At 41.7% G+C, this 114551-nt stretch overlaps 1 protein-coding gene and 1 long non-coding RNA gene across 4 annotated transcripts; both read left to right on the forward strand.

Annotated features, from left to right (window-relative positions):
* The first annotated feature begins 13624 nt into the window (after positions 1–13624).
* Positions 13625–106030, forward strand: LOC115176034 (oxysterol-binding protein-related protein 10). 3 transcript variants are annotated; one of them, XM_029735765.1, is made up of 14 exons: positions 13625–14207; positions 27554–27729; positions 32636–32715; positions 36343–36414; positions 39799–39990; positions 47433–47658; positions 51822–51943; positions 86464–86553; positions 91370–91522; positions 93665–94160; positions 99530–99716; positions 101143–101325; positions 104344–104497; positions 104871–106030. In XM_029735765.1, exons 1-14 carry the CDS (start codon positions 13942–13944, stop codon positions 104913–104915), a joined length of 2442 nt encoding a protein of 813 aa, XP_029591625.1. In that variant the 5' UTR covers positions 13625–13941; the 3' UTR covers positions 104916–106030. The 3 variants fall into 3 exon arrangements, with proteins under 3 accessions (XP_029591625.1, XP_029591626.1, XP_029591627.1); XM_029735766.1 differs by lacking the exon at positions 86464–86553 and having other exon boundaries at positions 13627–14207; XM_029735767.1 differs by lacking the exon at positions 86464–86553 and having other exon boundaries at positions 13627–14207; positions 91373–91522.
* On the forward strand, positions 18949–19430 carry LOC115176035 (uncharacterized). The gene is made up of 2 exons (XR_003872142.1): positions 18949–18984; positions 19297–19430. It is a non-coding gene; the product is annotated as an uncharacterized LOC115176035 (long non-coding RNA).
* Positions 106031–114551: the final 8521 nt, after the last annotated feature.

Here is a 114551-nt window from a genome sequence, read left to right on the forward strand (position 1 = left end):
ATGTTGCGTGATCACCTGCAGCCAATGATGGCCAAGCGGGGCGTGTCATCACGAATCATATGAGTCGGGTGTGTGTCTTGACCTCCGCCGAACCCCCGAGACTGACTCACCGAACCCCTGGGGTTCGATCGAACCCAGGTTAAGAACCACTGTTATAGACTCAAGCTGAAACAAACCTTATCCATCCATTCCCTTTTTTCAACTGATCCTACCTCTGACCAGTAGATGTCTCTAATGTTCTTCAAGCAACAGCATATCTACAGAAATCAAGCAGTTAATGTGTTTTAAATGCAGGCAGACATCTTCCTCAAATGTATGCAAGTAAGCATGTAAACCTAGAATATGTGATGCACTTCAGAAGTGACTGCATGGATAAACTGAAAAACATGCAGAAAATATTTCTGGAACCATTATTAAATGGACTGTTGTTATTATCAGTCATGTATCATAAAAAATATGACCTCAAATAAATGTGATTATAAACTACTGGTGGTTTGATTACGTCAGGTATTTTACCTCAAATATTTCCCTATTTTACCTGTAATATCTATTATCTCATCATTATGTTATTTGTGACTAGTCACGTCAAAGCTCTCCTCTCATTAGGCCATTAGGCTACCGTTCATTCTCCATCATCATGTCTCACTGGGGCCTCTTGACAGAGACAAGTCTTACCAGCCAGTCATTAGCAAGTCATCATCGCCACCCTCAGAAAATAATACATTTTAAATCAAGGGGCCAATTAAATGTCATCTTCACATTTGAAGGTGCATGCTTGTGGAGAGTGTATGGCTGAGTACCAAATGGCACCTTATTCCCTATATATGGGCCCTGTTCAAATGTAGTGGACTATACACTGAGTGTACAAAACATTAGGAACACCTGCTCTTTCCATGACCAGTGGAATCCAGGTGAAAGGTATGATCCCTTGTTGATCTCACCTGATAAATCCACTTCAAGTCATTGTAGATGAAGGGGGAGGAGATAGGTTATAGAAGGATTTTTAAGCCTCGAGAACAATTGAGACATGGATTGTGTGCCATTCAGAGGGGGAATGGGCAAGACAAAATATTGAAGTGCCTTTGAACAGGATATGGTAGTAGGTGCCAGGTACACCGGTTTGAGCGTGTCAAGAACTGCAACACTTTTCCGTGTGACTCAAGAATGGTCCACCACCCAAAGGACATCCAGACAACTTGACACAACTGTGGGAAGCATTGGAGTCAACATGGGCCAGCATCCCTGTAGAACGCTTTTGACAACTTGTAGAGTCCATGTTCTGAAGGCAAAAGGGAGTTTAACCTGTTTGGGATAGGGGGCAGTATTTTCACGGCCGGATAAAAAACGTACCCGATTTAATCTGGTTACTACTCCTGCCCAGAAACTAGAATATGCATATAATTAGTAGATTTGGATAGAAAACACTCTAAAGTTTCTAAAACTGTTTGAATGGTTGTGAGTATAACAGAACTCACATGGCAGGCCAAAACCTGAGAAGATTCCATACAGGAAGTGCCCTGTCTGACAATTTGTTGTCCTTCTGTAGCATCTCTATCAAAAATACAGCATCTGTGCTGTAACGTGATATTTTCTAAGGCTTCCATTGGCTCTCAGAAGGCGGCAGAAAGTGTAATGGGGTGTCTGCTGTCTCTGGGCAAAGAACAGCAGGAGAATTTGTTAGTGGTCAGCCTGGGAACAGTGAGACTGAGAGGCGCGTTCACGAGAATTCTCAATTTTTTTCTTTCAGCCTTTGAATGAATACAACGTCGCCCGGTTGGAATATTATCGCAATTTTACGAGAAAAATAGCATAAAAATTGATTTTAAACTGCGTTTGACATGCTTCGAAGTACGGTAATGTAATATTTTTAATTTTTTTGTCATGAAATGCGCTTGTGCGTCACCCTTCGGATAGTGACCTGAATGCACGAACAAAACGGAGCTATTTGAATATATCTATTGATTATTTGGAACCAAAACAACATTTGTTGTTGAAGTAGAAGTCCTGGGAGTGCATTCTGACGAAGAACAGCAAAGGTAATCCAATTTTTCTAATATTAATTCTGAGTTTGGTGAGCCTCAAACTTGGTGGGTGTCAAAATAGCTAGCCGTGATGGCCGGGCTATGTACTCAGAATATTGCAAAATGTGCTTTCGCCGAAAAGCTATTTTAAAATCTGACACCGCGATTGCGTAAAGGAGTTCTGTATCTAGAATTCTTTAAATAATTGTTATGTATTTTGTCAACGTTTATCAGAAGTAATTTAGTAAATTCACCGGAAGTTTTCGGTGGGTATGCTAGTTCTGAACATCACATGCTAATGTAAAAAGCTGGTTTTTGATATAAATATGAACTTGATTGAACAAAACATGCATGTAATGTATAACATAATGTCCTAGGAGTGTCATCTGATGAAGATCATCAAAGGTTAGTGCTGCATTTAGCTGTGGGTTTGGTTTTATTGACATATATGCTTGCTTTGAAAATGGCTGTGTGATTATTTTTGGCAGGGTACTCTCCTGACATAATCTAATGTTTCGCTTTCGCTGTAAAGCCTTTTTGAAATCGGACAGTGTGGTTAGATTAACGAGACTCTTGTCTTTAAAATGGTGTAAAATAGTCATATGTTTGAGAAATTGAAGTTATAGCATTTTTGAGGTATTTGTATTTCGCGCCACGGTCTACCATTGGATAGCGCTAGCGGAATGTCTGTCCTTAAGAAGTTTTAACTCAATATTAGGAAGGTGTTCCTAATGTTTTGTCCACTCAGTGTATAGGTTATAGGGTGCCATTTTGGACACAGATTATGACTCAATGAGGTGTCGAGAGAAAGCTCTAATTGGGAACCTGTTCTTGTTCTTTGGGAGATAAGAGTCCACAGAGAACAAACTAACACTCACAACTGAGGACCTGTCATTGAGCTTCCTATCAATATCCATTAGCTGAAAAGGCAGCCATGTTTTCCGTTTACAATCCTAACTTTACAGGACGGGCTAACTGGACTGACTTCAAGGTGAAGGGACTAAGATCATTCGTAAACTACAACTTTGACCTTATCCTTTGCCTCGGTATATGGGGCCAATTTAAATTACATATTAAATGAGGCAATCTTTTATTTTTGTATTTTTTGGGGGGGTGGGGGGGAGGCAGATCAGCTTTAATATTACAGATAGATTGTAGCTTCCTTCAAATCAAATCAAATTTTATTGGTTACACGGTTAGCAGATGTTAATGCGAGTGTAGCGAAATGCTTGTGCTTCTAGTTCTGACAGTACAGTAATATCTGACAAGTAATCTAACAACTCCACAACAACTACTTAATACACACAAATATAAAGGGATGGAATAATAAGGGATGGAATGCAGTCAGGAACCAATACACACAGTCAGTTAGGAAAGCAAAGGCTAGCTTTTTCAAATAGAAATTTGCATCCTGCAGCACTAATTCCAAAAAGTTTGGGACACTGTAAAGTTCATGGAGAATAAGAGTACCTCCTCCCAGCTGCCCACTGCACTGAGACTAGGAAACACTGTCACCACTGATAAATCCACGATAATCGAGAATTTCAAAAAGCATTTCTCTACGGCTGGCCATGCTTTCCACCTGGCTACCCCAACAGCTCTGCACCCCCCGCAGCAACTGGCCCATGACCCCTCCCCCCAAAGTGAACAAACGGATCACTGACCATTTCGAATCCCACCGTACCTTCTCCGCTATGCAATCTGGTTTCCGAGCTGGTCACGGGTGCACCTCAGCCACGCTCAAGGTCCTAAACGATATCATAACCACCATCGATAAAAGACAGTACTGTGCAGCCGTCTTCATTGACCTGGCCAAGGCTGTCGACTCCGTCAATCACCGTATTCTTATCGGCAGACTCAACAGCCTTGGTTTCTCTAATGACTGCCTCCCCTGGTTCACTAACTACTTCTCAGATAGAGTTCAGTGTGTCAAATCGGAGGGCCTGTTGTCCGGACCTCTGGCAGTCTCTATGGGGGTGCCACAGGGTTCAATTCTCGGGCCGACTCTTTTCTCTGTATATATCAATGATGTCGCTCTTGCTGCGGGTGATTCTTTGATCCACCTCTACGCAGACGGCACCATTCTGTATTCATCTGGCCCTTCTTTGGACACTGTGTTAACAAACCTCCAAACGAGCTTCAACGCCATACAACACTCCTTCAACTCCAACTGCTCTTAAATGCAAGTAAAACTAAATGCATGATCTTCAACCAATCGCTGCCCGCACCCGCCCGCCCGACTAGCATCACAACTCTGGACGCTTCTGACTTAGAATATGTGGACAACTACAAATACCTAGGTGTCTGGTTAGACTGTAAACTCTCCTTCCAGACTCACATTGAGCATCTCCAATCCAAATTTAAATCTAGAATCGGCTTCCTATTTCGCAACAAAGCCTCCTTCACTCATGCTGCCAAACATACCCTCGTAAAACTGACTATCCTACCGATCCTTGACTTCGGCGATGTCATTTACATAATAGCCTCCAACACTCTACTCAGCAAATTGGATGCAGTCTATCACGGTGCCATCCATTTTGTCACCAAAGCCCCATATACTACCCACCACTGCGACCTATATGCTCTCGTTGGCTGGTCCTGGCTACATATTCGTCGCCAAACCCACTGGCTCCAGGTCATCTATAAGTCTTTGCTAGGTAAAGCTCCGTCTTATCTCAGCTCACTGGTCACCATAGCAACACCCACCTGTAGCACACACTCCAGCAGGTATATTTCACTGGTCATCCCCAAAGCCAACACCTCTTTGGCTGCCTTTCCTTCCAGTTCTCTCTGATTTTTCAATAGCAATGCTATGCTCACTGAGTCTGTACATAGTCAAAGCTTTCCTTAAGTTTGGGTCAGTCACAGTGGTCAGGTATTCTACCACTGTGTACTCTGTTTAGGGCCAAATAGCATTCTAGTTTGCTCTGAGTTCTTTTGTTAATTCTTTACAATGTGTCAAGGAATTCTCTTTTTGTTTTCTCATGATTTGGTTGGGTCTAATTGTGTTGCTGTCCTGGGGCTCTGTGGGCTCTGTTTGTGTTTCTGAACAGAGCCCCAGGACCAGCTTGCTTAGGGGACTCTTCTCCAGGTTCATCTCTCTCTCTTTCTCTCTCTTTTACGTCTACTCCCGCTATCCAGCTCCGACGTCACCGGTCTACTAACCACCGGTCCTGGCAACCCATCTTTACTCACACCTGGCAACCATCATTACGCACACCTGCGCCCTATCATCAGTCACACCAGGACTTCATTACTACCTTCATTACTTACCATTTATCTCGCACTCTGTTTTGTCAGTAATCAGGTAGTATTGTTTGTGTTTCCATGTCAGACGCGTCTCTTGTTTTGTATCGTTCATTATCATTAAATTCACTAACTGCGTCTACGTTACACTCTCTCTCTCTCTCTCTCTCTCTCATATTTTTGGGGGAGTAGAACATGAAATCCAGACAACAGTTAGTGTAATATTGTGATTTATTCTTTATGTAGTGATAATCACTTTCATTTTAATGTAGCAAATGGATGGTAAGTGTAATTTTGTTAATCTCTGTGTCATGCAGCTCACTGAAAGACATGACATCTGGTCATGTGAGGCCTGCCAAAGATTGTGGATGTTTGTTCTAGACATGCATTATTCACAAAGCCCACCACACTCCACAGTAAGTACTCAGTGGACTAGAGGGGGCTACTGACCCTGCATACTGACAAGGTGTGTGTATGTGTGCATTTGTGTATGCATGCCTATACGGGTGAAGGGTGGGACCATGAATATACATTACGACTGCTAGCAGGGGAATGAAGGGTTTTATGAATGCAGGGGATGAACAGGAAGACTGAGCAATTCATGTACCCAGTCCTCTTGTGTCAAGAACCCATGGTCAAATCAACGGTATGAAGGCCAGCATGCCACTGCATCTTCCACAGGGAGACTAGAACTACGTTCCAAATGGAACCCTGTTCCCTATATAGTGCACTACTTTTGACCAGGGCCATGGGGCTCTGGTCAAAAGTAGTGCACAATATAGTGAATCAGATACCATTTGGGACACAGAATGTATGTTTATGCTCTGTGAATCAACAATAGGCCTAAACCAATTACTGAATATCTATGAGATCATACTCCCCCCACACACCATGGGGTGTGTTCATGCCTAAATCTTCCTAAATCAAGATGACAGGACTTGTTTGATTAGATGGAGTCTGTGAGCTGGTTGAAGGCCAGCATCCTGGAGTCGCCTCTTCACTGATGACGTTTGAGACTGGTGCTCTGCGGGTACTATTTAATGAAGCTGCCAGTTGAGGACTTGTGAGGCATCTGTTTCTTAAACTAGACACTAATGTACTTTTCCTCTTGCTCAGTTGTGCACCGGGGCCTCCCACTCTTTCTATTCTGGTTAGAGACAGTTTGCGCTGTTCTGTGAAGGGAGTAGTACACAGCGCTGTATGAGATCTTCAGTTTCTTGGCAATTTCTTGCATGGAATAGCCTTCATTTCTCAGAACAAGAATAGACTGATGAGTTTCAGAAGAAAGTTCTTTGTTTCTGGCCATTTTGAGCCTGTAATCAAACCCACAAATGCTGATGCTCCAGATACTCAACTAGTCTAAAGAAGACCAGTTTTATTGCTTCTTTAGTTAGCACAAGTTTTCACCTGTGCTAACATAATTGCAAAAGGGTTTTCTAATGATCAATTAGCCTTTTAAAATGATAAACTTAGATTAGCTAACACAACGTGCCATTGGAACACAGGAGTGATGGTTGCTGATAATGGGCCTCTGTACGTCTATGTAGATATTCCATTAAAAATCAGCCGTTTCCAGCTACAATAGTCATTTACAACATTAACAATGTCTACACTATTTCTGATCAGTTTTTTGTCATTTTAATGGTGTAAAAATTTATTTTTCTTTCGAAAACAAGGACATTTCTAAGTGACCCTAAACTATTGAACGGTAGAGTATATTTGACCAATAGTTCTCATCAATTTCTTCCTTGAAATCTGTTTACCATTTTTTCCTTAGGTTCTGAGCTATCAGGTAGAGATTAAATCAACCCATGATATAACTTTGCAATCAACTTCTTTGGCATTGCATCTTCATTCAGTGCTTTTTAAAAGTTTTAGGTTCATCCAGATTCTGTTGAAGCGATTGAATAAGATTTCTTAGTTGTAAGAACTTAACCCAATTTCTTCTTGGAATTTATTGAATGACAGTACAGTCTTTATAGTATATTATGTTCAAAATTCACAATGTCACTTAAGAACAAGGACTTAGGTATTGTCATTAAATGCTGGAGGTAATGTGGGTTTGTTCCACATAAGGGTGCCTGGCGTTATGGGCTTCTTCCATTTCATGAATTGAAGTACATTTTTCCAAGCACAAATTGAATTGAAAATCATTTGTCATTTTTTTCCCTTACAGCCTTGGACCCAAAGTAGTGAATATATTTGAAATCATAGGGTATCACATGTATGCATTCAATACTACTCCAAGCACAAGGATAGTCTGCTGTCTATTGTTTAAGTGAACGAGGTTGTGTGGCCCAGAAATAAATTTTCATATGAGGTAGTCTGACACCTCCAGCTTTATAAGGTAAGTGTAAAACATTCAATTTGACTCGAGGTCCTTCCATTCCAAATAAAGTGGGAGAGTACATCTATAAGAGCTTTGCACACCTGGATTGTACAATATTTGCACATTATTCTTTAAAAAATTATTCAAGCCCTGTCATGTTGGTTGTTGATAATTGCTAGACAGCCATTTTGAAGTCTTGCCATTGATTTTCATGCCGATTTAAGTCAAAACTGTAACTAGGCAACTCAGGAACATTCAATGTCATCTTGGTAAGCAACTCAAGTGTATATTTGGCCTTATGTTGAAATGTGCATTTGTCTCCTAGTGTCTGTTGGAAGCAGTCTGAACCAGGTTTTCCTCTAGGATTTTGCCTATGCTTAGCTCTATTCCGTGTCTTTTTATCCTAAATAACTCCCTTGTCTTTACTGATGACAAGCATATCCATAACATGATGCAGCCACGACCATGCTTGAAAATGTGAAGAGTGGTACTCAGTGATGTATGGTGTTGGATTTGCCCCAAACATAATGCTTTGTATTCAGTAGATAAAGTTCATTTCTTTGCCAAATGTTTTGCAGTTTTACTTTAGTGCCTTATTGCAAACAGGATGCATGTTTTGGAATATTTGTATTCTGTACAAGCATCTTACTTTTCACACTGTCATTTAGGTTAGTATTGTGGAGTAACCAGTGCCTATTGTAGCTTGTAAATCTTGGTGGGGCAAAGTAAACAATTGTTTGTAGATGCATGCCAGCAAAGCCACTACACAACACAACACTACACAATACATTAATTGCACTATAACGGTGACAAACGGTGCCCACAAACTGTTAGGGCTTACAGCAGTCCCAACACCTTACCACTGCTACACCTTGCTATCAGCGGAGCCTTGTCTGGCATCGAAACAGTTCATTCAGCCTCATTTAATGCTTTAAAACAAAACATAGCTGATATGGCTGACTTGCTTAAGCAAATGTGGTTTCTAACGTTCATTGATTTGTACGAACTATGACATAAGGGGATGACAATCCATAATTTCAATTGATACATTAATGAGCGAACTAGGACGGATGAAGTTAATATGAATATTTGTTCAGCAATTTTTAAATGTACTGCGACAGAATTCAGAACATGGGCCGTTCTTACAGTATTCTCCCTGTCACCAAGTCAGAACCATAGGATAAATATGGGGCATATAAGCAGACAATGAAAGCTCTTACAATATTCAATGATGACATTTCTCTAAAACAGGCTATAGGCAACATGTGCACCACCAAGTCAGAACAGTAGGTTAAGTTATGAGGTGAAAAGGGACCAAATTATTAAGGTGAGGCACATGGGCTACTAACAGCTTACTACACAATATACACTCAGTATTACTTTCTTAGCTACGGTATACATATCTCGCTGGCATATTACATAATTTATACAGCAGCATACAAGACATTTTTGGACTCACCTTGTTGTGCTGCGCTTACTTGAACAGGTAAGTGGCTCGGCAGTCCTTCGTGGGCACATTTTGTCATCAAACATTGTCATTAAATTCTGGCATTCTCTGGATTTATAGTGCTTTCAAAACAACTGGGATATTGGAAAAAAACAAGGTTGAATCATGACATCAGTGATCTTTAGGCCCGAGTTCCCGACTTGGAATTCCTAGTTGGATAACCGTTCAAAATGTATTTCCCAGTCGTAGCTTGTTCCCTGTTGTCTTGAACTCACTGAAGTCTGAGATTTCCCAGTTCCGAGTTTCCAGTTGTTTTGAACGTGGCAGATGTCATGCTGGATTGACAGCATGGCCAATGTTGAATGTTTATCCTTTTAAAGCTTGGAAAAGACACCCTTAAACCCAAACTTGGACCACACACCCACTCCACTGAATAGCAGGCTAGTGATTGCTTTGCAATGCTTGCTGTTAGCCACTGATTGTCGACTTGATTCACGATGATGACTGCTAGCTAAGATTTTGAAAGTATGATGTTGACATGATCAGTCCAATTAAATATCTACAGTAGATATAACGTGATTTGACGTCATTTTATCTGTGGCCAATGACCTTGAGCCATCTTGGATGGGCACTTCTAATGTAACTCTATGGCATCACCCAAGGGACTTGAATTTTTAAGCTCTACCCTTAGATTTTTCAGTGATGTAGTGTCCCCATGAGTGACCGAACACTGAGCCAATAACCCACAACTAGAGAACATTACCAACCCCTATGCTCCATATCTACCACTGGCTGTTCCACCATCACAGAAAGCACTGAGCTAGGCTGAAACATCTACATTTTGGAGCTGCCTTATTCAAGAAAGCAAAAAAGAGACCATGTTTGTATGTGGCTTTATTAACTCAATGATAAAAAAATGTATATATATATAATTTGCAAACTGATATGTGAAACGTATTAATTCCAAAATTACATACAAAACAGGCAGCAACAATTTTTTTGGGAAAAAATATATAGATTTGTTTTAGCCAAACAGGTGGGGCTAAAAACTCTGCCCCACCTGCCCTGAATGACAGGTCACCACTGGGAGTAACGAGAATGTTGTTGATCAATCCTCACTTTTTTCCTATCAAAGTCATTAAACTCAGTAACTACACTGCTCAAAAAAATAAAGGGAACACTTAAACAACACATCCTAGATCTGAATGAAAGAAATAATCTTATTAAATACTTTTTTCTTTACATAGTTGAATGTGCTGACAACAAAATCACACAAAAATAATCAATGGAAATCCAATTTATCAGCCCATGGAGGTCTGGATTTGGAGTCACACTCAAAATTAAAGTGGAAAACCACATTACAAGCTGATCCAACTTTGATGTAATGTCCTTAAAACAAGTCAAAATGAGGCTCAGTAGTGTGTGTGGCCTCCACGTCCCTGTATGACCTCCCTACAACGCCTGGGCATGCTCCTGATGAGGTAGCGGATGGTCTCCTGAGGGATCTCCTCTCAGACCTGGACTAAAGCATCCGCCAACTCCTGGACAGTCTGTGGTGCAACGTGGCGTTGGTGGATGGAGCGAGACATGATGTCCCAGATGTGCTCAATGGGATTCAGGTCTGGGGAACGGGCGGGCCAGTCCATAGCATCAATGCCTTCCTCTTGCAGGAACTGCTGACACACTCCAGCCACATGAGGTCTAGCATTGTCTTGCATTAGGAGGAACCCAGGGCCAACCGCACCAGCATATGGTCTCACAAGGGGTCTGAGGATCTCATCTCGGTACCTAATGGCAGTCAGGCTACCTCTGGCGAGCACATGGAGGGCTATGCGGCCCCCCAAAGAAATGCCACCCCACACCATGACTGACCCACCGCCAAACCGGTCATGCTGGAGGATGTTGCAGGCAGCAGAACGTTCTCCACGGCGTCTCCAGACTCTGTCACGTCTGTCACGTGTTCGGTGTGACCCTGCTTTCATCTGTGAAGAGCACAGGGCGCCAGTGGCGAATTTGCCAATCTTGGTGTTCTCTGGCAAATGCCAAACGTCCTGCACGGTGTTGGGCTGTAAGCACAACCCCCAACTGTGGATGTCGGGCCCTCATACCACCCTCATGGAGTCTGTTTCTGACCATTTGAACAGACACATGCACATTTGTGGCCTGCTGGAGGTCATTTTGCAGGGCTCTGGCAGTGCTTCTCCTGCTCCTCCTTGCAAAGGCGGAGGTAGCGGTCCTGCTGCTGGGTTGTTGCCCTCCTACGGCCTCCTCCACATCTCCTGATGTACTGGCCTGTCTCCTGGTAGCGCCTCCATGCTCTGGACACTACGCTGACAGACACAGCAAACCTTCTTGCCACAGCTCACATTGATGTGCCATCCTGGATGAGCTGCACTACCTGAGCCACTTGTGTGGGTTGTAGACTCCGTCTCATGCTACCACTAGAGTGAAAGCACCGGCAGCATTCAAAAGTGACCAAAACATCAGCCAGGAAGCATAGGAACTGAGAAGTGGTCTGTGGTCTTCACCTGCAGAACCACTCCTTTATTGGGGGTGTCTTGCTTATTGCCTATAATTTCCACCTGTTGTCTATTCCATTTGCACAACAGCATGTGAAATGTATTGTCAATCAGTTTTGCTTCCTAAGTGGACAGTTTGATTTCACAGAAGTGTGATTGACTTGGAGTTACATTGTGTTGTTTAAGTGTTCCCTTTATTTTTTTGAGCAGTATATTTTAAAGTCACCATAGGCCTCATGTTGAAATCCCTGAGTGGTTTCCTTCCTCTCCTCTAGAACTGAGTTAGTAAGGACGCCTGTATCTTTGACTGGATATATTGATACACCAACCAAAGTGTAGTTAATAACTTCACCATGCTCAAAGGGATGTTCAACGTCTGCTTTTTTTGACCAATAGGTGCCCTTCTTTGTGAGGCATTGGAAAACCTCCCTGGTCTTTGTGGTTGAATCTGTGTTTGAAATTCACTGCTTGACTGAGGGACCTTACAGATCTGAGGGACCTTACTGTGTGGAGTACAGAGATGAGGTAACCATTCAAAAATCATGTTAAACACTATTATTTCACACAGAGTGAGTCCATGCAACTTATTATGTGACTTGTTAAGCACATTTTTTACTCCTGAACTTATTTAGGCATGCCATCTTCAAATAATATTTTTGCAGGAATCTCCTTGCGAATGATTTTGCCGCAGATTGTATCTCCGCCGGCCTGGGCAACCTTATTGACTCAAGACATTGCAGCTTTTCATTTGTAATTCATTTGAAAAAAATTCTAAAAACACAATTCCACTTTGACATTATGGGGTATTGCGTGTGTCAATTGAATCTATTTTAAATTCAGGCTGTAACACAACAAAATGTGAAATAAGTCAAATGGTGTGAATACTTTCTGAAGGCACTGTATGCTTTAAGAGGTTCTCAGACAACAGTTGGGCATACTTCATCATAGACATGTTTTTGGAAAAAAATGTTGGTCTGTGTGTTGAGATATGCATCACCATGTATTTGTTATCGGCGTAGGACGTTTGCGTTTAAATGTGAAGGACAAATGGGCTATGGTCTGAATGATGGCGCTGTCAAAACTGGTCATAACCTGTCAGATTGAGTGGGGGAAAGGCGCCTCCTTGTGGCAGCAGCGTCAAATGAGCCATTTTCGTGCTGAGTTTTTCCTTTTGAAAGATAGTCTACTTCCCGCCCCTTAACCGCTAAACCAATCACATATCATTAATGCAAACATCGTAACCTATCAAAGGAGGTGTTTTATGAAAACATTTTCAAAAACAATTTCAAAAAAAACTATTTTTGCTTTGTCATTACGTGGTATTGTGTGTAGATTGATGAGGGGGGAAAATTATTCAATCCATTTTAGAATAAGGCTGTAACGTAACAAAATGTGGAAAAAGGGAAGGGGTCTGAATACTTTCCGAATGTACTACTGTAAAACAAACTTCCAAACTTCTTCCACTAGAGGCACCATCATATTTCTCTCCAAATGATAGCCTAAAACTTTTCTAATTCCTCATGAGTAAATTTTACTGTATTCTAGTAGAAGAGTGTATAAAAGTGTAGTAGTCTTATTTGTGTTGAAATATGCGATCCAACTGCTCCACACTCCAAAGTAATAAGGTTGATATAGTAGTCTGTCAAAGTAATCAGACCAGACAGATATTTTCATATTTTTTTACTTTGACTATATTTCACCGCTTCAATTAAGTGCAACGTTTTAAACTTCTTACATTACCACAACAATATTTTCAAAGAGCTGAAGCAAGTCACACAATTTTTTCTTCATGGAAAATTACTATTTAATTTGAACCCTACTGTCAGATACAGTATGTCTGAGAATGCCCCTAATTTACTGTGATTGAGATAGGCTACCCCTAAAATAAAATAAAATGTTCCTTAGCCTATTTAGGCCTGCATCATATGGATGACTACCACGTAAATTAGTTGTATAGCTGATTGGAATTACTAGAAAATAATATTATTCAGCTATTTTGGGGATGATGATGATGGTGATGATGGTGAGCTGTGTTCTTGGTTGTGATGTGTAATAAGATTGGACTGTTATATGAGGGGGTTGGCTGAGAGAGTCAGGAGAGGGGGTGTCTTCACTGTGATTCCCCAACAAAACGTAAACGTTAGAGCGCCACGGCGATTCCGTCGCAGCAGCAAGGGAACTACAGCAGTGCTCTTCATGCGGGAAATTATGCCTGGTATCTTGGGCAGAGAGGGACGCTCAAATCACCAGGGAAACATGAATATTACATATTTAACCTTTTGATTTAGGCCAGTAGACATACATTCTGTGTTTACCACAATGTTCTAGCAACAAAAATATCTCCTTGCTGTGCTCGACTCCGTCTGTCCCGTCGTCAGTATGGAGAAGACGATCTGCAGTCCGCATTCTGGAACAAATAAAACGAACTCTGGTTCACTGCTGTCGGACAAGGGGAATTCGGCGAGAAAGATCGGACGAGCTGGTTCTCACAGCCCCGGCTCGGCTTCACTTGGGAGCGGGGCCGGTGGAGGAGTGAGTCGGGGAGGTTTATTGGGAAACAGTATGCATTTTCAGCAAGCATGTAAGCGTCAGTTAGAAGGAGTGTTGAGCAAATACACAAACTTAATTCAAGGATGGCAGAACAGGTAAGCAGCACTTTAAATCATGAGGTTCTTACCCACTGGTCAAAAACTGGTTGAATCAACGTTGTTTCCACGTCTTTTCAACCCCATAAATCTACGTGACATTGAATCGACGTGGAAAACTGATTGGATTTGCAAAAAGTAATCAATGTAAGGGCATTTCGTCACGGTTTCCATCAAACTTTTAACCTAAATCCAATGACATTGTGAGATTTTTTTTGTTTGTTGGTTCAACGTTGAATTCACATTGGTTGACAACTCCGTCGAATGTAAATCAAAACTAGACGTTGAACTGACGTCTGTGCCCAGTGGTGTAGTGTCATAAAGTGTAATGTTCCTTGGTGCATGCATGCTGTTAGTTTTTCCTCCACCTTGCACTGCAAAGGTCAGTCGTGTGTGGAGTGATAACGTGTCACTGTTTCAAAGGCTACAAGGTTGCACCCATAGACCAGAAAATTGAAACATTGTAATTTTGCCAGCTACAGAGCCTGTGCATATTGGATAGCAATAAAGTTGCTCATGCATGATTTAGCGTTTGTAGGCCTTCCCTGCCCCAGTATCTGTGTGTATAGTCAACATCTCAAACGCATAGATACTGGGGCAGGCCTTCTCTACAACCAGTGGCGATTTTTAGTTGGTAAATCTTGGTGGGGCAAACCCCCCCCCCCTCCCAACATTTTTTAGGTGCATGCCAGCAAAGCCACTACACAACACTAAACAATACATTCATTGCACTATAACGGTGACAAACAGTGCCCACAAACTGTTAGGGCCTACATAAAGCTGTCCCAACAGCAGTCCCAACACCTTACCACTGCTAGACCTGGCTATCTTACAGTATTCTCCCTGTACACCAAGTCAGAACCGTAGGATAAATAAAGGGGGCATTTAAGCAGACGATGAAAGCTCTTACAATATTTGATGTTTACATTTCTCTAAAATAGGCTAAATGTTCACCACCAAGTCAGAATGGTAGGCGAAATTGAGGTTGAGGCACATGGGCTACTAACAGCTCACTACATAACATACACTTAGTATTACTTTCTTAGCTACAGTATACATATTTCCCTGGCATATTACATAATTTATGCTGCTGCATACCAGATATTTTTGGACTCTCCTTGCTGTGCTGTGCTCACTTGAACAGGAAGGTGGTGCAACAGTCCTTCATGGACAAATTTTGTCATCAAACTTTTATCAAAGTCTGGCAGTCTCTGGATTTATGGTGCTTTTAAGACAACTGTCCCCATGAGTGACCGAACACTGAGCCAATCACGGCGCAACTAGAGAACATTACCAAACTCTACGCTCTGTATTTTCCGCTGGCTGCCCCACCACAGAAAGCACTGAGCTAGGCTGAAACACCTGCATTTTGGAGCTGCCTTACTCAAGAAAGCAAAAAAGAGACCATGTTTGTATGCGGCTTTATTAACTCAATGTATTTTTTATTTTATTTGACATTGTTTGCAAACTGATGTGACACACATTAATTTCAAAATAACATGTGAAACAGGCACACAAAAAATGTATGTACACTACCGGTCAAAAGTTTTAGAACACCTACTCATTCAAGGGTTTCATTATTTTTATTATTTTCTACATTGTAGAATAATAGTGAAGACATCAAAACTATGAAATAACACATGGAATCATGTAGTAACCAAGAAAGTGTTAAAAAAATCTAAATATATTTTATATTTGAGATTCTTCAAATAGCCACCCTTTGCCTTGACAGCTTTGCACACTCTTGGCATTCTCTAAACCAGCTTCATGAGGTAGTCACCCTCAATGCATTTCAATTAACAGGTGTGCCTTGTTAAAAGTACATTTTTAGAATTTCTTTCCTTAATGCGTTTGAGACAATCAGTTGTGTTGGGACAAGGTAGCCCTATTTGGTAAAAGACCAAGTCCATGTTATGGCAAGAACAGCTCAAATAAGCAAAGAGAAACAACAGTCCATCATTACTTTCAGACATGAAGGTCAGTCAATATGGAAAATTTCAAGAACTTTCTTCAAGTGCAGTCGCAAAAACCATATAGCGCTATGATGAAACTGACTCTCATGAGGACCGCCACAGGAAAGGAAGACCCAGAGTTACCTCTGCTGCAGAGAAGAAGTTTATTGGAGTTACCAGCCTCAGAAATTGCAGCCCAAATAAATGCTTCACAGAGTTCAAGTAACAGACACATCTCAACATCAACTGTTCAGAGGAGACAGTGTGAATCAGGCCTTCGTGGTGAAATTGCTGCAAAGAAACCACTACTAAAGGACACAAATAATAAGAAGAGACTTGCTTGGGCCAAGAAACATGCAATGGACATTAGACCGGTGGAAATCTATCCTTTGGTCTGATGAGACCAAGTTTGAGATTTTTGATTCCTTTGTGAGACGCAGAGTAGGTGAACGGATGATCTCCACACGTGCGGTTCCCGCCGTGAAGCATGGAGGAGGAGGTGTGATGGTGTGGGGGTGCTTTGATGGTGACACTGCCAGTGATTTTTATTTAGCTATGCTGGTTAAGTGTGACTTGAATTCTATCACAGAATTCTGCAGCGATACGCCATCCCATCTGGTTTGGGCTTAGTGGGACTATCATTTGTTTTTCAACAGGACAATGACCCAAAATACACCTCCAGGCTGTGTAAGGACTGTTTGACCAAGAAGGAGCGTGATGGAGGGCTGCATCAGATGACCTGGCCTCCACAATCACCCAACCTAAACCCAATTGAGATGGTTTAGGATGAGTTGGATTGCAGAGTGAAGGAAAAGCTCAGCATATGTGCCCCACATATGTGGGAACTCCTTCAAGACTCATGGAAAAGCATTCCAGGGGACTACCTCATGAAGCTGGTTGAGAGAATGTCAAGAGTGTGCAAAGCTGTCATCAAGGCAAAGGGTGGCTACTTTGAAAAATCTCAAATATAAAATACACTGCTCAAAAAAATAAAGGGAACACTTAAACAACACAATGTAACTCCAAGTCAATCACACTTCTGTGAAATCAAACTGTCCACTTAGGAAGCAACACTGATTGACAATAAATTTCACATGCTGTTGTGCAAATGGAATAGACAACAGGTGGAAATTATAGGCAATTAGCAAGACACCCCCAATAAAGGAGTGGTTCTGCAGGTGGGGACCACAGACCACTTCTCAGTTCCAATCCTCCTTGGCTGATGTTTTGGTCACTTTTGAATGCTGGCGGTGCTTTCACTCTAGTGGTAGCATGAGACGGAGTCTACAACCCACACAAGTGGCTCAGGTAGTGCAGCTCATCCAGGATGGCACATCAATGTGAGCTGTGGCAAGAAGGTTTGCTGTGTCTGTCAGCGTAGTGTCCAGAGCATGGAGGCGCTACCAGGAGACAGGCCAGTACATCAGGAGATGTGGAGGAGGCCGTAGGAGGGCAACAACCCAGCAGCAGGACCGCTACCTCCGCCTTTGCAAGGAGGAGCAGGAGAAGCACTGCCAGAGCCCTGCAAAATGACCTCCAGCAGGCCACAAATGTGCATGTGTCTGTTCAAACGGTCAGAAACAGACTCCATGAGGGTGGTATGAGGGCCCGACATCCACAGTTGGGGGTTGTGCTTACAGCCCAACACCGTGCAGGACGTTTGGCATTTGCCAGAGAACACCAAGATTAGCAAATTCGCCACTGGCGCCCTGTGCTCTTCACAGATGAAAGCAGGGTCACACCGAACACGTGACAGACGTGACAGAGTCTGGAGACGCCGTGGAGAACGTTCTGCTGCCTGCAACATCCTCCAGCATGACCGGTTTGGCGGTGGGTCAGTCATGGTGTGGGGTGGCATTTCTTTGGGGGGCCGCACAGCCCTCCATGTGCTCGCCAGAGGTAGCCTGACTGCCATTAGGTACCGAGATGAGATCCTCAGACCCTTGTGAGACCATATGCTGGTGCGGTTGGCCCTAGGTTCCTCCTAATGCAAGACAATGCTAGACCTCATGTGGCTGGAGTGTGTCAGCAGTTCCTGCAAGAGGAAGGCATTGATGCTATGGACTGGCCCGCCCGTTCCCCAGACCTGAATCCAATTGAGCACATCTGGGACATCATGTCTCGCTCCATCCACCAACGCCACGTTGCACCACAGACTGTCCAGGAGTTGGCGGATGCTTTAGTCCAGGTCTGGGAGGAGATCCCTCAGGAGACCATCCGCCACCTCATCAGGAGCATGCCCAGGCGTTGTAGGGAGGTCATACAGGCACGTGGAGGCCACACACACTACTGAGCCTCATTTTGGCTTGTTTTAAGGACATTACATCAAAGTTGGATCAGCCTGTAGTGTGGTTTTCCACTTTAATTTTGAGTGTGACTCCAAATCCAGACCTCCATGGGTTGATAAATTGGATTTCCGTTGATTATTTTTGTGTGATTTTGTTGTCAGCACATTCAACTATGTAAAGAAAAAAGTATTTAATAAGATTATTTCTTTCATTCAGATCTAGGATGTGTTGTTTAAGTGTTCCCTTTATTTTTTTGAACAGTATATATTTTGCTTTGTTTTTTATGGTTACTACAAGCAATAAAACTGGCCATCTTTAGACTAGTTCAGTATCTGGAGCATCAGCATTTGTGGGTTCGATTTACAGGCTCAAATGTCCAGAAACAAAGAACTTTCATCTGAAACTCGTCAGTTTATTCTTGTTCTGAGAAATTAAGGCTATTCAATGAGAGAAATTGCCAAGAAACTGTCTCTAACCAGAATAGAAAGAGGAGTGGGAGACCCTGGTGCACAACTGAGCAACAGGACAAGTACATTAGTGTCTAGTTTGAGAAACAGACGCCTCGCAAGTCCTTAACTGGCAGCTTCATTAAATAGTACCCGCAAAACACCAGTCTCAACGTCAACAGTGAAGAGGCGATTCTGGCCTTCTAGGCAGAGTTTCCAAGAAAAAGCTATATCTCAGACTGGCCAATAAAAATAAAAGATTAAGATGGGCAAAATAACACACACTGGACAGAGGAACTCTGCCTTGAAGGCCAGCATCCCGGAGTGGCCTCTTCACTGTTGACTTTGAGACTGGTGTTTTGCGGGTACTGTTTAATGAAGCTGCCAGTTGAGAACTTGTGAGGCGTCTGTTTCTGGACAGAGAAGTCATCATGACAGAGAAAAGGTTTATGGTCATAGTGCCTAATTGGCCACACTTCTAGACAAAAAGAAAACCAAAAGGGATTCTGTTTCATACATCAAATTCACAATAAAAAATGGCCAGTATGACAAACTAGTATTTTTTTTTCTGTGGGACTTTACACTCCCAACAGTTGTAAACAGGGAATCCTGGTATTATTCATGGTGAAATATCACTGTGCAGTGTGGCCCACTGTATCTATAGGGCTGCAGAGATGAGCTGAGGGACAGCAGTGTGCTAGAACACGTATATGCTGTACTGTATGGTTGGCAAAAGAGGTCAGAGAGAGTGGGAAGCTGGTAGAGGAGAACAGAGCAGCAGGGGATTTGACATAGCGGCTGTTTTCAAATGGCATCTTATTCCCTAGTCATAAGTAGTGCACTACATAGGAAAAAGGATGTAATTTGGGGGGACATCCCCAAACACCCAGCTAGGATGGCTGCTCTTCCAGGCCTCCTGTCCCCAGCCCACCTCCAAATGCACCAGCCTGGCTGAGCTGCCCCTATACAGTGACGCGTGTGTACCAGACTCCCAGTCCTGGGCTCATACACTGGAACAGTGTAGCGTATGAGGACTGCCGGGTACTTGGGCTGGCACATGTGGTGTGCTTTAGATTGAGGTGAGTGGTTATTGATTCATAGTGGTTATTGATTCAAAACCAAAGGTGTTTGAAGGGTATGTGACCTTTCTCACCACAACCTGAGTGAGATGCATATACGCACACATTCTCTACCGCTTTCAAACGGTTAGCTTGTACTACACATCAAGCAGTGTATAACTCCATGAGGAGTTGGGTTTCAAGATGATTCTTCCACAAGAACAAAATACTTCTTTATTTCCAAATTGGTTATTTGGAGTTCGTGGTAACTGTCCCATATTGAATTTAAAGAGTGCTGGACGCTGGGTGTCTTGGCTTTCAAGTTTTAAATTTGTTTTGGTTCATTGATCTGGGTTGTTGCCATGTCTGAGGGCACATGGAAATGTGTACATGGAAATAAGACTGGTAAGCTACAGTGAGCAGCAGCTGAAGATCATATGAAATCCCATTCCAAAACTCCAATTATCTGTATCATTTTGTTTTCTTCCGTCAAAGGAAAATAATGCTAGCCTATTGAACCTACCTGAATCATAGCAGTGGTGTGCCTACCTGGCTGCTACTTGTAAATAATGAGAGCAACGAAGTTGAAAGCTTTTCCTGATGTGTTATTGTGTTGCGGTGAGTGCCACTTCAACTCTTTTCTGCTAGTATAGCCCTCTTATTCTTGACATTATTTGATGTGTCATAATGGACCAAGTAAAACATACTGTAACAGTACATGTAACACTGGCTATAGGCTTGAAAAGCCAGCAATGTATTTTCCCTTCACCACAGATCTCATGGCCTTAAATTGCAGTTTTAAAGATGGTTGGATCTAGTTTGTGTGACGTTTTGGGCAAAAAATTGGGCAAGCCGAAAATAGAACTTCCAAAGTATGCCGTTGCAAGAAAATGTCCTTTTGACATGTTTTCCACCAGCAAGCCTACCATGCCTCGGTTAAAAAATGGCATAGAATACACAAGAGGCAGTCTGTCATTGGGAGACTGTGTTGCTGTAATACTAGGTCTGTCAATCACATCCTTGTTTCTATTTGTGAAAGAGCATTAACATTGTACTTGGCTATGCTGTGTGCTTCACTGAGAGTGGGTCTTTGCCAAGATAGCGTTGTGTGTCGGTGATCATGTTAATGTCGATTTGCTATTGAATTTTTGTAGGTGTATTGTACTGAATACTTAGTTTTCATGTGTTTGTCTCACACGTATGCACATATTTCAGTGAAACTAGCAGCCCTTGGAAACTCTGTCAGGGTTTCAACTTACTAATGTGAGGTAGAATACGTGAGGTGCAATTTTGAAATTTGGTTATGCAGTAGCAGTTTTTCTCTTATGTCAGTCAATTAGCCCATGTCAGCTAACATTTTTTAGATTGCTAAGTTAGTTTAGCGGCCAGCTAAACTTTTTATCATGGTCGAATTACCGACCGGTGGGCCCTCATTGATTTTGTTAGTCAAACTGCAAACATTTCTCTCCACCTTATGGAAAAATGTGTATATTTGCAGGACATTTGCTGTAAAACAGCAAATTTTCCTCTCCGCTCCATTGCAAAGTGTGTAGAATTGCAGCACGCTTGCTTTAAAACGGCAACATTTTCTCTGCACGCCATGGCAAAAAGTGTTGAATTGCACGAAATGTACAATTATTTAATATATATATATATATGTGTGTGTGTGTGTGTATATGTGTGTATATATATATATATATATATGTGTGTGTGTGTGTGTGTGTGTGTGTGTGTGTGTGTGTGTGTGTATGTATATATATGTGTATATATATGTGTATGTGTATATGTAACGTTGAAATGTTTGGGGTCACTTAGAAATTTCCTTATTTTGAAGGAAAAGCTAAAATAATTGTCCATTAAAAATAACATAAAATTGATCAGAAATACAGTGTAGACATTGTTAATGTTATAAATGACTATTCATTCTTTAATCAGAACAACAGTTTTCAGCTGTGCTAATATAATTGCAAAAGGGTTTTCTAATGATCAATTAGACTTTTTAAAATGATAAACTTGGATTAGCTAACACAACGTACCATTGGAACACAGGAGTGATGGTTGCTGATAATGGGCCTCTGTACGCCTATGTAGATATTCCATAAAAAATCTGCCGTTTCCAGCTACAATAGTCATTTACAACATTAACAATGTATTTCTGATCAATTTGTGTGTGGGTACGCAGACCTGCGGTCCCTCATAAGTTCAGATTAGTTTTGTGGCCCCCACCCCCAACAAAGTTGCCCATCCCTTAACTAGGTCCTCCAATTGTGCAACACACTGTCACCTTGAGAGAGAGGCTGCATGTGCATTAGGATTAATGGGTTACCCCTCCATTACGGCTCCCCAGTCTCTTAGGCCCCAATGATCAGACGAAAGCTTTCTGAGAAACTGGGCTGTTACCCACAGAGAGAGACACTGAATTACCTCCCACATCACATGGGCCTCATTACTTGCAACTTCAATTGAAAAGATGGCTGATTGTGGGATGCGGGGTGCCATCCAATAAAGTTTGTTATCAAATGCATACTGTGGGCTGGAAGCTAAGCTATTGAGTCTGTTGTAGAACTTGGACTTAAGTATCCGCTTTGTAATGTGTGGTAAACCAACCTTTTTCAGGGTTACTGTTTTACCACAACTCAAAAAGTGTTCTTCTTTGAACTAGTCGTCAGTTTAGCAAAACTCGAGGCTGGTTTCCAATGGGACGGCACAGACCTGAGGAGAAATCATTTAAAAACAACCCAGATGAACAAATGTTTTTTTTTTGCATATGATGCTGCACTTTCACATTTAACTCAGTGCTTCACATTTTTTTTTATTTGAAATATGTGGGGGGGGAAATGGTCGCAAGGACATTTCAGACACTTATTCTGTCACGTTTAACTACATTGGCAGCAAGGTTACCTGGCTGTAGTCACTATAATATTACTATACTTTGTAAAACCAATGTCCTGGTCACATTCAGGTCTTCATGATGTATCACACGTGTTGCAGAGAGGAGGATATCTTTTCCTCTAAAATTGGTGTCTTCTCACAGGACACATTTCATAATAAGGATTCTGTTCTTCTGAACACTCGGACACCATTCAGTAACTATGCTATGGCTGGGCTGGTTATGATCTGAGCGTAATATGGAGGATTTGGGTTATATAAGGAGGTTCTATTTAAGTCTCCCGTGTGTGTGCGATGAATCATATCTCTGCAAATGTACCAATTGGAACGGTGCGCTGTGCAGGATGCAGAGTTCCATTGATCAAAGCCTGGTCTGGGTGCTGTTTTTTTTCTCAGCTGGAGTCCAACTGATGGACCCGACTGACTGACAACTTTCACCATACAGAATTGAATTAGTTTTCCTTGTGGTTTCCACCGTGTTGTGTATGTTTTACACCAAGTTGTTACAGTAGGTCTATTGTGAATCCTAATCATTTGTATTGTGTCCGGGAGTGTTTATGGTGCTGGGTTTGGTACGCTACTTGTTTTACTCACTGTTTATTTGGGACAATTGCATGACTGAGATTACCTGGATTTCACTCAATCATTTACCTGTCCGGACAATATTTCTTTTGCCCGAGGTACAGGACAATTACAAGTGAACCTAAGTTGTTATTATTTTGAGACTGTGTTGCGACATTTATTATTTGTGTGGTCATTTATTTTCGTAATACAACCAACGCAAAAGAACAGTTGTTTTTGAAGTTATTTCTTTCTATGTTTAAGCGTTTATGCAAAGCATATTTTACAGCGGTTACTTTTACATAAGTCCTTTTGCATTGGTGTAGACTTGACTGACAAACGAGACCAACTCAGAAACAAAAGGAGAAATCAACTTTTCTCTGGTAGGCATGACATACTTGCCACCCCTAACCAGCCATAACCTCAATTCAAGTCAAAACCATTACAAGTTGATGAGCTGTTCAGCAGTCTTCTGGCTTGGGGGTAGAAGCTGTTCAGGAGCCTTTTGGTCCCAAACTTGGCGCTCCGGTAATGCTTGCCGTGTGGCGGCAGAGCGAACAATCTATCACTTGGGTGGCTGGAGTCTTTTGACAATTGTTTGGGCCTTCCTCTGACACCACCTGGTATAGAGGTCCTGGGTGGCAGGGAGCTCGGCCCCAGTGATGTATTGGGCCATACGCACTACCCTCTGTAGTGCTTTGCGGTCGGATGCCAAGCAGTTGCCATACCAAACAGTGATGCAGCCATTCAAGATGCTCTCAATGGTGCAGCTGCAGAACCTTTTGAGGATCTGAGGGCCCATGCAAAAATCTTTTCAGCCTCCTGAGTGGGAAGAGGTGTTGTCTTGCCCTCTTCTTGACCGTCTTGGTGTGTTTGGACCATGATAGGTCCTTAGTGATGTGGACACAGAGGAACTTTAAGCTCTTGACCCGCTCCACTACAGCCATGTTGAGTCATGGGTGAACAAGGGGTACAGGAGGGGACTTATACCGTGTTGAAAACAACTGGGAACTTTGGACAAAAAACTAGCTCAGACTGGGGAAAAATCTATTTGAACGGTCATCCAACTCAGAATTCCAACTCGGTTCTCTTTGTAGAGCTCCGACTTTCCAACCTTAGGATCACTGACGTCATGATTTGACTTCCAAGTTGTTTTGAACGCGGCATAAGCACACACACCTGAGGGGTCCCCGTGTTGAGGATCAGATGTGTTGTTGCCCACCCTCACCAGTTTTATTTTATTTAACCTGGTCAGTTGACTGAACACATTCTCATTTACAGCAACGACCTTGGGAATAGTTACAAGTGAGAGGCGGGGGGATGAATGAGTCAATTGGAAGCTGCGGATGATTAGGTGGCCATGATGGTATGAGGGTCAAATTGGGACTTTAGCCAGGACTCCGGGATAAGTGCCATGGGATCTTTAGTGACCACAGAGTCAGGACACTGTTTAATGTCCCATCTGAAAGACGGCACCCTACACATTGCACTGGGGAATTATATATTTTTTTAGACCAGAGCAAGGAGCGCCTTCTACTGGCCCTCCAACACCATTTCCAGCAGCATCTGGTCTCCCATCCAGGGACTGAACAAGACCAACCCTGCTTAGCTTCAGAGGCAAGCCAGCTGTGGAATGCAGTTTGGTATACTGCTGGTGGCCTGTTAGGAAGTTCAGTATCCAGTTGCAGAGGGAGATGTTTAATCCCTGTGTCCTTAGTTTAGTGCTGAGCTGTAGTCCATGAACATCATTCTTACATATGTGTTCCTTTTGTCCAGTTGGAAAGGGTAGTATGGAGTGCAGTAGAGATTGCATCATCTGTGGCTCTATTGGGGCGGTATGTGAATTGAAGTGGGTCCAGGGTGTCTGGGATAATGGTGTTGTGAGCCATGGCCAGTCTTTCAAAGTATTTGTGAGTGCTACAGGGGCAATAGTAATTTACAGGTTACATTGGCGTTCTTGGGCACAGGGACTATGATGGTCTCCTTGAAACGTATGTATTACAGACTGGGTCGGGGAGAGGTTAAAAATGTCAGTGAAGACACTTGCCAGCTGGTCAGTGCATGCTCTGAGTACATGTCCTGGTAATCCATCTGGCTCTGCTGCCTTGTGAATGTTAACCTGTTTTAAAGGTCTTTCTCACATTGGCTATGGCGAGCGTGATCACACAGTCGTCCGGAACAGCTGGTGCTCTCATGCATGGTTCAGTGCTGCTTTCTTTGACGCGAGTATAGGAGGTATTTAGCTGATCTGTTAGGCTCACGTCACTGGACAGCTTGCAGCTGGATTTCCTTTTGTAATCCGTAATAGTTTGCAAGCCCTGCAACATCTGACGAGCGTCAGAGCCGGTGTAGTAGAGCGAACACTCGGTCCAATTAGTGTGCTTTGTCTAGATTTTTGGTTTATTTAACATGACTTGAGCTTGCAGTTAGTGCTTTACACAGTTTCTCCTATAGTATTATGTTTAGAGATATAAAGATGGTGTTAAAATGGCATTATTTATCCATTTTATCCAAATGTATGACGAATGAGGGCGCACAACTCGATATTAAGAAGGTGTTAATGTTTTGTACACTGTTTGTTTCTTGTAGCATTGTGTGGCGATTTCCATCTATCCATGTTGCAGAGATCAGCACAGCAGGTTAGGTTTAATAGAAAATATTGACACAAGTGTTAAAAAGAGGGACAAAGTACTGCTTTTTTGATTGGTTCGTCTCATGATTTGTTTGACAGGACTTTGTTTTCATCCTCCTTAGGGCCAGAACTTTTTCCAGGATTGTTTTTAACCATTTGATCTGATTAGAAAGAATCTGGGCCCACCATAGCCCATATAAAACCGTTATTTAAAAAGAATAATAACTGGTTGACGTATTACTATGACCTACCATACCACTATGGTTCAGAGTTTTACCTGGTGAAGTTAGCCTATCAGATCAGGGAAAAACTCTGGGCCCCAGCAAAGCTATTTCCCCTCACCACTCTGGGACGTGTGGTGCCACCTCAGAAATCATCACGCAATGTTACAAATTGAAAAAAACCTATTCTATTAGTAGATCATACAATCAAAAACATTTCAGCTGTATAAAAAAACCATTGCTCTGCTATTACCATTTATACTGTAGTAGTGTTCAGCTCAACGAGACAATTCTGATTACACTGCCACGCTCAAAGGGGGGCAATTGTTGGGCCAGTGCCGTGCGCAACCCTCGACACGCCATTTTTTTTCTAGTTTACACAACGGTATTGTCTCTCGAGAATCGATGCCTCTCGAAAATATCCCTTTGCCGTCGTCAATGTAAAAACGGTCTATGATGACGTTCTCGGTAGTGGCAGTGTGGAGGATTGTGTTGTTTTTTTGTCTGTGGGTTGTATTGACCTGTAAGTAAGTGCTCGCTCGGCTTGTTCCAAAGCCCGGTCAATTGGTCAATAGAGCTGCTTCTCTAATAGCGCATGGAACGAGACGATTGATCGGCAGCAAGAATTTCCGGTTAACAACACTTCCGGGTTTAGATGGCCGTACAATGAAAAGCCAACCAAACAGGGTGACACGCTATCTATGTCATGAATGCTTTGTGACAAATCAATCCAATAGGCTATGTCCCATAGTCAGGGTGTGTGTGTGTGTCCTTTACTTGCTCTGTGTGTGTCATATTGCAGACTCGCAGGCTCTGACTGTATTTCAATTAGGCCTAAGCTAGGAGGCATTTATTAATCACAAAGGTTACAAACCTGTCTAATTGTGTGAAATGTTCAGTCCGCGAGCTGTGGGCTCCAGCTGCTCCACTCATGGTACCTATACACTCTAATGGCTACTTGGGTAGTTTGAGATTTAGTTGGTGGGTAGGTGTTGATGTCACTTCTTAATAAGCTCAGTAATGTGGCTGAAGCTTCTATAATGAAGAGCTCCTGTAAATCTGGCAGGCTTTTTGCATGAAAGGTGAGAGAAATTTTAGTGGTGGATTTCACCCATCCTGTATGTGTGCTCTCTCGATCATCACTGTATTACTTAGCTGTTGCAATTACTGCTAAAGCAATAGAATAAGTTTTAAACAATGATGAGGACATACAAATAAATGATCATATAAATGTTTCTCTTCCGCTCTTTTTGTTCTTCTATTTTACTACCCCTCCCTTTCTCTCACCCTCTCATACAGGTACTTTGTGCTGGATCCAGAGCTGGGACAGCTGCAGTACTTTGTACATGAACATGGCAAGAGCCAGAAGCCCAGGGGTTCCCTGCCTCTGATTGGTGCATCGGTTGTCCAGAGTGATGAGGCACCACACATGTTTATCGTCAACTCATTCAATGGCGAGCTTTACAAGCTCAGAGGTACACTAACCCTTATTAGTCAGAGATTGGGTATTCAGGGAGATTCCATGGGGACAGTGGGAAGATTGCATTGCCTTGTGGGTGTTTTGCGGTTGCGCGATATAGTGATACCACTTTAGCAGCTTAAATTGTGCACTGGGGGAAAAACATTCCCAACAACCCAGTCTTTGTTTTGGAAAAGTGTATAATGAAATTGAACCTGTGATGTTGTAACTTAGCTTCATGAATATTTCATGAGTCACATTACTAACTTTCATTTTGCCAACTCCATTTCCCACACTTGACAGGAGCTAGCACGAGTGGGCTACACGGGTATTCTATATAAGCTGCCTTGTCGCATTGCTGAAAGTTTGAACAGGGTAACTGTACTGGTCGATACTTCCTGTCAAAAGGGACACTCCCCTCTATGAGCTATGGTTGAGGCCTAGGTCCGTTGGGTTTAAACCGGTCACTATGCTACAGGCTCGCTCTGTCGGAAGTAGGGGTGGGATGATACCAGTACCGCAATATTTCTTTCCTTGCAAAAATGAAAAGACGAAGTAGACCAAACTCTTTTGATCCTTTTTAAAAACCTGCTGTATGTAAAATAAGATGTGCTATAGCTTGGGGAAATAAATAAATGTGACTCTGGATGACAACATAATGATGTTCGTTTCCAACGTTAGGGCTGTTTACCTGAAGAAATTGAATCCGATTTGTGTTTCGTTTCCTTGCCACGATACTAATAAGTATCGCAGTTCGTCCCGGCCCTAGTCCGAAGCCTGCATCCGCTGATGAAGCAAGAGACTCCCTGTCGCTTTAGTTTGCGGAATGTCCCTGTACATTCCCCAAGGGAGGTATCGGAATAACTTGCCCTGTATCTGTGGATGACTCAGCGGTCCGTCTATTGAGCTCCGAGCAGGAAATATAGTCCCACAGAGGATAAGTAATTGTAGCGAATCAATGTAGGAGCAGGGATCCACTGTCTACAATGTAGGGATGGAACTAGATACAGCTTAAATAAAAGGTTAAATTACAATCCTTGTCAAAGAAGCTAGTTGAGTGTATGTTTTTATTTGGAAGGTCTAAACGCTATACTTAGTGGCATACAAGTCATTCCTCTGATTGGGATGGTGACATTTTGAATTAAGCCAAATGACGGGGAACAATACCCACCGCCTGTGAGTGTAGCAACCTTTCATGAGTCTTTGACCTAAGAATTAGTAGGTGCACCTTAAATCTCACACGGGTTGTCATGGAAACCCAGGCTTCTACCGGGAAGGGAGAAGTTCAAGGTTCAACCAGGAACAGGTTTCCTGTTTGGTGATTCTGCAACAACAGACCTCTGTAGTATCGCCTTACGGCTGATTTTTGTACAGCCCAGCTGTGAATGTGTCCTTTTCTTTTCATGATGTGGGTGTCCTTGAATCCCCCTTTCACAAACTGTCAAACGTCAAGTCACTGGAGAAGGTGCATATTTCTGTAAGCCAATAATCTCCCTTCAGGTGTCCTTGGTCGAACATTTGATCTCAAACTCTTTTTAATAAACATTTTGAGTTGAATTTAAGAATGTCGTATTCAAGCCATGTGGAATTATGTGAGATCTGATACAGACGCTAAAGCACAGGCTTCGTCTTCATCTGATACCCAACCAAGGCAGCATAAGGTAATTAGTTTTAGTCGAATAAGCGGCAGCTTTATGTTTTGAGCTTTGCCCGGAGCCATGCTCATTGCTCCAGAGTGTATGAAATAAAAAGGTGAAAACAGCATGAATTAAATCCTGTTTGAATAATCAAATGGCAAATTTTAAAGCTGTTGATCAGATGATGCCAGGAATAAGACACGAGGGTGTTTAGAAGGGTCAAGTTATTTTCACGGCTTTTCAAGGAGACCATTTGAGATGCCTGACTGCATATCAGACATTATTGTGAATTATTGAAGTATTATTATTAAGCAGTAAGGACAATGTACTACGACTGAGGGCTGTTCTTATGTACGACGCATCGCGGTGTGCCTGGACACAGCCCCTAGCCGTGGTATATTGCCAATATACCACAAACCCCCGAGGTGCCTTATTGCTATTATAAACTGTCTACCAACGTAATTAGAGCAGTAAAAATACATTTTTGTTATACCCGTGGTATACGGTCTGATATACCACAGCTATCAGCCAATCAGAATTCAGGTCTCGAACCATCCAGTTTATAAAATATTTAATATTGCCTAGAACAAATTCAATCTAATCCAGAATAAGGATCCATATTACTTCTACATACTAGGGATGGCAAAATAAAGGAAACACCAAAATAGTGTCTCAGGGCTCAGACACACCAATAGCATTTGCTGGCAGAGAGTACTTGGTACTCTGTTTAGAGATGCTAGCTTTAATTTGTGAACTGAGTGCACACCGATTTTTACACTAGAATCAAGTGAAAATGTCAAGTCACACGTCTATAGGTGGTGGTAGCAAAAACACAGCGCGCTGAATGATGTGTTTGGCTTTAATAGAGCGTCGGGCCACCACGAGCCAGAATAGCTTCATTGCGCCTTGGCATAGATTCTACAAGTGTCTGGAACTGTTTTGTTGAAAGTGGTGAAAACCGCTGTCAGGCGCCACACTAGAATCTCCCACAATTGTTCAATTGGGTTGAGATCTGGTGACATAGGCGGCGTTTACACAGGCAGCCCAATTCTGATCTTTTTTTCCCACTAATTGGTCTTTTGACCAATCACATCAGATCTTTTCACATCAGATCTTTTTCAGAGTGGATCTGACTGGTCAAAAGACCAATTAGTGATTTTTATTTTATTTTTAACGCTTGCACTGCGTAGGATAAGCCTCGGGCTTATGTTCTTCCCAGCAACTGCAATAATCCCTACTGTCCCATAGTAGTCATGTTTAATAACGTTCCATCAGCTATGAAGCACATATTCAGTGTGCTGCCCTGTCATATTATCTCCATTCACCTTAATCAGATCCCCCACCAGCTCCCTCAAAAGTAGGAGACTATTATTTTAGCCAACAACATCCACTCGATCACTGTAATTAGCGTCAGTGTAATTACATGGTCATGGTTAAATGCTTGAATGGCAATGGATAGACATTAGTGCTCTCTCTTCAGAGTCTATACTGAAGCGTATGTTGAACCCCTTTATTGAAATGCAGAGCTGGTGTTATTTAGATGGTATGTGTCGAGCATTGTTGACTAGGACGGGAGACCGTTGTTCCTCATTGCGAATAGGTCGGACTGTGTTGTGCTGCCAAAACAAGCGTGGTTCATTCATCAACTGAATGGAACTGCCACCCCTCCAACTCCAAACCAGGGACCTTTTTAAACAGAACACCAGCTTTGAATCTTTGATTAGCATTGGCAGTCTTTTGGGGTTACCTTTTTTTAGACCGAGCACAAGAACCACCTGGTCTTCGCTAAGTAAGGATTAGTGTGCAAGTAGCTCATGTTAGCGACTTAGCGTCCTTTTCACCATTCAAAACAGGTGCATATTTGCATATAAACATGACCGCTCAGCACTGCCAGATCCACCTCTGTTCATTACAGCTAGCTAATTATGTACAATCACGGCAAAGCTTGTATAAATCAAGACCCGTAATTGCTGCTCTAAATGTGTCGCAGATTCTAAACTGAGACGTTTTGAAAGGAAAAGATATGCTGATGACGGAGAAGGACTCAATGGGAGGAAGGGTCTTAACAGACAGCTGGGTACAGGTGTTTCATTATGAATGGCCTACATGAACACAGCCTTCTTCTTGAGAGAGCAGAGGAGCTGTTCACTGTTTTAAGTGTCCCATTGACATTTGTTAGTGTGGATGTGTCTCCTCCTTCTGCATCTTCACTCAAGCGACATTTCAGGTGCTTGAAAAATAGTATAGGCCTTAAGAGATTGACAGAAACTCATGTCACAGTGCTCAAATGAGGCCATTACTGTTCCGAGAAATGACTCTTTCTCGAGCTAAACTCGCATGAATAGATTCGGCATTCCGCGCTCCGCCGTTCATGGTCGTGCCCATTTTGTTTCAGTTAATCACTATTAAGGACTCCAGGAGTTCAGACATTGCTGCTATATTCGGTTCCGTTGCTAATGAAATGTTCTTATTTTCTCCTTGGAGCGTTACCATGGAGACTGGAGACTTTGGTACATACTATCAAATTGTATCTCACTGAATAATAGGTTGAGATGCTGAATTGCTGTTGAAGTAAAGTTTTAACCAGTCAGTCACAATGATCTCCCCAGTTGGTCTAGCTAGTCTAGACAAAAGAGGTTGTAGCATTTGTAGACATCAGGCTGGACAAAGCAAGCTCTGCCAATTAATCGGTTAATGAAATGAAACGGGCTTATTGGCATGTCTGGCCTCGGAGGGCAGTTTACTATCCAGTGAGTCACTTTTTCCATAGTTAGTGTTTGGATAGCAGGCTGTCTCTGGGCCTGTGAAATGTCTGCCATCTTAGGTAATCGCACAGACACTGTTGCCACCCCCCCATCATTGAGAGTTTAGGTTAAAGATCAAGCTTTCCATCAATCAGAAAGTGTGTCTTAGAATATGTTTTAGTGAGTTGTAGAATATGGACGCAGACACTATTGTAAAGTTCAGTCATTTACAAGCCCCTACACAGGGAGTTTGGGATCAACATAACAAACCTGATGCACTACAGTACCGATGTACTACTGTTATCAGACCGGGACCCTGTAACGGAATACACAGCACATTGGCTGATAATGTGTCAGACACAAATTGGATGTCAACCTGAAAAGTGACATGCAATACATAATGACATACATTTTGTGATGACTACCTACATATTGAACTGACCATTAACTCGTATGATGATGATTTCCTATTTCTCCCATTGTGATGATGATGGTTATCGGAAATGAACATTTTTGATTCGCTCCTTTTGTGTCTCCGTAGCATCCGACGCCAAAGAGCAGCAGTTCTGGATGAACCAACTCCAAGCGTGCGCCAGACGCCATTCCGACAGCAGTGCCAAGGTGTGTACGACGCGCGTGCACACACACACACTGCAGTCACTACTAAGCTATAGCTCCTGGAATATGTCTCTCAGGAAGAGAGCGGTGCAGTGACGGGGAAGCCTTGACTTTCCCTTGTATCTTTATTTTTTTATTTAACCTTAAATAAAAGGTTAAATAAACTAGGCAAGTCAGTTAAGAACAAATTCCAAGTTACAATGACGGCCTACACCGGCCAAACCCGGACGGCGCTGGGCAAATTGTGCGCCGCCCTTTGGGACTCCCAATCACGGTCGGTTGTGATACCGCCTGGATATTAGAGACTGATATACCACTGAGTTTCCAAATCTCATCGCAGGTACTTCCCACTTCCGTAAGCACAGCTCAGATTGATTGAATTACTTGGGTTTAGGCACCTTGGAGGAAATGAAATTGCTGTAAATATGGCTTTTGACAGATGGCTTGAATGGACAACTATGGTATTAGTGTATGGGGTCGATAGTGGGAGAAGTGAAGTAGTTTGAGAGAAAGTAGCTTTGTGGTTGTGAGATTTTGTTGCAAACCCTTGTTGTTGGGTGCACTGTTGGCACACTGAAACAACAGCAAATGCTCTTTCCTATAGTGGTTGGATTTTGGAAATGTTTAGCTTCATTCAGGCACAGTAGATAACATTCATAGCCTTCAGAAAGTATTCACACCCCTTGACTTAATACACATTTCGTTTTTTTACAGCCTAAATTTAAAATAGCTTTTTTTTTTCTCTCACCCATCTACCCACAATACCCCATAATGACAAAGTAAAAACATGTTTTTAGAAATGTTACCAAATTTATTCAAAATGAAATACAGAAATATCTCTTATCTCACACCCCTGAGTCAATACATGTTAGAATCCTTTCTTACCTTTCTGGGTAAGTCTCTAAGAGATTTTCATACCTGGATTTTTGCACGTTATTCTTCAAAAAATTATTTGAGCTCTGTCAAATTGGTTGTTGATCATTGCTAGAAAGCCATTTTTAAGTCTTACCATAGATTTCCAAGCCAATTTTAAGTCAAAACTTTAACTTGGCCAATCAGGAACACTCAATGTTGTCTTGGTAAGAACTCAAGTGTATATTTGACCTTGTGTTTTAGGTTATTGTCCTGCTGAAAAGTGAATTTGTCTCCCAGTGTCTGTTGGAAAGCAGGCAAACTGGTTTTCTAGGATTTTGGCTGTGCTTAGCTCTATTCTGTTTTTTTATCCTAAAAAAACTCCTTAGTCCTTGCTGATGACAAGCATACCCATAACATGATGCTGCCACCACCATGCTTGACAAGATGAACAGTGATACTCAGTGACGTATTGGATTTTCCCCAAACATAACACTTTGTATTCAGGACATTTTTTGCAGTTTTACTTTAGCGCCTCATTGCAATCAGTTTTTTTAGCCTGTACTGTCTTCTTTTCACTCTGTCATTTAGGTTAGTATTGTGGAGTAACTACAATGTTGTTGCTCCATCCTATCACAACCATTAAACTCTGTAACTGTTTTAAATTCACCATTGGTGAAATCCCTGAGCAGTTTCCTTCTGTCTTCCCGGCATCTGAGTTTTACATTTAGTAATTTAGCAGACGCCCTTATCCAGAGTGACATATAGGGTTAAGTGCCTTGCTCAAGGGCAAGACAGATTTTTTTCACCTAGTCTGATTGGGATTCGGCCCAACGCTCTTAACCGCTAGGCTACCTGCCGTTCAGGAGTTCGGAAGGACGCCTGTATCGTTGTAGTGACTGGGTGTATTGATACACCATCCAGGGTGTAATTATTAACTTCCCATGCTCAAAGGGATATTCAATGTCTGCTTTTTTTGTTTTTACCCATCTACCTACAAGTGCCCTTTGCTGGGGATTGGAAAACCTCCCTGGTCTTTGTGGTTGAATCAGTTTGAAAATCACTGCTGGACTGAGGGACCTTAAAATTATCTGTATGTGTGGGGTACAGAGATGAGAGTCATTCAAAAATCATGTTTAACACTATTCTTGCACATAGTCAGTCCATGCAACTTATTATGTGACTTGTTATTTTTACTCCTGAACTTATTTAGGCATGCCATTCAAAGGGGTTGAATAATTATTGACTCAAGCTATTTCAGCTTTTCATTTTTAATTAATTTGTAAATATTTCTAAAAATATAATTCCACTTTTGACATTATGGGGAATTGTGTTTAGGCCAGTTCTCAAAATCTCAATGTAATCCATTTTAAATTAAGGCTGTAACACAACAAAATGTGGAAAAGTCAAGGGGTGTGAATACTTTCTGTAGGCACTGTATACCAGATGAGTAATTCAAGACATGAATGCTTACCATCACCTCGGAGAGTGATCCTCTCTAGTACGTCCTATCTTGGCACCGCTCGTACACTTGCTCCTCCCTCCTCCACCCCTCTAACTCTCCTGCTATCTCCTCCCATAGGGCTCTGCGGCTGCTACAGGACTTATGGGAGTCAGCTATTCCCTTTACATAGAGTATCATCCCTGATCCTCTGTCTGTTTTGAGAGTGAGAGGTAACCTGGGTACGTGCCACCTGGCAATAGCTTCGAAGTGGAACCCTTCCAAACCTATGAACTCCTTTGATTTCTAAAGTTTTTGTGTGGGGAAAGTCTGAAAGTCAGATTCAAGTCAAGGTCATGTTGAATCAGGACTGCCACCTGAGTTTCTTTTTTCTTTTCTTTTTGCTGCAGCGTATTGTGTTGTCTTTCTAGGAAAATGTTTTTTTCCTTTGTAGGAAAATTTGTTTCAGCAAATGGCCTATTCTTCAGCATACTATTTTTCTATTTTTCTCTTCCTTTCATTCGCTTGCTCTCTTTCGCTCTCTCCTTCGCTTTCTCTCTCCCTCTCCCACCATCTCCCCATGTCTACAGACTGATTGTGTAAGTGCACCGCAGCAGTCTCCAAACAATGCTCTCTCTGTCTGCATCTCCTCGCGCTCTCCTATTATGCATCACCCCCATTTCCTCCAACCCTGCCTCATGGCACAATAACTCTCATAAATATTGTTCCTGTTTCCTGTCAAAAGACAATCGGACACGTTTCCTTATGTAAATGAGTTTGTGTTAATCCATTGCCAATGTAGACTTGATTTGGAGAGGTGAATAGAATTTGAGGCAGTATGGCTGGTTATGGACTCCTGCTCTCTTGGTATAATAGATAAGAGGGTAGCAGACCATGCATTCACCATCTCTGGAGCTCCAGTACAGCCTTATTGTTGGTCTCTGCTGGCTATGCACTGCGTCTGTCCGGGGTACATTGAAGCCAGTCTCCATGTGACAGTGGAGTATCAGCCTCATTATGGAGTTGCCCCATTTTCTGGATCTCTGCTGTGGGCCTTGACAGCCTGGTTTGGAAGTCACTGGGTTGTGAAGGGAACAGTAAAGATTTAGAACCTACTGTATAGTAGTGAGCCGACTAGTTAGTTTTAACAGTGGAAGGAAGAAACTTTATCCGTTTTGCATCTGGGTCATGTTCATTAGTGCACATTAGATTTGTAATGGAAAACAAAAAATAGCTTTTCTTATTAGACAAGTTCAGGTTGTATCTTTCCATTTCCCCAGCTACTGAACACGACCCTGTACTGAGTTCTGTTTTTTTTTGTGTGCGTTTGGCCTTAGGTCTGGAAGTTTAAGGGATCGGATGAGCACCTGAGTGTGGAGAGAACGACGGGAGGCAGCCAGGAGGTGCTGGTGAGTCAAGATGCACCCGTCCACTCCTGAGCTACTACCCTTTACCAACAACTCTCCCTGTACAAATAACTGATCCAGCACAAACACCTGCCAACTAAATTGTCAGATCTCTATATACTGTAGACATAAATACACTTATAGGGTTGTCCATGTCTTCATCTATCTTTGTCCTGGTTCTCACTTTCTGCACTCTTCCGTATATTTGAAAGTGTAGAAAAAGCCGTTATGTTCTTGGATACCAGCTTGAAAACTTTCATTGCGAACTCAGAGTATAGCTATTCACTTTTTCAATAAGTGCTGCACAGTTGAATAGACAGAAGCCCAATTATACTCCTTAACTGGGATCAGTAAGGGGAAGGCTCCCAAAAGAAGAGGTTTTTTTTCCCTCTTGTCAAAAGCGGGTGAGCTTTTTTGGGTTCCTGTACCGTGACAGACAACCGTAGTAGTCTAATCGTGTCTAAGCCTCCCATTCTGCCTCAGAGATCAGTATCACATCTCCTCCAAAGTCTAAGATGTATTCCTGGCTTAGCATAAACAATCTACAATAGCCTGCGCACCGAAATACACTTGGGGAATGAGGGAATTTCTGTTCTGTAGTTTTTATTATTGCCAGTGCTGGGTGTACAACTGATAAGTTAACAGCGCTTTCCTCAGTTTAGCTGCTTATTTACGCTTTCGGTGGAGATTTAAACTTTGTATTCAAAAAGCTGTCACGCATTTCATCCAATTTCTTTCAATGTGTCGGTCACCAGTTACAAATGGCAATCCTTTCTCTGGTGTATTGACAATGACTTTCTTTGTACAGTAGTTGGTTCGTGTAAGGAAGAAAGGCATCTCTTATTGCTTGAGGCTACATTTTGTACCACAGTGTTCGTGGAAGAGAGGATTCCACTGTGTTATAAAATAACTCTCATTGATGTTCGAAATTCCTCTCATCCCGGCTCTTTGTGGAAGTAATTCCCTGCGGAACCCTTAGAATATCATTTATTTTGATACAGGAGTGGTTTTCTCAGGAGGGTATTCGGCATCAGTCTCTCTTTCGGGTTCCTCTTAACCGGCCCAGCTCAGCCCCACTGTAGATACATTTCATTAGATTATTTCTGTCTTTTTGATACCGTCTCCTAACCTATGTGGTGACCACCACCCACGTTCTGTTATGGAGGGCCAAGTCAGCCCAAGCAGTAAGGGCACACCTGTGAGGGGCAGACATGCCTGTTGGGAGGGAGGGAGGGAGGGGGGGGGGGAAGGGAGCTTGTTGAAGTACTGCTGAGGCTGTGTACGTGGAGAGTGATTGCATTATGTGTACAGTGCATGTAGATTCATTCACTCAAGTGTTTCCTAATAGGGAAAGACATGAACCAAGCGGTGGTAAATCTTTACCCTTCCCAAATTGGAGACCTAATAGAATGCAGAAATTGGAGCGTTTCATTAGTACACTGTTTATTTTTTTTGTACCCTCATGAGAAGTTGTTTCTGTATCCACTGAAAGGTGGAACAAGTAGCATAGTTCACAAGCTTGAATAATCTTTGCAGTATTCATAAGTTAGCCTTGCTAGCAGATTGTAACAGGCTAATGTGTTGCTCCATTAGCCATTACAGGATAGGTAATGTTGGGAGTAGCACAGAGAATTTTCGACCAACCTTAAATTGGCGACACTATATTCGTTCTCGATTCAGCCAAACATGTATCTTCAAAAATGTCGGTATCCATTTGTAGGTGCTTTGTTTGAATTTAGAAAATGCTACATTTTTATGTGTATGCCTCCATCTTGTTTATTTCAAATCTCATTGATTGAAACAGGTGAGTGACATGCGGCACTTTGGGGTAGACCCACCTGTCTCAATCAATGAGAAAAGACTCGTACACATTGTTTGATTACTTCATGGAGCAAAAAAAATTGTATTTTAATAACGGAGGATTTTCTAAATTCAAATGAACCACCTGCAACTAGACACAACATTTTTAGAAGATGCATGTTTGGCCGAATCAAGAACTAAGATTGTATGGCCAAGTTAAGGTTGGTCAAATTCTCTGTGCTACTCCACAAACAGTACCTATCCTGTAATCGCTAATGGAGCATCACATTAGCCCGTTAAAATCTGCTAGCTAACGTTAGCCATGCATGACAGTAACTTTTCCTCTCCCAGCTTCAGCGATACAGGTGGTTCTCTCTCTCTCTCTCTCTCTCTCTCTGTCTCTCTCTGTGTGTTCAGTACTTGTTCTCATTTGCTCCCTCTCCATGACTCTGCCGTCTTCTCACCGTTGCAGGTTTTTGAAATGCCTGCAGCTCTGTGCCAGTTTTAGAGAGGAGAGGCCTGAGCTGCTGTTGGACACATCTAAATGCTGAGTGTTCCCCCATCTGATTTACTCACTGCTGTAGCTTCATGGCCCTGTTCTCACAGAAAGCCGCCGTCTCGCGATTTGAAACGTTGTTAGGGTGAGAATTTCAATGATACACATACATACTTGCGGCCATTGGAAATAAAGTATCCTGTACTTTCCTGCAGTGTCACAATGTGCCTTTTTCCATTTGTGACTATTATGGCTCTGTGGTCCTGGGAGCGAGAGTTGCTGCTTCCAAAATGGAAGCCGAGTTGTTCGGTGAGCAGTGCTCAGGGAGAGAGTAGTTTATTTGATCTATCTTACCTCTGCTCTCTCTCGACTGCTCTCTCTCGACTGTCTGTGCTGTGCCCCGACCTCTGGTATCCAGGGTGGAGGTGCGCTGTCTCCCTGGAACTGCTGTAAATTGATGGAGGCTGAGGACGGGTTCCGACTGAGAGACATGGCAGACCGTATACAGAGGGCAGGGAAATGGAGAGACGGAGCAAGGGAGAGCGGGAGGGAAGGCGAAAGAGAGGGAAGGAAGGAACCGGATTTGATTTTGTTGTTGGTGTAGAGCTATAAAGAAGACGGAAGGCAAAGGTCCACTTTTTAAGTTCGGTTGATGGCTTCTTAAATTTCTGTTCATTCTCCTCTACGTACCTTATTTGCTCTTGTCAGGAGGGAAGCTAATTTAGGAGTTGAGTTCACTGGGAAGGTGGTAGCTTTTGCTCTGGTTTTGTTTGGGGTTTGTAATAACAGGAGGCCCAGGCTAAGGTTTAGTCACGGTTCTCCTCATACGACTGAAATGTGGACCTTTTTTAAGGAAATCACAAGGTGCAGTCTTCGGGTTTGCTGCCCATTGTCAGGCATTGGTTTCAACATGGCTTTCATATAGTACCCAAGCTTATTCAAGAAGGCTAAACCCCTTTTTTTCTGGTTTGACTCACAAACCATAGGACACAGGTGAATGTTAGAAGATGAAAATAGAAGTAGGAAGTAGTTGAGTGGTGTGGCAGTTCACATATCCCTCCTCCACTCTTTTTTTTGTCTTTCTCTCTCAGGGCTCGTCGTCTTCCGGTCGGTCCCGTAGCGTCTCCCTCCTCCCACCAGCCTCCTCATCGCCTGGTATCCAGAGGCACTTGGCGTGTCCGGGCACACCGAGCAACATCGTGACCATCACCCACCACAAGTCCCCAGCCGCTGCTCGACGGGCCAAGAACCAGTATCCCGGCCGACTACTGGAGGTCAAAGAGGTGGGTGGAACCTGAAACTGTCCCTCTGTGATGACATCATCATGGATGTATTGATAATTCATTGTCGTAGGCGCTAGGTTGACTGCCAAATTCATCACAATGTCAGACAGATTGGAGTCATGGAGTTTGGATTTTTAAATTGACAAAATATGGAATATTTCTGTTCAAAGTACATGACGCAGTCATTTTAAATTGACCACAACATTGACCCCAACAACTATTATTTTAATACTGCACCATATTTCTTGTCCTATGTGTTCAGTGTTTCTGCCTACCCTCTGGTTGGCCATTGGTGCAATGAGTTCAGCAAATATTTTTTTGGCCTGGGCTTCTGACCCTATCAACATTGACTGCACTGCGCTCTGTCTGTAGCTTTAGCTGGCTTGGCGTTTCTCTGTATATATCCATACTGCTTAACATGGCATGTGACAAAGGGGAAAGCTAGCTAAAAGGCTAGCTCAGCGTTTCCCAAACTCGGTGCACGTTTTGGTTTTTGCCCTAGAACTACACAGCTGATTCAAATAATGACACCATCAAGCTTTGATAATTTGAATCAGCTGTGTAGTGCTAGGGTTAAAAAAAAAAAAAACCTGTACCCCTTGGAGTCCCCAGGACCGAGTTTGGGAAACGCTGAGCTGCTGATGGTGTGCCTATGGAGTGAAGTCTGAACTGAAGAGGTGGTGTATCTGAAGAGGATGAAAGGGCATTATTATACTGGTAATTCCAGTTTTTGCTAAAGTGGTTGAGTAACCAATTGTGGAATTTGGCGTTGATTTGCTTGGACATTTTGGAGTAGTACCTTCGTGACTGAGAACCCCTCCGATTGCCATTAGTCATCCTCCAAAACGCACTCTGTACTTTGTTGTATGTCTCCTTTCTTTAGGGGAAAATTGTATCAGTGTCAGACTGTGCTAAGCGGGCCCTGTACTGCATCAATTATACCCCATGGAGTTACCAAGCTGCCAGTTCTGGCTATAGCCTGGTCCACATCTGCGCTGTCTTCATGCTCGGATAGCCTGGTTAAATCAGACTGAACACTGCACTTATCATTGTGAGCACAGCATTCAATCTGGGTTAACCAGGCTATTGCTCACATGCATTCATTCACAAATGTCTGCTTTTCGCCCTGGAACGACTTTCTAGCTTTTGTTTAGTTATCCCTAGCGGTCTAGTGTTGTTCCTGCTATTGTCAGTGGGCTGTGTACTTGTCTGCTGAATTGTATAGATAAGATGACTTGAATACATTTCAGCTGATGGGAAGACTTCCCGAACTGATGACGAAGCGTGTTCTAGTATCAGACGAGAAACAGTTTTTTGTCTAAGCTTTGTAAAAAGTAGGCCTAATACATTTCTTTTCAGGAGCGTCGGTAGGTACATCGGGTAAAATGGAGAAATTACTGGAACGAGTGATGGATTGTGTATACTCCGATCTTTAGAAAAATGTTATTTTTGTTCATTTATTATGTCTTTGCCCTGAATCATTCGCTGGTTAGAGTTTTTCGTAATGAATGTTGTTCTGGAGGCAGCTCTGCAGAGTGATCCCTAGCTGGCACAGCCACAAAGTCATAACATCTGATTTTAAACCTAACCTTAACCACACTGCTAACCCTAATGCCTAACCCTAACCTTAAATTAAGATTAAAAAGAAAATTTTTTGTTTTCATGAATTTTTACAATAAAGCTGGCTTATCTAAGGGGAAAGCGCTGAGGTCTGCCTCCAGGACAAGACTCGTGACAGGCATGGTGTATGGAGTGTTGGCAGTGGACACACTTGTGTGCTGTACCATTGCTTCCCCGGAATGAGTGGAGGGCAGAACATTAGTTCCATTAGTTACTGATAAATCTACATGGTTCTACATGGCACAAATAACACCATTTCCCCCCCATTCACTCTCTGAGACACTGGGTAAAGGACATGAATGGTCAGAATGTATCATTCCTATTGTAGCTACCGGACACCGTATTAATGCACAGGTATGAGAGACAACAGCAAAGGTTGCTCTCTTTGAGCTTCTGCTTCTGGAACAAAGTGGCTTTGTACAGTTTCTCAGAAACCTGGAACTCTAAAAGGGCATTGGTGAATAGTACACCGGCTAGCAGGATAGCAAATAAGTCATGCAATAACATTTTTGCTGAGGAATTGGATCACCTAAGACAACAGGGACTCAGCTAGTTAATATGAACAGAGGGGAGTAAGGAGCCATGGCACCTCATGAAACAATAGCTCTCGTATTTGTCCTCAAAGGCATAGTGTTCAAACAACACTGTGGCAGGTTTAGTGCTGAGCGATTTTTATTTTATTTTTAGGTCGTTTCGGTTCGATTATTAGAAAATAACCACGGTTTTCGGTTTCGATTTATTTATTTTTAAACAAATACACTATGAATTATGTGGGTTTTATGCTGTAACAACACAGAATAAAACAATTAATAAACGTCCCATGATGGTAGTGACTGCCCATTACGGCTTATTATTTATTCACATTACTTTAATAAAATAATTCAGTTTTGTACATTACATTTTGTTTTATTTGATGACTTTTTTTTTCATTCCAAGTCATCTCAGAATAGGCAGCAGCTCTATAGAGATGTCTGACAAAATCACTATTTTGCAGTTCATCAAAGTAAATAAGGCATACTTTTATGACAGCTGAATACCAACTATACTTAGATCATGTATTTTCAGGTAGAGATACCTCGCGAAGCAACAGCTGCTCTCTTTATCACCTCACGATTGCGCGTTCTTTTCTCCTCCGTAGCAAGCGTAAAAGAAACAGACCGGACAAATATATGCGCAATGGATTATGGTCACTGTTGTTAATTACCATGTTTTTTGCGCTAAACTATGTAGAATATTGGCCTGTTGGAAACTACAACTCCCTACTACATTGCACAGTTAAGGTTAGATCCGATGTATCTCTAGAGAAAGTGTGCGATGTGCTCATTGAGCTCGCAGGAAGAAAAAAAACGTAATGAAATTCAAATAATTGGTCAATTGTTTAAAAAAATAAATATATATATATATATATATATATAAAAAAAAAAAACATTTTGGTTAATCGATCAGCACTACAGGTTTTTGACATTCTTGTAAGAATTTCAATAAGTCATAAAGCCCTTTCAATTCGTCATTCAGATCAGATGCACTATGCTGCGTCACTCTTAACACTGAAAAGAATTGTTTAATATGAGATCTTGTCTGAGAACGATAGGGTGTATAAATAAAACCAACATGAATGGACAAACTACTGCAGGAGTGGCAACATTTCTCACCACTTGGAAAGTAGACCTGTTACCTGAAATTAACCCAGAGGGATTTCAAGCACATGGTTTGATCGTTAAATAACCCAAACACTTATTTGGGCCCTTTTGAATTTGAACTTAGATTATAGGAAACTGGGTTGTCTTTCTCTTCTCCATGCTGTTTCAATGTTACGCTAACCTGCATTCTGCCCCAAAACATCCCTGTAACATTCCCCTATTTCCATGGCCGGATTTTTTTCAATTCTATGCATCCCTCCATTTTCTCCCTCCCTCTCCTCCTCACCTTGTCTGTATGTTCTTATACTGCCTTTCTGTTCACGATGGTAATGAAGTCCCATAAAGATGGCTGGCACCAGGCCAGGTGTTGACAGAGAGGGAATGGAGCTGGGGCCTGGAGGCAGATTTATACACCGTTGTAGAGGCTCTGGGATGGGAGGTGGCATCGCCGTCCTGCCCTGCTTACTGGGAGATTTATGAGATGGCACAGGACAGTGGTACCAGATTAGTTTGTGCTGTCTTTCCAACATCTATTGTCATTGTCACGACATTGGCATCTCATCCATATTTTTGCTACATGTAGTATAGGATTAGACTCAAATTTTCACTCATGATTAATGAACTATCCTAGCTCCTGTAATAATCATTTGGTACACAAGAGAATCAATTAGTCAAGTACGTCTGTAATCCCCTGAGAATGGCAGTGGTTTGGTAGGTTGTAGAGTTAGATTGCTGTTTAGTGTAGTTGTAAGTAGCTGTGACTTGGTGGGCTGTAGTAGTAGACACTAGTAGTAGTATATCACACCTCAGTAAATCTCTACATGAGCCATAAGCTCGGCTCAGTCTTATGGAAACACAGCCCACTAACACTCACTGGGCATCAAAACCCAACATCCCCCCCCCCGATGACATCCTCCATGTGAACACTGGGAGTGCTGCCATCATGCTGTTGCCTTTCACTCGCAGGTTCCGTCACCATCCGACCAGCTCGGGGAAACTAGACCACATGACTTGACTCCAGCAGCGATGCCTGTCACAACTGGCTGACGTGAACCCATCAGACGCCTGGACTCACTGAGTCGAGCAGCACCACTGGGCATTTAGACAGCCATGGCTCAGTGGTTCAGCTCAGGTTATTTCTATACTCATTGTCTCTCCAAGTGGGAAACGAAGGGAGGCGGTTTCGGTCGCTGCGCAGCTTCTACCTTCACACTGGTGGTCATTTTGGACCGAGCTATTTTAGTTGGTCCACTCTCTGTTCACCCTCTGTTTCCTTGCTCTGGAGTCTTAAGACAAGGAGATGAGCTGTGTATACAAAGCGTATACTCCTATATACAACTCGCTGGGAATTGTCATTGTGAGTCACCATTTGAAGGATGTTGTTGCAGAGGTTTGTAGTATAGAGGTCACCCCTGGTGGACACAGTCTTTGTTGTAGCTGGGCTGTAGGCCTCGTGACTGTTTTACAGTAAGGAGCCTGGTCCCTGACCGAAGGAGACTGGCCTAATTCAGTCAGGCTATCTCTACTGATGGGCTGTCTGTCTCTCGTTCTCTCTCTAAGTCAAGGTCATGTTGAATCAACCGTGAGTGTGAAGTCTCATGTCTGCCACATGAGATGGCTTTATTTTTAGATTTTACTGCAGCATACTGTATTGGCTTTGTAGGAAATCCTGTTATGCTATGTGGCCCTGGACTCCTGGTATCTCTCTTTCTCCTACCCATTTCTCTCTCTTACTATTCCCTCTTTCTGTTTCTCTCTTTCTCTCTCTTTCGAAGTCTCTCTCTCTCTCTGGATGTATACTTATATTATATTATGTGAGCTAAATAAAAAAAAAGTATAACATTTTCCTTAGTGTCATTTTAGAGATGGCTAATGTTGTTGTCCCCACTACAACAACAAAGTACAGTTGAAGTCAGAAGTTTACATACACCTTAGCCAACTACATTTAAACTCAGTTTTTCACAATTCCTGACGTTTAATCCTAGTAAAAATTGCCTGTCTTAGGTCAGTTAGGATCACCACTTTATTTTAAGAATGTGAAATGTCAGAATAATAGTAGAGAGAATGATTTATTTCAGCTTTTATTTCTTTCATCACATTCTCAGTGGGTCAGAAGTTTACATACACTCAATTAGTATTTGGTAGCATTGCCTTTAAATTGTTTAACTTGGGTCAAACGTTTCAGGTAGCCTTCCAGAAGCTTCCCACAGTAACTTGGTTGAATTTTGGCCCATTCCACCTGACAGAGCTGGTGTAACAGAGCTAGGTTTGTAGGCCTCCTTGCTCACACATGCTTTTTCAGTTCTGCCCACAAATGTTCTATAGGATTGAGGTCAGGGCTTTGTGATGGCCACTCCAATACCTTGACTTTGCTGTCCTTAAGCCATTTTGCTACAACTTTGGAAGTATGCTTGGTCATTGTCCATTTGGAAGACCCATTTCTGACCAAGCTTTAACTTCCTGACTGATGTCTTGAGATGTTGCTTCAATATATCCACATAATTTTCCTACCTCATGATGCCATCTATTGTACTAAGTACTATCTGTACTTAAATACATGTAATTTTGTCCTTGAGATATTTAATTGAAATACAGTAGAATTCCATTCATTCCTATGGAGGACTGCTCCTACTGGGGAGTGCCAATATGGCCGACCAGTGGCTTTAAAGCCTCTCAATGGCCATACAGAGCATCAGAAATCTGGGATTTATATACATCATTGGCCTCTACACACTAAACCCATGCTAATCCTAGTGAAAATCAGGGCTCACTCCTCATGTTAGGACACAGAGCCTCTGTCTGAGTGGTGGGATGGATAAGAGTTGTTTTACAACTGATCAACTGACCTGCAACTACTTGCATATGCTGACCTGTTGCGTGTCAGTCATTTGTGTTTTTGAAGGAGAACGTAGAATTGCAGTGCAGTCCCCATTTGTCACTGAATCATTTCAGTGTTTGTAGAAATGATCTACCAGAGGCTAGTCCTATCAATAACATCACATTTGTTCTGTTTGTATTATAGTTGGATTAGCTACTTATTCCGTATCAGTGGAAGTACCACAATATAACCCTGGCTGTAATGGCTCTCACTGAATCTCTCTGTCAGCGGAAAAACAGATGTGCCATTGAAGAGTGGGCTGCTGTGTGTTTGTGTTTGGGAAGCTATACAATATTAATTCACTGAAATATTTATAGCGTGATAAACAACCCAGATTCATTAGTTCAAGTTTTGTGAAATGCTTAACTTGCATGTTCTACCCAACAGTTCAGTAATCAATATCACAATAGTATAACTATTAAAAACACGAGTTATAAGATGGGAAGATATATACAGGTCAGTGCCAATACTAAATATACAGGGATACAGCCCTTAACCATTGTATATTGGCCATATACCACAAACCCTTGAGGTGCCTTATTGCTATTATAAATTGGTTACCAAAGTAAATAGAGCAGTAAAAATACATGTTTGATTCTAACATAATTCCCGGGGTGGGAATAATTATGTAAATTAAATATTTCCGTATTTCATTTTCAATACATTTGCGAACATTTCTAAAAACAGGTTTTTACTTTGTCATTATGGGGTATTGTGTGTAGAATAGATGGGGGAGAGAGAAAAATAAATGGAATCCATTTTGAATTCAGGCTGTAACACAACAAAATGTGGAAAAAGACAAAGGGTGCAAATACTTTCTGAAGGCCCATGTAAACAGCAGTAATGTTTGTTGTGTTTGCTGCCCTGGCATTCTCAGGGTCGCGGTGAGGTCAGTGCATCTGTTGCTTAGGGAGCAGCTGCAGCCATTCCCACAGAGACTAGAACATAACACGGAGAGAGAGAAGAGATGCAGAACACGTATTCCCCATAATCCTCTATTCATCTGTCAGATTTAACCCCTTCAACTTTTAGTCGTTGATAAAGTTGGCAGCTAAGGTTGAGGAGTGCTAGCTAAAGTTGAGGAGGTATGTGTCAATGTATTGTATCTAAATCTCAAAATTACTCTGAAAAAGTGGTTTTATTAGTTCATTATAAGAAGATCACTATTGGTGTCAATGAGTATGCTCTTCAAGTCAAACATATGATTTCACTATATTTAAAAGTTCACTACTATTTTCTCCAACACCCTCCACTCAGATTTGAAATTGACACAAACCCTTTAACTCTGTCCTGTCCTCCCTCAGGTGATGAGCCAAGCAGAGGGCCAACAGAAGAACCTGGTCCAGTCCATCGAGTCTCTCCCCACGCGAGGACCCCTTTCCTGCCTGGACCAGGACCTCCTGCTCCTCAAAGCCACGTCGGCCGCCACCCTGAGCTGCCTGGGAGAGTGCCTGAACATCCTGCAACAGACCCAAACCCACAGCCAGCCCCAGGCCTCACAGCCCAACCACACCCGCGGTCCCCCCTCCGGTGAGTGTGCCACGGGCATCCCCCTCCTGGCGTTGGCCCCCCCGTCCCCTCTTCCAGACCCCGACAGCAGCAGCAAGGGCCACATGATCATGGAGGTGGAATGTGGCCCTTGCCCTTATCTAACTGGAGCCTTGAACTTGAGTGTCTGTAACAAATGTTGTTGAATGTTGCATCCTTGTTGTTTTTTCATAGTTTGTAGTTTTGGTTCTTGTTTTATTGATGTTGTATGTATTTCATTAATTGTTTTGTTACGTCTTGATGAATGGCATTGATATTATTCCTTCTCAAACTAATAATTATGTGTGTGTTTATGGTCAATATTGTTTACAACAGGTTAACAAAAGCATTTATCTGTGTCCCGTAGTCAGTGCATGTCATGTTTGAATGCGTGTATGAAAGAGCCTACTACAATACAACTATGCACTTGAAAGTTTCCACTGGAGTTAATCTATGCCAAATACACAAAGGTGCCTACAACTCAGTTTATCTGCCATGTTAACCCTCTCTGTGCCAGAACATGGATCCAATAAAGATCTTTCAAAGCAAAACTTTCGCAGCCTTAGGGTGCTTCCATGTATGTCTATGGCCCCTCTTGGGCATAGAGGTGGGTTGATGGGTGTTGTAATGTACAATAAAAGCTCTTGCTTGGATGGGTGAAGGTGGAAAGTACTCCTCAACACTGTCCTGCTATAGAATCCGCTTTCTCCACCCATATTGATCATTCAATTGCCTGGATCAGCACTAAGGGGTGAAACCTAACTTCCACTTCAGTCAAAATTTCACTTGGAGACGCATTGATGTCAGTGGAAGACTAACTGAAAAGTTGACTTCAGTGGAAGTTAGGATTCGACCCTTTTCAAGAAAACCTTCCAGCTTTTCCCAATCTTTTAAATATATGGTATATTTGACATAAGGTTGTGGCTGAGCTGACCCTAGAGCAGTAGTTATGGACAAACAACCTCCCTCTGGTGCAAGTAGATGTAAATATTTGGGTGGAATGAGGGTTGGGATGGAGGTTGTTTCTCTGTCCTTATGTCTTCTCTTCTGGTGTTCTCCTTATTTATGTCCTAACAGTCACCCTGCCCTGTACGTCAGACAGGGGGTGGTGTGGAGTGGGACCGCCAGGCCGCAAGTACAAACCAGTTTCTTTCCGCTGCCTGGCTCACAATGCGTCGTCTTGTGGGGGACCTGCTGTGCCCCGGCTCCGGCATGTACCCCCCATGCCCTAGAAGGGTTGTTTTGGGTGTTGGGTTTAAGGGTAACCGGGATGAAGGGGGCACTGGCATGGATGTATTCCAGATTAGGACTGTGGTGCACTGGAGTGTTGGGTGGGTGGGGGGGGTCAAAATCCATTCCACACTGTCCTGAGCCAACCCTTGCTACACCCACTGCATGGGCAGGGTCACGTTGTTGCATTAGATCCGTTTGGCGCTGTGAGTACTGTATGCCTGGAGTTTTTAGGGTCTTTGTGGAACTTCCACAAACCCTGTACTTTCTATTGGGCTGCCTACTCAGTGATGTCATGGAGGATCTGGCTGCTCATTGCTCTCTTTGTTCTTGTGCACCCACTTCTAAACAGCTTGCTGACGGCTTATTTGAAATGCTTAATGTAGAGCGTTTCCTTTTTGGAGATCACAATCCATAAAGGAATGAATTGCCTGGCCAAGAGTTTATCCCCATCGTGAAAGAACTAGCAAATGAGCCATGTCTCTATTAGAATGGAACTAAGGGGCAAATCAAATGGCATGTCACACTGAGACCTGAAATGAATTAAAGAGCTGAATGCGTTTGACTTCTTATATGGGAGGTGGAGAGGAGGGAAATTGGCATAGTGTTGGGTGAGTAAAGCAGTGCAAATGAGGAGCATTGAGGTCAAAGCCCTGTAGTGGAAGGCCATTGGAAACGTGTAGTGCATGAATGTTTTCCATACAATACCCCTGGCCAGCAACACAGCCCATTTCACATGCATGCCTGTTTTCAATGAAACACTGTTTTAGGTGCTTCTTCTGTTTCTGGTCGTGCAACATCTTCATTGTGGGACTCTCATCGCTAAGCTCACAGCTATTCAGTGACTGCCACATCAGGGAGGACAAACTGATTAATTCCTGGCTCAAGAAATGTTTCTTTCCCCATAAGAATGGACAGCTGCAGGGATATTGATATTTTTTTTAAATAAAAATAAAAATATATATATATATATATATATTTTTTTTTTTTGATTAAAAAATAAAATAAATATTCTCCCTACAATCCCTATCTCACTCTCATGGTCATCCTGAATAAAATTTGCATAACTGCTTATAGAATAACAGGCCAAATTTCGTCACATATAAAAAAATATTTTGTTTTTTATGTTTGTGGAAAGATATTTCATTACTTCCGTCACTTCTTATTTTTGTTCCTTTAACTAATACTATTATACATTACGTAGAGAAAATGCAACAAACCAGGGACCTCAGCGATGCAAAATGCTGGACCGCAGCAGTGCTGCCACTTCTTATACAGTACTATCTCTTATGTGCATGTCTTTTTTTAATGGAGGATACCATCAGCTACATTCTGGTTTGCCTGCCCACACTACTGAGGGCTCTGCATGTCAAATCAACAGAAACCTGCCTGGTAGGCAGTATCAAAGCACTCTGTCAGGTAGAAAAACCCTGGGCACCTCGCCAGTCGACTCAGCACAACTGGTCCCTCAATAATGGATACGAGAGTGTAGAGAGATGCGGGTGCATTAGCGTTTAACCCAATTTTAACTGGAATGGAATTTGGAAACAGGTTCCTTAGCAGCGCTCTACTTACAGGGTTTTGATTGCACGGACTTGCATTAGGTAGGCTGCAGCCTGCGTTTGAGCTCGTCATACTAGATAAGTAGCTGAACTTGAGCTTTGTGTGGGTGTACACTATTTATAGACCTGAATCATATGTCAAGGTGGGCACTGCAGAGCTTAAGCATCTCGAGACACTCTTTGCAGTGTCTTGATTGCATGGTCTTTCATTTGGTCAGTTATTTGTGCTCATCAAAATGGTTAAACAACTGAAACAGTCCCATGTTGCTGATAGATCATGTTACAAAGATTTAGCAATACACATGTAGTGTAAAGGTGGCCACTGAATGACATGCAGGTGAAAGTGGAACAATAGACAGGTTACAATTACCTCGTCCGATCCATTTCTAGTTCTTGATATCTGGGAAGTCAGGAATTGTATTAACAGACAAACAAAAATCACAAATGGTGTTTCACCTCAAATCCATAGGCACAAACACAACACAAAGACATAACTTGTTAATCTCCTAAATGTATTCACACAGTATGCAGGTCTATTTCATATCAAACACATTTACAAATGACCACTGTCAGACTGCATTGTTCCATTTTGGTTCTTCCTATGATTTTGCAAACTGCACACTCGTCCCTGAGTGGAAGAATGTGATTATTCTCTTCAATTTTTCATTCCTTCCCATATTCTATAGCCTCATTGCAGCAGTCCTGTAAATGGTGTAGTTTTCAATTAGACTTTTTATGGAAAGACACAAAACACCTTGTCAAATGAAAAGACGTGGCCTTCAGATTAATAGTGCTACAACAGAAAACTATTAATCAACCTCCAACAACAAACCAAAATCCTCACAAAATAGTAGCAACAAAACAATCAGACTGGTGACCCTCAGGACAAGGATTGCTCACCAGTCCTGCAGGCTCTTTCAGAACATTTTGTTTCTCATTTTGAGCTCCGAACCATACTGCTTTTTGAGTCATAGATTCTGTATGTCAGCGCCGCAAGTCCATCGTCAGACATACACTCACATTTAATTTCCTGTTGTCTCTGTGTGGCAGATAGGGATATGAGGGTGATCCAGGTGAGCCTATCCAATATTTATCTCTGTTTTGTGTTAAAAAGAAAAAGCTTATCTGATTGAGAAGGAAAATAGAGAATGATGTGGATGGTTCACGAGCTCCCCCCAACCTCACTACCATCTCCTTCCTGAATTCCTTCTCTGCAGCAACAACCTCATAGCAGAGCAATAAATATCAGTCAATACAAATCAATGAAGCTTGAGATCTGGCCAATTGCTCATAGATCTCAGCTGTCAGTGTATCCCCCCCTAAACGTGGTCAGAAATCAGTTGGTTCTGACCCTCTCATATGCTCCCTTTGCAGATGGTGTTCCTGTGTGGAGTGTACCAAAGTTGCCCTCGGGGGAGCACCTGAAGAACGGCGGCCCACATTCTGCCGAACCCTCCCCAGTCCTCAGGAAAAAAAGCCCTGCCCATGGTGCTGAGGTAAGGGGATAATTCCTTTTTCTCTCTCTCTCTCATTATCTCTCTCTCTCGATCTCGGTCTCATTATCTCTTTCTCTCGCTCTGTGTAAATCATAATTACTCTCCATGTGCAGTAAACTCACCTATTAGGATGTCCTTGTGCATCTCTGTACACACGTTTTCGTCATGTGGTGCTTTTAAACAGCATCTTTGAACAATTCTGAGTATGTCCCCACCTTAACTTAGTCATGTCCTGCGTCAGAACAAGGAATGGAGATGCAGTCTCAGAGGATCTGCTGTGTAGTGGGTCCCAGAGACGACTAGAGCCATAATGAATGTTTAAAGAAGTGTTGTGACTTTAATTTCATTAATCTGATGACTGTTATTTATCTAATCAACTAACTTTGTTTAATTGTTACGTGATTAAATGAATCATCTAACTATTAACTTATTAGGAATTGGGGCACCACGAGAGCGGTTCTTTAAAAAGTTACCATCTCCCAAATTAAACTCTAAACATCTTTACTTATCACATCCATAAACAGTCAACGGATTAATCATAACCTTGTATCATATCATCATTCTGAACAGTTGTAACCTGCATCTGTAAAAAACCCAGCCTTACTTATGATTCAGTACTACACAAATTGGTTTAATCATTTATTTACTAGCTAACTAAATGGTAACACAGGATAAACATACACACTTAATACATTAAATCAGGTCCCTAGCGCACTGACACAATATGGCAACTTGTTACAAAAAAGATGGAGAGCAAGAGAGAGGGACAGAGACAATACTTTGATACATTTAGAAACTACTCTCACAGTAATCATATACTTTGCACACGAACCACCGCCCGTTTGGAGTAAGACAATTTTGAATGTATTTACATATAAATGTCTTGGTTCGTGGTGTAGTCCTGAATAGAACTACAGAGTTGATTTCCCTTCCATTTGCTCTTGAAGCTGCCTCTTTGAAGATAGGCTAGCCAGCCGTGTCGATGGTTCCCATTGGGTGATGAGAGTAGCGTACTACGGTGATTTGAGAAGAATAGTAGAATGGTCCCATTTAAGTTCACTTTTCTAGATACTTTACTTAGGACAGCTAATCAGCTGTACCAGTGATTGTCCGGGAGGTGACTATCGTCTCTACCTCGTTGAGATTTCAGAGTTCAAACCACTTTGGATGTGAGCTGCAGCTCGATGCCTTTCTAGTCTGATATGTTAATTCTTAACCCATTGTTTTATACAGTTCATTCAGAAGGGGCAGTTCGTGAGGCTGACACTCTCTGACCTCACTCAAGGGAGCGGTGACTACTCACTTGTACAAAGTTATAGAAACAATTTCCTCTTATAGTTTCTAAGATCACATCCCTCTCTTAACAAAAACACTTTCATCATTGTTCATATTTCATACATAACGTAGAGGATATTGTGTATTGTATTCTATTGTGTATATTTTTCAAGTTACAGTATTTCCTTTATAACATTTTTAATGACATCACAAAATAACAACCAAAATGACATTATTATTCTTTAGATCACCTCTGACCATTGCCCACGTTCAATGTTAGAAATATTGTTCCAGTATTTGCTTTAGAACATGTTATAGTTTCAGCAGGAAAATGTCTGTGTAGACAAAGGAACATTCCTGTGTGAATTTGGAGAGGGAGATAATCATTGATTTACAACAGGGTGTGAACTGTCAACCCCCCACAAGCCCCCCCCCCCCCCCCCCCCCCCCTGTGGGCGAGAGGGGGTGTGGCCGAAGTCATCCACTGCAAAGCTGATCCAACCCATCTGGATCCTCACATGACAGTCCCCCTCTGGTGGGTTCAGTCTTGGAAGGATTCCTCAAGTTGCAACCCACCACAAGATTGACCACGTGGTGTCCTGGTTTGTGGATCATCATGACAGTCCCCCTCTGGTGGTTTAACCTGGTAGGATTTCTGCAAGCTGCAGACCACCACAAGAATGGCCATGGGATGTCCTGGTTGTGGATCGTCGTTCCGGACCCGTCGCCTGGTTGTCCAGGCAGGTGGATCTAGGCAGTAACTTAGACAGACGTTAATAACGCACAACTTTCATGCAACGCAGTACATCATTACATTTCATCCCCAAATGAGCGGCATTGTAGCACGTACTGGTTGTATGGAGAACTTGTTTGTGGCAGTATCACGGCCCCTGGATAGGGTTTTGAGTGAGAGCGGGGGCAAAATCGTTTACATGTCCTCGCTAATGGTGTTAATTTTGGCGGAGCTGTTCTCCGGCAGTTCCATGACTAGTCAAATTTTTGGCGCTTATGTACTTCTCTTAGCAGAGCTTCTAGAGAGCATCGGTCTATGATTTGATTGCCATTGAACCCTTTGTTACCCTAGTGACCTAACACTTTGTGTGGTCTGGGTGCAGGAATGTAGCGATCAGGTTGATTGTAGCAGTAGTTGATTCGCTGGCGTTATTTTGACCGCAGTGGTTATTGGTATCGTGGTAGATACCATTGTTGTGCGTCATCTCTCACTGCACCTATCCCTGATAAAGCACTCTAACTGGAGTGAGTGCTCCTGTTCAATATTCAAAAGCGAGATGTCAGGGCTCTTAGCACGGCTCACTTTTGATGCCTCAAAAGCTGTGCTCGCAAGCTCTCTGAGTTCTGAGATTGGCAAACCAACGTGGGCTGTAGGGCCCAAGTAGTTAATGAATTTGGGATACATGTTCGACAGAAACATTTGTTTGAATGTTAATAGCTCTTCCATTCCTGTTTCAGTGAGTAGGCCAAAGTAAGCTGAACGATACCTATGATAGTATGCTTGTGGGTGTTCATTCCGAGCTTGTTTGTCAGTGTTAGCCAGCAAGCTGTTGTGTTTGCAAGTCGCAGAACCACTGAATTCTATTTTCAAAGCTGTGGATAAGGTTTGCATAGTCGTTTTGCACATGTTGCTGTTGTAGAAGGATGAACCTTGTCACATGTCTATTCGACGTCCGCTTCAACAGGTAAAGCCTGTCAGTACCTATAGCGTTTGGGTCCATGGCGTCCTCTATGTCTGCTAAGAATGTTTCAGTGCTGTTTGACTTCCCTGGAACAGGGTCAAAGGTGTGAAAGTTCTTGACTATTTTGTCAAGGCGTTCCGTGCTAAGAGCGCAGAGAGGGTTGGCTTCATCCTGTTTTGAATTTTGGGCCGAAAGGCCAAGAGGAGAAGCCTTGGATTTGTTGGCGAGGAGGCGCCATATTACTGTGCCAAATGACCAAGAGGAAAAGACTGAGGGACACCTGAGAGAGGTAAAGTTTGAAACCTTATGTCGTCTTCATTCCTTTCTGTACCGAGCTCCGGTTGGGTGCTTGGTTGCTTGGTTGGGTAGTCACGCTGTTGCCCGTGACTGTCCTGGAATTCCTCCAGATGGTACCTAAGGGTGGTATTCTGTTGCATAGCCGAGTCCACTTGGGCGCTTAGAGTACTTATTTTAGACACGTGAGTGCCTCATACTCATCTGTCATGGTTTGCAGGTAGAGTTCTTGAGTGCGGAACAGGTAGAGGTCATTCATTTGGTTAGCGACTTCAATGAGTTCCACTGTTTTGTCATCCAACTTGGTCATTGTGTTCATTAACTGATCGTCTTTGGTCTGCAGCATTTGGACTAGAACACTATTGCTTTGAGTGTTGTTTCATCAAAACTGCATGCATGTTATCAAGTTGCGCGCCCATTTGTAGATAACTCGTCTGATTTATCTAGTTTGGCGTGGACTTCGTATTTATTTTTAGCTAAATCGAGTTGTTCTTGTAGAAGACAACTTTGTTCAAGAGTTTGTGCTCGATCGTCGTCATAAGTTTTTGCCATTTCTTGTTATTGTTCCGTTCTCAAACACAGCTCCTTGGCTTGCAGTATCTTTTCCTTTTCTGGTTTTGTCATTCACTTCCTGGTTCTCTCCACCGGACCCTACATGTCAACTGTTTCTTGCTGCTGTGCGCTGCGGTAATGTACCGATGTCAATCTCTGCTGGTGGTCGTACATCAGGGCTAAACTGGAGAGAACCTTTACAAGGCCTGTGCCTGATGGTCTTTTTTGTAGGGTGTTTTTTGCAATTTCTTCTGTTTTTTTGCTTATGGCATAGTTTGGGTTGATATCGCTGCGGAGGTCAGTGATCAATCTTTCCATGGGTGGGGAATGGGGGCCAGCCCCTTTTTTAAAGTTGGGGGGGTTTTGAGTCATTGGAAGCTGCAAAAACGATTTAAATCAATTTATAGACGTTAATGAATCATTGATACTGGATCAATAATGTGGGAGTTGGACTTCAATGAACTTGAAAAAGCATATTTAAATGATTAAGCAATGTTACTGATTAATCATACATGTATAGGCTTTACAGGTATGTTTTTAGGTTAAGATTGACAAGTTTAAAATGTCTCATTGGTTGGAACAAATTAATTTGGTCCTTATCTTAATGATCGACCTGGTAAAAAGGTTTGTTTGGCAATTTAACTTCCTTGTTAAATCGCATAGGACAACGATATACAATCATTTGAGATTCGTTGGATATTATAAAGTGTAACCAGTTGTTACAAATGTGAGAAGACGACGTGCCCTCACATTGGATTTATTATATACTTTTTTCAATTGCTGGCGATTCTTCACCACAAGGGGTCACTTACCCCAGAAAGCTGAACACACACGGGATTCCATCAAAGGCGAGACTTCTGTCACCGACGGTGTGGGATTTCACCCGGAAAACTGAAATCACACAGGATTCCCGCTAAGGCTAGCCGTTCTTGAACAAGAATGTTCACTTACAAGCACAAAAAGGTCCCCTTCAATTCGGGAATGGGGGTTAACTAACGATGTTTCATTTTCAACCCAATCTGCGTTTTTGCTAGCAATGTTACCGGAACACGCGATAACATAGAGAAATATTTGCCGCCTCTACTCACAAAGAGAATACTTTTCTTCTGCCAAACAAATATATCCTCTCAAATTTCCTTAAATCAGCTCGCCCTCATGTCCTAGCTCTAGAAATGAATACTCGCTGAGTTTACTCACTCCTGAAGCACAAGAGACAGAGATAATACTTTGATTTGGCCAAACTAATATATTTTCTAAAATGTCCTTAAAATGCTGGCCCTTATGTCCTAGCTCTGGAAACGTAATAATTGGCGAGTATACCCACTCTAACCCTTTGTCAGGTCTACAACACTGGAGTCAATCTTTCCCTGCTATCTGGGTTGAAATAAAACACACACACACACACACACACACACACACACACACACACACAGCGGTTCTACCTATCACATCCATAAACACCCAACGGATTAATCATAACCTCGTATCATATCATCATTCTGAACAGTCGTAACCTCCTGCATCTGCCACAGCCTGCCTTATGATTCAGTGCTACACAAAATTGTTTTAATTATTTATTTACTAGTTAACTAAATGGTAATGCAGGATAAACATACACACTTAATACATTAAAAAAGGTCCTTAGCGGACAGACACAGTATGGCGGCTTGTTACAAAAAGATGGGGAGGGTGAGAGAGTGGGACAGAGACATAATACTTTGGTACATTTAGAAACTACACTTAGAAACTACACTATCTTCAAAGCTGCCTCTTTGAAGATAGGCTAGCCAGCCGTGTCGATGGTTCCCATTGGGTGATGAGAGTAGCGTACTACGGTGATTTGAGAAGAATAGTAGAATGGTCCCATTTAAGTTTTCTAGATACTTTACTTAGGACAGCTAATCAGCTGTACCAATGATTGTCCGGGAGGTGACTATCGTCTCTACCTCGTGTTGAGAGTTCAAACCACTTTGGACGTGAGCTGCAGCTCAACACCTTTCTGATATGTTAATTCTTCATTTGTTTTATACAGTTTGTTCAAAACAGGCAGTTAGTGAGGCTGACACGCTCTTTGACCTCACTCAAGGGGGCGGTGACTACTCACTTGTAGAAAGTTATTGAAACAATTTCCTCTTATAGTTTCTTAGATCACATCCTTCTCTTAACAAAAACACTTTCATCATTGTTCATATTTTATACACAACGTAGGGTATGGAAATGTAGACAAAAACTGTATTGTGTATACTTTAAGTTACAGTATTTACTTTAACATTTTTATGACATCACAAAATAACAACCCGAAATTACATTATTATTCTTTAGATCGCCTCTGACCATTCCCCACGTTCTACGTTAGAAATATTGTTCCAGTATTTGCTTTAGAACGTGTTAGAGTTTCAGCGGAAAAATGTCTGTGTAGCCTTAGGCACATTCCTGTGTGAATTTGGAGAGGGAGATAGCTGAATGTTCTAATCATTGATTTACATCAGGGTGTGAACTGTCAACCCCACCCGGGTACTAGGAGAAGTGGCTAGGGTGAGAAATGGAACGGAGTCTGTGTCCCATACCAACACACTGACTGCTTTCGCCACTCCCTTGGACCTCCGTGTAGTCTTGCTTTGTATGATTTTTGTTTTGGCTTTCTCATTTGCCTAGTTGACACACACTACCTTTTCATCAAGATCTATGTATGTCCCCTCTGCGGGCGAGAGGGGGTGTGGCCAAAGTCATCCAGCGCAAAGCTGATCCGACCCATCTGGATCCTCACAGGACAGTCATGATACATGTTTTGTTTGACTTCTATCTTCACACATTACTGCACCTCATTTGCATATCAGATGTGCTCGTATTACTTTACGATGATGGTCTATTTTCGGTGCACATAAGTCTAGTGCAGTTCTTCAGGCCTAATTAAAATGATGTTTAATTGCTCTGCATATCTGCATTCATAAGTTGACTTTAGTATGGGTACAGCAGTTGAGTATGCACCTACTGTTGTTTCAAATCAAATTACATTTTTATTGGTCACATACACATGGTTAGCAGATGTTAATGCGAGTGTAGCGAAATGCAAGTGCTTCTAGTTCCGACAATGCAGTAATATCTAACAAAATTCACAACAACTACCTTATAAACACACAAATGTAAAGAGATGAATACGAATCTGTTCATATAAATATATGGATGAGCGATGGCTGCGCGGCATAGGCAAGATGTAGATGGTATAGAATACAGTATATACATATGAGATGAGTAATGTAGGATATGTAAACATTATTAAAGTGACTAGTGATACCTTCATTAATCCATTTATTAAAGTGTGCTGAGATTTGAGTCTGTATGTTGGCCGCAGCGCCTCTGTTAGTGATGGCTGTTTAACAGTCTGATGGCCTTGAGATAGAAGCTGTTTTTCAATCTCTCGGTCCCAGCTTTGATGCACCTGTACTGACCTCGCCTTCTAGATGATAGCGGGGTGAACGGGCAGTGGCTCGGGTGGTTGTTGTCCTTGATGATCTTTTTGGCCTTCCTGTGACATCGGGTGCTGTAGGTGCCCTGGAGGGCAGGTGGTTTGCCCCCGGTGATGCGTTGTGCAGACCTCACTACCCTCTGGAGAGCCTTGCGGTTGAGGGAGGCGCAGTTGCCGTACCAGGCGGTGATGCAGCCTGACAGGATGCTCTCGATTGTGCATCTGTAAAAGTTTGTGAGTGTTTTAGGTGACAAGCCAAATTTCTTCAGCCTCCTGAGGTTGAAGAGGCTCTGCTACGCCTTCACCACGTTGTCTGTGTGGGTGGACCATTTCAGTTTGTCTGTGATGTGTACGCCGAGGAACTTAAACGTTCCACCTTCTCCACTACTGTCCCGTCGATGTGGATGGGGGGGTGCTCCCTCTGCTATTTCCTGAAGTCCTCGATCATCTCCTATGTTTTGTTGACTTTGAGTGAGAGGTTATTTTCCTGACACCACAGTCTCAGAGCCCTCACCTCCTCCCTGTAGGCCGTCTCGTCGTTGTTGGTAATCAAGCCTACCACTGTAGTGTCATCTGCAAACGCAGTCATGGGTGAACAAGGAGTACAGGAGAGGGCTGAGAATGCACCCTTTTGTGGGGCCCCAGTGTTGAGGATCAGCGGGGTGGAGATGTTGTTTCCTACCTTCACCACCTGGGGGCGGCCCGTCAGAAAGTCCAGGACCCAGATGCACAGGGCGGGGTCGAGACCCAGGGAGGGTACTATGGTGTTAAATGCTGAGCTTTTGTGATATGATGGATGTGCATATCTGTGCTTAGAGCCATTCAAAAACTACAAAAAAGGCCGTTTGCTTGATGCAAATGAAAGGCACTTATTGAACATTTATATGTAATATACAAAAGTAGGAGCAGATTATTTGGCTTGGTTACAAAGCTACAGTATGTAATCACATTTACTTCTTAGAAGCATTTCACTGCACATGGTACTAACAATGAAAAGATGAAATGGCCATGAAAACCAAGACTCATGATGATGCGATTGCATTTTGCCTCTGCTGTGAAATATCCATTGCCGTGACTGTTGCTCAGAGGGGTCTAGGCACTCAAGGCTTCTGAAAATGTTAACAGTGCTGCTGTCAAATAAGTGGGTCACAGAGTAAGGAGTTGAATTAGAATTGAGTAGATCCCAGGTGGATGCTTTATAAATGCTGGGTTAAAATGCTACATGGTATGACTGATTGTGTCTAGACTGTATCAATGATAGACAGCCAGGTTAGTGTGTGTGGTTGGGGGGGGGGGGGGGGTGGTGTATGTGTGCGTGCGTGCGTGTGTGCAAGCATAGGGCGGAAGAGGGGGCATAAAGTGAGGGCTATTTCCTGGTCAGGAAAACTGTCCATGAATATCTAATAGAACAGTACAATGTCAAAGAAATCGCTCTGTCATTTGAGTCACATTGAACTTTAATTCTGACATCTTGTTATTCCATCATCACAGTTTAATGATAATTTACATTCAGAATGAGACCAAGATTAATGATTAGATTGTCTCTAACACATTAGCTGTCATGCTAGGTCATAATAACCCTCTCAAATGTAAAAATTAGAACATTACTTTGTCATAAATTCTTGTCATTACAGATTAATTCCAGCCTCATGATTACCAGACTGATTACCGTTGTGCTATCATATCTGTGCAGCGTTTAATGTAAGCTCACGGGATCGGGTGACACGCGAGGCTAGATTAATTAAACACCCCATGTCAGTACATCATCTCTATCAGAATACACAATGGGGTTGAATGCGGGAGGGGGGGATAGGGACTTTTTGATCTTGATGCGTGCTGAGAATAATTGCAACACGGACAAATGCCATCATGAGGTTACAACAGGTATTGTAAACCAGACTTGTAATTTAGAATGATTGATGTCACTCTATGGTGTAATCGCTTAATGTGGCTCTGTGGTAACATTTAGCAAGGATGGATTCTCTGTACTTTTTCTTTGTAAAAATTGATAATAGGACTGAGTAAAATGTTTAAGGCAGTTATATTGGGCCAAAAGCCAATTGAATTTTTAATTGTGACAAAAAATAAAAAACTATATACAGTTGAAGTCGGAAGTTTACATACACTTAGGTTGGAGTCATTAAAACTCATTTTTCAACCACTCCACAAATTTCTTGTTAAAGCTGTTATGGCTTGATTCCGTTAGCAGGATCGATATGTCGACAGCCAGTGAAAGTGCAGGGCGGCAAAATTCAAAACAACAAGAATCTCATCATTATAATTTCGCAAACATACAAGTATTATACACCATTTTAAAGATTCTCCTTAATCCAACCACAGTGTCCGATTTCAAAAAGGCTTTACGTCGAAAGCATAACATTAGATTATGTTAGGACAGCGCCTAAACAAGAAAAACCACACAGCCATTTTCCAAGCAAGGAGAGGCGTCACAAAAACCAGAAATACAGCTAAAATTAAACACTAACCTTTGATGATCTTCATCAGATGACACTCCCAGGACTCAATGTTACAAAATACATGTATGTTTTGTTCGATAAAGTTCATATTTATATCCTTAAACCCCATTTTACATTGGCACGTGATGTTCAGAAAATGTATTCACTCCAAAACTTCCGGTGAATGAGCACATCAATTTACAAAAATACTCATCTTAAAACCTCTTGACGGGCTCGTCCGTAAGCGGGACGGACATCCAGCGAAAAAATCCTATCGCCATTAGCATAACGAAATGTAATATATATATTTTTTCAAATATAGGACTATGTTATATCGTTTTATAGATACACCTCTCCTGAATCGAACCACGTTGTCCGATTTCAAAAAGGCTTTACAGCAAAAGCAAAACATTAGATTATGTTAGAGGAGTATATCATAAAAGTAGCCACATAGCCATTTTCCGACCAACCACATGCATCACAAATAACCAAAAAACAGCTAAATGCAGCACTAACCTTTTACAAACTTCATCAGATGACACTCCTAGGACATCATGTTACACAATACATGCATTCTTTTGTTCGATAAAGTTCATATTTATATATAAAAACAGCATTTTACATCGGCGCGTAACGTTGACTAACTATTTTCCCTCAAATGCATCCAGTGAAACAGCGCTACAATTTACTAAATTACTATTCGAAAAACATTTTTTAAATGTAATATTGTCATTCTAAGATTTATAGATGAATATCTCTTGAAAGCACCTGTAATGCCAGATTTAAAAATAACTTTACTGGGTAATCACACTTTGCGATAAAAGGGGATGCGATACTCAGAAAATAGGCTAGCAATACAGGTCAGCACCATCTTGGAACAATCGCATATCAAATCTAGTCTTGTATACTATTGTCAATAATCCCTTACCTTTGCTTGTCTTCATCAGAAAGCACTTCCAGGAATCCCAGGTCCACAACAAATGTATTTTAGTTCGAAAAAATTAATCCTTTATGTTCCAATAGCTTGTTCTTGTTAGCGCGTTCTGAAGGCTGCTCCAAAACTTCCGTCGTGCGCGGGACACCTCTTTCGAATTATTATTTTTTTTCATTTAGGTTCGTTCAAACATGTCAAACGTTGTATAACATAAATCTTTAGGGCCTTTTTCAACCAGAGCTCCAATAAGATTCAAGGGGGATGATTGCATTGTCTTTCAAAACGTTTAGAAAAGGGGAGGGTAGCCAGGGGTGCCGGCGTCATAATGGTGATGGCCCTCCTCGTGACCAATTTCCACAGCGTCTCATTCATTCAGTTTTCACAGTAGAAGGCTCAAATCACTTTGTAAAGACTGGGGACATCTAGTGGAAGCATTAGGAAGTGCTCAATGAACCATTGCTCACTGTGTGAATTACAGGCAAAGTGGTGAAGTTGAGTCCGCAATTCAGAATTCAACATCCTGTTACGATCGGTCTCGGGGTTTTGACTGCCATATGAGTTATGTTATACTCACAGACACCATTCAAACAATTTTAGAAACTTTAGGGTGTTTTCTATCCACAAGTATTAATTATATGCATATCCTAGCTTCTGAGTTTGAGTAGGAGGCCGTTTAAAATGGGCACAAATTTTTTTCAAAAATTGCTGTAGCGCCCCCTATCCTAGGCGACCGTCAAGAGGATAAACATTGATTACAACAGTTATTGAAAGAATTATAGATACACTTCTCCTTAATGCAACCGCTGTGTCAGATTTTAAAATAACTTTACGGCGAAAGCACATTTTTCAATATTCTGAGTACAGAGCTCAGCCATCAAAGCAAGCTATACAGGTACCCGCCAAGTTCTGGAGTCAACTAAACTCAGAATTAGTATTATAAATCTTTACTTACCTTTGCTGATCTTCGTCGGGAATGCGAAGAAGATGTTATTTTTGTTTGAAAATGTTATTTTTGTTTGAAAAACTCCATATTTATGTCCAAATACCTCCATTTTGTTCGCGTGTTTAGATCACTAATCCAAAGGCATAATGCGCGAGCGTAAAACCAGAGACAAAAAGTCAAATAGTTCCATTACCGTTCGTAGAAACATGTCAAACAATGTTTACAATCAATCCTTAGGGTCTTTTTAACATAAAACTTTGATAACATTCCAACCGGGCAATAGCGTATTCATTACAGAGGAAAAATAAGGAGCGGCGTGCCTTCTTGAGTGCGCAGTAAACAACTCACTGGTCCACCGGTTTAGACAGCTAATATTCTCTGCCCAGCAACAGTAGAAGCATGAAGCAAGTTTCTAAAGGCTGTTGACAGCCAATGGAAGCCTTAGGAAGTGCAAAATGACCCCACAGACACTGTAGTTTGAATAGGGATTAGATAGAAAAACTACAAGTCACTTCCTGGTTGGATTTTTTCTCATGTTTTTGCCTGCCATATGAGTTCTGTTATACTCACAGACATCATTCAAACAGTTTTAGAAACTTCAGAGTGTTTTCTATCCAAATCTACTAATAATAATCATATCCTACCTTCTGGCCCGAGAAGCAGGCAGTTTAATTTGGGCACATATTAATCTGAATTTCTGAATACTGCCCCCTATCCCCAAAAAGTTAGTCATAAGACTGACCCACTTCCCCTACTTCCTCTCTGGTGGGAGAGGGGGGGGCTCTTTTTGATTTTCACCCAGGAGGGAAAGTCATGACACAGTACAGTAAACAGTACAGTAATACAGTATGCAAGATAAACACGTTACAAAGTAGTATATCTCCCAATTTCATACGTACAGTAATACATGAAACATTTACTTTATTTCTCCGTACAGTATGTATTGGAATCTATTGTTTTTACAGTGCTTTACATTGTTCTACTCTCAAGTTGTAAAAGTAGTAGAGAGGTCCAATGTCTGCAGTACATACCTATTCTCATTTTGGAACGTATGCATATCTTAGTTTCTGGAAATGAGTAGCAGGCAGTTTACTCTGGGCACGTCAGTCATCCAAGCTACTCAATACTGCCACCATCCATAAGAAGTTTTAACAAACTATAGTTTTGGCAAGTTGGTTAGGACATCTACTTAATTTTTCCGACAACTGTTTACAGACAGATTATTTCACTGTATCACAATTCCAGTGGGTCAAACGTTTACATACACTAAGTTGACTGTGCCTTTAAACAGCTTGGAACATTCCAGAAAATTATGTCATGGCTTTAGAAGCTTCTGATAGGCTAATTGACTTCATCTGAGTCAATTGGAAGTGTACCTGTGGATGTATTTCAAGGCCTACCTTCAAACTCAGTGCCTCTTTACTTGACATCATGGGACAATCAAAAGAAATCAGCCAAGACCTCAGAAAACAATTGTAGACCTCTACAAGTCTGGTTCATCCTTGGGAGCAATTTCCAAATGCCTGAAGGTACCACGTTCACCTGTACAAACAATAGTACGCAAGTATAAACACCATGGGACCACACAGCCATCATACCGCTCAGGAAGGAGACGCGTTCTGTCTCCTAGAGATGAACGTACTTTGCTGCAAAAAGTGCAAATCAATCCCAGAACAACAGCAAAGGACCTTGTGAAGATGCTGGAGGAAACAGGTACAAAAGTATCTATATCCACAGTAAAACGAGTCCTATATCGACATAACCTGAAAGGCCGCTCAGCAAGGAAGAAGCCACTGCTCCAAACCGCCATAAAAAAGCCAGACTACAGTTTGCAACTGCACATGGGGAAAAAGATTGTACTATTTGGAGAAATGTCCTCTGGTCTGATGAAACAAATATAGAACTGTTTGGCCATAATGACCCTCGTTATCTTTGGAGGAAAAAGGGGGAGGCTTGCAAGCCGAAGAACACCATCCCAACTGTGAAGCACGGGGGTGGCAGCATCATGTTGTGGGGGTGCTTTGCTGCAGGAGGGACTGGTGCACTTCACAAAATAGATGACATCATGAGGAAGGGAAGTTATGTGGATATATTGAAGCAACATCTCAAAACATCAGTCAGGAAGGTAAAGCTTGATCGCAAATGGGTCTTCCAAATGGACAATGACCCCAAGCATACTTCCAAAGTTGTAGCAAAATGGCTTAAGGACAGCAAAGTCAAGGTATAGGAGTGGCCAACACAAAGCCCTGACCTCAATCCTATAGAAAATTTGTGGGCAGAACTGAAAAAGCATATGCGAGCAAGGAGGCCTACATACCTGACTCAGTTACACCAGCTCTGTCAGGAGGAATGGGACAAAATTCAACCAAGTTATTGTGGGAAGCTTGTGGAAGGCTACCTGAAACGTTTGACCCAAGTTAAACAATTTAAAGGCAATGCTACCAAATACTAATTGAGTGTATGTAAACTTCTGACCCACTGGGAATGTGATGAAAGATCTAAAAGCTGAAATAAATCATTCTCTCTACTATTATTCTGACATTTTACATTCTTAAAATAAAGTGGGGATCCTAACTGACCTAAGACAGGGAATGTTTACTAGGATTAAATGTCAAGAATTGTGAAAAACTCAGTTTAAATGTATTTGGCTAAGGTGTATGTAAACTTCCGACTTCAACTGTACTAGGCCTACAAATGTAGATACACTATATATACTGAAGATGTGGACACCCCTTCAAATTAGAGGATTTGGCTATTTCAGCCACACCCGATGCTGACATGTGTTTAAAATCGGGCACACAGCCATCTCCACTGAAAAACATTGGCAGTAGAAAAGCCTTATGGGCTCAGTGACTTTCAACGTTGAACCATCATAGTATGCCACCTTTCCAACAAGTCAGTTAATCAAATTTCTGCCCTGCTAGAGCTGCCCTGGTCAACTGTAGGTGCTGTTATTGTGAAGTGGAAACGTCCAGGAGAAAGAACGGCTCAGCCACGAAGTGGTAGGTCACACAAGCTCACAAATTGGGACCGCCAAGTGCTGAAACGCGTATTGCGTAAAATCGCCTGTCCTCGGTTGCAACACTCACTACCGATTTCCAAACTGCCTCTGGAAGCAACGTCAGCACAGTAACTGTTTGTCTGGAGCTTCATGAAATGGGTTTCCATGGCCGAGCAGCCGCATACAAGCCTAAGATTACCATGCACAATGCCAAGCGTTGTCTGGACTGGTGTAAAGCTTGCTGCCATTGGAGTTTGGAGCAGCGGAAACACGTTCTCTGGAGTGATGTTTCACCATCTGGCAGTCCGACGGATTAATCTGGGTTTGGCGTATGCCAGGAGAATGCTACCTGCCCCAATGCATAGTGCCAATCGCCCAACATCAGTGCTTGACGTCACTAATGCTCTTGTGACTGAATTGAAGCAAGTCGCTGCAGCAATGTTCCAACATCTAGTGGAAAGCCTTCCCAGAAGAGTGGGGGCTGTTATAGCAGCAAAGGGGGGGAACAACTCCATATTAATGCCATTGATTTTGGAATGAGATGTTCGACAAACAGGTGTCCACATACTTTTGGTCATGTAGTGTATGTACTTTGACGTCATTCCATTTACCAATTGAGCTACGTCTGATATAATTTCCACACATTGTCTCATTTTGCAGAGGATGTTAGATAAATCAACGGGGATGTTTGACATGGTCAGTAGACTTGGTGTGTGTTGAATGGACAAATCAACCCTTACAGTATGTGTGGTGGTGCTGGTGCCAGCCTCATCTGGACTCTCTCCCATTTGGCTTGGGGCTTCCATGATGATATTTTAGCTTCCCTATGATCCCTTATGACTGTGATTTATCGAGGATTTCAATTGAGTGCTCGGAATTGGTGTTTGTTTGATGGCAGTTACTCAACACAAGTGCTTTTTGGGGATGATGGAGGGGGGGGGGGGGGTAATCATCTGCATATTTTTCTGTGGACTATTGGTAAAAGTGACAAAGTAGTTGCAGTACTTTGCTAATGTGGCAGAGTTAGAGAAGAAGATGTCTGGTAAAATGTATTGTTGTAATTGTAATAATGACAATTACAACAATACTGAATCAACAATGAACACTTATTTTAACGTAATATAATACAGAAATAAAATAAATGTAGTCTCAAATAATGAAACATGTTCAATTTGGTTTAAATAATGCAAAAACACAGTGTTGGAGAAGAAAGTAAAAGTGCAATATGTGCCATGTAAAAAAGCTAACGTTTAAGCTCCTTGCTCAGAACATGAGAACATATGAAAGCTGGTGGTTCCTTTTAACATGAGTCTTCAATATTCCCAGTTAAGAAGTTTTAGGTTGTAGTTATTATAGGACTATTTCTCTCTATACCATTTGTATTTCATATGCCTTTGACTATTGGATGTTCTTATAGGCACTTTAGTGTTGCCAGCCTAATCTCGGGAGTTGATCAAGCATTGCTAAGAGCTGCTGGCAAACGCAGTAAAGTGCTGTTTGAATGAATGCTTACGAGCCTGCTGCTGCCTACCACCGCTCAGTCAGACTGCTCTATCAAATATCAAATCATATACTTAATTATAATATAATAAACACACAGAAATACAAGCCTTTGGTCATTAATATGGTCAAATCCGGAAACTATCATTTCGAAAACAAAACGTTTATTCTTACAGTGAAATACAGAACCGTTCCGTATTTTATTGAACAGGAGGCAACCCTAAGTCTAAATATTGCTGTTACATTGCACAACCTTCAATGTTATGTCATAATTATGTACAATTCTGGCATATTAATTACGGTCTTTACACAGTTCGCAACGAGCCAGGTGTCCCAAACTGCTGCATATACCCTGACTCTGCTTGCACTGAACGCAAGAGAAGTGACACAATTTCCCTAGTTAAAATAAATGCATGTTAGCAGGCAATATTAACTACATATGCAGGTTTAAAAAAATATACTTGTGTATTGATTTTAAGAAAGGCATTGATGTTAATGGTTAGGTACAATTCTGCAACGATTGTGCTTTTCCACGATGATAAATTAACAGGCACCGCATTGATTATATGCAACGCAAAACAAGCTAGTTAACCTAGTAATATCAACCATGTGTAGTTAACTAGGGATTATATGAAGATAGTTTATTTTAAAGATAAGTTTAATGCTACCTAGCAACTTACTTGCAGCAACTCCTTGCAGCCACAAGGTCCTTTTGATGCTGCACTGGCGTAACAGGTGGTCAGCCTGCCACGCAGTCTCCTCGTGGATTGCAATGTAATCTGCCATAATCGGTGTCCAAAAAGGCAGATTACTGATTGTTATGAAAACTTGAAATCGGCCCCAATTAAATCGGCCATGTCGATTAATCGGTCGACCTCTAAAGTAAATATTTCATGTGAGTTCATGGGTCAAGACTTTCGGTCCTGTTAATCTGGACTAGACTGCATCTCTAGAGTCTTTGTCTATATATCTAAATGTACCCATACAGTAGGTCACAGAAATCCACCAAGAACAATCACAGTCCACCAAGAACAATCACAACTTGCAACTTTCTGTTAATTTAACCAGACTGTGTCTAGACTAGCAGCTAGCTTCTCCTCCAATAACCCTTTTATCTGAAGTATGACGTCAGAATTGCATTAGCGGGTCTAGTACTGGAGTGGACAGTCGAGGAAGAGGGCAAACAGGAGATGGAGCTAACTGCCATGGCTCATTAGCCCAGCTTGACACAGACTTTTATCTTCTAATGATAGCTGACACCCTCATATATTCTCTCTTCATTATTCTCGCCCCAATCATGGAAGACAGAGCTTCTGCATCTGCCTTAGTAAGGAGAGAAGGAGATTGAGATATGAGGAAAGGATTCATCTCAAGTGTTTTTAACTTTTTTTAAAAACTTTTTTGGGCCATTGAAATATAGTGATTTTCAGTAGTTGAGATGATAGAGGTGGCGGATAGATGTGGTGAATAGAATGATTGACAGGGTAAATGTGCTTGTCAGAACTGCAGGAATAAACTTGTTAGAGGTCAGAGGAGCTGGTGTCAAGCCTGCCACCTGGTGGCATTGAAATATAATGTAGCCACAGCATCAACATAGGCTATACCATGGCCTACTGTAGGACATATACATGACTGTGTCACAGCAGATGTGGTTTGATGGCTCTTAAATGCATGGAGATTTACAGAGGGACCATGCAGTGTTCATCTTTAGTCCTTTCAGACTTTGACTAGTCTGTGGCGTTGCCTTTGTAACCCGATACATACACAAGCCAAGGTTAAATGGATAGCTCTTGGAGTTACTGTAAACGTTTGACTCTATGCTTATTCTTTGTTTTAAAGCAGCATCAGTGTCATTCGACTTGTTCGTTTGAGTCCTTACAGGAACACAGAAGCAGTACAAACATGGCATTTGACATCAGTTCTTTATGTGGTCTGAAAGAGAAAGCATCTCATCGTCTGGCAGGGGGCCAGAGTGTGCAGGGGAAAAACGTGAGTGAAAGTGCTTGTGTTTGCAGAAATCAGGTGGGTTTATGCATTTTAAATACCCATTGCAGTCCCTGACAGGTATAATACAATAGTCCCTGCATTCACTAGTCTGTATACAGAGTAAACTGTTAGTAGAGAAATAATGACAGCTATTTCAATCAATTCCTTATACCAGAGAGAAACTGATCTGTATTTTGCTGTAACTTTGAAACATGGATAATGGCTGAACAACACATGTATTTGCTGTCCAAATTGATCTGGACAGGGCTCTGTAATTAAAAAGAGTGATCAGAGTTTTCAGAATATATAAATGAAATACTTGAGTACTATTTAACTACTACTTCACTTCAGAGATTGGAAACCACTACTAACCGCTAGCCTAGCTACTAGTACTAGTACTTGTTTACTTCCTGTCATCCTTTCTTGAAGACCTTTCGTCCCGGCTCCTGTAATTATCAGTATTAGATTCACAAAGAAGAGTATCAACGAATTACAGACAATATGGATAATTTTTTAAAACTAGGCAAATCAGTTAAGAACAAATTCTTATTTACAATGACGGCCTACTGGGGAACAGTGGGTTAACTGTTCAGGGGCAGAAAGACAGATTTTTACCTTGTCAGCTCGGGGATTCGATCCAGCAACCTTTCGGTTACTGGCCCAACGCTCTAACCACTAGGCTACCTGCTGCCCCAGGTAGCTTAGTGGAAGACCTTTGCACTAGTACAAAGACCTTTGCGCTAGCCTAATGGAAGACATTTGCGCTAGCACAAAGTAGAGCTGTGTTCGATTACCCATACTAACATACTCTATGCTACATAGTTAAGTATATACTAAATACCAGAGACGTCACTAGAGATTCATGGTATAGGGGGGCTAAGCCTCTTTTAGGGGGGTCTGTACATATTCCCCCAGGTTTTTCTTTTAAAGCCCCCAAAACGTCTTTTCATCGTGTATTTTTAGAGTAACAACGGGTGTAAAATCTATCAAAATAAGGTTATTTTTGGTCAAGGTTGGCTAAAAGTATAACTGTCTCATAGTTTGTGTTAAACACTCATCTAATATGACTTACATAAATTCTCTCCGAATAATGTCCACTCTGTCCCCATCCATCACCAACAAAAGGCACAAAAATGGCTGTACTATATAGCCAAAACACTTTTGTGTGTGATATATATACACACACACACACACACACACACACACACACACACACACACACACACACACACACACACACAGGTCATATTATACCATTCGAAAAAATAAATTTAAGTTTCACCCTCTCTTTCTGCGTGACCCTTTAAGATATCATGAACATAATTTATTTATGCCTAACAAAAGTAAGACATATGCTGCCATATGCTGTACAATTTAACTGAAAGCTTAAACATCTACTAGCTTTTCTTATCACGAACCTTCATCAGACATGCTCCCTCAGCCCTGTCAGCCTCCAGTTTTTGTTCCCTCCTTGTCTGCTGTGTTTTGACATGTATTGTTATTATACTCATTAATCAGTTTAAGTTTTCATTTGTTTTTTTTTTAACTGGTAAAATCTTAATTTCTCAACGGACTCGCCTTCAGCAGAGCTGCTGGCACTACTCTCTTGAAGAATTTCCATATATCATCTAACGCTAGTCGTTAGCTAGCCTACATTTGAGTAACTGAGGATAATACAATGACTTTGTGATCAACAATATGTCACCTTTTCTACAAATGATCTACTGATAATTGTTTTGCAATTTTTTATTTATTTTTATTTTAATTTTACCTTTATTTAACCAGGTAGGCAAGTTGAGAACAAGTTATCGTTTACAATTGCGACCTGGCCAAGATAAAGCAAAGCAGTTCGACACATACAACAACACAGAGTTACACATGGAGTAAAACAAACATACAGTCAATAATACAGTAGAAAAATAAGTCTATATACAATGTGAGCAAATGAGGTGAGATAAGGGAGGTAAAGGCAAAAAAGGCCATGGTGGCAAAGTAAATACAAAATAGCAAGTAAAACACCGGAATGGTAGATTTGTAGTGGAAGAAAGTGCAAAGTAGAAATAGAAATAATGGGGTGCAAAGGAGCAAAATAAATAAATACAGTAGGGGAAGAGGTAGTTGTTTGGGCTAAATTATAGATGGGCTATGTACAGGTGCAGTAATCTGTGAGCTGCTCTGACAGCTGGTGCTTAAAGCTAGTGAGGGAGATAAGTGTTTCCAGTTTCAATGGCAATGGCCTACTGAATGAAAGCAATTGAGGATGAAAAGATATGTGCATGATGAAACGTCATCAGTCTCATTTATAGCCTGGCACAGATAGCAAAACTACATGAAATACAACGTTAATTAGATATCATCGCCACATAACTTATGTCGAATTTAAAAGATACCGTTAGCTAGCTCGCAACGTCTGTTACACAGGCAGCCTCACATCAAAACGTATTGGTTAACAAAGCTTTGATTATGACCAAAGTCTATAGTAGTGAATACTCTCTCTCTCTATTCTAACTTACAACAAATTCACATTGTAGCCTATGAATCCATCCTGTCAGAGCCTTTTCCTGTCCGTTTATTGTTAGATAGCAGTCTCAAGCCACAGAAGTAGCTAACTTTAACCATAATGAACACGGAACCCAAACGTGCGCCATCGTGCATAAATGTATTTTGTCCCCCCACACCAAACGCGATCACGACTTGTAGGTTAAAATATCAAAACAAACTCTGAACCAATGATATTAATTTCGGGACAGGTCAAAAAGCATTAAACATTTATAGCAATTTAGCTAGCTAGCTTGCTGTTGCTAGCTAATTTGTCCTGGGATATAAACATTGAGTTGTTATTTTACCTGAAATGCACAAGGTCCTCTACTCCACCAATTAATCCACACATAAAATGGTCAATTGAATCGTTTCTAGTCATCTCTCCTCCTTCCAGGCTTTTTCTTCTCTTGACTTTATATTGCGATTGGCAACTTTCATAAATTACATGCATTACCGCCACCGACCTATTTCGTCTTTCACTCATCCACGTGGGTATAACCAATGAGGAGATGGCACGTGGATACCTGCTTCTATAAACCAATGAGGAGAGGCAGGACTTGCAGCGTGATCTGCGTCAGAAATAGAACTGACTTCTATTTTAGCCCTTGGCAACGCAGACGTTCGTTGGCGCACACGTGCGCGCGTGCAGTGTGGGTGCAATAATTGAATAATATAGATTTCTAAATGTATTTTGCAATGCTCGCGTCACCTGCGCGAGCGTTGCAAAATACATTTCGAAATGTATATTATTCAATTATGGTGTATTCAGTCTGTAACAGTCACTAGCGCATGCAGCAGCCTCTGCAGCAGCAGCCTCCTCCAGGTCCTAGTGCCAGCCCAGTAAGAAGTTTAAGATGCGATGGAAAGGTTGACGAAAAAAATAATCACTGAGAAAATATATTGACTGATATATTGATTTATTTGGGGGGGGCTAATGAATATTTTAGGAGGGCTAAAGCCCCCCTAAAATAGGCCTAACAATCTCCCTGCTACATACTATATACTATTAGTTCATTTTAGTATACTGTTAAGGAACGGTATCCTTTCAGTTGCGCATACTAGTGCTACACCTGTCTACTGGAAGTTGATTCTGTTGCTATGCAACCTCTTGCTAGCTTGTTAGCGTAACAAATTACTAGCTAGACATTTTTGTGGTTGTAAATTCAATCTGGAGTGCCAGAGTGTGCTCTGGGCGTTCGTAAATTCAGAGCTTTGTCAGATTGTCATTCATAAATTCTGTGTTTCCCCTCTCGGAGCGTTCAGAGTGAACACTGGCCAAGGAGTTGGGTTGATCCGAGCATTCTGACCATCACAACAGCACTGCAGTCAAGCACACAAGCTAACTGGCTAGCTACTTCCAGACACAAATGAGAAATCCGGGAACTTTTGGCATACTAACTATATCCATACTATGACCAATAAGCATACTACATACTCAATTTACGTCAGAAATAGTACGGTTAGTGTCGTAGTATGTTGGTCATATACCACATCCCCCGTGCCTTATTTTTACTTCACTGGGTGTATAAATATGAAGCATCCGCTTGGCTTTTCCACTCACTAACAAATATGGTAGTAAGAGGAAGCCCACTGGCGGGCAGTGGGAGAAGATGGAGATGGATTTTGCCTACATTCTGCAAATGTTCTCATCGATGAAGCATTTGATCTCAATACAGTTTTCTGTTCCCAGAAACACGTGCGTTTCACCGAGTAGGTGTTCCATATCGGAAATATGCAGGGCCAATAGGATCTCGCTAGCTCGTACTTGGCTCTGCACACCTCCTTGCTTGTTCTGCCCACTAGCAGTCATTTGTTCCCATTGGAAATGACAGGATGTGGTCTATCTTGGTTTAATTAGTTATTATAATATTTGATACAAGCAGTGGACACTATTTCTGTGCTTTTAGGGCCCAAAATGCAATTCTTCAGAAAATGGATTTGGCTTCACATCCTTTTCAGATTTGAAGAAAATGACGGAAAATATGCAGCCGATAATTATGACAAATGTTAAGAAAATGTTGAGCAATGTAATAAAGTAATGACTTTTCAAATAAGTTACTTTACACATTATGTTGGCTGACAATTTGTTAACTACGCTATCCTTATGAACCACATACCATATCATTACACCAGTATGTTAGCTAGCTACCTAACATTAGTTGGCTACTAATACATCAAACTTGCCAGTATACGAACTATGTGCTATCTAACTAACTACCCAACGTTTATCGACCAGATTATTCACGTCATTCTTAGTTTAGCTAAGTGGTATAGTCATTGTGCGTTCTCAATGAACATTCAGGGGCTTTTGTAAAAATTTCAGCGCACTGTTGTCCCATCTGAGTGTACCAGTCCAGAGCGCAGAAAAGCTGATGAATTTACTTACGCTCAACACCCATTGAATATGGCCGGTGTTGGGAAACGTCTGCAAAAAAGCATAATTAAGTTGTTGCCAGCACCACAGTTACAGTCACCAATGCTCTGGATAACATGAAAACTGCCTAACCAGCTCTGCTAGGTTGAGTAAAATGGTCGAAGTGAGGTGTTCTCTCATTTGTGTCTGGAAGGAGCTAGCAAGCTAGCCAATGTTACCCAGTTAGCGTGGGTGGTCAGAATGCTCAAATCAACCCTACTCCTTGGCCAGAGCTTCAAATGTGTACTCTGAACCCCCGAGAGCTAAATGCCCCACTCTGAGCGCACTCTGGCATTCCAGATTGAATTTATGAGCACACCCCAAGTCATAAAATGTATAGCTAGTAATTTGTTATGCTAACAAGCTAGCAAGATGTTGCATAGCAACAGCATCAACTTCAGGTAGACAGGCGAAGCGCTAGTAAGCTCAACTGAAAGGAAACCGTTCGTTTACAGTAAAATTAACTAATAGTATGTAGTATATACTCATTAAGTATGTAGTATAGAGTATGTTAGTATGGGTATTCAAACACAGCTATAGTTTTTAATGAATTTTAGGTCATTTCAGAAATTTCAAATTTTGTTATAAAATACAGAAATCTAAATAGTCAAGCAATGGACCTAGAAACTATCTGGGGTACTGACTAACATCCAGGAAAGTGTTTATAAAGGGACTAGAAGTGTTTTTGGATGATCTTCCCCTTTATTGATTTGGAACCCACAGGGTATAAGATAAAACATTCCACTAAATACATTGAGGCATTATACATTGGCTTTGGTACATGCATTTGACAGGCTTATTACATTCACCAACCTACACCTACCCACACATCCCTCACACATTGCACTTGGACCTATACACACAAAAATACATTCAGGTATTATTCCTCTCCAGTAGAGGGTAGCAAAAGATGATGATGTGAAGTCTGAATGAATGGATACTGCCAAGTACAAACGTGAGATGTCATATCTTAAACAACATTCACTGTGTCGTTGTCATGGTAATACAGTATATACCGTCATTATGGGGGTAAAAAAAAAACAGAGCCTTAATCAGTTTTAATTTCGGAGAGAAAAAAAAGCAAATGTATCCCCGTAAGCAAGACAGCCTCTTCACCAGCCGCTTCCCTCTATCGTCTTTCAGACAGGTGGGCGGGTAGAGGGATCCACCTGTGACTCATCCTGAGTACTTTATCTACACTCCTTATTAAACTCTCGCAATGCTCCTCGTCACTGAGACCTAATAGAACACCTGACAATTAGAAACACTTCCTCAAAGTTGTCTCACTTCGGTCTCACTACAAAGCTCCGGCACCATCTCCCTCTCTGTGTTTAGAACGCTCATTACTTTGGCTGAGACGGCTCGGAGACTTCAGAGGGCTCACAACCCACTTTGCCTGACTCTGATTTTGAGTTTTCTGCCCGTTTTTGTCTGTGTCTTCTGAGAGAAAGTAATTAGAGGTTTGGTTCTGTATTGTGTTTTGACAGCCCTGTGTTTTCAAAGGGGTTGAGGGGGTGATGTTTCTACGCTAATCCTCTAGCTATGAGTTGTTGTTCAAATATGGCGGCGCTTGTACAAGTGTGCGGTGTAAAATGCTATCGTTATGTATTAATTAATCTCCTGTTTGGCTTTATTCAGGTTTTTATGTCAGAGTAACTAGGACTTTGGAAATGTCCAAATGTGAAACTATAACCTTACATAAATGTTGGCTTGTCTGAGACAGAACATAGAGTTGTGTGGGAGAAATGGAAATAATTGACTCATTGTCAGTTCAGCTGCCATGACCTGTCCAGGGCCCCGAACTCTGTCACCGTACTTGTCATGATGAGTTTTGTGATTCCAATGAGAACCACAGAGCAGCACATAAGGATAAGAAAAATTATCATATTGATGAGAAAATCTAGTCTAAAATCATTATCCCAAACTTTCGGTCACATTCATTTCAATCGTGACATTGGGAGAAATGAATGATGCATATCTATCTATGTCTATCTATCTATCTATATCTATCTATCTATCTATCTATCTATCTATCTATCTATCTATCTATCTATCTATCTATCTATCTATCTATCTATCTATCTATCTATCTATCTATCTATCTATCTATCTCTATATATATATATATATATATATAGTTTAGTCAAACAAGTGTGTGTATGAGCAAAGGTCCCCTCATGAAATGCCTCCCTGATGAAACTCCTCATGATTATTTATAAATGAAGAAGCTAGTTCTTGCTCCCAGATTTACTTGCCTCGGGAGCACATTTGGACGGTCTGATACTAGCTAGCCCAATTGATATGGGCTTTGATCCAGTCAATGCATCCGTAATCATTGTAGATCTCATTCTAGTCTTGGCGTTGGATCTGTTAGATTTATATGGCCTAGGTTTCAAATACATACATTTTGCAAGTAACATGTCCCTGTGCATTTGTTTTTGGCTGTTCTGTATGCACGTTGGCACTCGGTCTGTTTTGGTTGGGTAGCAGCCTGTGCTGTTTGAGGTTGCAGCTTGGACCCGTGGTCCTGACAGGGCTGCTGCCTGTGGAGAGTGAGAGGAGAGTGCATCTTAGGATAGCAGGCATTGCTAGTGGGGAGAGGGAGATGAGCGGGGTAGTAGCAGCTGGGACGGAAAGCCTTTGGGAGGAAGAAGAGTGGCAAGCGTGTCGGTGTTTTTAGACGCTGACCAATAATGCAGCTTAAAAATGGTTAGTGTAATACATATACCGTAAAACAGAATGTATATTTTGTTGTCGTTGTGAGGCAGACGAGTAAGGGTGTGAGGATGGAAGATCTGCGGGGGTACTGTAATTTTGGAGAGAAGATGGAGCTAGATGGATGAAGAGAGAGATGTGTGCATTGAGTGCGTACATTCACTCTCTGTCTGGATGATTTTCTTGGGTGATTTTCTTTTGTAATGATCTTTTTATTAGAATTGCATTTTATCTTAACAGGGCATTACATAGACAACCAAACAAAGTGCACAACACAGACTAGGCGCAATGAAAGGAATAAGGATACAGTAAAACATTATATAAGATGTCGGTCATAAAATAAAATGTGACATTTATAATATGGGGCATTTATGGGAGGTTATCTACATAGGACCACAATGGAGATCAGATTTTCCTAAATTGATCAGATTTCTGGTGTAAATCAAAGGTACGTTTTTCTAAGGGTAGAATATCAGATGGTACTTGAGGTGTGGACCACAATAACAATATACGTTTTTTTGGATAAGTTAACAAGGGTATTGAACAGACGTTCAGAGTCAGGGTCAAACACAACATTACAATCAAAGTAGAGTAAATATAAATTCAGTCAAATGTGTAAATGAATATAATTCCAACAAGTGGATTCTGCTATAGTGATGCATCAGAAAACATTATTTGGAGGACAGGTAAAATGTAGTTATTGTATGCTTATGGAGGTGCATTTGGGGTAGACCCTTTCGCAGATAGAGGTCCAGTCTTCCTCACCAAACACATGTCCAATGTCTCTCTCCCAAACATGTCTAAACGCATCATAGGGTGACACTTCTGTTCAATAAAATAGAATATCAACTTCTCCGAACAGTAAGATTCGTAAATAGTTTTTCAACTTTAGTCATTTGAAAACGTAGTTTGTCCACTTTCTTCTGACCCTCTATGAAGTGTCTAAATTGTAGGTTCTTAAACAAATATTTGTTACAGTAGGTAAGTCAAAATCAGTTTTTATCTGTTGTTACGATTTAAGAGTAAAAAAAGGCATAAGGTCAGCAATACCCTTTATCTTCCAGTCCAAAAGTCCAATACTCCTTGTGTGTGTGTGTGGGGGGGGGGGGGGGGGGGGGGGAGGAGAGTCAGGATTAAGGGAAATCGGTGACCAGAGTGATACTGTATATGGTCTGGAATCTACAAGTATCTCCTTGCATCTTTCCTAGCTAAGAGTGTATTATGTACTGTAAAATTGTCAGTTAAGGCCTGGATCTTATCAAAGCTATTAATAAATGGTAAGGAAGATATTGGTCTTGGGTGACATGCTATTGATTCCATCCCAACCCAAAGTCTCTAAAACTGGAAACACTTATCTCCCTCACTAGCTTTAAGCACCAGCTGTCAGAGCAGCTCACAGATTACTGCACATGTACATAGCCCATCTATAATTTAGCCCAAACAACTAACTCTTCCCCTACTGTATTTATTTATTTATTTATTTTGCTCCTTTGCACCCCATTATTTCTATTTCTACTTTGCACTTTCTTCCACTGCAAATCTACCATTCCAGTGTTTTACTTGCTATATTGTATTTAATTTGCCACCATGACCTTTTTTGCCTTTACCTCTCTTATCTCACCTCATTTGCTCACATTGTACATAGACTTATTTTTCTACTATATTATTGACTGTATGTTTATTTAACTCCATGTGTAACTGTGTTGTTGTATGTGTCAAACTGCTTGCTTTATCTTGGCCAGGTCGCAATTGTAAATGAGAACTTGTTCTCAACTTGCCTACCTGGTTAAATAAAGGTGAAATAAAAAAGTGAGTTGCGCCTGTCTAGGAACCAACTTATCATGTGCTTGATTTGAGCAGACCAGTAATATAGTTGCAGAGACCCCTCCTAAATCCTTAGCCTTAATTAGTTTGGTCAATTTGGTTTTAGGTTTCATATTGTTCCAGATATATTTATATATTTATGGCATTGACCACCTTAATCTCGCCAAAGAGAGTTTGGTAGGGCAGACCAGTTAACCAGGTCCTGTTTAATCTTTGTGAGCAAAGGCATATCATTTGAAGTGAACAGGTTTTTAAGACTTGTAATGGAATGGAAATATCGTTTCTAAGTTGACTGTAGAGGGGATATTCAAAGGTAAAGCCATGGATTTATCCACATTAATTTTGTACCCTGACAGGTTACCATATTCATTTATGACGTCATTTATGACGTCCATTACTGCAGTGACAGAGGTCTCTGGTTTAGACATATAAAGGCACATCATCAGCAAATAATGAAATTCTCTGCTCTTCGTCATTCACATAGATGCCCCTGATGTTATTACGAGACCTTATTGCCTCAGCCAGTGGTTACTGTATATGACAAATGAGAACAGAGCAGGAGATAAAGGACAGCCTTGACCACAGCCCCTACCGATAGGAAATCTTTCTGATAGCTTACCATTTGTGTTAACTGCCACTGATGGTTCAGAATAAAAACACATTTTCTTTCACTGGAACTAAGGGGTCTAGCCCGAACCATGCATTCGGGCAGGTAGCGTTTTCCTGGCATCCGCAAAATCCAGATTAGTCCGCAAGATGGTGAAGCGTGATTCATCACTCCAGAGAACGCGTTTCCACTGCTCCAGAGTCCAATGGCGGCGAGCTTTACACCACTCCAGCCAACGCTTGGCATTGGGCATGGTGATCTTAGGCTTATGTGCGGCTGCTCGGCCATGGAAACCCAATTCATTAAGCTCCCGACAAACAGTTATTGTGCTGGCGTTGCTTCCAGAGGCAGTTTGGAACTTGGTAGTGAATGTTGCAAACAAGGACAGACGATTTTTACGCGCTATGTGCTTCAGCACTCGCCGGTCCTGGTCTGTGAGCTTGTGTGGCCTACCATTTTGCGGCTGAGCCATTGTTGCTTCTAGACATTTCCACTTCACAATAACAGCACTTACAGTTGACCAGGGCAGCTCTAGCAGGGCAGACATTTGACGAACTGACCTGTTGGATAGGTGCCATCCTATGACGGTGCCACGTTGAAAGTCACTGAGCTCTTCAGTAAAGGCCATTCTACTGCCAATGTTGTTTATACACCTGTCAGCAACGGGTGTGGCTGAAATGGCCGAATCAACTACTTTGAATGTGTCCACATACTTTTGGCCATGTAGTGTATCTCTCTCCATACGTCTACTAAACCAGATGAATCACAAATGCTTCTAAGAGTATTTCAGGCTCTATGATTCCAGACTGGAGCGGTTGATGATTTATTCAATTTACCCACAGTACAGTTCAAATCTCCTGCTATAAACCCAAGTCCCTTGAAGGAGTTGATTAAATAATAATGTCATGTCAGACATCAATTTGGGGGAGTCTGTGTTCGGGCCATATACATTTAGTATAGTAATATGTTAACCCAGAATATTTCCTGTAATCAAAATAAATCCTCCTTCAGAGTCTGTGTCCCTGAATTGGAAAATGTTTATTTCCAAGGATATCCGTGCCTCTTCTGTTTGAACTAAAATAAGAAAAATACACCTGGCCCAGCCAGTTAGGGTTGAATGGCAGGAACCAGGTTATCAAGATTTACTGGGATTTACCACCCCAACCACTCCCTTTAAAGAGATAAATAACTATGAGAAACCGGTAAATTATAACATTATTTATACGAACAGCATGGTGTGATTTATTAATTTTTTTAACACATTTTTTTACCTTTATTTAACTAGGCAAGTCAGTTAAGAACTAATTCTTATTTACAATGTTGGCCTACCCCGGCCAAACCAGGACGACGCAGGGCCAATTGTGCGCCGCCCTTTGGGACTCGCAATCACGGCCGGATGCGATACAGCCTGGATAATGCCTGGAATTGGAACTGTAAAATTCTATGCATTGTCTAAATATGGCTTCTCTACAGTTTCCGCATGATGAATCAACGCTAAGGGTGGGGACAGACAGCTGACCTAAGTATGGAGCACAGTTCACAATGCATGTAGACCTATCATCTCATCATGGTAACTTTTTTTCTTGTGACAAGTAGTCCTACATTTGCTGCAGCATAGTCTATGCTACATTAATATAAAGACTGAATGCAAGTCTAATTTACCCATCTCCAGCTGGCTTTCGGGGTCACCTTGTTTTTTAATTGTAACGATTGTTTTATTTTTTATTGCAGCTGCAGAGTTAAGTACCGGGGTCCCGCTAGCGGGACAACTTCCGGTGATACTGGAGGGTGCATAATTCAAATAGATTGTAATAAATATTATGGATTTTAAACATTTTGGTACAGTGTCTTATATCGGCTGAAGGCTTAAATTCCTGTTAATCTAACTGCACTGTCTGATTTACAGTAGCTATTACAGCGAAAACATGCCATGTGATTGTTTGAGGACGGCGCCCCACATCAAAATATTTTTCCACCGGTGCAGGTTTCATACATTCACATATAAAGATTAAATATTCACTTACTTTTTGAAAATCTTCCTCTGATTTGTCATCCAAAGAGTCCCAGCTATAACATGTAGTGTCGTTTTGTTAGATAAAATCCTTCTTTATATCCCAAAAAGTCTGTTTAGTTGGCGCCATCGATTTGAATAATCCACTCGTTCAACTTGTAGAGAAAGGAATCCGAAAATCTACCCATAAACTTTGTTTCAACAAGTCAAAATACGTTTCTATTTACTCCTCAGATACCCTAAAATGTAATCAAACTATAATATTTATTTCAGAAAGAAGTATGTTCAATGGGAAACCTATTTTAGCAGGTGTGTCCTGTCTTCATGGCGCGCGCAAACACGGATTTCCAAGACTGCATCCTTCTACTAAAACTGTTATTTCTTATACGTTTTTGAAGTTACATGCCTGAAACCTTGAACATAGACTGCTGAAACCCTGTGAAAGCCATAGGAAGCCAGGGAGCTATTTTACAATATGAGCTTTCTCTTGCATTTCTAAGAGGATGGTTTCTCTCAAAAACAAATTCAGGTTGGTTTTTCTTTGGATTTTCTCCTACCATATCTATTGTATTACATTCTCCTACATTATTTTAACATTTCTACAAACTTCAAAGTGTTTTCTTTCCAATGGTACCAATTATATGCATATCCTGGCTTCAGGGCCTGAGCTACAGGCAGTTTACTTTGGGCACATCATTCAGGCGGAAATTGAGAAAAAAGGGGCCTAGCCCTAAGAAGTTTTAAAACAGCCTGCTTTAAATCAGTCACGCAGAGCAGTCTTTCTCTCTATCCATCAACTCCATTCAAATTGTATCCAAAATAGATAATCCTGTTCCAGATTGATATACAGCCTTATGTATAGATGACCTAGCCTACTTTTTTTTCAGGTAATAAATGCAATGCAGTATTAGCCTTATATTTAGCTAATTAATAATGGATTATGCACAATAAGCTTTAAAGTTAGAGCCTCTGACTCTTGTTCAATACACAAGTACCTGTGCTCCGCTGGCCTCTCATTAAAAAACGCTCCTTAGCTCTTGGAGTCCCATGCAGGAGAAGCTAGACTAGAATAGCTCGCTGGACATCTTTTTTTTTTTTTTTTTGCATTTCTTATACCAATAGACTAGGGATGCAATAGACTAGGGATGCAAGCTCTTTTTTTTCTGAACGTTAAATACAACAGCCAATAGAACTCACAGGTAGTTTGAAAGAAGAGCGAACATGTGATGGTGGTAGACTATAACAGCTATTTATTCAGACCCATAACCCATAAGCCTTCTGCATTTAATTATAGTCCTATATTATTCAAGGATGTCATAATAATGATGAGGATAAGGACAACGAAACTTATTTCATTTAACTGTTGAAAGCAAGAAAGGAATAAAGCAACCTTAGAGAGAGAAAGGAGAGGTAGGCTAATAACTTTAGGGTAAATATTATGAAAGGTAAATACAGTATGCGTCAGCCTACTGATTATACAAATAGGCCCATTATATTTCAAAATCAAATTCGCTAGCCTATACTTGTAACTTTGTAGGCCACATGTGCTGCACCAGAATCGCATGTTCTCTTCTGCTTTATCATGGTTTGAACGATGTGTGTAATTCCAGTCCATATAATACATTATAATACAGTACAGTAATACAGTTCACACTCAAAAAGATTAGCCTACTGGAGCTAGTTTAAGTTATTTACTCGAGAGTATATACAGTGCATTCGGAAAGTATTCAGTCCCCTTGACTTTTTCCACATTTTGTTATGTTACAGCCTTACTCTAAAATTGAGTAAAATGTTTTTTTTTCACTCACTAATCTACACACAATACCCCATAATGACAAAGCAAAGCAACCTATTTAAAAAAAATAACATTCAAAGACTTGTCCCGAAGCCACTCCTGCGTAGTCTAGGCTGTGTGCTTAGGGTCGTTGTCCTGTTGGACGGTGAAACTTTACCCCAGATTGAGGTCATGAGCGCTCTGGAGCAGGTTTTCATCAAGGATCTCTCTGTACTTTGCTCCGTTCATCTTTCCCTCGATCCTGACTAGTCTCCCAGTCCCTGCTGCTGAAAAACATCCCCACAGCATGATGCTGCCACCACCATGCTTCACCGTAGGGATGGTGCCAGGTTTCCTCCAGACGTGACGCTTGGCATTCAGGCCAAAGAGTTCAATCTTGGTTTCATCAGTACAGAGAATCTTGTTTCTCATGGTCTGAGAGTCTTTAGATGCCTTTTGGCAAACACCAAGCGGACTGCCATGTGCCTTTTACTGAAGAGGGGCTACCACTCTACCATAAAGGCACAATCGACACAATCCTGTCTTGGAGCTCTACGGACAATTTCATGGCTTGATTTTTGCTCTGACATGCACTATCAACTATGGGACCTTATATAGACAGGTGTGTCCCTTTCCAAGTCATGTCCAATCAATTACATTACAACAGGTGGATTCCAATCAAGTTGTGGAAACATCTCAAGGATGATCAATGGAAACAGGATGCACCTGAGCTCAATTTCGAGTCTCATAGCAAAGGGTCTGAATACTTATGTAAATAAGGTATTTCCGTTTTTCATTAAAAAAATGTTTCCAAGGATTTCTAAAAACCTGTTTTCCCTTTGTCATTATGGGGTATTGTTTGTAGATTGAAGAGGAATTTTTATTTATTTAATCAATTTTAGAATAAGGCTGTAACGTAACAATGTGGAAAAAGTCAAGGGGTCAGAATACTTTCCGAATGCACTATAGCTTGCTACATCTATGGGCTTTTGTGTTTTTCTGTCATGTTTAATGTGCAGTAGCCTATATCATATATGTATTGGATAACGGCGCAATCATTTGGGCTTTTTTGGGCTTGGGCTCATTAAATGTCGTTAATGTAGGGCTCATAAAATGTATTTAATATATGGCTCATCAGGTTCAGGTAGCATCAGGTTTGAATTTTCATGCTGATCAAAGCTCTAATCATATCCAAACATTGTTACGCTTAATGCTTTTGAATGACAATTCCGGTTTTGGGGGGAAATACTGGGTTACCCGGGAGAAAAGTTATTTATTCTCGGGATGGAACATTTGTAAAATACCGGGAAGAGATCATTAGTAGGAGGATGAATATATACCTTTCATAATAATTCCCCTAATGTTATTAGCCTACCTCGTCTTTCTCTCTATATTGTTGCTTCATCCCTTCCTCTTCCATTGCTTTTATTACCTGAAAGATGTAGTCAAGGACATCTATACACAGTATATAGGGGTATATATCAATCTAAAACAGAATTTATTTTGGATGCAATTTAAACGGAGTTGATGGAAAGAGAGAAAGGCTGCGATAGAGGGCTTGCGTTTGCACTGATTTAAAGCAACAATATTTGAGTGATGAAACAGCTTAAACGCTGCAGCTGCAATAAACAAGAAATCTTTACAATTAAAAAACAAGGTGACCCCGAAAGCCAGATGGAGATCGGTAAATTAGACTTGCATTGTCTTTATAATACTGTAGCATAGGCTACGCTGCATCAAATGTAGGCCTACCTGTCACAAGAAAAATGTTACCATGATCAGATGATATGTCTATATGCACTGTGCTCCATACTGAGATGGGATGTCTGTCCCCACCCAGAGCGTTGATTTATCATGCGGAGGCTGTAGAGAAGCCATATTTTGACATTGCATATAATTTAACAGTCCCATTTCACACCATGCTGTTCATATAAATAATTTATTCGAATTTACCGGTTTCTCGCAGTTATTTATCCTGGGAAAAGGATCGAGCTCGGTAACTGGGTTCCCGAAATTCAACCCTAGAGCGTTGTGTAGCCATTTCTGCACGCAAAGTGAATAGCATCTCCATAACTTTAGCATCCGCCATCTTGTTGCTAGTCTTTGTCGTGTCTTCTTGTTTAACGCTTAATCTCGTTTTCCCAGTTCCAGTCATATTCAAGAATGCCATCCAAATGTGTACTCGTTTTGAAAGATAAAAGGTTAAAACATAAAAGTATCGACCCTTAGTGGAGAGGCCTCGGAACACGTCTTCACGTAGCCATGTTGAAACCACACTCCCTTTTCAGGTTATTTTTTAAAATTTTTGCATCAGCCTCAAGGGCTCATAGTACTTTTATTTGTCTTCGATTTTGTCTCTGTTTTTATTGCAATTCCTTGTCAGGCCAAATGCAACATCTAAAAACATCGACACGCTTGCCACTCTTCTTCTTCCCAAGGGCTTTCCTTCCCAGCTGCTACTACCCCGCTCATCTCCCTCTCCCCACTAGCAATGCCTGCTATCCTAAGATGCACTCTCCTCTCACTCTCCACAGGCAGCAGCCCTGTCAGGACCATGGGTCCAAGCTGCAACCTCAAACAGCACAGGCTTGGGAAGAAGTGTAAATGCTATCTCTTTTTTGAAAGTAAGAAAGTAGAGCATACGTCCCTTCATGACCTCTCCATTGGAAGACCTGTATGGCTCCTTATATATAATGGCTTATTAGACAGTTTAGAGTATAGACAGCTAAAGATATAGGCATCAATTGTTTTAGCCCATCCAATTACGCGTCTCAGAGTTGGAGTGCTGATCTAGGACCAGCTTTGCTTTTAAGATCAAAATGAATAAGATTACCAAGGGGGGGGGGGGGGACCTGATCCTAGATCAACATAAATATGGGCCATGAGCAGCTCACATCTGATCCAGGTCCTCTCTATGGATATTTATCAGTGTTGGAGAGGCAGACAGCGCAGCTCTTTCCCATATGTGCTGATCAACATGCCAGGGTGTGAATTCACACTGCTTCTGTTTTATCTGTCAATATCCAAACAGAGCGAGACGGCACAGTATGAACCGGAGTTCTCAGTTTGTCTGTCAAGTGCTCCGAGGCTAATCCATTCTCTGACAATGCCTCTGGTGATTCTACTCACTGACTTGACATTATTACCCATGTTGCTATCGGAGAAAAGTTCTGGATGTTTAGCTCCTTCGTTTGAAATTCGTAGAAACTGAAGCAGCTGTTTAAGTGAGCAATTCAGAGACGACAACAAAAAAGAAATGGCTCAGAACTAATGAAGACGTTGTTTCGGCTGACTGAACACAAAAAAATGTAATGTAATTTACTACAACAAAGTTGACATCTCACTGTGTTTCCAATGATCTAATAACTAATTGAGTGACTTTTTCAGCATGTGAAACAAAGGGGAACAGAGGGGGGAAAGCGCCTGCGCTAGGTATGTGCTGAAAAGGTGAAGGTGAAACAAGGACAGTTCCATTATATCAAAAGGTCAGTATTTGCGGGAAGGAATGAGTGAAGGAGGGGAGCAGCGATAGAGGAACAGGGGGATGTCATGACATTTGGCGGAGAAGTGGAGGATGAGGAGGAAGAGGATGGGGATGAAGGTGGATGTCGAATGGACCTAAAAGGTTAGTCTGCTCAAGTCAAGTGGAGGAAAGAGTTTGCCTTTGAAGTGAGAGCATGACCAGACTTTCCCCCTATCCCAGCTATCCGCCCACACACTCCCCTGACGCCTTAAGAGAGGGAGAGAGCAAAGAGAGAGAGGAGGGGAGGGGGAGGGGCGCATGGGAAGGGTAACAGAAGAGGGAGCTAGTTAAGGAGAGGGAACGTGTGATAAGAAAACAGAGTGTGGTGAATGAGGAGAGAGAGGAAGGATGAATGAAAAAGACCTGCAGTGTTCAGTGACATACTGTGGGAAGAAAGATACAAAAATAAAAAAAGCTTATGAGAGAGAAAGAAGAGTGAAAGTGCAAAAGAAAGAGTGTGAAAGGGAGAGAGAGAAAAAGAGCGATAGAGATGGTGTTGTTTGAAAGCCGCCCACCATACAGTAGCTCCTGCAGAACCAGGGCTGATGGGGTCTCCAGAGCTGCCAAACTGCTGCTTAATTAAGCTGGCTGATCCACACCGTCGTGTGACAGCCAGGAGAGGAGAAGTATGGAGGAGAGGAGAAGAGGGAAGCGTAGGGAAACACGAGGGATGAGGGGGATGGAGGGAACGGGCCACGTCACAGGGTCTCTCCCCCTCAGAGTGGAGTGGGCAGCAGAGAGAGAGAGAGAGAGAGAGAGAGAGGCTGAGACTATGCAGCTGTACTACAGTGCCTTTACTTTCACTCTTCTCGCCTCGACATGCACTAGACTAGGGTGTTTACAACCTCCACCACCTCCACCAACACACAGCGCACAGCTTTAACTGAATATCATTTTAACGGTAGAATTGTGTTCCGGAGATTTTTGTCTTTGTAGTACCTTCTGCAACAGTGGGTAGAAACTCTGTTCCAGGACATTGTGGACACCTGGTGTGGAACTGTGTGTCTGTGATCGGTGTGTCTTTCATACACACACAAACAGCATACTGGAGATGAGATCCAGCTGTACTGAGAGCAAGCCTGTGTCTTCTCATCCATGCAACGTAAGTGAGGGTGTTTAAAGTTAGACTGTTAGACTGTGTGTGTGAGTGTATTTAGTATGCGTGAGGGGGATAGATGTGTTTTGAGGTAAAGAGAGTGAGATTGCAGCAAGAGGAGCAAATTCTGTGCTTTGCACATTTTGTGGCACACTTGAAAGCTGTTCTAATGTTTTATGGAATGGAGAGTGACGCTCAGTTTGTTTCTTTCAAGTAGTATTTTGTTGTTAAAATAGATGATGACATGAGCCTTTATCTGGAGTGTCTACTCTGCCTCCATTTGACCGCAAAAAGCTGTTCTTGTTTTTGTTGCACTGATAAAATCAATGCTGTGGATAGAAGTTGATGAGCCATGTAGTGAAGCGCTTTTGCTGAGCTATGTGTTCTGTATTCTCCTCGAACAAGATGACGTAGAACACGGTCCGTTCTAACGAGTAACTACCTCTGTAGATTGATCAACTGTCAGGCCCTATAACAGTGAAGGCAGAAACCCTAAAGACTTTGTGCCAACCCCAATCATATATCTAAACCTCCAATTCCATGAAAACAAGTGGACACATTTAGTGACTTGGTAGTCAAGTGGTATTGGCGGCCAACAATGTATTCCTATACAGCTGAGTGCTTTGGTTGTTTCTGTTGTACAGTGACAAAGACTACATTGTTTATCTTTTCTCCCAGCGTATGTTCCTCGTTAGCAACATGTCATGTCTACAGTGTTGAGGAGAGTAGACCTGCTTGCATAACTCAATGGATAGAGGTAGAACTGAGTTGGCCTCTCAAGGAATTTCCGCTCGTTATTAAGAGCCGTTTTAATTAGTTAGTGTGTTGGAATCACAACAGACCTCCCACCACCTTCTTTTTCCACTTTCTAGCTATTTATATCCCTCTGCTGAGAGAGAGAGAGAGAGAATAAGAGCCAGGCTTGTGGCATGCATGGAATGAAATATTCAGGTGACAGAAAGGCAGATTCCTCCTGGTTTTCTCTTTGTTCCCTCTGTTTCTTTATTTTCTCTCTTCTCACTCCATTATGTCGCTCCAGGAGTACCTCTGTTCTCTATTCTTAACACAAGTAGAATAAGCTCCTGATATCTGAGTTAGTCATGTATGCATTTAGCCAAGTAATGGTTCATTCTGTTTGTATAATGCATTACAGGCTGTAATTTACAGAGAACCGTATTCTGTCCCACATTCATGTCCCTTTTCATTGCAGGCTGTCAGATGCATACGCGTACTGTACTGTACATACGCGTACTGTACTGTACATTGTTAGAAAAACAAATAAGAAGAGAGGGAGAGTGAAAAAGGAGGGAGAAGGAAGGAAGAGGAGGAGAAGAAGACCGTTTTGGTTGGCCACAGACTCTGGGGCACTTTCTTACATTATATATTAGGCTTTGTGCCTTTGAGATATCGAAGGCACTAGGGCTCTTCTTTAACCTATATTGGATCTGCTTCCAGCTGAATGCTGGAACACAAATGGAGGCCACAACCCTGTCCACGTTCACTGCTCCATATCAACCATATCAAAGCCTTGTGACGGCATTGTGAGTCTGTACCGGAGGCACTAAGCTGTTGCAAGGAATCAGGCAGTGCACTCTCAGGGAAATTCTCTGAGGTATACCTTGACCCCCTGCGTGTTGCCGAACCATCATTTTAGGGAAGGAAATGTAAAGAAGTGTGAATGTGGTAGGAATATGTCAGTGATAAATGGAACAAGAATGTATGGAACAATTAAATTGGTTGTGTTCCCCTGCCTGGTATTTAAAGGGTTCCTTTGTCCATGACAGAGAATTATTTCACCACCCCATTCCTTTTTCCACACAACTTCATCTAAGGATGTAGAGTGAGTTTCCTGTAAACACTATATGTTATACTCCTTTTCTTTTAGCCATTTATAGACTGATCTTCTTTTTTTATAATCTGCTAAACCGTTATAATTATAACTGGCTATACTTATTTCACCCCTTACCATAACTAGATTCTATTCTCAGTCTCAATGGACCATAATTAGTGCCTGTAAAGTTACTGCCATAAGAGGCATTATGACGGTCAAAACTAGAGCTTTCAAATGTCTATGTCTAGCAATATTTGTTTTATTCCCTCACCTGTTTGCCTGTGAGCCAATGCCACAGATGTTAGAACATTGAGACAAGATATTATGTGTGTAGTACATCTGACTAGGTTGGTGTGTATGATATTGGATGTGATTTAGTGAGAGTGCGTCTGATGTCTGGATAAGAGTAAGACTATAGTGTGTGATGTCCAAATAAATAATAACCCAGCCAATTTGCATGGTTGAGTGTCTGTGTGTAACATGAAGTGAGTATAGCCTTAATATTCAGGATGATAATTGTAATCCATATCGTATCACTATCATAGTTGCATCATAATTACCTTTAACATCATTTTCATTTACAACACAACTGATTGGCTCAAACGCATTAAGAAGGAAAGAAATTCCAAAAATGTACTTTTAACAAGGCACACCTGTTAATTGAAATGCATTCCAGGTGACTCCCTCATGAAGTTGGTTGTGAGAATGCCAAGAGTGTGCAAAGCTGTTGTCAAGGCAAAGGGTGGCTACTTCGAAGAATCTCAAATCTAAAATACATTTTGATTTGCGTAACACTTTTTGGTTACTACATGATTCCATATGTGTTCTTTCATAGTTTTGATGACTTCATTATTATTCTACAATGTAGAAAAGAGTAAAAAATAAAGAAAAACCCTAGAATGAGTAGGTGTGTCCAAACCTTTGACTGGTATTGTATGTCAGATCACTTTAAGTCTAACTGTGTCTCTGTTGTTGGCTCTGTTGTTTCAGCAGCACCCAGCGGGGTTGGAGGTCGTCAGCCCCAGTGAGGAGGTGACTGACATGGAGGACAATGATGAGGAGGACCTGGGAGTGCTGGACGACCAGCGGAGCATCATCCTGCACCTCCTCTCCCAGCTCAAACTGGGCATGGACCTCACCCGGGTAAGACAGCTGACGCTCTCTTCATGTCTTTTCCTTGGAATGTTAGAGCTGGTATGGCCTACACAACACTTACTGGTTCACTGAAGAGATTATGTAGGAATGTCATGATTTCTTTTTAAGACAGCCAACACTCTCTGCTCTCTTCGTACAGTGGCTTGCAAAAGTATTCACCCCCCTTGGCATTTTTTTCTATTTTGTTGCCTTACAACCTGGAATTAAAATAGATTTATGGGTGGTTTGCATCATTTGATTTACACAACATGCCTAACACTTTGAAGATGCTAAATATTTTTTGGGGTGAAACAAACAAGAAATAAGACAAAAAAAACCCGGAAAACTTGAGCGTGCGTAACTATTCACCCCCCACCCCCCAAAATTAATACTTTGTAAAGCCACCTTTTGCAGCAATTACAGCTGCAAGTCACTTGGGGTATGTCTCTATAAGCTTAGCACATCTAGCCACTGGGATTTTTTCCCATGTTTCAAGGCTGAACTGCTCCAGCTCCTTCAAGTGGGATGGGTTCCGCTGGTGTACAGCAATCTTTAGGACATACCACAGATTCTCAATTGGATTGAGGTCTGGGCTTTGACTAGGCCATTCCAAGACATTTAAATGTTTCCCCTTAAACCACTCGAGAGTTGCTTTAGCAGTATGTTTAGGGTCATTGTCCTGCTGGAAGGTGAACCTCTGTCCCAGTCTCAAATCTCTGGAAGACAAACAGGTTTCCCTCAAGAATTTCCCTGTATTTAGCACCATCCATCATTCCTTCAATTCTGACCAGTTTCCCAGTCCCTGCCGATGGAAAAACATCCCCACAGCATGATGCTGCCGCCACCATCCTTCACTGTGGGGATGGTATTCTCGAGGTGATGAGAGGTGTTGGGTTTGCACCAGACAGCATTTTCCTTGATGGCCAAAAAGCTCAATTATGTTTGGGGAGTCTCCCACATGCCTTTTCGTGAACACCAAACATGTTTGCTGGCCACTCTTCCGTAAAGCCCAGCTCTGTGGAGTGTACAGCTTAAAGTGGTCCTATGGACAGATACCCCAATCTCCGCTGTGGAGCTTTGCAGCTCCTTCAGGGTCATCTTTGGTCTCTTTGTTGCCTCTCTGATTAGTGCCCTTCTTGCCTGATCCGTGAGTTTTGGTGGGCTGCCCTCTCTTGGCAGGTTTGTTGTGGTGCTATATTATTTCAATTTTTTTATTCATGGATTTAATGGTGCTCCGTGGGATGTTCAAAGTTTTGGATATTTTTTTATAACCCAACCCTGATCTGTACTTCTCCACAACTTTGTCCCTGATCTGTTTGGAGAGAGCTCCTTGGTCTTCATGGTGCCGCTTGCTTGGTGGTGCCCCTTGCTTGTTGCAGTCTTTGGGGCCTTTCAGAACAGGTGTATATATACTGTGATCATGTTACAGATCATGTGACACTTACATTGCACACAGGTGGACTTTATTGAACTAATTATGTGACTTCTGAAGGTAATTGGTTGGACCAGATCTTATTTAGGGGCTTCATAGCAAAGGGGGTGAATACATATGCACGCACCACTTTTCGATTTTTATTTTTTTTAAACAAGTAATTTTTTTCACTTTTTCACTATTTTGTGTATGTCCATTACATGAAATCCAAATAAAAATCAATTTAAATTACAGGTTGTAATGCAACAAAATAGTAAAACGCCAAGGGGGATGAATACTTTTGCAAGGCCCTGTAGTTTTCCCTTGGAATGTTAGAGCTGCTATGGCCAATGCAATGTTTACTGGTTCACTGAATAGGAATGTCTTGTTATGTACTGGTATGTCCATTTCACTAGCCTGCTCAGTTGAATATAATCATCAATAGCATCAAAACAGCCATGGAATGACACTAAAAAAGCTTTTTGTTTAAGTTATGACTAGTGCGCCTCTTTATTGCTGTTCCCTACCAGCAATCTAGTGAAGGGTTTGGTAGAGCATGGTGTTTGCAACGCCAGGGTTGTGGGTTCGATTCCCACGGGGGGCCAGCACAGATTTTTTTTTTAATGAAATGTATGCATTCACTACTGTAAGTCGCTCTGGATAAGAGCGTCTGCTAAATGACATAAAATGTAAATGTAAATGTATGTAGTTTAACGGTCGCCTCCTGCCTTGTTTACCAGGTGGTGCTGCCCACGTTCATTCTGGAGAAGCGCTCCCTGCTGGAGATGTACGCTAACTTCATGGCCCACCCGGACATGTTCCTGTCCATCACGGCTGGTGCCACGGCGGAGGACCGCATTGTACGCTTCGTTGAGTACTACCTTACCGCCTTCCACGAGGGACGCAAAGGAGCTGTGGCCAAGAAACCCTACAACCCGGCGCTGGGCGAGACATTCCACTGTTCCTGGGAAGTGCCTCGGGACAGAGTGAGGCCCCTCAGGTCTCAGGGCCCCAGGGAACCAGCCTCCAGGGGCCCCAACAACACCCAACAACAGGACGATCCATCGGGGACTGAGTGTTACCGGGTTCGCTTCGTGGCCGAGCAGGTGTCCCACCACCCGCCTGTCTCAGGATTCTACTGCGAGTGCCCAGAGAGGAGTATGTTTGTCAACACCCACGTGTGGACAAGAAGCAAGTTCATGGGCATGTCCATTGGTGTGTCCATGATAGGGGAAGGTGAGTGAATTGATGTGCTTTGGGTTTGTTGAGGCTCAGTTAAATGCTGACACCATAAGTACGTACATGATTGAGTTCAAATCATAAACTCAGCAAAAAAAGAAACGTCCCTTTTTCAGGACCCTGTCTTTCGAAGATAATTCGTAAAATTCCAAATAACTTCACAGATCTTTATTGTAAAGGGTTTAAACACTGTTTCCCATGCTTGTTCAATGAACCTTAAACAATTAATGAACATGCACCTGTGGAACGGTCGTTAAGACACTAACAGTTTACAGATGGTAGGCAATTAAGGTCACAGTTATGAAAATGTAGGACACTAAAGAGGCCTTTCTACTGACTCTGAAAAACACAAAAAGAAAGATGCCCAGGGTCCCTGCTCATCTGCGTGAACGTGACTTAGGCATGCTGCAAGGAGGCATGAGGACTGCAGATGTGGCCAGGGCAATAAATTGCAATGTCTGTACCGTGAGACGCCTAAGACAGAGCTACAGGGAGACAGGGCGGACAGCCGATCGTCTTCACAGTGGCAGACCACGTGTAACAACACCTGCACAGGATCGGTACATCTGAACATCACACCTGCGGGACAGGTACAGGATGGCAGCAACAACTGCCCGAGTTACACCAGGAACGCACAATCCCTCCATCAGTGCTCAGACTGTTCTGCAATAGGTTGAGAGAGGCTGGACTGAGGGCTTGTAGGCCTGTTGTAAGGCAGGTCCTCACCAGACATCACTGGCAACAACGTTGCCTATGGGCACAAACCCACCTTCGCTGGACCAGACAGGACTGGCAAAAAGTGCTCTTAACTGACGAGTTGCGGTTTTGTCTCACCAGGGGTGATGGTCGGATTTGCGTTTATCATTGAAGGATTGAGCATTACACCGAGGCCTGTACTCTGGAGCGGGATCAATTTGGAGGTGGAGGGTGCGTCATGGTCTGGGGCGGTGTGTCACAGCATCATCAGACTGAGCTTGTTGTCATTGCAGGCAATCTCAACGCTGTGCGTTACAGGGAAGACATCCTCCTCCCTCATGTGGTATCCTTCCTGCAGGCTCATCCTGACATGACCCTCCAGCTTGACAATGCCACCAGCCATACAGCTCGTTCTGTGTGTGATTTCCTGCAAGACAGGAATGTAAGTGTTCTGCCATGGCCAGCGAAGAGCCCGGATCTCAATCCCATTGAGCATGTCTGGGACCTGTTGGATTGGAGGGTGAGGGCTAGTGTCATTCTCCCCAGAAATGTCCGGGAACTTGCAGGTGCCTTGGTGGAAGAGTGGGGTAACATCTCACAGTAAGAACTGGCAAATCTGGTGCAGTCCATAAGGAGGAGATGCACTGCAGTACTTAATGCAGCTGGTGGCCACACCAGATACTGACTGTTAGTCACATGTCTGTGGAACTTGTTCAGTTTATGTCTCAGTTGTTGAATCTTATGATCATAAAAATATTTACACATTTTTCTTTGCAGAAAATGAGCGCAGTTGACAGTGAGAGGACGTTTCTTTTTTTGCTAATTTTTAAAACTTTTTTGAAGCTTAGGTTTTGAAATATACGTGGCGATACAGTTGGTGGTAGTTTGAATGGCATTAGCAATGCGCATTCCCAACCCACCTGAGGATCTGTCTTTTTCAGCTGTTGGAATTTAACGCATTGTCTCGACACATCACAAGAGAAGACAGCTTTTTTTTAGACGGGTGTTATGGAATTGAAAATGTTTTAATACATTTTAAATGTTTACAAATTCGATGCACTGAAATTAAAACTTCCGAAAATAAACACTCTGATTATAGTGATATTATTTCTGATTTCGCAAACAATGTAAAGTATGTATAGAGAGGTGTAATCTAGAGCCAATCCTGTTGATTTTTTTATCCGAGAGTATCCTGCTATTGGCACACTGTCACTGGTGTAGAGAGGAGTAGGCAGGAGGCAGTCGCAGGTATAGAACTACTGAATTTATTTACACACCATAGATTAAAGCGGGACGAAACCCAAACACTGTTGTGCTCAAAATATATCTTCGTAAACAAAAAGGCACAGGGCGAACCCAAAGTGCAAAATATAAAGTACTCAGGAAATAGTAAGAGAGATTCCTCTCAGAAAAACAAGTAACATTTGCAATGACCGACAAAGACAAATGGCAGAGGGCATATATATATACAGTGATAGAGTGGGGATTGGAACCAGGTGTAATGATGTGTAATGATGACGAGACAAGTCCGGGGTTGATGAGTGAAGGGCGTTTTCCAGCAGTAGGTTCGGCATCAGCTAGAAGGACGACAACGCCGAATGCCTGAGCTGGACAGAAGCGGGAGCCAACGCGAAGGCTGCTGAGACATACACTTGTTGAATTATGCAACAGAACATGACAACAGCAGTAATTAATGAGGCAGTCTAGACAGCGCAGGTGAGTGCAGGTAGGCTTAGGCCAGGGGTATTCAACTCTTACCCGACAAGGTCCGGAGCCTGCTGGTTTTCTGTTCTACCTGATAATTAATTGCACCAATCTGGTGTCCCAGGTCTAAATCAGTCCCTGATTAGAGGGAAACCATGAAAAAAGGAGTGGAAGAGGCTCTGAAGTCTAAAGTTGAGTTTGAGGTGCCTAGGCAGAGTAAGTTTTTGGTGGTTGCAGGTCTGTTCCAGCCCTTTATGTTAATGTTTCGTATATGCAAATACTCCCAATGTATTTATGCAAATTAGGCACTTATAATTTTCTTTATTTTTACACAAAATATATTTTTGAAAACCTTGATGCTATTAGAAAATGTATATATGAGTGCGTTCTAAGAAAACATTTTGACATTTTACAATAAATTGAATACCTGAATTCCCACAAAAATTCCTGAATTTCGTTCGTTATTTATCCATGCCAGGAAAATATTTGATGTGCTATAATTCAGTCAATATCTGATGGATGTTTTAAATTCTAAAAGTTTGGAGTCACTTCATCCATTATCCAACTGTTGCATTTGTTAGATTTGTTTTTAAAACCTTTTAACAATTTTGATGAGCGTTGCTAATGGCATCTACAGCAGCCAGTTTTAGTTTTACTCTCATACCTATCCATTGTGCATAGTCCTCTTGCACAATAGAAGGATATGAGAGTTCTCTGATGACAATCAATACAATATCTGTCGTCATGACGTTACAATGTAGGCTTTTCTGAATGAGTCACACTGATGGGATACAGGAAACCCTTGAATCGAATTGACTGAATCTGTATATAAAGTGGTTCCTCCTTTAAAAGCTGCGAGCTTACACCGTGGGACTTAGAGGTAGCCATGGCTTCATTGCTCCAGACCACCACAAGGGGGAGTTAGAGCACTCATTATGAATTTGGGCCCCAAGGTTTTTATATGACCAATCATAAGCAGTGGTTCCAATGACGAATTTGACACGAGCCACCTGTCCTTGGTGACTTTCTTCAGCAGAGATGGCTGACAAAACATTACGGTGGAAGCAAATGTAAGTAGTTATAACGTCATAACGAGTCAAGCAAAACATTTAAAATTGAGAGGAATATGTAAGTTAATCGTTACTACATGATTCCAAATGTGTTATTTCATAGTCTTGATGTCGTCACTATTATTCTGCATGTAGAAAATGTAGAAAATAATAAAAATAAAGAAAAACCCGGAATGGGTAAGTGTGTCCAAACATTTGATGGTTCTGTATGTTATACTGATTGATCACGACCTGACAATATTCTCTGACGTACCTTTTTAATGACTGGTGAATCATACCACAGGATTTGTGCATTCACTGTGGGATTGCTTTCGAAGCACAATGGTGACCCTCTCACATTTAGAGGCCTGTGTGGTTTGGAATCTTGATGAGTAATGCACCTCTAATGAAAATATAATACTTTTTGAGCTGCCAATATTTAGTGCTGCATTGATTGGTGCTGAGTAAGATGATATCTGGTGGAGAAGAGAGTACAGTAAGCATGTATCAGATACAATCTTCCCTTGGTGTGATTTGCGGTGCCTGTGAGTTGTCATGGACAGCGCGGTGGGTCAATGTGGGGTTTGTAAATGCTAGATTTTCGTGCCTTTATGCTCTCAACCAAAGACAGTATTAATTCAGTGACATTGGACATACAGTACATTGCATACACAGTATGAAGATGTGGACAGGGTAAGACCAGAGGGTCGAGGACAAGGATCGATTGCGAAATAAATTTTTCCCACTTGTAATATAGCCAAAAGATGATATGCCAGCCAGTCATGTGATGAACTTCCACATGATGTCTCTACTGACTCAATTATAGTAGTTAGCAATAATACATGTATGTCACAGACATGACATTCATTCAATCAGGTGTTCTGTGGTAATTAGGGTTGCAAACTCAAACCGATTTCATTCAGGGAGATTGCACTGCTTATACGAAAGCTAATAGCTAACAGTAGAGGGCGATAGCATTGAATAGATGCTAATGCCATTTTCTATGCTTTCCTATGGTTTGCTCTTGGGTTAAGTGATGACCCCCATAGGTGTTTTGCAGTGGAAGATAATTGGTTTCATGAGTAAGACATGAAAGCAATAGATGGGCAACTCACAGAGCAGGGGCTGGTGGGATTGCTCATTTGTACTATATATGTCCTATGGCCTTATGACCCAATAGGCTGTGTATGGTGACGTAGGTGAAGAGATGTTGTGCATTAACTTTAATGTCCTCCCTTATGGGGAATCCAGTCCACGTATCCCAAAAGATGGTACTGTGAATATCGGAAAGGGAGAGAAATCAATGCATGGGGCGATGTGGAGTCGTGCACAGTGGGTGTCCTCTGTTCTTCCTGAGTAACAGGGGGGGGGGCGAAACCTGGCTAATGATGCACACCATTGATGTTGTTAATGAGGCTGAATGTATATATTTATGGTATGGAAATACTGTATTTTGCAGAGGATGTTGCCATTTATTTCCCTAGTGGTCTCTGCAAAAGCTTCTGCGGTATTCTACGGCATGTACATTTTTATTGAAGGTTCATCTAAATTAGTGACGGGCTATTAGGAACATAACCAATTTAAAGGAAAATCAGTGAGAGCCACACACCAAGCTAAATCGTTTGATTGAATTACTGACTCCAACATCTTATTATACATTATAGACAAGGAGCAACACGGTGCAAGGGAAGTTTCTGGGTTAGATCCAAATGCAGCTTTTGAGAAATAAACAATCTGTTTGTGCTATCATATCAACTCCTTGTCAGTTGTCACTCATTGTCTTAACCAACCATGAACAAATGGTTGCAAGAGGTTCCAAGAGAGCAGAAACGGCCTGGGACCAGACCAGCACCAGTAAGATGCTGACCTTTATCTGACCTCAACTGACCCTTTGATCTTTCCCTCTCTGCTCCCAAGGGACCTTATGCCTTCTGGAGCATGACGAGGAGTATGTCTTCACGCTGCCCTGTGCCTACGCCCGCTCCATCCTCACCATGCCATGGGTGGAGCTGGGTGGCAAAGTCACCATCAACTGTGCCAAGAGCGGCTACTCAGCCACAGTCACATTCCACACAAAGCCTTTCTATGGAGGGAAGGTACACAGGTGGGTCTCTGTGTGTGTGTGTGTGCGCGTGTGTGTGAGAGAGAGAGAGAGATTATTTGAATGCTCTTTTTTTTATCCTTTTGACATTTTTTGTCAAGCAACTAGTTACCGACATAAAAACACCATTTACGGATGATATCTGTGTAAATATGGAGGGATGAAAAATAATCTCTCTTTTGTATAATTATGGTGCTGAAAATATGGACTCAATATAAAAAAATACAAATAAGTTTGTGATAAAAGCACCCCATTTGGAATATAGGTAGATGTATGTACCTTGAAAATATATAGTTATTGAGCCACCGCAGATTTGGGAAATTGGCGATTTGGACGTGGCACCCACTGGTATAAAAAAAAGACTCAATGTAAATACGTATTTAGATTCCAGTCGATGTCTCTATACCAAGTTGAGTCTCATCTTTCGGATGCATTTGGAACTGAGTTGATAGCCCATAGCGTCCCAAAGTTAGAGCTAAAAGTCTGACAGCACCAGTGCCCATATCGCTAATATATCGGTGGCTGTTTTAGGTTGTACCGTTATGTCAGATTAGCTCAATCGCCAATTTGTCAACCTCTGTTATCCATTCAAAGCGTTGTGTTCCTGTGATACTCAAAGACATGTTCATGACAAGTTGCTATGGATGAAATATATCAAAATAACTGTTCAAAACAAGAAACGCATACAAAAACCTCTATTTTTAAACATCAGATTTGACTATATGTGTGAAAGTGTTAAATTATATGCTTATTTTGGGGAATTCAATTGAAACCATTTACTTGTGTTACGAAAGGTTAATACAATAAAAAGTGTTACTGTTTAACAGAAAGTGTCATTTGCCATCAGTTCCAATTTCCTGTTGGTGCTTTTAGGGTTAAACCGTTAATAAATTACAACACTTTTTGTACATATTTTAGGGTACTTAAAGAATTTGGACAAATTCACTTATGTGTGTTAAAGTAGTCAAAAGTTAAGTATTTGGTCCAATATTTCTAGCATGCAATGACCACATCAAGCTTCTGACTACAAACTTGTTGGATGCATTTGCATTTTTTTGGGTTGTTTCAGATTATTTTGAGCAGAAGAGAAATGAATGGTGAATAATGCATTGTATAATTTTGGAGCCACTTTTATTGTAAATAAGAATATAATATGTTGATAATCACTTCTACATTAATGTGGATGCGACCATGAATACGGATAATCATGAATGAATTGTGAATCATGATGAGTGAGAAAGTTACATAAATATCAAACATTCTATTCTTATTTAAATAAATAAATAAAAATGCCACTGTCCAAATACTTTTGAACCTCACTGTAATTCAATATTACTATGGCAGCACAATATATCATAAGAGTAATGTTGAGAAATGATGGGCTGCCACAAAGTTAATCTTCTGAACATTGCTGCTATGTTCCTCTCAGGGTGACTGCAGAGATCAAACACAATCCGACCAACACTATTGTGTGCAAGGCCCAGGGGGAGTGGAACGGAACCCTGGAGTTCACCTATAGTAGTGGGGAGACCAAAGTGATTGACACAACCAAACTGCCAATCATCAAGAAGAAGCTCCGGCCTGTGGAAAAGCAGGGACGGAATGAGTCCAGGTAAGATGCTCCTGGGTCCAAAATGCTGTATTTTTGGTCCCTTCTTAGTGGACCAGGGTCGTGTTCATTAGGCACCAAAGAGAAGTAAGCAGGACTGAAACAAGGAGGGACTACCCGGACTTGTCCAATAAGAAATATACATTTTTGTTTTCCATTTCAGAAAGTGTTTAAATGTTTTGCTATGGTGTATACTGAACAGTAGCTATTATAGTAGCTATCTTGTTAGCTATGTGTGTTTTTTGTTGTTGTGACTTTGGCTGTGGATATTCAAGATCATTTATTGACTAATTACTGGAATAATGAATTGATCTAATGTTTAGTACTTCATTTGGAGCACCATTAAGGGTTTTTACATAGAGTTAATTAAAGGGATATCTCTATCAGTAGTTACCCTTAACCGTTGGACCAATCCTATATCAACAATAGTCTTAAAACGTCAGTTACTATATTCTCGTTCTGAAAGTCGTCTTTATTTACTAGACTAAAGCTGGAAAATTAGGTAGTTAACAGAGTAAGGCAGGGCATAGGCTAACGGAATACAACACAGTTATCGAGGTGAGAATCTCCACAGGTCAATATACATGAACTTCCGCACTTGAACTCAAAAAATGCAACATTACAGTACATACATTCACCAGACTTTTGAGGACGAGATGGTTTTATCAACTGAGAGGGAAATGAGAGGCTGCTAAAACCTCACAACTGTGAAATGATAGGTTCATCCACCAGGAGTCGCCAGTGGGCTGGCTAGGCTATCAGTTCGCAATCTGAATGTGGCCAATACAGCCACAGTATTAATCATGGTATGTAATTAAGACTAATAGTCTTACAGTAATCAGTTACTCCCACCACTTTTACACAGACACAACGTCACACAAAAGGGAAATTCTATGCAATGAGGTATTTACTTGATTCATCTGGTTGAATACAGTTTCTGTTATGATAGAGCGGTACGCAGGGGAAACGGTCGGTCAGGGGTCCTGGTGTTTGGCGCTTTGTCAAAGAAGGCCCTCGTCGGAGCTCAAGCATAGGCTCCCTTTCTCTCTCAGTTCAGTTCTCAGTTATTTCAGTCCAAACAGATAGTGTTTTAAGGCACTCGGGTGCAATATCATTTTGATTCAGTCCCCCTTTTGAGAGCGTTGAAGACTCAGTGGTTCGTAATGAGTGAACAAATATACGGGATTCAGCAGAGTTCATGTTAGGGGATTGTTCTATCTGAGTTGGATAAGGCATCCTTGATCTGCGTTTGGTTTCCAAGAAGATGGAATCATATTTTCCAATGTGTCCTTGCCCTTCGGTACCTGATCTGATTTCTGTTTAGTAAGACCTCTAATTTATAGGGCTTCTTTGAGAAGGCGGGCTCTAACGGCCAGACGATGTCATTGGGACCGCCCAGTTGATCCGGGGAACAAAACACATTTACTGCTCATATGAGATGAGCCTGAGAATGTTTAAAGGAGTTTTGAAAAATAAAAACAATCTCTAAGATGAAATACGTAGTCTGTGGAGTACAAATTTGACCATGATAAGGTCCAGACATTTTATGTAACAAAATCCACATTATACCTTTTAATAACATGGGAAAAAGAGAGGAAAAGTATCACAATGTGGACTGAACAAAAATATAAACGCAACATGTAAAGTGTTGGTCCCATGTTTCATGAGCTGAAATAAAAGATCCCAGATATGTTCTATACGCACAAAAACCTTATTTCTCTCAAATGTTGTTCTCAAATTTGTTTACATCCCTGTTAGTGAACATTTCTCCTTTGCCAAGATAATCAATCCTCCTGACAGGTGTGGCATATCAAAAAGATGATTAAACAGCATGATCATTACACAGGTGCACAACTCTTAAATTTGCAGTGCCACAGATCTCAAGTTTTGAGGGAGCGTGCAATTGGCATGCAGACTGCAGGAATGTCCACCAGAGCTGTTGCCAGAGAATTTAATGTTAATTTCTATACCATATGCTTCCTCCAACGTTGTTTTAGAGAATTTGATGGTACTTCCAACCGGCTTCACAACCGCAGACCACCTGTATGGCATTGTTGTGGGCGAGCGGTTTGCTGATGTCAGCGTTGTTAACAGAGTGCCGGATGGTGGCTGTGGGGTTATGATATGGGCAGCATAAGCTATAGACAATGAACACAATTGCATTTTATTGATGGCAATTTGAATGCACAGAGATACCGTGACAAGATCCCGTGGCCCATTGTCGTGCCAATAATCTGCCACCATCATCTCATGTTTCAGCATAACAATGCACACCCCCATGTCGCAAGGAATTGTACACAATTCCTGGAAGCTGAAAATGTCCCAGTTCTTCTATGGCCTACATACTCACCAGACATGTCACGCATTGAGCATGTTTGGGATGCTCTGGATCTAAGTTGCTGGATATATTCCTGACAATATCCAGCAACTTCGCAGAGCCATTGAAGAGGAGTGGACAACATTCTTCAGGCCACAATCAACAGCCTGATCAACTCTATGTGAAGGAGATGTGTCACGCTGCATGAGTTCAGATGGTGGTCACACCACATACTGACTGGTTTTCTGATCCACGCCCCTGCCTTCTTTTCAAGGTATCTGTGACCAACAGATGCATATCTGTATTCCCAGTCATGTGAAATCCATAGATTAGGGCCTAATTAACTGATTTCCTTATATGAACTGTAACTCAGAAAATCTTTGAAATTGCTGCATGTTGTGTTTATATTTTTGTTCAGTATATATGTCAAGAGTCCAACAGTTTTAATACAGTGAAGAAACGTGTTTAGTTGTCCTTTTGCTCGTAAAAAGGGTCTGCTGACTGTCTCCTGGCAACGAGCAGTGCATTCAGAGTTATAAAAGGATGACGGGGAAGAGCAGTTTGTTTGTTCTGTGATGGGTTGAAAGGGGGCGCTGTCAATTACAGAATCTGTCGGTCTTGGAATGGAATGTCATGCTCTGTCCACTCGTGGGCTTATGATACACAATTATATACATTTTGTTTATGTGTCTGTGTTTGTGTAGGCGGTTATGGCAGCATGTCACCAAGTCACTGAAGGAGGGGAACATTGACAAGGCCACGGAACACAAGCATCGCCTAGAGGAGCGCCAGAGAGGGGAGGAGAGGCAGAGAGCTGCAGATAACTCGCCCTGGAAACCCAAATATTTCAGCAAAAAGGTACAGTTACAGGAGGAAGTTGAGCCAGTGTTAAATATAAAACTATGGTTGGGGCTATATGTTCATACCTTTATCGTACTTTTTACCCTACTTTTCTCTTTGGACCCATGAAGTGCTGGAGCTCGGCTCCACCTGGCTGTCCCTTTGACCTAACCTAAAAGATCATGCCTGAGCGGAGTTCCTACATCCGGTTTTCAGTGGAAAAGGAAGCCAGGTTGAATTAGCGTTATCCCTGAAAACCGGATACATCTGGTTGTTGGCAACTCCTCTAAGGGTGTCTTGTCCCAAGGTGCAGGAGCCCGGCTCCAGGTGAATCCGGCTCAATTTAACCACTGATGCTCATCTGGTTTTGTGTCTTTGTTCTTGCCTTTAGGGAGAAGGCTGGATCTACCACAATACTCTGTGGAAATCTCACTGACGCAAGAACCAGACTGCTCTAATGGACACTAACAGAGTGCCTCTATCCCCCTAAATGTGGGGCTAGGCCAGGGGAAGGATAATGATGGAACAGCGTGTTGAGGGAGTGATGCCACTCTCTATTGGGACCCGAGATACTGACTCTTAATGACATGGACAAAGGACACACTCATGTGGATCAAGGTGCCAAAGTGGTTTCCACTTGAACTACGAGGGTGGGCGGGACAAATCTAGATTTTTATAGTGTTCGAGGTAGAGCATTTAGATTTTTCACTTTGCCCAAGGCCATATTTTTTTGCAAATGCACAGTATAATATGATTTGCCGCTGGTGTTTTGTATCAGTTGTGTTGACACATACATGGTCCATTTTGGTCCAATCGCCTTTATTTGTCACGCAGCATCAGAATGCAATGGTCGAAGAATGCAGATGGCACAGATGGAATCAGAATCAGGAGTCCATTGCAGTGTTGGTGGAATACAACAGTGATCATGGTAGAAATATGTTTATGTTACATTAGTTCCCATCCTATTTTTAACAAATGCTGATGACTAGAAGCAGTCTATTTCCTACCACTTTTCCATTCTACCAATCCTTATCCCATCCCGACCTTTGGAAGGAGTTTCGACCATTCCTGAACGGAACTGTTTGCCTGAGCTCTTCCATGCCAACAGATTTCCCATCACTCTCTTACCCACTTATTACGGTCGTAATCCCATACCATCCCCCTCTTTCTTCAGGTTCCAACGGAGCGTTGACTGTCTATCTCCCCGTGAGGTCTTTCCTTCTTCCAGGGATGTGTCCTTAGGTTGGCATTGATATAACATAATTAAGCCGGAGCTGTACCCAGCTCACGACTCATGCTAATATCTCAGTGGGCTGCCTCTGCATTGAATATGGATAAGGTGCATAAGGAAGACACATCCACATTCTCAGAGGGGCACCGAGAGGTGTCGTCTCTCCAGATGTCATTCTGAATTATATTGTTGACAGGATGTGAGGTACAGTGGTGGTAGTAGTAAAGGGGATGTTTTGGGTCATGCATAGCTATACATTTACATTTTCACAAAATGTATTAATTGACATACAGTATATACTGTGTATATATTTAGTTATATTATAAATATGATACAGTGCATTCGGAAAGTATTCAGACCCCTTGACTTTCTCCACATTTTGCAAAAACACCTGTTTTTGCTTTGTCGTTATGTGGTGTTGTGTGTAGATCGATGGGGAAAAAAATAATTTGATCCATTTTAAAATAAGGCTGTAGTGTAAAACATGTTACATTACAGCCTTAATCTAAAATTGATTAAGTAAAACAATTTCCTCATCGATCTACACACAACACCCCATAACGACAAAGCAAAAATTGTTTTTTTAGAAATGTTTGCAATTGTATTAAAATAAAAAACCTACCTTATTTACATAAGTATTCAGACCCTTTGTAATGAGACTCGACATTGAATGTGGAAAAAGGGGCGGGAATACTTCGAAATGCACTGTATCTGATTACCTTTATTATACTTATTATTCAGCCAAACAACTAATGGAACATTTTTGTTTTTAGTTTGCTCCACATTTTAGTCTTAGAATAGTGATCAATGCTATATTCTCTGGTTGTGAAGTCATTTCAACCATCCATGACTATAGACTGTGTCTTGCAGCATTACATTGTAGTACTATCATGGTATCTATACTAACGTCGGGATCATCTTGCAGTCCAAATGAGAAAATCAGCAGGGATGAAAATTAGCTGTCCAGTTTCTTGCAGCTACTGAGTAATTTGGAGAACGGCTCGATTCCAATTTAAGAAATTACGCATTTCTCACGCACGCCTTTCCTACGCACTTTTCAGTAGTTGGTATTCCGACTTACCTTATGAAAGTGCCTACCGGGCTTTGCAGGTGTGGTTCTCTTGTACGCACTGAATAAATGAAACTGCTGAATAACCACCCCACTTCCTGGCCAACAGATTTTCTTGTGGAGTTTTCATTCAATAGGGTTTTCAATACATTTACCTTAAGCCATCCTTTTAAATACGCTGTACCTTTTAGTTTTAATTTTGTCAAAAGACTCAATAGAATATATTGAGAGAACAGAATGTTAGGGATCATTGAAATAAAGCCATCTGAATATGTGCATATTTGTCTGTTTCAGCACCAATTGGTCGATTTTAAGAATACTCAGATCTTGTAGATTATTTAGGGTTAGGAAAGTGTTTATGAATCATAAAAACAGGTTTGGAGAGCCTTTACGCACGAAAGATAGATAACTGTGGTTTGAGTCATTCAGAAAATTGCCACATTCAGTTCTTTAACACATGGTAATGTTGGAAAATTAGTGTACATAGAATTGTAATAGAGAGAAGTGTACAATAGTAGCCTATATCCTGGTCAGTTTCATGGTTAGTATTGTTGGGTTCAAACTGTTACGATCGTTCCATAACGATTAAATTAGCCTACATGTCTTATTTTTCATGATCAACTGTTACTAATGATCCACAGCAACAACCACATGGCCGTGACTAACAGTCAAATGCTTACTTACGAGCCCTTCCCAACAATGCAGAGAGAAGATTATAACGGTCCAAAAAATAAATAGAAAAATAACACAAGGAATGAATCAAATCAAATTGTATTGGTCACATACACATGGTTAGCAGACGTTAATGCGAGTGTAGCGAAATGCTTGTGCTTCTAGTTCCGTCAGTGCAGTAATATCTAACAAGTAATCTAACAAATTCACAATGACTACCTTATACACACAAATGTAAAGGGATAAGAATATGTACATATAAATATATGGATGAGCGATGGCCGTGCGGCATAGGCAAGATGCAGTAGATGGTATAGAATACAGTATATACATATGAGATGAGTAATGTAGGATGTGTAGACATTATTAAAGTGGTTATTTAAAGTGACTAGTGATACCTTTATTAAATCCATTTATTAAATCCATTTATTAAATCCATTAAATTGGCCAGAGATTTGAGTCTGTATGTTGGCAGCAGCCACTCTGTTAGTGATGGCTGTTTAACGGTCCGATGGCCTTGAGATAGAAGCTGTTTTTCAGTCTCTCGGTCCCAACTTTGATGCACCTGTACTGACCTCGCCTTCTGGATGATAGAGGGGTGAACAGGCAGTGGCTTGGGTGTTTGTTGTCCTTGATCTTTTTGGCCTTCCTGTGACATCGGGTGGTGTAGGTGTCCTGGAGGGCAGGTAGTTTGCCCCCAGTGATGCATTGTGCAGTCCGCACTACCCTCTGGAGAGCCTTGCTTGTGGACGGAGCAGTTGCCATACCAGGCAGTGATACAGCCCAACAGGATGCTCTCGATTGTGCATCTGTAAAAGTTGAGTGTTTTAGGTGACGAGGTTGAAGAGGCGCTGTTGCGCCTTCTTCACCACGCTGTATGTGCGGGTGGACCATTTCAGTTTGTCTGAGATGTGTATGCCGAGGAACTTAAAAATGTCCACCTTCTCCACTACTATCCCGTCGATGTGGATAGGGGGTGCTCCCTCTGCTGTTTCCTGAAGTCCATGTTCATCTCCTTTGTTTTATTGACGTTGAGTGAGAGGTTATTTTCCTGACACCGCACTCCAAGGGCCCTCACCTGCTCCCTGTTGGCCGTCTAGTCATTGTTGGTAATCAAGCCTACCAATATAGTGTCTGCAAACTTGACAATTGAGTTGGAGGCGTGCATAGCCACACAGTCATGGGTGAACAAGGAGTACAGGAGAGGGCTGAGAATGCACCCTTGTGGGGCCCCAGTGTTGAGGATCAGCGGGGTGGAGATGTTTCCTACCTTCACCACCTGGGGGCGGCCCGTCAAAGTCCAGGACCCAGTTGCACAGGACGGGGTACCAGTACTGGGTCAATGTGCAGGGGTAGATTTGTAAATATAGGTAGGGATAAAGTGACTAGGCAATGGGATAGATGATAAACGATTTAGCAGTCTTATAGCTTGGGGGTAGAAGCTATTCAGTGTGTTCGACTTGCTGCATGTTGCCTACCCTCACCACTTGGGGGTGGCCCGTCAGGAAGTCCAGTTACAGAGATTGGTGTTTAACCCCAGTGTCCTTAGTTTAGTGATGAGCTTGGAGGGCACAATGGTGTTGAACGCTGAGCTGTAGTCAATGAACAGCATTCTCACATAGGTGTTCCTTTTGTCCAGGTTGGAAATGGCAGGGTGGAGTGCAATAGAGATTACATCATCTGTTGTGGCGGTATGCTAATTGGAGTGGGTCTAGGGTGTCTGGGAGGATGGTGTTGATGTGAGTCAGCCTTCGAAAGCATTTCATGGCTACAGCTGCGAGAGCTACAGGCGATAGTCCTTTAGACAGGTTACCTTGGCTTTCGTGGGCACAGGGACTATGGTGGTCTGCTTGAAACAGGGAGGTTGTGCTTAGCACTCCACTCTCCAGTCCTTTACACTTACAAACATTCCCATAACATGACGCAGCCACCACTATGCTTGAAAATATGGAGAGTGGTACTCAGTAATGTGTTGAATTAGTCTTGCTCCAAACATAACACTTTGTATTCAGGACAATTTTTTTTTTTTTTTTACAGAATTACTTTAGTGCTTTGTTGCGAACAGGATGTTTTGTAATATTTTTTATTATGTACAGGCTTCACCACAATCAGAGATATCCCTGTCTTTTTTAACCATCTACCAATAAGTTCCCTTCTTTGTGAAGAATTGGTCTTCATGGTTGAATCTCTGTTTGAAATTCATTGCTCAACTGAGGGACCTTAAAGATTATTGTGTGGGGTACAGAGAAGAGGGAGTCATTCAAAACTCATGTTAAACACTAATAGTGACATGTTTACTCCAGAATTTATTTAGGCTTTCCATAACAAAGGTGTGGAATACTTAGTGACTCAATAGTCAATGACATTTTAACTTTTCATTTTTAAATTTGTAAAAATTTTGAAAAACAATTCTACTCGACATTATGGGGTATTGGGTATAGGCCAATGACCAAAAAAATGTATTTAATCAATTTTAAATGCAGGCTGTAACAACAAAATGTGGAAAAAGTCAAGGGATGTGAATACTTTCCCAATACTTTTTGGTCCCCTAAAATTGGGGGACCATGTGCAAAAAGTGCTGTCATCTCTAAAACGGTTCACCCAAAATGAGAATAATCTCAAATTAAAGTTGAGTCTGCACTTTAACCTCAGTCTTTATATCATTTCAAATCCAAAACAACAAAAATGTATCAATGTCCCAGTACTTTGAGATCACTCATTGTATATCTAAAACAAGTGTAATTTATATTTACAATTCCCTTGTTCGAACGGATTACTCAGTTTATTAATAGATCTTATCAAGTTGTAAATGATAGTGCATGGAGAATTGTGTAATTTCTAAATGGGGAAAAAATTTAAGTAGATGCTTTTTCTACTTGGAACCGGTAGGTTTGATAGACCTTATTCATGGTTTCCTCGTGCTTAAAGGTGGTAGAATTCAGTTAAGATCAGAATATGGTTTATCTGTAGACATACACTACCGGTCAAAGTTTTAGAACACCTACTCATTCAAGGGTTTTTCTTTATTTAGGGTTAGGGTGAAATAGCCATTACACAGCCTGGAGGTGTGTTGGGACATTGTCCTTTTGAAAAAGCAAATGATCGTCTCACTAAGTGCAAACCAGATGGGATGGCGTACTGATGCAGAATGCTGTGGTAGCCATGCTGGTAAAGCGTGCCTTGAACTCTAAATAAATCAGTGTCACCGGCAAAGCACCCCCACACCATAACGCCGCCTCCTCTGCATGTGTATTTCCAACCATAAAGCATGGAGATCATCCGTTCACCCACACCGTGTGCGGTTGGAACCAAAAATCTCCGATTTGGACTCCAGACCAAAGAACACATTTCCACCGGCCTAATGTCCATTGCTCGTGTTTCTTAGCCCAAGCATGTCTTATTTGTGTCCTTTAGCAGTGGTTTCTTTTGTAGCAAGTCAACCATGCAGGCCTGATTGACATATCTCAACATTAGAGGAGACTGTGTTTTACTTGAACTCTGAAGCATTCATTTGGGCTGTAATTTCTGAGGCTGGTAACTCTAATGAACTTATCCTCTGGAGCAGTGGTAACTGTGGTTCTTCCTTTCCTGTGGCGGTCCTCATGAGAGCTAGTTTCATCATAGCGCTTGATGTTTTTTGCGACTGCACTTGAAGAAACGTTCAAAGTTTGACATTTTTCGTATTGACTGACCATGTCTTAAAGTAATGGACTCTCATTTGTCAATGCTAATTTGAGCTGTTCTTGCCATAATATGGACTTGGTCTTTTACCAAACTGAAATGCATTCCAGGTGACTACCTCATGAAGCTGGTTGAGAGAATGCCATCATCAAGGCAAATGGGGGCTACTTAAACAAATCAAAATATATTTTAGATTCTTCAACACTTTTTTGATTACATGATTTCATGGATTTGAAATCGTCACTATTATTCTAGAAAATAGTAAAAATAAAGAAAAATCCTTGAATGAGTAGGTGTTCTAAAACTTTTGACTGGTACTGTACCTCCGCTTATTCGATCTCCACCCCAAATGAATAGCAGGCTAGTCTAATGCTTAAGTTCAAGGTCAGAATACACAAAGATAAGTGCATAAAAAGGGAATTACGTTCCATTTACAAGCGCTTAATTAACTTGGGTCGGAATCGGGCCCCAATTGTGTTCTTGAATTACTAGGGATCGTGACCAGAACTTCTGGCAATATTCAGATGCATGATTTTGATTAGAGTCCCCAGCACACAGAACTCAAGGACAAGCGCAGGTATTGATACAGTCAATATGCATAAACACATGATCACTGTCTGATGGGACTGGCAGTGGCTTATTTGGAAATATCTGCTCACAAATAGATATTATGAATGTATGTGCATTAATAAACATTTCATAGAGCACTGCAATGAATCCAAGAGCTTGAACCAAACTTCACTTGGGTAAAAAGAAAACCTATGCAACACCATTTTGTAACATGCACAACATGGACAAAATTATGTGGATTTGGCTATTTCAGCCAAACCCGTTGCTGACAGGTGTATAAAATTGAGCACGCAATCTCCATAGACAAGCATTGGCAGTAGAATGGCCTGTACTCAGTGACTTTCTACCGTCGTAGGATGCCACCTTTCCAACAAGTCAGTTCATCAAATTTCTGCCCTGCTAGAGCCGTCCCGGTGAAGTGGAAACGTCTAGGAGCAACAACGGCTCAGCCGCAAAGTGGTAGGCCTCACAAGCTCTGTCCTTGGTCGCAACACACACTACAGAGTTCCAAACTGCCTCTGGATGCAATGTCAGCACAAGAACTGTTCGTCGGGAGCGTCATGGTTTCCATGGCCTAGCAGCCGCACACAAGCCTAAGATCACCATGCACAATGCCAAGCGTCGGCTGGAGTGGTGTAAAGCTCGCCCCCATTGGACTCTGGAGCAGTGAAAAACGCGTTCTCTGGAGTGTTGAATCACGTTTCACTATCTGGCAGTGCGACAGACGAATCTGGGTTTGCCAGGAGAATGCTACCTGCCCAAATACATAGTGCCAACTGTAAAGTTTGGTGGAGGAGGAATAATGGTCTGGGGCTGTCTCTTGGGTCGGGTAAGTTCTTCCAGCGAAGGGAAATCTTAACGCTACAGAATACAATGACATTCTAAATGATTCTGTGCTTCCAACTTTGTGGCAACAGTTTGGGAAAGGCCCTTTTCTGTTTCAGCATGACAATGCCTCCATGCACAAAGCGAGGTCCATACAGAAATGGTTGTCGAGATCGGTGTGGAAGAACTTGACTGGCCTGCAGAGCCCTGACCTCAATCCCATTGAACACCTTTAGGATGAATTGGAACGCTGACTGCGAGCCAGGCCTAATCGCCCAATATCAGTGCCTGACCTCACTAATGCTCGTGGCTTAAGTCCCCGCAGCAATGCTCCAACATCTAGTGGGGAAAAAATCCTGGAAGAGTGGAGGCTGTTATAGCAGCAAAGGAGGGGGGGAGAACTCCATATTAATGCCCATGAATTTGGATTGAGATGTTCGATGAGCACGTGTCCACATAATTTTGGGCATGTAGTGTAGGTTGAATAGGGTAGGGATTGGGACATTGTCTTGTTGTAAAAAATGTGCCCTGGCAATCACAGTAAGTCTCCGTTGTCATAATTAAATAAAAACGTTAAACGCTCCCAAGTAACGAGTCAGTTAATAAAAATAGTTAATGAAAATACAGCTGTAATTTGAAAGCTAGTGCTGCCATCGTGTGGTACATTTACATTCTCTGAACCCTCAGTTTACAGTGCCCTCCACTAATATATACTATTGGTAAATATGGTAAATATGTCTTTGCTGTTAATCCGCTTGGTCTTTCATTTCAAATATTCACAAAATCTAACTTTTAATTGAAGTAAAATTATTTCAAAAAGTTAAATATTTTTCTACAAAACATGTGCCACCATTATTGGCACCCATAGAAATCCTTGAGTAAAATCGAACTGAAGCATATTCCCATTCAGGTGAACTTAAAATATGAGTGATTAGGAACACTTAAGTGATAAGCCATGACTTCCTGTTTCACTGAGGGTATAAATATGATGTGACACACCGGCCAAGTTCCCATCACTATGGGAAAGACACGAGAATACAGTAATGTGTGACAAAAGGTTGTTGAGCTGCACAAAATCAGGAAATGGCTATAAGAAAATAGCTCAATAGTTGAAAATGCCCATTTCTACTATCAGGTCAATACTTAAGTTTAAAGCAACTGGAGATGTTAACAATCGACCAGGAAGAGGACTACGATCAGACGCCACCTACATAACCACAAGTTGCTTGGGAGGGTTGCCATAAAAAAATCCTTTGTCAAACAAATTCAAGCGCCTACAGTTTGCGAAACGTTACTGGAACGTTCAATGGGACCGGGTTCTATGGTCAGATGAGACCATAGAGAGGTGGGATTGGCGTAGGCAGAAAGATGGCCATGGAGAAAAGTACCTCATCCCCCACTGTGAAGTATGTTGGTGGATCTTTGATGTTGTGGGGCTGTTTTTCTTCCAAAGGCCCTGGACAACTTGTTAGGATACATGATATCATGGCAGATATTAAAACAAAATCTTACTGCCTCTGCTAGGAAGTTTAAACTGGGCCTTGGTTGGATCTTCCAGCAGGACAATGATCCAAAGCACACCTCAAAATCAACACAAAAATGGTTCACTGACCACAGAATCAAGGTTTTACCATGGCCATCCCAGTTCCCTGACCTAAACCCCATGGAAAACCTGTGGGATGAGCTGAAGATGAGTCCACAAGCGTGGACCTCGGAATCTGAAGGACCTGGAGAGATTCTGTATGGAGGAATGGTCTCAGATCTCTTGCCATGTGTTCACCAACCTCATTCCACATTATAGGAGAAGACTCAGAGCTGTCATCTTGGCAAAGGGAGGTTGCACAAAGTATTGAATGGCACGCATATATTTGAGATTTTTTTTTATTTTTATAACTTTTTTTCTTTAATTAAAGTCAAATAATTGAAAGGTTAGATTTTTTTGTGAATATTTTTGAATGAAAGACCAAGAGGATAAACAAAGATGTTTGATCATATTTACTAAGGGTGCCAATATTAGTGGAGGG

This window comes from Salmo trutta, chromosome 36 (assembly GCF_901001165.1).
Source record: "Salmo trutta chromosome 36, fSalTru1.1, whole genome shotgun sequence".
Taxonomy (NCBI): domain Eukaryota; kingdom Metazoa; phylum Chordata; class Actinopteri; order Salmoniformes; family Salmonidae; genus Salmo; species Salmo trutta.

What these genes read in the sequence shown, in the direction of transcription:
- LOC115176034 (XM_029735765.1), top strand. Translation starts at nt 13,942, where the DNA reads ATGGAGAAGACGATCTGCAGTCCGCATTCTGGAACAAATAAAACGAAC. An exon ending in GAGGCAGCCAGGAGGTGCTG is followed by an intron (nt 36,415 to 39,798) that starts GTGAGTCAAGAT and finishes TTTCTCTCTCAG; the next exon opens with GGCTCGTCGTCTTCCGGTCG. An exon ending in CAGGGACGGAATGAGTCCAG is followed by an intron (nt 101,326 to 104,343) that starts GTAAGATGCTCC and finishes GTGTTTGTGTAG; the next exon opens with GCGGTTATGGCAGCATGTCA.